The sequence below is a fragment of the Diospyros lotus genome, chromosome 7 (genome assembly GCF_014633365.1).
Source record: "Diospyros lotus cultivar Yz01 chromosome 7, ASM1463336v1, whole genome shotgun sequence".
Taxonomy (NCBI): Eukaryota; Viridiplantae; Streptophyta; class Magnoliopsida; order Ericales; family Ebenaceae; genus Diospyros; species Diospyros lotus.
This window is the reverse complement of record NC_068344.1, coordinates 2,162,873-2,265,761: the sequence shown is the minus strand read 5'-3', so window position 1 is coordinate 2,265,761 and position 102,889 is coordinate 2,162,873. Positions and strand designations below refer to the sequence as shown.

General features: G+C 34.7%; 7 protein-coding genes and 1 pseudogene across 11 annotated transcripts; 3 read left to right on the top strand and 5 right to left on the bottom strand.

The window, feature by feature from the left end:
* Positions 1-7,020: 7,020 nt before the first annotated feature.
* On the bottom strand, positions 7,021-28,501 carry LOC127805832 (probable inactive purple acid phosphatase 1). Of its 2 annotated transcripts, none has more exons than XM_052342620.1 (13): positions 28,353-28,501; positions 13,007-13,193; positions 12,834-12,925; positions 12,687-12,753; positions 12,468-12,590; positions 11,850-11,942; positions 11,576-11,705; positions 10,772-10,853; positions 9,922-10,054; positions 9,039-9,244; positions 8,835-8,960; positions 7,996-8,305; positions 7,021-7,516 (listed from the first exon to the last, which is right to left on the bottom strand). In XM_052342620.1, the coding sequence occupies exons 2-13, from the start codon at positions 13,175-13,177 to the stop codon at positions 7,211-7,213; spliced, it is 1,839 nt and encodes a 612-aa protein (XP_052198580.1). In that variant the 5' UTR covers positions 13,178-13,193; positions 28,353-28,501; the 3' UTR covers positions 7,021-7,210. The 2 variants fall into 2 exon arrangements, with proteins under 2 accessions (XP_052198580.1, XP_052198579.1); XM_052342619.1 differs by lacking the exon at positions 28,353-28,501 and adding an exon at positions 13,721-14,167.
* Positions 9,623-89,082, top strand: LOC127805836 (protein transport protein Sec61 subunit beta-like). Of its 4 annotated transcripts, XM_052342633.1 has the most exons (3): positions 9,623-9,641; positions 85,383-85,432; positions 88,614-89,082. In XM_052342633.1, exon 3 carries the CDS (start codon positions 88,615-88,617, stop codon positions 88,864-88,866), a length of 252 nt encoding a protein of 83 aa, XP_052198593.1. In that variant the 5' UTR covers positions 9,623-9,641; positions 85,383-85,432; position 88,614; the 3' UTR covers positions 88,867-89,082. The 4 variants fall into 4 exon arrangements, with proteins under 4 accessions (XP_052198593.1, XP_052198592.1, XP_052198591.1 ...); XM_052342632.1 differs by lacking the exon at positions 9,623-9,641 and having other exon boundaries at positions 85,281-85,432; XM_052342631.1 differs by lacking the exons at positions 9,623-9,641; positions 85,383-85,432 and adding an exon at positions 86,782-86,943.
* LOC127805830 (probable inactive purple acid phosphatase 1) lies at positions 18,539-28,501 on the bottom strand. The gene is made up of 13 exons (XM_052342615.1): positions 28,353-28,501; positions 27,649-27,835; positions 27,476-27,567; positions 27,329-27,395; positions 27,114-27,236; positions 26,495-26,587; positions 26,221-26,350; positions 21,866-21,947; positions 20,982-21,114; positions 20,522-20,727; positions 20,318-20,443; positions 19,517-19,826; positions 18,539-19,038 (listed from the first exon to the last, which is right to left on the bottom strand). Exons 2-13 carry the CDS (start codon positions 27,817-27,819, stop codon positions 18,727-18,729), a joined length of 1,845 nt encoding a protein of 614 aa, XP_052198575.1. The 5' UTR covers positions 27,820-27,835; positions 28,353-28,501; the 3' UTR covers positions 18,539-18,726.
* Positions 32,083-35,671, top strand: LOC127805838 (putative HVA22-like protein g). Its single transcript, XM_052342635.1, has 7 exons — positions 32,083-32,441; positions 32,541-32,608; positions 32,746-32,844; positions 32,919-32,975; positions 33,068-33,131; positions 34,960-35,208; positions 35,306-35,671. The coding sequence occupies exons 2-7, from the start codon at positions 32,577-32,579 to the stop codon at positions 35,669-35,671; spliced, it is 867 nt and encodes a 288-aa protein (XP_052198595.1). The 5' UTR covers positions 32,083-32,441; positions 32,541-32,576.
* LOC127806353 (uncharacterized) lies at positions 35,894-36,370 on the bottom strand. Its single transcript, XM_052343582.1, has one exon. It carries the CDS (start codon positions 36,368-36,370, stop codon positions 35,894-35,896), a length of 477 nt encoding a protein of 158 aa, XP_052199542.1.
* LOC127806351 (transcription factor E2FA-like) lies at positions 45,464-52,063 on the bottom strand (annotated as a pseudogene).
* On the top strand, positions 56,068-58,907 carry LOC127805833 (pentatricopeptide repeat-containing protein At1g07590, mitochondrial-like). The gene is made up of 2 exons (XM_052342622.1): positions 56,068-56,721; positions 57,403-58,907. The coding sequence occupies exons 1-2, from the start codon at positions 56,383-56,385 to the stop codon at positions 58,651-58,653; spliced, it is 1,590 nt and encodes a 529-aa protein (XP_052198582.1). The 5' UTR covers positions 56,068-56,382; the 3' UTR covers positions 58,654-58,907.
* Positions 73,725-78,321, bottom strand: LOC127805835 (cytokinin riboside 5'-monophosphate phosphoribohydrolase LOG7-like). Its single transcript, XM_052342630.1, has 7 exons — positions 78,120-78,321; positions 77,151-77,248; positions 76,258-76,288; positions 75,843-75,942; positions 75,658-75,728; positions 74,441-74,584; positions 73,725-74,021 (listed from the first exon to the last, which is right to left on the bottom strand). Exons 1-7 carry the CDS (start codon positions 78,240-78,242, stop codon positions 73,926-73,928), a joined length of 663 nt encoding a protein of 220 aa, XP_052198590.1. The 5' UTR covers positions 78,243-78,321; the 3' UTR covers positions 73,725-73,925.
* Positions 89,083-102,889: the final 13,807 nt, after the last annotated feature.

Sequence of the window (102,889 nt, the reverse complement as noted above, 5' to 3'; positions counted from 1 at the left end):
ATGCTATGTGACATTGGAACTTATGCAATCAATGTTAAATCAAGTTCCAATTTAGAGGCAAAATATAACAATTCATTGCATAAGTTCCAATATTAGATGCTATGTGACATTGAGACGTTGGAAGCATACTCTAAATTACAACTTAAATCAATGGAGGTCTTTGAATCGTAAAATCGTTTGGGGATCTCTGAAGCGTAAAATCGTAAAATCGTACATGTAAAATCGAGATTTTATAGGATTTTATCCCAAATTGGATTTTACATGGGATTTGAATCGTTTGGGGGTCTTCGAATCGTAAAATCGTACGCATAAAATCGGGATTTTAACAACAATGATGATGCTTTTAACAGGGCTATGAGGTGACAAGTTGCAGTTTGGGAGTTTTCCCAGGGACTGGTACAGGATGTGCCTAGGATTGGAGCATTACCTAACATCCAGTTAGTCCGAGCCACCGTGAGGGTACCGTCACAGCCACCAGAGGGACCTGTTGGACCCATCTCCAGTGTAGTTAGCAATGAGGACTTAGCTCACCTGGCAGACGAAGCTACCTCGGTTGCCAGGGGTGACGAGGGGAGTTTTAGTTAGTATATTTATTAAAGGGCTGTAATGCAAATGTATGGTTGTAAATTGTGAGTTTGTAAGGATAAGAATTGTGTGAGAAACATCAGGTGCAATGTTTGAGGGTATTATGTAATTAGATGTATTAGGTAAACTTGTGAGCCTTGGGATCCTTAGGAATCAAGTAGTCGTTGCAATTAGCAAAGAGTATCCTAGTGATATGATGTGATGAATAGTATGACTAGAAAAGTCATAGGTTTGACCTGTAATGGACATTTGGGTTGCTGGCCGTCTTCCGAAAGACCGAGTGGATCTGACACCTGACTTGTGGTGGATTTGTTAGGTCCTTAACTATTGTCTATCGGTGATGCGGATTAGAGATAACACGTACCTCGTTTAAGAGAGCTTTTAAAGCTGCATTTAGGGCGTACGTTGCTCATGATAAGAGTGTGTATGGCTGGATTCTTTCATCGGTTGTGAATGAGCAGGAGATATTTTAGACTTTCTTGAGATTTACTAGGGAGGTTGCCATAGTAAGGGATTGACCCTGCAATTAAACTGGGCAGCCTTGAGGCACATGTGTCCTTTCTCCCGAGCAGATGATTCATCAGGCTAACTCCGAGGTGTTTTCTAACGATTGCTTGTCGTACTCATACAGCTGCTATAAGTTCGTGGCCATGCCGTTTGGGTTGACCAATGCTCTCGTAGTATTTTTGGGTTGGTCGGGGCTTGCGATAGAGGTGGAGGTCTGGAGTTTCCTTAGTCTCTCCAGGTGTTGTCGACGCCCTATTAAGGCTTGCGTTAATCTCATGAGAGATGAGGTCGTGGTAGAATGTGATTTGGAGGTTCATGATTGAATTTTGCCAGAGGTGGTACGGAAAGGTCCCACCATGTAGAAATGTGCTATAGGAGTCCGATGGTAAATGGTAGACCCGTAGGTACCGAGATGTGTATAGGGTGTACTGAGATGGAAAACTGAAGGTTGGGTAATGTGGTAGCTTGTGGTAGTTGATGCTTTAAACTGTTTGTACATATTCAGACTAGAGATATGTAACGTAAGGAGGTGTGAAGGTAAATTGAGGTTCTGAGGGGTTTGCATTTTCTTGGAGGTTTAGGGCAGCAACCCTAAGTTTTAATCGAATCTGGATGGATAACTCGGAACACTAATACAAAGTCCCAAGAGAGATCTGTGATGAGAATTCACTGAAAGACTATTATGGAATTGAGGACTTGGCTTTTACAGCGGTTATGCTGTTTGGAGATTTGGCATTACTACCTGGCTAGGGTGTAGGTGTTTAGTTCTCACAGGTGGAGCGGAGTTCAGGTGACGCCGCGATTGGCATGGCAAATGACTAAGGCTGTGAGGTTCTGTAATAAATATGATTAAGCAAATGTGGTAATAGACGTTTTACACTGCTGTAGAACATTGGTGATAAAGTGAATTAGGAATAAGAAAATTCCCTCTAAGATTATTGTTGTGGGAGATACCCAGGTGTATGGCCAAGGCCGAAATTGGATACAGGTCTAAGTAACTGTTGGGTTCTGCTGCAAGGATAGTAGTTGCTATGAGTACGCGCGGTGTTAATCACGGACCACATGCCCTAGGGTCGGTTATTGACCGAGTGAGGAGATGAGACTCCTTTGGGTGCCGGTTAAGTGGTATATCGGCAGAAACATGAGATGGTCTATTATGCTAGCCAAAAGAATGCTTAACCCACTTCAGTTACTTTTCGTGGTTGATGAGACTTATGAGATGCCTTGGAGATTAGATAGTTACTGACACGGTGAGGTGCTATCAGTCGAGTAGGCTACGGAGTTGATAACGCCAGTTCTAGAGCTTGTGTTCTCGCTAGCCTATTGAGTCTTTGAGGAGGTCAAGTTTAGTATTTAGCGATCAAAAGGAGGTATGGCCAATTAGCTATGGGGAGTTAAGATCAGCAGCAAGATCAGGTTAAGGATTGGTGGTCACCGAATAAGTCACGATTGGATGTGCCAATCCCTTTAAAGAGGGGAGATCTGGTGACCTTTGGATCTTGAGATATATTGAGTGGAGAATGTTTATTTCTTGATGATTTTGATTAAACGACTACCTATATTTATTGATGGGACCCAGTGCATTCGCGGCAAATTGTGGGAGAAAGTACTGTCGAGAAAATGTTGTGTATCTGATTAAGAATCAGTTGGAAAAAGTCAGACTAAAGGATATTGCTGTTGAATTCTTGATTGAGCATGTTGTGTCATTTCCACGCTCCTATGGATCGTAAGTACGTGACAGGTTCCCATCACGTTACAGAGTACTAACCTCTCGTCATGCAAGAGGATGGCCCCACTCCCATCGTTTTCGGTAGTACTTATAGTTAGTTGTACTGGCATTGAGCTTCGGGCTGCGAATTAGGTTGTCATTGGGATTGAATACCTCTGGACTACGAGTTACCCTTTTGGTGGATATGTAGTCGCGATTGTATCTAATGGAAATGCAATGAAAAAGCGAGATAGCTTTAGGGGGACGGTTGGATTATGATATGGTAATAAGCGAATCTCGTGGTTGTACGTAATATGTTTGATGATGTTCCGTAAGCTGGTTAAGGTATTAGTGGTCATAACGTGGTCCAAGTGAAGTGATGGATTGGGAGATGTGCTAGTGTGATAAGTCAAGTAGGATACGTAGTAGACTTGGATTTGTGGGAACTGGAAAATGATGATATGGAATGTCCTGGAGGTGATGTTGGATAATATCACGAGCGGTGTAAGCGTATCTTGAGGAGATGGATTAAGCACGAATTTCGAGGACAAAATTCTAATAAGGAAGGGAGAATTGTAGTATCCCAAAATTTTGGAAAAAAAATAATAATAATGATAACAATAATATCAATAAAAGATTAAATTAAATTAATTAATTAAATCAATTAATTTGATTAAACGAGTGGCTGTGCGTGTAAGCTTGGAGGCCAAGCTTTGCACAGTACCACTCTTTGAAAAATTAAACAGAGGAGAGAGAGAGAGAGCTGGGAGATTGGGGAGGGGGTGTGGCCGAGTGAAGAAGAAGCCGCGAGAGGAAGAGATCGAGCTTGAGAGAGAAAGAGAGCAGCATGAGAGAGAGAGCTCGAGAGGGAGAGAAGCTGGCCGAGCGAAGCAGCAGCGACCAGCGGCGGCCATGGCCGATTGCAGCGGCTGAAGAGGCGGTTCAGCGAGCGACGATGGCGTGCAGCGATGCATGGAGGCGGCCGGCAGGTTGCGACTAGCAGCGGCAAGAGGCCGTTTGGCCGGCCATGATGGTTGGGCCAAGCTTCGGAAGATGGCAATGGCAGCCTCGGCAGTTGCAGCGTGTGCGTGGGGAAGATGATGAACAGCAGCAGCCGCTGGAAGAAAAGAAGGAGAAAGGAAAAAGAAGAAAAGAAGAAGAAGAAGGAAAGGAAGGAAGAGGAAGAAGCAAGGCGTAAGGGAGGAGCTGCGGGAAGAAGAAGAAGAAGGAAAAGAAAAGAAAATAAAAGAAAGATTTTTGGGATTATTTTGGCATGGGAAGTGGTCAGGTACGTGGGTAAAAATTAATAAAAGTCTGATATGTTTAAATTATAAATTTTACGCGATTAAAATTAATTAATTTGAGTCCCGGTTGTGTTATTTGCTAGAAATGATTTAATTTGCATCGGGAGCTCGAGTGAGGTCATAATCAGCTGGTTTCAGGCAAGCTCTTAACCCTCTCTTCCTAATTTTGACTTCCCGTGAAAGACCCCGTGATTTCCTGTACTTTATCATCTCCCTTACTCTAATTCGGCACCTAACTTTATTTGTTAAATTATTATTCATTTGTTTTAATTTAAATTAAATCCGAGACTTCTAGAGTTTATTTGTTAAGTGCCTACGGGGGTTTGTACCGCCCCCACTCCTTTCGGGAATGATACTGAACCGGTTTGGAGACTAGGTTCCTAGACGTGAGGGTTTATTTACGATTTTATTGGGTTTACTTATAGTTTTTCTCAGATTTATTTATGATTCGGTTAGAGCTATCGAGCAGTGGGGCAGGGGTCGGTTGTTGGTGACGTTGGGGTAGACTATTGTACGGCCCTGAAGTGGACCGTCGGGTGGACACCCCTAGTCACTGGCCGTTGATCGGTGCCGGGCATTGCTGACTAGCTCTGCCGGTATGTGATTTACTGCATGATTAGATACATTGTATTACTGTTCATGATTTGATATGCACATGGGTACGGGATGCATGTTGGGATATTCATTTATTGAGTATGATTGGACACGGACATTCTAGCTTGATTAGGTTGCATCCAACGCGACATATGCATGGCGTGTGGTTTACTATGTGGGCGGAGCATGGCCTGATGCCTGGATGTATGGGCGCCTTGTATCACGTTGATGCTCACTACGCCATTGCATTTTTATGTGCATTGCATGGATACTGATAGTATTTAGTTCTCGGACAGGAGTATCGTTCCGAGGGAGCCTATGGCTCGGTTATCGGGAGTACCGACGGATACGGGTGACGGGAGTACCGACCCGGGATCGCGCGCGCAGATTTGTGGAGATATTTGTTGCCTTTCAGGGCAGCGGCAGGTTGGTATGGGACTTGGGTGCCGTGTGTCTTGTGTGGGCCCCAAGGACCGGTATGTGCTTTTATTATACTTTACTATTGTGTTGTAGCGTCTCATGTCTTGTGTGTACCTGGGGGTTTATTTTGGGGAGAGTTTTCTGGTTATGTTCAGCCTTCAGCCTTTCTTTCTTTATGCTTGCTGAGTCTCTCGACTCACTTTGTTTTCCATCATTCCAGGTAGTGGCAGCATGGGCCATGGCAAGGGGGTCAGCTCTAGTGGCAAAGTCCGTGCGGTGTACAGGCAGTCCCGTCAATCCCTATCCACTCTGATGTCTAAGTAGAATTTACTTTATTATTTTGTACTGTGCCAGGTCTTTCCTCGAGTCTCGTGTATGTCGGCACAGGAGTCTGTGTTTATTTATTTATCATGTGACCACTGTGATAGCGGGGTACCCGTAGTGCATGCATGTGTATAGCTTCGTTTTCGCTGTTCTTATTTTCGTGTATGCATGCCAGGGTGATTCTTGTCTTATGTTTTATTCTTTTTCTCCTCCCGTAGGCGCTCCCGTTCGAGTAGTCTGGGTGGTCGGGGATATCCGGGCGGGGGTGCTTACAATATCCAATTCTCGAATTCTCTTTTAGGAGAATTCAAACCTAATATTTATTTTTATTTGGGTCAAAGAATAATCAAGTAACATAATTTTTGAGATAATTTCAAATTTTTTAACATGTGAGTGATCTCGTATCTATAGAATTTAGGACTAGAGTTTAGGGTTTAAGACAAAAGTATTGAAAATAAACTTTAAATGTCTTAACTTCCTTCGTCTCTAAAGAATTGGACCTCAGTATTTTCTCTATCTAGTTTAATAAATTTTCCTCTAACTCAATTTAACCAAACTTGGGTATTCAAAGTTATCTTGGAGATGATGACTTTGAGAATCCCGACCCCCTAAACCTCACAATAAATAACAAAACTCATAGTATTTATATAGATTTATTACTTATTTTTTATACTAACTTAAACATTAGAAGCTATATTAGAAAAATCAATTTTGTCATTTTTTACATGTGTTCACATCAAAATAGAGCTATAGTGATCAATCCCTAATACCACCATTATGTATGTATTTTAGTGTTAAATAAACCATAATTATTTTCCAAATATGTCACAAACAAACCTATCATAATTATACAAAAAATTTATGTCTAGTGACTTTTATAAATATAATTTAAAAGTTTAAATGTAAAATACATACTAATATTTTCACCAAATATATCCTTATTTTAGTGAAATATCCTTAGGAAATATAAGATGGATATGATTTCTTTTAATATAGCTTTTGGGAAATACCCTTATTTTGTACTTGTCATGTATGTAGTTATTTTACTTTATATAGCATATGGTTACAATTGGCCACCTCTTAGACATAATAAAGACCATCCTTGTGGTAAAAACAAAGACATGTATGTGTACAAACGGTTAGTTCAATACCACTAACTGATTAAATTGAATCGAGAAATAAAATTAAATTGAACCAACTTATTAATCTAAAAAATTAAATTAATTGATAACTGAAAAAATTAAACATAAACTGTATAAATTAAACCAAACCTTAAACCAAAGAAACCGAAATAATCGACAATACACAAAATCAAAGAAAACATCATTTTATAAATATCAAAACAACATCATTTTAACGTTTGATCGATTCGGTTCTTCCAACTAAAAAATCAAACCGAAAACTAAACTTTTGAAAAAAAATTAACCGAATCGAACCGATGTAAGAAAAAAAACAAACTGAACCAACAAGTTCGGTCAATTCGGTTTGATTAGTTTCAGTAAACATAACTTTTGCTTTCCCCTAGATCTAAATACCATTATTGTGTAATCACAATTGACATATATACAGAGAGAGACATAGAAAACATCAACCAATATACAATAAATACAATCATATTTTCCAAGCAATTTATATTGGAGGGCAACCCTTGTAGTAAAGTCTATTCTTAGCTGCTACAAAGTATAGTTATAGAGTCGGATGGAGAAAACAGTCTATTTACAAAATAAGAGTAAGACTAGGTACAAAGACGACTCTCTTGGACCCAAAATTAAGATGCAAGACTTGTAGCGGGGCAACTATCTGTTGTGCAGGCCAAGATATCTCTGTAATCGCGTGATATTCTAAAAGAGTCGTAAACATTCCCATCCCGGCTCTTTTTGTACTCGAACAGCAGATTTGAATGATCAAATGCAGTGAGTTTAACGAACCCGTGATCAAAGTCCCTGACAATGCTCCATTGACTTTGGATGTCAGAAAATTCTGACAGGCTCGCGCCAGCGCCCCCAGCTACCACGTGTATTGTCCCGTTGAGGCTGCCCTTGTAGTAGTTCTTCTCCTTGCTTGTGCAGATGTTCTGTACCAAGAACAGGATGAAAGACTAAAATGTTCAGTATAGAAGAAGTAGAATGTTGATGCACATTTGTTAGTACAGTGGTACTAGAAATGCTTCTATATCAAGATGTCAAAGATGTTTGCTGGGTTCTACATGTCCAGCTTCGAATGTAAATGCTATAAATGTCGATCATGTGGAAGATATACAGGGCCTGTTTGAGAATCGACATGAAATAATGTAACGTGGTTCAGCCTTTGGCCTGCATCCACAGGCCAAAGCAAGAGAAATCCACCAATCAAAAGTAATCCGATGCAAAGATGAGAACTCTCAATCTGTAGATTTTCTAAAATCCCAATTCGATTAACTAACTAATAGCAGATAAAAAAGGATTGAAATCCAACAGAACGGAGTTTTGTAAAGATGGGTTGGATTCCAGCAGGCCAAATGCAGCAAAGACGCAGAAACAGATGTTGGCCGCTTCATGAATTGGTCCAAAGTACCTGGTAAATGGGACATGTCCTTTCATAATTGTGCACATGGCCGAAGATGGCTATATCCACCTTGTATTTCTGCCAAAGCTTTTGAAGACTATCCCTCCCCATTGGCTCAGCAAACGATCCCTGTACAGCATAGTAAGTACAAGAAGAATAGCCTAATACCCGGTGAGCAAGGAAAATAAGCCACGGTTGCTTCTGTCTATCAGCAGATGCCAGGCAATGCTCGATGAACTCGTATTGCTTGGATCCCTCTCTCCAGTCATGTTCTGTGTCGGCCACACAGAACCTGAACATGCCATAATCAGTGCCGTACCTTGCAGCGGAAGATATAACATTCAAAAGGGTTCCTTTAGGACTTGTATTTGTTGCATGTATTGAAAATAGAAAAGCAAACACAGAATCAATTTCAATAGAGGTGGAACAATTCTGTGTTATATATCCTTCAATGTGAATCATCAGCAATTGAAAAGAAATTAATCAATGGTGGGAACAAAAATCTTAAAGAGATGCAAGGAATATTAAGGAGAAAGTGGAGGGCAGGAGAGGGAAAATAAGCATTCCTTTTACGATGCATTTTGCAGTTATGGTTCGGGAATAAACATTTAAATTATTTTAGACACTACTGATACTTGTGTATTTAGAAGGGTTTACAATTATACGAGTTTTATGAAATTTGAGCACATTGGAATAGGTCCACAAGAGAACTAAATGGACTATATATGAAAGGTGACAACATAATGATGATCTACAGCATAGTATCCCAACTAACAAATAAATACAAAATACGCACACTCATATGCACATGTGAATGGAACACATCCATTTTACACAATGACTCATACCAGAAGTTAGCCTTGTTTTCAGTAGGAACATAAAACATAGTCTCAGCCAACACACCACATTCCCCTCCTGAATCATTGTTCTCATAGAATGATCCTGTGCCGGGCCAGTCGCGTTCATGATTACCGCTGCAAGAATAAAGGAGGAATTGCCATAAGGGAGAAGAGATGACTACGTGATCCAGTTATAAAATTGCATCAACTTACCTAGCAATCATGTAAGGAATAGTTGAGGCAACAGGCTCGATTTGGGCTGTAAACTGATCCCACTGTGAAAGATAACCATTTGCATAACAAATATCTCCGATGTGGAAGACTATATCAATGTTGTTTAAGTCCTTAATAAGCTGCTTAGTGGTGTTAAGGGAGCCAGGTTGGAAATTGTTATATTCATTGGAGCCATCAGCCTCATCCTTCATGTTGACAAATGAAAGGAAATACTTCAGAACACGGCTTACAGTGCAAATGAAATTCAGCCAGAGAATGTTAGAATAGAAGCGTGTCACAAAACAGAGGCTGAATCATGGCCAATTTTGCTGCGGATCTAATTATTGTTTATTGCTTTCTCTTACTGTTTTAATTGTATTTTTCCTTTTCCAGCTAGTAGTTAGTTAGGAGGTACAGCCAGGTGTAAAGGTGGCTAGAATAGGACAAAATAGTTTGTTATAAGGGTCATGATCTGCTGTGGCAGCACCCTAGAGCAAACTATATATATGCTCGGGCCACTCCTGTAAGAATCATCAATTATTTCTCTATCAAGAATCCATTTCATACTCTCTCAACTTCTCTCTCTCTCTCTCTCTCTCTCTCATTCTCTTTTCCAACCTCTTCCATTCTTTTCACAGTTCTTCACCCTTTCCTTCTAATTCATGTTGAATCAGAAGGCCTGCTACTGTCACAGCACCACCATGACAAAGCGGAACTTCAAATATGTATGCAAGGAAAAAAAAAAAAAAAGCAGACAAAGAACAAGAAGTTAAAGATGACATATATTGAACTTAAGAAAGTACCCGGATGAAAAATCAAGGCCCACATCAATAGTACTGAACTATATCCAATGTGCATCACAAAGTGTGAAAAGGAGTTTAACCTTTCCCATGTCACCATAGATGACTACTCGTTGCACAGAATTTTGACCAGGATAAGGAGACGCCTTGAACTGGTACATCTGACTCCATATATATGTACCATTGAAAAACCTATGCCCCAACTTGTAGGTATACCTGGATAATTAGTATACAGAGTTAACATCCTTCTAAATTTAATGCTACCACTAATTGCATTGCTCTTCAGTGTGTATGCAATGATTTACACTTCACACTCTCATACAACTTTGAAGTGGAATTTAGATTTTGAACTAAAATCTTCATTTTCTTCCATTTTCTTTTTTTATTAATTATTTTCTATTTTTCTCCAAAAAAAAAAAAAATTGGCTATAGCAAGTGCCACCCTGGAGAAACTTGAATTTAGACAACAAGTGACGTGTGTAGACTAGATGATATTGAACCACAAGGGTACTGGCCATAAAAACAACAGTTCCCTACCCAAACATGTTTCAGATTTCCCAGGATCTTCAAGCATAAAATCTTCCCCATAAATTACATCATACCATTGAGCTCATGTTTCTACAAGATTCAATATCAATTAATATATTACTGTAGTAATACATTTTAGGAATCCATGCAATTCTGACGTCATGTTATTACTATATGTTCTAGATTAGCTTGAGCCTTTTATATTGATTGTCTAAAAGTCACATAATTTGGATATAACCAATAAATGAAAAAATAAAAAAATAAATTGGCTGTCTTGCAGAAGTAGAGGTTAAAGGGAAGTATCAAAAGAGGTAAACTCAACACAATCAGTTAATCTTAGAGGAATTAACCAAAAAGTATGAGACTTGCTGATATTGCCTTCTCCTGGCAGAAGAGACAACATACACTGAGTTGGGCCACAATTCCTTCAGGAAACTGGTGTGTATGAATCCAGGGTCACGCCATCCCACTGTTCTTGCTGGTGCACCTGCAGTATGAAAATTATAAAATGAATCGAGCAAATCTCGGCTGGTTCAATCAAGTGAATCAGAATCAGGAACACCAATTGGCCTGAAAAAGAATGCTCAATAATTGAAGTCCCAAGAAATTTTTATTTTCTTCCTTTTTTCAATCTAAGGTTGAACCTTGGTAGCAACAATAAGATTGCCCCTTATCACTAGAAGGTCACAGGTCGAGTGCTGGAAACAGACTCTTAGGGAAGCAAAGACAAAGTTGCATAAAAAGATGACTCTCCCCTGACTGCCACAAAAGGGGGTAGAGCATCTTGCACCAAGGTCGCCCCATTTTTCAGTCTCATTCCATGAAATGTAACTACTACAGTTATAAAAGACTTGTGAAAAGGTTCCGTATTGTCACCAATTTGCACAAGCCATTATTGAATTGCATGTCACATAAATCTCCATAGAATTTTAGTGACATTTTACTGTGTACAAGAAACGTTATTAAAGTAAATAACAGCATAATGGAGACATTAGAACATAAGAACTCTCATACCATCATGAAGTTTTGGTGTATGGAATTTTTGAGTCACTTAGAAAAGAAGTGTAGATACAAAAAAATCATTCAATTAAAAACAAAATCTATAATGTCCCAACAGGGGAATGCCACACTGCATATCATGTCCATAGTTGAGACAAAATCACTCAAAAAGATCACAACATGTTTATACAACTATACATATTTACACACCACACATGCTGCTATGATCAAAGGTCAGTGTCCCAGCAGGGGAACGCCTCTGTTCTCCTCCCTTTGGACCCCATTCAATGAAAGGCTCTGCTTCATCGATCCCATATCCACTTGTCCATGTTACAGTCATCTGAGTTCCAAATTAGTGTAAGTCTTTTCACACACAAATTTAGGAAGATTGCAAAAATAACTCTGCAGGTGCTAGCTATCTTCTATATTTGCCATGCAATATGCATAAAATCTAAGGACTAAATTTGCAGGGACAGAAACTTACTTCATTCCATGTCTTTCCCTGTGCTAAGCGTGGGTATACTGGTGCATTTGGATTTGCAAAAGATACAATATTTGACACCGCCACCAACTTTGGCTGTTATTGGAAGAAAAAGCACATAGATGCAGTGTCGTTGCCAAAAGAAAAAAAGGGGCATATTCCTCAAAATAATGAAAACGTTAAAGAAAAAACAAGTGTTTTTCACTACATGGAAAAGAAACAGTAAGTTAATTCATCAGGTACTACTTTCAGAAAAGCGGGTGAGAGAAAAAAAAAATACAATGCTTTTTCATTCATGTATTGGTTTCAGTTAGAAATACTTTGGTCACTCACCTTGATTAATATAAAATGAAAAAAAAAAAAAAAGTTTAGCCACTAATGTTCTCCAAGAAATCTGACAACTGACAGTAGTGGTTGACCATTATAACTGTCACGAAACAGTTACAAACATTATTTCCTGAACCACTGAAGTCCCCAGCCAATCTCTTTACCATTCACGGATGAGCAAAATGCGCCAAAAGTTCAACTGATGATTATTTACACAGTTCTGCTTGTGCAAGTACGTTTGATAAGCGCATAGCCATGGTGATTATATAGGAATAATAAGACAAAATGACATACGGTTAACAACCCGCCAGAAAACAAAGCAAAAGAGAAGTCAGATCTCTGTTTGATCAATTGAAGCCTCAACGATCCTTTGCCTGTATCCTTGTACTCTGGATTTGAGTAATTTGCATATTGATACTGCAAGTAAGGTAGAACATATTAACACAAGCCTGGCTTCTTCTAAACTAGTAGGCTAATGAATCATAGAAGAGGCGAAGGCAGCACAGCCTGGACCTTAATTGGTGCAGTGCACAAAAAGGGAGGAGTAACTCGTGGATTTTCAGGGGCACAGGCAGAAGAACTGAAAATAGATAAGAACAAAATAATCCATTCAGATCAATAACGTCAAGTGAAAGTTGAAGAAAACTAATGCCACAGAACCTGAAATTCCCAGGTGAAAACACTCCAACCCAATCATCTATTGATGGGCCCGAAATTTGGTACTCCAATGACACCCACTCAGAATTTTGCCCCTAAACAGAGAAGGAATGTATTATTTCTCAAAGCAATAAAACACCCAGCTTAAATTCTGAAAGTAGAATCGCAGGAAACACCTTTAATCCAATAACAGAAGGAGAGGCCTTGATATATGCAAGATCATCGAGAGCAAATACTGCATTGTGAATTGCTATTCTTGACAGAGGTTGGTCTCCATGTGACGATGCCCCTTTGAGGTTCACAATAGACCACAAAATTCCCAAGAAAATTGCCACAATGAATCTCATGAATCTTGCCCAATATCTACACTCAAATCAACAACGAAAAAAGGAACAATTCTTAGTAGCTACACAACTTCAAACTCAAAACCCTAAAGTATCAATCCAATAAACCTAGGAAGGGATCAGATATAACAGCACTGTTAGTTTGCAAAGCTATTATGACCAATTAAATTGACCAAAAAGCATTACAAATAGGCTATTTCCATGACTTAAATCCGTGACCTTCCACCAACCAATCAAACTAACCACCTGTACAATTTTCTCTAGTCAGGATGAGTCAGAATCAGAAAACTATCTTCTGGGAAAGAGAAACACTTATTTCAAAATAGGAGAGCATCCCAAGTCCCAAACACTAATTAACACTGACTGGGTCACACCAACACAACTGGCAGAATAAGAACGGATCCTAGCTTCAAATTAAACTAAAATAATAGTTAAAAGGGCGCAAAAACTCATGAAATAGCAGCTTAAAAGAAGAAATCAAAAGAAAAAAAAAAAACAAGCAAACAGAGAGAGAGAAAGAGAAAGAGGATTTCAAGAGCAGCGTACCTGGAGGAGAGGTGAAATAGGAGAGAAGCAAGCCAGAGAACTGAAACCCAGGACTAGCAGGCAACAAATAACGATCACACCCCTTGAGCTTGAGGTTTGTGATCATCTTTGAAGACAAAAACATCTTGGAATCTTTCCAAGGAACATTCGACGGATGATTGATGGTTCATATGATTGGCCGTGAAAAATAGATTTCAAATTTGCTACTGTTAAAGCCCAAATTGAAATATAGATGAAAAAGATGGGTTAAAGTTTCAAAGACGTGATCATGCTGAAATGTAGAGATTGTTAGCTGGGCTTGACCAGCAGAAAGATCGATTGTGTTTGATCGATTTCACTGTTATTTGATTATTCAGAACCACCATAGAAATTATTCGAAGTTGTGCAGACAAAAACTCTTTGACACTTAATTAATTTAGAAATTGTCGTGCCAATTGACAAAATATAAAATTTAGTGACTAAATGTATGGAAAAGTGAGAATTATTGTACCCAAACTTTTTATACCTAAAACAATGGCTCGAATCTAAAGGGGTAGCACACATAATTTGTGGCACGTGCACCGGTATATTAGAATTTTGTTAGGTCATGAATTTGATTTTATCTTTATACAAAATTATACAATTATATGTGTCTATTTTAGTGGGATAAGTTTTGAGTTTTTGTGACAAACATATCCGTATACCTAAATCAAGTGAAGAAAGACCGTAAATTTTAAAGAAGATGAGACGATTTGAGTCAAAAACTATTTGTGATTAAAGAACTTTCAAATTTTTCACATTATCAAAAAAAAAAAATAATAACTCGATAATTACCTATTGAGCACAATAAATACTTAAGATATAATCAACAGATAAAATACAAAGCACATTGTGTTAACATTGAATATATAGTTAAATGAAATTTATTTGGCAAATCTCTTTATTCAAATGACAATTAACTATTAGAGTAATGTTTTTATTTATATTATTCATATAAAAAATTAATTTTAAATAAATTAAATAAAACAATATTGTTTATAAACATTATATAATTTAAAAAATATATATCAAATTAAAATGATAAAATTAATTAAAATTAAAAAAAAAATCTCCCATTCCTTATTTTTCCAATAAATATCTCCAAAACCTTATTTGTTCTACATTATGAATAATTACAATAGTTTTCTATAAAACGAAAGTTGTTAATTTTTGTTGAGTAAATGCGAGTTTAGTTTATAAGTTATATGTATTCGAGATTTATTCAGTATATATCCAAAAGATAGTGATTCTAAATTTCTTCTTCTTATTATTATAATATTATTATAATTTACAAATTTATAATATTATGACATTTTAATCACGAAATTGCAACTTGTGAGAATGGAAGCATTTGAACTCTAATTTTCTACATTATACATGGTATAATATGTGATGTACAGAAATATTTTAGGGGTATCGTTTTAACGTTTCTATTTTCGAAATATCAAAAAATACTAAAAAAGATTTCTGATCCATTTTTACAATTTTAAAAATATTTTGAGGCCATTTTATAATATTAAAAAAAATATCAAAAACACTTCGCACAAAAATTAGGTTAGAGACTAAAAAAAATTTATTTCTAACTCAAAATTTTTAATGTTTTTTGAAATTTATTTGAATGCATTATGTTTATTTTTAGATTGAATAACTATTTTTTTATAATTTTATATTAAAAATTATATTTATAAAAATTCTTTATATTTTTTTATTTACGCATTTGCTCGTATTTCCCTTTTTTGCTATTTTACAAAATGTTATTTTTTCATTTTTATTTTGCATCTCTAGTTATTTTTTTTTTTAAACAGAAAGCAACTTTGTATTAAATATTAATCAATGATTATATGATTCGATTCTATGTCTCATTCTAATAGGATTGGTTGTCCTCTGACAAAGTAAACAAAAGCCAAATAATAACCTAATTATTCCAATCATTTGGTGCTCTTATTTGGTTGAAGACTAACCTAATATAACCCAATTACTTAACAATACCAATACCAAGTCATTAACTTGCTTGATTCTGCAATTGAATTATGTTTTGTCACTTCTAACTTATTAAACATATGGTATAATATTATTAAATTGTATGTTACTATTGGCATGTATAATTTTACATTTGGGATTGTTTAATAACTATTGTCTTATCTTTTTTAGAATACGTAGGGATGTATAAATTATTGGTTCGATAATTAAATCGAATTGAAATTCATTAATCGATTAAACTAAACTTGTTGTTACATGATTACAACAATAAATTTGTAAATGAGAAACTGTTGATGAATGACCCACATGTGGCTTATCCAAGCAATAGGTGACTCTCTCAAGGTGAAGCAACAACGATGGATGAGTTTCTCCAGGGGGGCGACAGCGGTGGATGAGTCCATCAGGTAGGTTGAAAGCGATGAATGACTTGTTAAAAAGAAAAACGGTTAGGGGCACGGGTGAGAATCCCTGCGCGGACCCTTCGATGCTTAAGACAAACCTTCGTAGAAGTGAAATGTTTAAAGGTAAAAGGTAAATACGAGAGTGAGAGATTGCATACTGAATGAGGGGAAGAGACTCCATATTTATAGCGATTGAATAGGCAACCATGTGTTGGGTGGCCCGATCTATTCTGCAAGAATCTCGGAGGGGCTTTGATCAAGTCTCACGGGGTAGTTTTTGATTGATTCTCTTGGAGGCGGCGGCGTGGGAGTGCGGAGATGTAGGCACTCGGACGCGATTGTGGTACTCTAGGTGAACCTCACTCGGAAGTGTGCGCAAGTGCAGACAAAGGCTAGAATGGGCGGACATGTGCATGTGTGTAGGGTCGTGGAAGTGCGAGCGCGCTGGGATGTGCACATGGGCACGTCGCGGGCGCTAATGCGCTGCACCTCGTGTGGCGGTCACTCGAGAAGTAAGGCTTTGTGCGAGGGAGTGGCCCATCACCAGGCTACCGTGTGAGTGTGGCTCTGCTCACAAGGGGGCCCCGCAAGGTTGCCACGTGCACGAAGCTAGGCGCTAGGGGTGCAGGCAGCTAGGCGCACCAGGGGGGGCGCGCCTTAGGGAGTGCGATTTTGTTCACCCCCTTTAGCGGGGGTGACCATCACCTTCACTACTTTTGTGAGGGTGAAAAATAACGGAACGACAATCAAATATTACCCCATGCCATTCCGTTATTTTTCACCCTCACAAAAGTAGTGAGGGTGATGGTCACCCCAGTTAAAAGGGGTGAACAAAATCGCACTCCGCCTTAGGATTGCCGAGTGGCACTCGGGGAGGCAACCTTCTGCCACTCCCGAGTGACTCCACCCAGTCATCCATGGCATGTGGCGCATCCTCAAGCCGTCACATGGCACTTTTTCTCTCTTAACTATTTTTTGATTCTTTTCCACATCACTCTAATATTTTGTTGTATAACAAAATTGAATCGACTGATTAATTTAAAAAATCAAACAAATCGATAATAAAAAAAATTAAATTCAAATCGTATAAATTAAAGCAAATCGATTAAATCGAAGAAACACATATAAACTGAAGTAATTAATAAAAAACACACAAAATAAAAAAAAACGATGTCGTTTTATAAATATTAAAACAATATCGTTTTAAAGTTCAGTCGGTTTTGTTATTTCGATTTTTTCAACTAAAAAATCAAATCAAAAATTAAAAATTAAACTTTTGAAAAAAAATTAATCAAATCAAACGGATACAAGAAAAAAATCGAACTGAATCGACAAATTTAATCTATTCAATTTGATTAATTTGGGTAAACGAAATTTTAACTCTCTAAAATGTAGGTGATAATTCACCCTTCACGATAAGTATAAGGTTATAGATTTGAATCTCTCTATGGTGATTTCTTTTAATTTTCAATGTACCCAAAAAAAATCATTGATTTATCATACTAACTTGAGCCTTGGAAGTTATACTGAAAAAATCAATTTTGTTCTTTCTTACATGTGTTCACATCAAAGTAGAGCTATAGTGATTGATCTCTAATACGACTCTTATGTATGTATTTTAGTGTCAAATAAACCCTAATTATTTTTTAAATGTGCAACGAACAAACTCATCATAACTAATACAAAAAATTTATGTCTACTGACTTGTATCAGTATAATTTAAAAGTTTTAATACAGAGTACATACTAATATTTTCATCAAATATATCCTTATTTTAGTGAAATATCCTTAGCAAAGATAAGATAGATATGATTTCTTTTAATATAGCTTTTGAGAAATACTCTTATTTTTTACTTGTCATGCATGTAATTATTGTACTTTTTATAGCATATGATTACCATTGGCCAATCCTTAGACGTAATAAACACCATTTTTGTGATAATAACAAAGACATACATGTGTATAAATGGTCAATTCAATACTACTAATAGATTAAATTGAATGGAAAAATAAAATCAAACTCAACTGACGTATTGATCCAAAAAATCGAATAAATCGATAATTGAAAAAATTAAATCCAAAGCGTATAAATCGAACCGAATCGATTAAACCAAAGAAACTGAAATAACTTATAGACAATGCACAAAACTGAAGAAAACACTATTTTATAAATATCAAAACAATATTATTTTAACATTCAATCACTTTGGTTCTTCCAACTAAAAAATTAAAACGAAAATTGAACTTTTGAAAAAAATTAACAGAACTGAACTGAATCAATATATAAAAAAAAAAAATTAAACTGAACCAATTTGGTCGATTCGATTTGATTAATTTCAGTAAATAAAACTTTTGCTTTCCCCTAGACGTAAATGCCCTTCTTGTGTAATCACAATTGACATATATACAGAGAGAGACATAGAAAACATCAACCAATATACAATAAATACAATCATATTTTCCAAGCAATTTATATTGGAGGGCAACCCTTGTAGTAAAGTCTATTCTTAGCTGCTACAAAGTATAGTTATAGAGTCGGATGGAGAAGACACTATTTACAAAATAAGAGTAAGACTAGGTACAAAGACGACTCCCTTGGACCCAAAATTAAGATGCAAGACTTGTAGCGGGGCAACTATCTGTTGTGCAGGCCAAGATATCTCTGTAATCGCGTGATATTCTAAAAGAGTCGTAAACATTCCCATCCCGGCTCTTTTTGTACTCGAACAGCAGATTTGAATGATCAAATGCAGTAAGTTTAACGAACCCGTGATCAAAGTCCCTGACAATGCTCCATTGACTTTGGATGTCAGAAAATTCTGAATCTGACACGCTCGCGCCTGCGCCCCCAGCAACCACGTGTATCGTCCCATTGAGGCTGCCCTTGTAGTAGGTCTTCTCCTTGCTTGTGCAGATGTTCTGTACCAAGAACGGGATGAAAGACTAAAATGTTCAGTATAGAAGAAGTAGAATGTTGATGCATATTTGTTAGTACAGTGGTAGTAGAAATGCTTCCATATCAAGAGTCAAAGATGTTTGCTGGGTTCTACATATCCAGCTTCGAATGTAAATGCTATAAATGTCGATCATGTGGAAGATATAAAGGGCCTGTTTGAGAATCGACACGAAATAATGTAACGTGGTTCAGCCTTTGGCCTACATCCACAGGCAAAAGCAAGAGAAATCCACCAATCAAAAGTAATCTGATGCAAAGATGAGAACTCTCAATCTGTAGATTTTCTAAAATCCCAATTCAATTAACTAACTAATAACAGATAAAGAAGGATTGAAATCCAACGGAACTGAGTTCTGTAAAGATGGGTTGGATTCCAGCAGGCCAAATGCAGCAAAGACGCAGAAACAGATGTTGGCCGCTTCATGAATTGGTCCAAAGTACCTGGTAAATGGGGCATGTCCTTTCATAATTGTGCACATGGCCGAAGATGGCTATATCCACCTTGTATTTCTGCCAAAGCTTTTGAAGACTATCCCTCCCCATTGGCTCAGCAAACGATCCCTGTACAGCATAGTAAGTACAAGAAGAATAGCCTAATACCCGGTGAGCAAGGAAAATAAGCCATGGTTGCTTCTGTCTATCAGCAGATGCCAGGCAATGCTCGATGAACTCGTATTGCTTGGATCCCTCTCTCCAGTCATGTTCTGTGTCGGCCACACAGAACCTGAACATGCCATAATCAGTGACGTACCTTGCAGAGGAAGATATATATAACATTCAAAAGGGTTCCTTTAGGACTTGTATTTGTTGCATGTATTGAAAGTAGAAAAGCAAACACAGAATCAATTTCTATAGAGGTGGAACAATTCTGTGTTATATCCTTCAATGTGAATCATCAGCAATCGAAAAGAAAAATTAATAAATGGTGGGAACAAAAATCTTAAAGAGATGCAAGGAATATTAAGGAGAAAGTGGAGCAGTTATGGTTGGGGAATAAACATTTAAACTTATTTTAGACACTACTTATACTTATGTATTTAGAAGGGTTTACAATTATACGTGTTTTACAAAATTTGAGTACATTGGAGTAGGTCCACAAGACAACTAAATGGAATATATATGAAAGGTGACAACATAACGATGATCTATAGCATAGTATCCCAACTAACAAATAAATACAAAATACGCACACTCATATGCACATGTGAATGGAACACATCCATTTTACACAATGACTCATACCAGAAGTTAGCCCTGTTTTCAGTAGGAACATAAAACATAGTCTCAGCCAACACACCACATTCCCCTCCTGAATCATTGTTCCCATAGAACGATCCTGTGCCAGGCCAGTCACGTTCATGATTACCGCTGCAAGAAGAAAGGAGGAATTGCCATAAGGGAGAAGAGAAGACTACATGATCCAGTTATAAAATTGCATCAACTTACCTAGCAATCATGTAAGGAATAGTTGAGGCAATAGGCTCGATTTGGGCTGTAAACTGATCCCACTGCGAAAGATAACCATTTGCATAACAAATATCTCCAATGTGGAAGACTATATCAATGTTCTTTAAGTCCTTAATAAGCTGCTTAGTAGTGTTAAGGGAGCCAGGTTGGAAATTGTTATATTCATTGGAGCCATCAGACTCAGCCTTCATGTTGACAAATGAAAAGAAATGCTTCAGAACACGGCTTACAGTGTAAATGAAATTCAGCCAGAGAATGTTAGAATAGAAGTGGAACTTCACATATGTATGCAAGGAAAAAAAAAAAGCAGACAAAGAACAAGTAGTTAAAGATGACATATATTGAACTTATGAAAGTAACCAAATGAAAAATCAAGGCCAGCATCGATGGTAAGGAACCATATCCAATGTGCATCACAAAGTGTGAAAAGGAGTTTAACCTTTCCCATGTCACCATAGATGACTACACGCTGCACAGAATTTTGACCAGGATAAGGAGACGCCTTGAACTGGTACATCTGACTCCATATATATGTACCATTGAATAACCTATGCCCCAACTTGTAGGTATACCTGGATAATTAGTATATAGAGTTAACATCCTTCTAAATTTAATGCTACCATTAATTGCATCACTCTTCAGTGTGTATGCAATGATTTACACTTCACACTCACATACAACTTTGAAGTGGAATTTAGATTTCGAACTAAAATCTTCATTTTCTTCCATTTTCTTTTTTTATTAATTATTTTCTATTTTTCTCCAAAAAGGAAATTTGGCCATAGCAAGTGCCACCCTGGAGAAACTTGAATTTAGACAACAACTGACGTGTGTAGACTAGATGATATTGAACCACAAGGGTACTGGCCATGAAAACAACAGTTCCCTACCCAAATATGTTTCAGATTTCCCAGGATCTTTAAGCATAAAAACTTCCCCACTGAGCTCATGTTTCTACAAGATTCAATATCAATTAATATATTTGATCTAGTTAGTTATTTGGAATCATAGTTTTAAGAATTTAAGTTCAGTCCACCCAAAGGATGAATCCTATATTACTGTAGTAATACATTTAAGGAATAAATGCAATTGGGACATCATGCTATTAGTATATGTTCTAGATTAGCTGGAGCTTTTTATTTTGATTGTCTGAAAGTCACATAATTTCGATGGATAACCAATAAATGAAAAAATAAAAAATAAATTGGCTGTCTTGCAGAAGTAGAGGTTAAAGGGAAGTATCAAAAGAGGTAAACTCAACACAATCAGTTAATCTTAGATGAATTAACCAAAAAGTATGAGACTTGCTGATAGACAACATACACTGAGTTGGGCCACAATTCCTTCATGAAACTGGTGTGTATGAATCCAGGGTCACGCCATCCCACTGTTCTTGCTGGTGCACCTGCAGTATGGAAATTATAAAATGAATTTAGCAAATCTCGGCTGGTACAGTCAAATGAATCAGAATCAGGAACACCAATTGACCTGAAAAAGAATGCTCAATAAATGAAGTCCCAAGAAATTTTTATTTTCTTCCTTTTTTCAATCTAAGGTTGAACCTTGGTAGCAACAATAAGATTGCCCCTTATCACTAGAAGGTCACAGGTTGAGGGCTGGAAACAGACTCTTAGGGAAGCAAAGACAAAGTTGCATAAAAGATGACTCTCCCCTGACCACCACAAAAGGGGGTAGAGCATCTTGCACCAAGGTCACCCCTTTTTTTCAGTCTCATTCCATGACATGTAACTACTACAATTATGAAAGACTTGTGAAAAGGTTCCGTATTGTCACCAATTTGCACAAGCCATTATTGAATTGCATGTCACATAAATCTCCATAGAATTTTAGTGACATTTTAATGTGTACAAGAAACTCCGCCTGGGGATGTTATCCACTGCCGGTCCCAAACCCGGATAAAGGAGGAGGGTTGTGTTAGGTAACCGACAGCCAACGTAAAACTTAGTCGGATCCAAAACATGAACTCTAGACAAATTATGAAAAATCGTTTGGGCGTGGGCGTAACCCTTCATAGCGACGTGCTACACTGCCCGCGTGTAGTGTCAAGTGAGCTAGGGCCGCTGCATCGGTGCCCGGATGTAGTGACAAATGAGCAAGGGTTCCAGCATTTGCTTGGACGGATGTGGGTAAAGAAGTTAGCCCAAAATCAAAATCAAAACCAAAACCAAAATCAAAATCAAAATCAAAATCAAAAACAAAAACAAAAACAAAAACAAAATCAAATTCAAAGTCAAAGCCAAAAACAAAATTATAGATTAAGGATTGGGTTATGGAACATAAGAACATTAACAGGCAAAGCTATGGAAGTGGTAGATGTGATGATTAAGAGAAAGATTAATATTATGTGCCTTCAAGAGACGAGATGGGTAGGGAAAAAAGCAAAAATGTTGCCAGAAAATGGATATAAAATATGGTACACAGGAAATGATTGAGCAAAAAATGGAGTGGGGATTATTATGGATAAAAGCTTAGTAGATGAGGTAGTGGATGTAAAGAGAATAGGGGATAGGATTATTATCGTGAAGGTTATTCTAGGAAGAATGATTATGAATATCTTTAGTACATATGCACCATAAGCGGGGTTAGGTGAGGAGATAAAAGCAAAATTCTGGTGAAGGTTATTATTATGGATAAAAGCTTAGTAGATGAGGTAGTGGATGTAAAGAGAATAGGGGATAGGATTATTATGGTGAAGGTTATTCTAGGAAGAATAACTATGAATATCTTTAGTACATATGCATCACAAGCGGGGTTAGGTGAGGAGATAAAAGCAAAATTCTGGGAGGACCTAGAGGGACTCATACAAATGATACCAAGAGGAGAGAGTGATTATAGGAGGTGACTTAAATGGTCACATGGGTAGAGACGGAAACGGCTATAGAGAGGTACATGAAGGGTATGGATTCGGGGAAATTAATAATGTGGGTAAGTCTATTCTAGATTTTGCAATGGCATATGGGCTCATCATAACCAATACTAGGTTCAAAAAACGGGACGAACACTTAATCACATATAAAAATGTCACATCAAGCACCCAAATAGATTACTTCCTCATGAGACAAGAGGACCGAGTATGTTGTAGGGATTGAAAGGTGATACCGGGAGAGTGTTTGACTACTCAACATAGACTTCTAGTACTTGATGTCCAAGTAAGAAATTGGAAGAGAAAAAATCACATAAAACAACATCTAAGAATCAGGTGGTGGGATTTAAAAGGGGAGAAACAACTAATCTTCAAAGAAAAATTAAGGGGTAGAAAAGAATGGAATGGAGAAGGACAAACAAACCAAATGTGGAGAGAAATGGCTAATGCCCTGAGAAGCACAGCAAAGGTAGTGCTTGGAGAGACAAATGGTAGAGCCTCTAACCTTAAGGAGTCTTGGTGGTGGAATGAAGAAGTACAATTGAAAATTAAAAATAAAAAAAATTGCTATAAGGCTGTATATCATTGCAACAATGAAGAAAATCAAAAAAATTACAAAGAATCAAAAAAGAAAGCAAAAAAAGCTGTTAGTGAAGCAAGGTCAAAAGCATACGAGAATCTATATAAATGACTTGATACAAAAAATGGAGAAAGGGATATATATAAATTAGCTAAAACAAGAGAAAGAAAAACAAGGGATTTAAATCAAGTGAAATGCATAAAAGATGAAAATCAAAATGTATTAGTGAATGAAAGAGCGATTAAGGAGAGATGGAAGGAGTATTTTACAAAATTATTCAATGATGATGGCGACACAAGAGTTAGGTTGGGACATCTTAGTAACTCCGAAGGGAACGTGAGCTATACATTTTATCGACGCATAAGTCCAAATGAAATAAGACAAGCATTAAAAAAGATGAAAAATCATAAGGCGGTGGGACCGGATAATATACCAATAAAAGCATGGAAATGCATGGGAGAAGAGGGCATCTCCTGGCTAACGAAATTATTTAATGCGATTCTTAAATCAAAAAAGATGTCAGATGAGTGGAGGAAGAGTACTTTAATCCCTATATATAAGAACAAAGGAGATGTTCAAAACTGTGAAAATTGCAGATGAATTAAGTTAATGAGCCATACCATGAAACTCTGGGAGAGAGTAATAGAGCAGAGGCTCAGAAAAGAAACAGAGGTCTCGGAAAATCAGTTTGGTTTCATGCCTGGTAGGTCAACAATGAAAGTTATATACTGAGACGCCTAATGGAAAGGTATTGGGAGCATCAGAAGGACCTACATATGGTGTTTATAGATCTAGAAAAGGCCTATGATAGGGTCCCTAGAGAAGTATTATAGAGGGTTTTAGAGAAGAAAGGAGTCTGAATAGCCTATATACAAGCCCTTAAGGACATGTATCATGGTACAGATACAAAGGTCAAAACATGCGAAGGGGATACTGAACCGTTTAAAATTACAATAGGATTGCATCAAGGTTCTGCACTAAGTCCATACTTATTTGCTTTAGTAATGGATGAACTCACTAAAGATATTCAGACAGAGGTGCCATGGTGTATGCTATTTGCAGACGACATAGTGTTGGTGGATGAAACAAAAGAAAGAGTGAACATTAAGCTTGAATTATGGAGAAACAATTTAGAATATAAGGGATTTAAATTAAGCAGAAAGAAAACAGAATATATGAAATGTAAATTTAGTAAGAATGCAAGAGTGAAGGATGTTATAATAAAATTGGAAGACCAAATCTTACAAAGAAAAGATCATTTTTGATATTTGGGATCAGTGATTCAAAAAGATGGAGAAATTCACGAGGATGTCACACATAGAATTAAGGCAAGTTGGCTAAAATGGAGAAATGCATTGGGAGTGTTATGTGATGGTAAAATCCCATTAAAATTGAAAGGAAAATTCTATAGGACAGCTATAAGACCAGTTTTGTTGTACGGCTCAGAATGTTGGGCAGTCAAATACCAGCATGAGCAAAAGACGAGCATAGCAGCGATGAGGATGTTAAGATGGATGTGCGGTCATACAAGAAAATATAAAATTAGAAATAAAGTTATTTGTAATAAGGTAGGAGTAGTGCCAATAGAGGAGAAGATGAGAGAGACTAGACTAAGATGGTTTGGTCATGTGAAAAGGAGACCAAGAGACGCTCCTGTAAGGAGAGTTGATGAAATGGAACAATTAGTCAAAAAAAGAGGTAGAGGTAGATCTAAGAAGACTTTGGGAGAGACATTAAAATTTGATATGAAGTGTATGGACCTCAATGAAGATATGACAAAAGACAGAAATACATGGAAGTTTAGAATTCATGTAGCCGACCCCACATAGTGGGATAAAGGCTGGATATGTTGTTGTTGTTGTTGTTTTAATGTGTATAAAAAAAGTTATTAAAGTAAATAACAGCATAATGGAGACATAAGAACTCTCATACCATTGTGAAGTTTTGGTGTATGGAATTTTTTAGTCACTTAGAAAAGAAGTGTAGATACAAAAAAATCATTCAATTAAAAACAAAATCTATAATGTTCTACTCCAAAAAAAGAAAAGAAAAGTTCCACAATTATCAGCATGCTTGATATCCATCATTCTGAAAGCTTTATGGAAATTCAGTTTGAAGATGAGGCATCATCCAGAAGCACTGCATATCATGTCCATATGAGACAAAATCACTCAAAAAGATCACATGTTTATACAACTATACATATTTACACACCACACATGCTGCTACGATCAAAGGTCAGTGTCCCAGCAGGGGAAAGCCTCTGTTCTCCTCCCTTCGGACCCCATTCAATGAAAGGCTCTGCTTCATCGATCCCATATCCACTTGTCCATGTTACAGTCATCTGAGTTCGAAATTAGTGTAAATCTTTTCACACACAAATTTAGGAAGATTGCAAAAATAACTCTGCAGGTGCTAGCTATCTTCTATATTTGCCATGCAATATGCATAAAATCTAAGGACTAAATTTGCAGGGACAGAAACTTACTTCATTCCATGTCTTTCCCTGTGCTAAGCGTGGGTATACTGGTGCATTTGGATTTGCAAAAGATACAATATTTGACACCGCCACCAACTTTGGCTGTCATTGGAAGAAAAAGCACATAGATGCAGTGTCGTTGCCAAAAGAAAAAACGGGCATATTCCTCAAAATAATAAAAAAGTTAAAGAAAAAACATGTGTTTTTCACAAGATGGAAAAGAAACAGTAAGTTAATTCATCAGGTACTACTTTCAGAAAAGCGGGTGAGAGAAAAAAAAATACAATGCTTTTTCATTCAGGTATTGGTTTCAGTTAGAAATACTTTGGTCACTCACCTTGATTAATATAAAATGAAAAAAAAAAAAAAACAAGTTTAGCCACTAATGTTCTCCAAGAAATCTGACAACTGACAGTAGTGGTTGACCATTATAACTGTCATGAAACAGTTACAAACATTATTTCCTGAACCACTGAAGTCCCCAGCCAATCTCTTTACCATTCAGGGATGAGCAAAATGCGCCAAAAGTTCAACTGATGATTATTTACACAGTTCTTCTTGTGCAAGTACGTTTGATAAGTGCATAGCCATGGTGATTATATAGGAATAATAAGACAAAATGACATACGGTTAACAACCCGCCAGAAAACAATGCAAAAGAGAAGTCAGATCTCTGGTTGATCAATTGAAGCCTCAATGATCCTTTGCCTGTATCCTTGTACTCAGGATTTGAGTAATTTGCATATTGATACTGCAAGTAAGGTAGAACATATTAACACAAGCCTCTACTAAACTAGCAGGCTAATGAATCATAGAAGAGGCAGAAGGAAGCACAGCGTGGACCTTAATTGGTGCAGTGCACAAAAAGGGAGGAGTAACTCGTGGATTTTCAGGGGCACAGGTGGAAGAACTGAAAAGAGATAAGAACAAAATAATCCATTCAGATCAATAACGTCAAGTGAAAGTTGAAGAAAACTAATGCCACAGAACCTGAAATTCCCAGGTGAAAACACTCCAACCCAATCATCTATTGATGGGCCCGAAATTCGGTACTCCAATGACACCCACTCAGAATTTTGCCCCTAAACAGAGAAGGAATGTATTATTTCTCAAAGCAATAAAACACCCAGCTTACATTCTGAAAGTAGAATCGCAGGAAACACCTTTAATCCAATAACAGAAGGAGAGGCCTTGATATATGCAAGATCATTGAGAGCAAATACTACATTGTGAATTGCTATTCTTGACAGAGGTTGGTCTCCATGTGACGATGCCCCTTTGAGGCTCACGATAGACCACAAAATTGCCAAGAAAATTGCCACAATGAATCTCATGAATCTTGCCCAATATCTACACTCAAATCAACAATGAGAAAAGGAACAATTCTTAGTAGCTACACAACTTCAAACTCAAAACCCTAAAGTATCAAATCCAATAAACCTAGGAAGGGATCAGATATAACAGCACTGTTAGTTTGCAAAGCTATTATGACCAATTAAATTGACCAAAAAGCATTACAAATAGGCTATATCCATGACTTAAATCCGTGACCTTCCACCAACCAATCAAACTAACCATCTGTACAATTTTCTCTAGTCAGGATGAGTCAAAATCAGAAAACTATCTTCTGGGAAAGAGAAACACTTATTTCAACATAGGAAAGCATCCCAAGTCCCAACAACTAATTAACACTGACTGGGTCACACTAACACAACTGGCAGAATAAGAACAGATCCAAGCTTCAAATTAAACTAAAATAATAGTTAAAAGGGTGCAAAAACTCATGAAATAGCAGCTTAAAAGAAGAAATCAAAAGAAAAAAACAAACATAGAGAGAGAGAGAAAGAGGATTTCAAGAGCAGCGTACCTGGAGGAGAGGTGAAATGGGAGAGAAGCAAGCCAGAGAACTGAAACCCAGGACTAGGAGGCAACAAATGACGGTCACATCCCTTAAGCTTGAGGTTTGTGATCATCTTTGAAGACAAAAACATCTTGGAATCTTTCCAAGGAACATTCGACGGATGATTGATGGTTTATATGATTGGCCGTGAAAAATAGATTTCAAATTTGCTACTGTTAAAGCCCAAATTGAAATATAGATGAAAAAGATGAGTTAAAGTTTCAAAGATGAGTTAAAGGAAAAATGAGAATTAGTGTACCCAAACTTGTTATACCTAAAACAATGGCTCGAATATCTGGGGGTAGTACAAAATTTGTGTATTGAGGATTATAAATTTGATTTTGTCTTTATGCAAGATTATGCAATTATATGTGTTTATTTTAAAAGGATAAGTTCTAATTTTTTACGACAAATATATCCGTATACCTAAATCGGGTTAAGACAGACTATAAATTTTAGAAAAGAGAGAATAATTTGAGCCAAAAATTACTTGTAATTAAAGAATTCTCGAATTTTTCACACTACAAAAAAAAAAAAAATGGCTCGACAATTGCCTATTGAGCACAATCACTATCTAAGGTATAATCAATAGATAAAATGCGAAGTACATTGTGTTAATATTGAATATATACTTAAATGAGACTTATTTGACAAATCTTTCCTTCAAATGGCAATTAACTATCGGAGTGTTGTTTTCATTCACATTATTCATATAAAAAATTTATTGATTTAAAATAAATTAAATAAAACAATATTGTTTATAAACATTATATAATTTAAAAAATTATTATATCAAATTAAAATGATAAAATTAATTAAAATTACAAAGAAAATCACCCATTCCCTATTTTTTCAATAAATATCTCCAAAACCTTATTTGTTCTACATTATGAAAAATTATAATAGTTTTCTATAAAACGAAAGTCGTTAATTTTTTTTGAGTAAATGCGAGTTTAGTTTATAAGTTATATATATTCGAGATTTATTCAGTATATATCCAAAAAATAATGATTCTAAATTTCTTATTATTATTATAACCTACAAACATTATAATATTATGGCATATTAGTCACAAAATTGCAAATTGTGAGAATGGAAGCATTTGAACTCTAATTTTCTTTATTATACATGGTATAATATGTGATGTATAGAAACATTTTAGGGGTGTCGTTTTAATATTTTTGAAACGTTTCTATTTTTGAAACGTCAAAAAATACTAAAAAAGATTTTTGAGTTATTTTTACAATTTTAAAAATATTTTGAGGTCATTTTATAATATTAAAAATACATTTTTGTTTACAAAAAAATTAAGTTAGAGACTAAAAAAATTTCATTTTTAACTCTAATTTTTTAATTTTTTTCAAAAATTATTTGAATGCATTATGAAATTTATGTTTATTTTTAGATTGAATAACTATTTTTTTAAATTTTTTATATTAAAAATTATATTTACAAAAAAAAAAATTATTTTTTTTATTCATGCGTTTGCTCGTGTTTCCATTTTTTGCTATTTTAAAAAGTATTATTTTTTCATTTTTATTTTGCATCTCTAGTTATTTTTTTTTTTTAAAAAAGAAAGCAACTTAGTATTAAATATTAATCAATGATTATATGATTGGATTCTATGTCTCATTCTAATAGGATTGGTTGTCCTCTGACAAAGTAAACAAAAGCCCAAATAATAACCTAATTATTCCAATCATTTGGTGCTCTTATTTGGTTGAAGACTAACCTAATATAACCCAATTACTTAACAATACCAATACCAAGTCATTAACTTGCTTGATTCTGCAATTGAATTATGTTTTGTCACTTCTAACTTATTAAACATATGGTATAATATTATTAAATTGTATGTTACTATTGGCATGTATAATTTTACATTTGGGATTGTTTAATAACTATTGTCTTGTCTCTCTTAGAGTAATTTAGGTAGGAATGTGTAAATAGTTGGTTTGATAATTAAATTGAATCGAAATTCATTAACTGATTAAATCGAACCGAATTGACTGATTAACCAGAAAAATCAAATTAAACGATAATAAAAAAAATCAAACCTAAATTGTATAAATCGAATTGAACTGATTAAATCGAAGAAACGCAAGCAAATTGAAAAAAAATTGAAGTAACTAATAGAAAATATACAAAATAAAAAATAATAATGTCGTTTTATAAATATCAAAACAATATCATTTTGTAGAGGCGGCCCACACCCACACAAGCTATGTCTAATTTTGTAGTTTTCTACCTTTTATGAAGCTCGTTTTTGTTGCAAACATCGGTCGGACAATTTGAGTTATTGGGGTTTGAGGATATGTTTTAGAAATGACTGAATGGGGGATGACAGTGATTGTGTGATGGTAATAGAAAAGGGTATTTTTAAAAAATATTGACTACAAAGAGTTATTAATGTGACTACAAAGAGTAAAAAGGGAAAAGTGAGTTTTTACTGATTGCAAAGAGTAAAAAAGTTAACTGTAAATAAAATTTTCCTAATATCTTTTGGTTTTATTAGTTGGACCGAATTAGTGGGGAGAATAGACAAAAAGTCCATTCTACCCTTGCATTAACACATATTGGATACATAGAAGAGGATATTTCTAAAAAATATTGGTTACAAAGAGTTATTAAGGTTATTGCAAAAAGTAAAAAGAAAAAAGTGAATTTTTATTGACTGAGTAAAAAAGTTAGCTGCAAATAGAATTTTACTAGATCTTTTGGTTGTATTAGGTGGACCGAATTAATGGGGAGAATAGACAAAAAGTCCATTCTACCCCTACATTAACACATACTGAATAGATAGTACGTTTAGGAATCTAACCCTCATAAATTCTTTATATTAAATATTTTCTCTTAGATGTTGTGTGCATGATGAAACTATCATACCTTATCCTCTCTTTGTTCTAATTTATTTATTTATTCTATTAGATAGTGGGTCTCCAATCCATCAATATTGGTCTAGCTTAGTGTACAATGTCAATTCTACCCCTCAATTTCATCAATGGAATAAGATAATAATTTACTAAAGAAAGACTCTCATTATCCCATTTTATTTAATGAAAATTAGAAGGAACTCAAAACAATAATCGTCAATTAACAAAAATAAAACCCATGTTTTATCATATTTTTTTAATTTATTTTAAATTTATACCATTATTTATCTCTTGCTAAAGTTATTTGTTAAAAAACTAATAATCTTGAATGCTAAATGTATTAATTTCTTTATTAGTATTATCTAAATGTCTAATTTGATTGATCGCGTTTAACAAATAAGAAATTTTAAGAGAAGTAACGTAATATTTCAAAACACTTTATTCACTCAATTCATCTTTTTTAAATCTATATTATTTAATTAAGAATATTAAATTAAAAACTAATAGTTTCTTTTATCGAAGAAAGGGCACATGTACTTATTAATAATTTAGACACATCAAGTTTCTTTTTTACAATTAACCAAAAATACCCTAAAAATGGCCAAAAAAAACAGGCCATGAGATTCTATGGTGGACTTTAAATTTCTTTAGTTAAGACAACCATGTTGCCCTTCGTTGAAATGATCCCCCACCCCCCAAATTGCAGTGAAATGTCCAAAATACCCTCAGGCGAGAACCCTCTCCGCGTAACTGCCAAAACGGTTAAATCCGTTGGAAAGGATCCCAAGAAATGCAAGCCCTCAGTTACGTGTAAACTTCTGAGAAGGCGTCTCTGCCAAGGAATCCCCTCAGCCCTCCCTTTCCCCAATTCCGTTCTCTCTCTCTATGTTGATGTTAATATGTATATATATTCCTAGTTTTAACCGAATCCAATCGTTGTTTGTCGGATCGCAACGGGTCGTTCATATATGTGTGTGTGTATGATTATGTACACACACATATAAATCCGAATAAGCAACTTCTGTTTCCATCTCAATTTTCCGGGAAAAAACCATTTTCCGACCAGCCGAACGCAGGGAAATCCCGCATTCATCCTTCCTTCTTGCAGTCTCTGAATCCGTCAAATGCTCCTGCTGCTTTCAACCGTCTGATCTTTTACTTTCGGCCAATCATATCATCGCAGGTATGACTCGACTCGATTCGATTCAATTCGATCATCTTGCTTATAACTCAATGTGGGTTTTTTAGAGTTGACATTCGATTCCTGCTCGTCTTGATTTAGGAAGATTTGGCGGGCATTGAGACATAGGAATTAAGGATGTTGGGAGATTTCATCACCAGAGGACTTATGTAAGTCATCAACCATTCATCCTGTGTTCTGATCATCGTCTTTCTTTCCTCTTTCTTCGAAGAATTTCGATTCCAAAATGGAATTTAGATCTCGATTGCGAGATTGAGGGTTGTAATGGATGTTGTTCTTGTTGCAGTTTGGTCCTCGGATATGCATACCCTGCGTTTGAGTGTTTCAAAACTGTAGAGAAGAACAAAGTTGAGATCACAGAGCTTCGATTTTGGTGTCAATACTGGTCAGAACAACCACTTTTCTTCTTCTTCTTCTTCTTCATGGTTGTTTACGTTTGATTGGTTTTGAAATTTCCAGGATCATAGCGTCATTGTTGTCGGTCTTTGAGAGGATTTTGGACATATTCATTTCATGGTATGGAAGCAAAATTCCCTCAATCTTTGCTGCAAATTGTTAGTCATTTTCTTGGCTCGTGCTAAATAAAGCTTCCATGGATTCTTTTGAAGGTTGCCAATGTATGGGGAGGCCAAGCTAGCTCTCTTTATCTACCTTTGGTATCCCAAGACTAAGGTAAAGGCTCCATAATTGCTCTCAAGAATGATGAGTTTTTTTTTTTTTTTTAACTATTTTTTGGCTAGATAAAATGATGAGAATTTTATCGATAGACATGTTTATCGTAACGTTAAGTTTAACTAATGTTTCTTTGAAAATGGGATTAGAATTAAGGGAGAAATAGAAATAAATATGAGAGAGACAGACATAATAATAGAGGGAAATTGAGATAAATAGATAAAAAGTAGAGAAAAACAAAGAAATGAGGGAGAAACTAGAATTTTGAAATATTTATTTAATTTTGATGTGATAAAAATTGACATAATGAGTTATAATTTTATATATAAAGTTATCAAACAGTTTTATAGAGCGATTACCATTGTTTCCACTACTTCATAATTACTCCACTACAAATGACTAATTGTTTTTAATTATAAATAATAACTATAGTTAAGTTATAATTATTATTATTATATCCTTAAAGTCATGACAATATTGGATCTATTGGTGTGAACAAATTTTTATAGTAATAGTAGAATTGTTCTTTGTTATTAGAAGATTACGAGTTAAAATTGTTAAAATATGCTCTTTGTAAGTAAATCTAAATGGCATGAAAGTTAATGAGTCTAGAGAAAGATCTCTAAATTCAAGTTCTTTTTCGAGCAATCTCTCTTAACCCTTGTAAGCCTAATTGCTTACTTGTGATATGAGATTATTTTAAATTAATTTTTTTTTTCTTGTAAATAGTTCAAATTAAAAGTTGAAAGAGCTAACAATGCAATGATTAAAGCCTAGCATAGAAAGAGTTTTGTGGGACTATAAATGGTACTTGGTGTAGTGGAAGAACATTATCTTGGACATGGCTTCATTAGGCCTAACCTAATGAATGGGATAAGGGTTGGCAGTTCAAATTTACTCTTTTTTTTTGTTAATTAAAAATAAAAATCTCAAAAGAGCATGGGGTAACTTGGTAAACCCCTTTAGTTACTGTTTAAGAGAATATAAGCATATCAACAATTTAATAAAAAATTGTTACCCGAATCTTTAATTTTGTCCTTATATTTTTATATTTTTTTTATATCTATTCAAATTTTTTATTATTTTAATTACACAACTAAATTTATATTTTCAAATCAATTTAATTCTTATATTTTCATATTTTTTATATAATAATTTAAAATTTTCGTTATTTCAATTACACCCTGTACCTATATCAATTTAACCTTTATACTTTGATATGTTAAAAAAGATAAAATAAGATAAATCAATTTAATTTTATTTTTTTTACATGTTGAAATACAATAATTAAATTGATTAAAAAATATAGATAAATGGATATAATTAAAATAATAAAAAATTTAGATTGTCACACAAAAAAAATATCAAAATATAAGAGTTAAATTAATTTTAAAATGCAAGTAGATAAGTATAATTAAAATAACAAAAAAAAAATTAGGTGATCACATAAAAAATTGTAAAATTCCATAAAAAAAAATATAGATTTGACCCAAAAAAACAAATATATTTACATGTCTACTTACATAAAAATTCAACTTGAGCTTATAACCCTCCAATACTTTCGAGTAAAAGCCCTTTTTACATACCTCTTTAACAACATCGTTATACTCATAGTCCATGCTACCTAATCATTACCCAGCTACAAAAGTAAGTAAACACATTCCCAAGGAGAATCAAACATGCAACCACCTCCAAGGGCGAATGACACCATACACCAACTGGTCTACCAGTTTGGTTCTCTTAGCCCCTTGTAGTAGGCAAAAGAACAAAGGACAGAAGACGCTGCCTTCTACATGTCAAATTTGTTTCTGGTTGATGATGCTTGCAGGGAAGTGGGTATGTATACGAAACATTCCTGCGGCCATACTTGGCGAAGCACGAGCCGGATATAGACCGGAAATTGCAGGAGCTGAGGGCCCGAGCCTGGGACCTCTTCATCTACCACTGGCAAAACTGTGCCAAGATGGGACAGACCACCTTCTTCCAAATGGTCCAGTACTTGGTTGCTCAGTCTGGAAAGCTGGCCATGGCCAAACCCAGCAACAACAACAACAGTAATAACAGCAACAACAACGAGGTACTAGCCTTTCTTCTTTCTCTTTCTCGTCGCCCAAACAGAGTTCAATTGCATAATCCAATCCAATCTAATCAAATATCTAACAATGGCGGATCAGGAACCGGACCAACAGATCCCGCACAAGGAAGAGAACCAACAACAACAATTCGCCGACGTGGCGGCTCCGCCGCCCACTCCCACCGGATCGCCGTCGTTCCACCGGACGGCAAAGCACAAGCAGCAATCGATGGAGCGTAGGCGGCCGCCGCTGCCGCCGAACGGCATGGCGAGCCGGTCCGCGTCGGAGCCGCCCAAACCGGACGCGGTTCAAGTTCACCTCCACGGCCACGCGGAGTTCATTCACGACCAGGACCGCGAGGACCCAGAACCGGAATCCGGCTCAACCGACGAATCTGAAAGCGGCGTCAGTGATAGGCTACAAGCCGCCCGGCTCAGGCTCAGGCGGTCCAAAGGATTTCATTAAATAAAAAAAGGGCAAAAAAGCAATTAAATTGTATTTTTTTTTTTCAATTTTTCATATGTAATTTCTACAACAGATGTTAGTCCCTTCCAAGAAATTGGAATTTTCGGAATTTTTTAAATAAAAAATTCCAAATTACATAATGAAAAAGAAGAGAGTATATATGTTTTGTTATATATAAGAAACAGAGAAGCGCCGTTGGGGTACCGTCAGTCAGGTGCGCCGTTATGTGCAGCACCAGATCCGAGTGGATCGGATCAGGTACTGGTAGGCCCGGGTCAGGGTCCGAGTGACGAAGCGGATCAAAGCGGCGAAATTGGGCCAAATTCGGAGGGCGAAGAAGTGGTCCGCGGTGGAGCGGCGGGAGGAGGGGGACGCGGAGGGCTGGAGGTAGGCCCAGGCGGCCTGCTTGACGAGGCGGTTGCGGATGCCGAGGTCGCTCCCGGCAGCTGAGGAGGCGGTGGGGGAGTTCACGGCCATCGACGGGAGGAGGTCCTTGAGGGAGGTGTAGGAGAAGGGCCCGATCATGGTGATGAGCGCGAGATCAGGCGGTGATGCCGCCGAGGAGCCGCCGCAGCCGTTGGAGAAGGAGGCGGAGAGGTGAGGTTTCGTCAGAATCGTGAGCTTCTCCGGGACTACAACAGCCGTGGAGTTTGAGTTTCTGCGGCGGAGATTCTCTCGTTCTACCGGCAACGCCTCCATCGATTACTCTCTCTCTCTCTCTCTGGCGGCTGTGTGATCACTCAATTCATATGACTGATTCCCCTTTCCATAGCTCTTTCCTTTCAAAAATTTACATTTTAATCCCCGCTAGCCTTAAAAAGGATAAAAAAATAAAATAAAAAACACGTGCTTTTATATATTTTATAAAAAAATAGGATAAAACTAATAAGTATCTTAAATACGATGAATAACTTCTATAAATGCATGGTTTTTTTTGTAAGGTGTATTATTTTTAATTTTAAAATAATTTATTAGTTGGGATAATCTCTTTTGTGCGACCTCTCGTACCCGTACTCTCAATTACGTGAGGGAGATAAATCGCAGAGTTAAAACTTTGTCTCACTACATAGAGAAAACTTCAAACTCACGTTTCACCAAATTGACATCGACATAACATTCATTCTTACAAACTGACCTATAGTATGGGGGCAATAATTTTATTAGTTGATGTATACAACGGAATTGATGTTGTCGGGAAGGGCTTGACACGTTAATTATTATGAATTTTGATAAAATTATTATGAATATATATATGCCACATTAATTTGTATTGACTTTTTAATAAATTTATTTGTGAGTATAGTACATAAATAATGTTAAAATATTACAAAATTTACTGTTAAATGTCAAATGTTAATTTTAAAATGTTCTAAAGTTAACATTTTTAAAGGTTAAATATTTAAATACTAGAAATTATTATTAAATGTTAAAATTTATTAAAAATTACTAAATTTTGAAATATGTAAAAAATAATTAATAATTTGAGGAAAACTATTATTAAATCTAATCATCACCCTAATAATCTCTAAAGTAATCATCTTTGTCCTCGTTTTGCTAGTAGGTTTGGAAAGGAAGCCTCGAGCCCCCTTATTACCGTACAAAAATCAAATCGCCCAAGTTGGTTGGGGCTCCATCTTAATGGACCCACCTCTAATTTGACCATTTGGTAGATTATTAAAATAATAATAATAATAATCTATTTATAATTATAAATTCCTTGTACTATATGATCATTAATAAAATATATTTCTTTCTTTTTTCGTTATAATCGATTTTTTCTATAAAAAAATATTCATTAAAAAAAATCATAAAACACCTACAGTTTTTGTTAACACATATCATGAGAATACAAAAAATACTAACTAAAAAGTTTTAAATATATGATCTACACTTATTTCATCACCCTAAATATTATAAGGTTTTTGACGAAAATGTTAATATTTTATAATATCAAAACTCGATTATTCACTTAAATAATATTTAAAAAGGACAACGATCACTTATCTTTATACTTTTAATTTCTATATACATCCTTAAATATTATGATGAATGTTGATATTTACTTCTTTATATATTGTAATCCAAATTATTGCCCTATTTTTCATGCAATGGACATGACTTGCAGTCTTCTTTAATAATTTAGAGGACAATACCCTATGAAATGACACGACAATTATTGGAAATGAAAGTATTTTTAACTGTAGTTGAATTTGTAATTCTAAATTCAAAATTAATTCAATTATAACAATTAAATCAACCCAATTACATTTGAGTTTAATTTGTATTTTAGTTTAATTTGTAATACATCGAGAGTTTAGAGAGAGATAGTATATATCGATGATAAGTAAGGAGAGTAATAATAGTAGCTTGATATCTTTTGGACTGAATATAGGTAAAGAATTTACTGATTAAGCGTGTTTGAACTGAGAAAACTTAAGAATGGGTAATCCTTTGGGAAGTTCGCATAGGTCCATCAAGGTAAGTTATTTTGGTCATTCTTATTGCTCGATGCGGGATGTTACATAATTACTCTAAGGATGCGTTTGATTGCAAGCATGAAACTTGCATAGAAAGAAAATAAATTCTAGGCAATTCAATTATCTAGAAATTATTTACATATAAATTATTAATTAAAAGTGTTTGATTACAATTTTGTTTTCTATGGAAAACCCTCCCCAATCCCACCCCCTCTCCCTTTCCTCCTCCTCTTATCTCTCTCTCTCTCTCCCCCCCTCATTTCCCAAACCCAATTCTTTTTGCCTCCCCCTATCATTGCCATCGCCGAAGAATGGAGAAATCCGGCAGCACGACCAGGCGAGCGCAAAGCGTCAATGAGATAAGGTCAAGGAGGTGCCGCCATGGAAGCTTACCTCGAATCGGGACCTGGAGAATAAGAAGGCGCCAGAGGAATGAGAGGAGGTCAAGGAGGTGCCGCCATGGAAGGACCAACTCATTTTCAGAGCCTTCACGGTAAGCTTCACTGCCCATCTCTCTATCTCTCTCTCTTTCTCCCTCACTCCCAAACCCAGTTCTGCTCCCTGCCTCGCCCCATTGCCACCATCGCTGGTTGCATCGACCATCGTCACCGCTGCCATCTTCGCTGCCCATTGCTGCCGCCACCGCCATCACTGATGGTTGCTGCAATCGTCAATAGTCGATCTTCATTGCTCTTCGTTGGTGGGCGGTGGACGAAGAAGAAGCAGCTGTGTGGTTCCACAGAAAATGAAATCCAACCCTCCATGGGAAAATCAATTCTAGCAAAAGTGAGAATTGAGGGTCACGTGACTCCAATACGGAAAACATTTTTCATGAAAAATTTGACCAATCAAATACCTCAAAAACTAGAATTTGGGTGAAAAATGGCCATTTTCCATGAAAAAAATAGCCAATCAAACAGGTTCTAATTTTAAGTCATAACAAAATATTTGAAAAAATAGTGATCACCCATTTGGATCAACTTTACCTTTTGTTCGCGGCCAAAACAACTCATCAAACTTTTATAGTAATGTATTATGTCCATTTAGATTCATATATCCAAAAATTAAAAATAAATTAAAACTAAGGTTACATTTTCTTTATTTTTTAATTTTCAGTTTTGACTTTTAAATTTATTTTAAATTTTTTGTTTTAGTAGTCGGTTTTTAAAAAATTAAAAATGCATTCTCTTTATCATTTTGAAAAACTATTTCTCAAAATAAAAAATTAAAAAATGCATGAAATTTTAAAAATATTTTTTTAATAATATTTTATTCAATAAATTTGATTATTTAGTAAATTAGAAATATTTAATGTTAATATATTATTAAAAAATATATATACATTTTAAAGTTAATAAATTTTGTAATATTTTTTTTCATTACAATAATAAAATATGAATAAATAAATACGTTTTGAGTTTAGAGTTTGTTTTGGACGAAAACATTCAAAATAATTTTTTGTTATTTTGAGTTTTCTTTATAATTTTTTATTTCAAAAATACATTTTTAAAAATAACAAAGATAACACGTTTTTATTATTTTAAAAAATTAAAAATTAAAAATAATTTAAAAACAATAAAAGAATGCAACCTATTTTTTCAACACTACCCTTTTTTAACTCAGACCTAAAATAACTTAACAAAGTTTTCAAACCAACCTCAACCAATCACCTTAGTTCAAGTTGATTATTGAGTTTAGTCCTTCATATCTTCTATTTTAATCCCATACTTTAACAGGATCCATGTAATTTATTTTTTTAAAATGGAATTATTTAATCTTTCAAAGAATATAATAAGCACAACCAATATATCCACAAACAAACAACTTAGATTGTTCTCGGGGTATAAGTCGAATGGTAAAAAGGCAAACGATATGTCGGTATAATTTGGTAGGTCGTGAGTTCAATTTCTTCCCTATGTAAAGGTCGAAGATCCAATATGTGATTTACCTTCTCTTACATAATCGAAGACACGAACACAAAAGATCGCACAAAGACGATTATCCTAAAAAACAAAAATCAAGATTTGTAATTCAATACATACCTCCTTTCATTCCGGTTCAATTAAAGCAGGTTACAAGAAGTCAAATTTCCCTTACTCGAAACCAAACATGGCTGCGCATGTGAGGTCACTATCAAAAAGTTTTGAAGCATCAAAGATAAAGTTGTCATTATTCTATAATTGTCTACCATCAATTGATAGTCACTAAAGAAAATCAATTCCAGACCGTGCATAAATGTTTCAGAGGCAGAGACGGGGACACAGAGAGAGAGAGAGAGAGAGGGGGAAGGGACTAACCGCACGGCTTTAACTTAGTTTGGTCCTTTTTCCTGGAATCAAATTGAATTCTCTGCTAATGGATATCTGTAGCAAATAAAGAGGTTAGCCATACAACATGTGGCTCAAAATGCATTGGTGTCTCTGGAAACAGCAAGCAAGTACAGAGCATGGTTAGCCAATCACATTCATTTCTAAGGCTGAGCCATAGCTGGGCTCAGCCTGTTTGTCTAGTGGTCAAAACATTTTTGAGTTTTGCTTAGTTTTCTTTACTTTTTAATTTTGAATTTTGAATTTTAAATTATTTTTAATTTTCTATTTTAATAGTCTATTTTTAAAAAATTAAAAACATATTCTTTTTGTCATTTTAAAAAATTATTTTTCAAAATAGAAAATTAAAAAACGGTTCTCTTTGAAAATTTGAAAATATTTTTTAATAATATTTTATTTAATAAATTTGATTATTAAGTAAATTATAAATATTTAATATTAATATATTATTAAAAAAGTATATACATTTTAAAGTTAATGAATTTGAAAATATTTTTTTCTATTATAATAATAAAATATGAATAAATAAATAAATAAATATGTTTTGAGTTTTAATTTTATTTTAGATGAAAACACTCAAAACAATAAAAAGTTATTTTGAGTTTTCTTTATAATTTTTTTTTGTTTTCAAAAATGCATTTTTTAAAACAGCAAAGAGAACGTGTTTTTATTATTTTAGAAAATTAAAAATTAAAAATAACTTAAAAATAATAAAGAGAACGCAACCTAAGCTTTGTTTTTACCATTTTGGAGAAGAAAATAATTATGGATACAGTTGCAGTTGTGCTTTTTGTGACATGAAAGGGAAAGATCACCCTCCTTCAATCCTTTGCAAAACAAAGATACTACACCATTCCGTTGATGACGGAAACTTTTTAGGGTGTCGTTTTAGTTTTTTTTGAAATATTTTTATTTTCAAAATGTCAAAACACGCGTTTGGACAATGTTATTATTTGAGATTTAAATAGTGTTGATTTACAATTTGTTTTTATATGATTCGATGATATTTGATATATATATATATGTATATGTTAATAATATGCTATTTGTAATTGCATTTCATGTTAATTTGCATTACATGTTCATTTGTAATGAATTTGCAAAATAATCTATTGCTGCCTTATTACCGTATTTTATTGGAGCCATTGATCACCCCATTGGCTCATCTGACAACCCAAGTCTTTTGCCTCTTTATATATAAGGCTTGATGGAAGAGAAAGGGTCATTCTGAACTCCAGACACATCTCGTAGAATTTTTCATTCTCTCCTTACAAAAGCTACAAGAAACCCTAATCTCTCTAATCGTTGTTTGCTGTTCTTTCTCTGTCTAAGACGAAATCTGGTAAGTGAGCAAGGTAAAGAAGGAATTGATATGAGTGTTGTAATCGCTTGTATATAGCATGTATTTGGGTTTATCTGTATTCATCAGATTGTAAGTAAATCTTGATTATCTTACTGTCTTTTGTGTACAATATAAATCTTTATATTGTTATCTTGATTTTCTAATGGATTGACTAAGGGCGAAATCCTTGTCGTGAGTAGGATCCATTTACGAATCTGAATACGTAAATTGTTGTGTCTTTGTATGCATGTGTTTGGGTTTACGTTTCTGTTTTGTGTTTCTTTCTCTTCTCATTTTTTCGATTCAGTGGTTGTTTGCTTTGTAAGAAAACAAATAGGTTCAACAGACAACTTTTACAATTTTAAAAACTTTTAGTAACCATTTCATAATATTAAGAAAATATCAATCTATAAAGAGAGATGATATTTTTTTCTTCACTAACTCAAAATTTTTAATTTTTTCTAGAATTTGTTTGAATGCATTATAAAATTTATATTTATTTATATATTAAATAACTATTTTTTCATAATTTTTTATATTAACAATTATATTTACAAAAAGACTCCCATATTTTTTTTTCATTTACGCGTTTTCTTGCTTTTCTATTTTTTATTTTTTTTAAAACTAACATTTCTTTGTTTTCGTTTCATATAGTATATGTTTCTCTTTTTTTTTTGTTTTCGTGCAACCTAATCAATTATCATAATATATGAGAACATATGAACAAAAATACATAATTCAAATACTCCCTAGCTAGTTGATTGAGTAATCAATTCAAGCTATAAAGTCCCCACCTATTGTATCCCTCTCAAGGTTAGATGTGGCATTCCCTCATGCCCAATCATCGAATTATGGTGCTTCCCAAGATAAGGTAAATGATACTACAGTGGTCAACTAATTTTGTTCTCTAATGCAAGAAGATCAATATACCTCTTAGTATGTGGCTCGAACCTCGAGATTGTTATTCTGAAAATTAGAATTTAAAAGATGGGTTATGTTATTTGTACATCATTTATGTACACCTTGTACTACACAAGTCACATAAATAACATAAATACTTCTCGTCTTATTGCGCATCACCATCTTGAGTAAGGACATTTTAGACATTGATATATCATTATGTAATCTAAAGTGTACACAATAATGTACCAATAGCATTTTTCTTAAAAGATTTAATGAACGCAATGTTTAATTCTAATGATTTATCTTGTTCGCATTCTATGAATCTCTATCCAAAATCAAAGTCTCAAGACAAGCAGGATCATCAAAAGAAAAAGAAGTAGTAGGTTGAGTCTATAAGATAGCTAGATATTTAGCTTGTTTGCATAGTAATTTTTTGTTGTTGCTCCATTAGCTTTATACGTATGTTTTTGTGTTTTACTCGGGATATATCCTAACTTGTTTTATGATAATTCTTCTTATTTATGTGAAATGAAAGTATGCATTTACAAAAAAAATGTCTACCACATAATTTTCTTCTTTACTAATATACACAAACTAAATATTCTGGAACCTTCCAAAAATTGAGCTTCATGGCATTAAAAACATTCCCTAACTTCCAAGGCCCATTTCCCTTACTTGAAAACCAAGCAACGGCGTCTGTCGAATTTGATTCTATTATCACTTTGCGAGGACACCCATTTAGTTGCAAGTGTGCATATGGTTTTGCTTTAACAAGGACCTTACTGACAGAAAAGAGCAAGACTTTGTACGAATAACTTGTTTGACAAAGTGATTTCTACAGACCCAGTTAGAAAATTGTTCTAGAAACAACCTTACTTTCAGCAAACTCTCATTCTCGCGGATTCATGGGGAAATGAAGTTACTAGAACTATGGGTTCAATGATAGTGCTCAAGTTTTAAAGCCAAAAACAATGCAACTAACATGCATTGTGAATATTAGTACATTAGCTGATGAACACACTTAAATTAATTGCAACTAATCAACACATTTACAACCGGCAGCACAAAGGGATGGGTATAAAGAAATGCAAGTTCATTGTGCTTGTTAAATGTGTTGTAGGGTGCAACATAGGCAAAAATTTGCCCCTATGCATGCATTAAAACATGCCGAAACTCAATCAGTACCTGAACATTCACCTCGTTGATTTCATTATAAGCTAAAAGCATGTATATGCATCACTGAACCTGGAATATATCCTCAGCTGTACAATAAAAAGCAGTTACCACTGCCTTGCCACACCCTCGTCTTCACCAAAAGCTTCTCAAGCCATTGGCATCATTCTAATCCCCATCTCTAAAATCAAGTTAAGAAAAGCCCTAATTGTAATGTCATACAATATGGGATGGACATGAATTGCCAGGTAGGGAAAATTCGGCATAACCTCTTGTAGTTTGTCCCATTTTTATGGTCAACCCTTGTTTCAATTTGGCATTATAGGTCCCTATGGTTTGTTCTTATTTTAATTGGTACCTTGTGTTAAGATTAAAGTTAACGCTGTTAGCAGACTTATGCACATTGTTCTGGCATTAACATCCACATCAACATGTTAATTAAAAGGAAAACAAATTATAAGGATGTACAATACCAAATTGAAACCATAAGGGGTGCCTTTAAACAAGGGGTTTATATAAAGTTTACCCTTTAACATATTGCACAAATCTAAATCACCTTGATGTTCACAGCACGAGATGGACCATCAACCACACCAGAAGGTGGAGTGTCTGGCTGCCGGGCATCAGTATCAGCCAAACCAAACTCCTCATAAAGCATATCCACTCCATCCAATTCAAGAATAGCTGTTACCAAAGTCAAGGAAGCATTCAAACTTGAATAAAATTATAGAAAAAAGACAAAAATGAAATGAAAATAAGTATAACCTTTATAATACGGATCAGGGGCGGATCTAGCATTTTAGGGTGGGGTGGGCTGGGAGTGAGCTGAACTAGATTTGGGCTGGACTTTTATCTTAAAATTTTAATTTTTATCATGAGTTGCCCTAAGTTGCAACTCACCTTTAAATCCGCCCCTGATACGGATATAATCTATCTTCCACATGTCAGCAAGGGTGAGATCAGCTTCTGATAGAAGCCAATAATCCGAATCATTCTATAGCAAGCAAGTTGTTGACATTTAGAAAATATTTTATGGAAAGATATGCAGAGAATAGAGAGAACACAAAAAACCATTTTATTCAGCAATAAAAACATATATTTATATATCAAAAATGTAAACATAATTGCTAAAAATTAGCTAAAGATCAGCTAACAACCAATCTGAAGTATATTAGATAGTTGCTAATTTATTGGTTATGGATCATTTTTAACAGTTATTTTGACTCCTTCAAACCACATCAGCAGCTTCTTAGTTACTTTTTTAACACAAATTAAAGTTTGACTAGGCAAACAATAAAGCTAGTAAAAATGGTTAGCACGTTAGACAGAAGAAATATTTGACAAGAAAATTTCCGAAGGAAGCTCATTTTAAAATATTAGACAGATGATGCCTTATATAGATGGAACCTGGGAAATAGAAGAACTGGCAAGAAAACACTCAGTGAAAGTGATTTTGGATAATTTCATTTTTGTTTTGGTGTTTACACCATGAAAAAAAACAAGAAAAAGAAAAAGAAAAACATCCATCTCACATGATAAGCGGTTCTCAAAAAGCCATCTAGGTTTCCAGAATTAATGCAATCTATTTATTTGCAAGTTCATCTTAGTCATAAACATGAGAACATAGTTCGTAAAATGTAAACTCTGGGGCCTTAAACAGATATCCATGGTTGACAGGTAAATATATTCCTTTGTACCTTGACTATCAATTCAAATTGACAAGTCAGAATAACAAGATTTACATCAATGTCTGAGGGGACGGGACAATTTTCATTATTCCTCCAGCATGGTCCCGTGAAACATTCAAATCAGAGCTCATTCTACAGCGCACTGCTTCCCATAGTGGTGAGCTCTGTTGCTGGACTTCCATTGGAGCCTGAACTTGAAGCAATGGGAAAGCTCATGGATGGCTGACCATCATTCAGCTCCTCAAACTTCTCCTCAAATTGGCTAAAATAAAGTTTTGGAGGGTAAAATGAAAAAAGAAGAAGGAACTTTTGAGGTAATGGAGGTCCTAAATGTACTTGCGTCCATGGAACACCAGAAAGAATGCTGTTACCTTACAAGGCAGACATCAATAGGACCCATTGAGCTTTGATAGATTATTCTATATCTCCTCTGTGGATAGTCAACAACCTGGTAGAATAAATTAGCACTTTCTTTCATGCATCACAAACATAGAAGTTAGAAGATCACATAAGGGTTCCTCTTGCTAAGCTCACCAGGATCTGGAACTTCAAGAGTGGTCCCATGAGGAGCTTTGATTGCAATTAGGGTTTCATTCTGCTAAATTAGGAATGAAAGCAAAAGGTGAAGAAGATAAAGGGTATTCTGCCTGCAGCATACAACATATGAATAATAAGAAATCTGACCAGAAGGTCAGGGAGGCCCTTGATATCCTCTTCAGTCACAAAAGCTACCTGAATTAGTTGGAGCATCAATTAATGTGCTATTTTCTGGTAAAAAGTCCCACTCCATTAGAAACAATGATAACAATAAAACAACGGAGAGAGAGAAGGGAAAATCACTTTTGATTGTTTTGATCTTCACTCAAATCCCTTAATCTCTTCTGTATTTCTTTGTAACAATCTGAAAGCACCAGTAAAATTTCACGGTTTAAAGATAGCACCATTCATTGCTTTAAGGCTCTAATAGACGGTACAACCTTATGCAGTCATCCAAGCTCAGTTCTGCCATGGAGACCTTTTCAACTTCTGTCTATGGAAAATAAAATATAATAGCATAACAATATTAAGCAACAACATACCAAGCCTTTACCCCACTATGCGGGTTGGCTACATAAATTCTGGCTTTAGCATAGCATAACAACATTTAAAAAAAAAAGGAACAAGATGATTACTCCACTTAAGATCCACATCATTATATCTGACAATGGGCAACAGATGTTGCAAGTTCCACATACCTGTAACGTAGATATATCTACCTCTCCTGGTCTTAAAGCATCAAGTCCTCTAATAAATCATTTGAAAATTCTCAAATAAGTTCCAGAAGCTTATAATATAAAATAGAATGCTAAAATAAAACAAAATAGTGCAATATCCTTAAACATGAAAAGCAAATTTACTTCTAGCAAATTCTGTTATTGAGTTTCTTTTCAATGAGACCAATTCCTTCAAGAACATATGTAATGTCACAAATCCACCTCTTTTGCACATATACTATTAAAACATTTTGTAGCAAGAAACAGACCAGAAGGTGTAGGAGACACAAAGCAGAAATTCTCTCGTTAATAAGAATGAAATAATACAACCCCTATTAATAGGGAACTAAAGTACAACATAGGAAAGACAAACAATAAGGGAAAAAGCTATACAAGACACAAAAGTCAAAGATACAGAAATCAAGAACAAGAAGTTTCTAAATCTGGCTGATTACTTTCTAAAACATTAAAGATTAGATCATTGTTAAATCAAGAAAGATTAGACTAAGGAATCGTAGTCCAAACAACTCTAATGATCTCGTGAATCAATCAACACTCCCCCTCAAGCTGCGAATGAGTATTTATCATTCCTAACTTGTCTATAAGCTCTTCAAATCTCTTGATAGGTAGACCCTTTGTCAATAAATCAACTAACTGATTTTCTGAAGTAACAAAGGGTATGCAAATCTCTCTAGTTTCTAACTTTTCCTTTATGAAAATCAATCTCAACATGTTTTGCGTGGTGATGTTGCACTGGATTATGTGCAATGCTGATAGCTGATTGGTTGTCACAAAACAACTTAATTGGACCATAACTTAATTCATAGATCATCTAGCACAATCTTTGGCCACAATAGTTCACATAAACCAAGGGTCATTGCCCGAAACTCAGCTTTTGCACTAGACCGAGCCACTACACTTTGTTTCTTACTTCTCCAGGACACCAAATTCCCTCATAAGAATACACAATAGCCTGTGGTAGATCTTTTATCCACAAGAGAACCTCCATAATCAGCATCTGTGTATCCTGTAACTTTCAAGTTTTTTCCTGATTTAAACAAAAAGGTCTTTTCCTGGTGTTGCCTTTAGATAATACAAGATCCTTCTTACTGCTTGCATGTGCTCTTCAGTTGGGCTATGTATAAATTGGCTCACTAAGTTGATGGAAAATGAAATATCTGGTCTTGTGTGAGATAAATAGATTAATCGGCCCACTAACCTTTGGTACCGCCCTTTGTTTACCATTGGACAATCATATCTTCTCCCTAATTTGAGGTTTGGTTCCACTAGAGTACCAATCATTCTGTCACCTAACAACCCAGTTTCTTTCAATAAATCCATGGTGTACTTTCTTTGAGAAAGAAAGATGCCATCCTTAGAGGAGGCTACTTCTATGCCCAATAAATACTTGAGCTTACCAAGGTTTGATTTTAAAAACTCGGGCTAAATTTTCCTTTAGGTGGTGTTGTTCATCAACATCATTTCCAGTGCCTATAATATCATCTACATGCACAAGTAAAGTTGTTAGATTGCCCTTCTCAAAATGCTAACAGTGTATGATCTCCCCCTACTTTGCTGATATCCCATTTGTCTCATAGCCTTTGAAAACCTGTCAAAACAGGCCCTTGGGATTGCTTTAGCCAATAGAGAGCCTTTTTCAACCTGCATACTTTGTCTGGTACATCTCTAGTGAGTCTTGGAGGTGGCTCCATAAAGACTTCTTCCTTTAGATCACCATGTAGGAAGGCATTTTTTTACATCCAATTGCATTAGTTCCCAACCACAACAACTAGCCAGAGATACAAGTATCGAAACAGTAGTCATTTTTTTCATTGGTGCAAATGTCTCCAAATAATCAATTCCATAAGTTTGGGTATATCCCTTACCTACCAACCAAGCTTTATACCTTTCCAAGATACCATCTGCATTATACTTCACATTGAACACCCATCTGCAGCTTACAGGTTAAATCCCCTTTGGTCTAGGCACCATTTCCCAAGTTTGATTTTTCTCTAAGGCTCTCATTTCTTCTTGTATGGCTTGTGTCCAATTCTGGTCCTGTAATGCCTCCTCTACTGACTTAGGAATGGTTATGGAATCAAGGGAAGACCATAAACTCTTATGTTTGGATGAAAGACGATGATAAGAAATAAAATTGACTATGGGATGTTGAGTGCAACTTCTAACTCCTTTTCTAACAGTAATAGGCAAATCTAAATCACTATGAATAGGATCAGAATGAATAGGAGACCAAGATGGTTCAATGCCTGGCCTTGGAACAGATGTTGGCCCTTGCTTTGCACATGAAATAGGCTGAACCTTTCTCTTGTAGACATAAGGTGAACCCTTAAACTTGGCAGGAGATGGCATCACTAGTTGGTCAGGAAGAGAAGGACTTAGGTGAGGGAATGCACTAGGTGGTGATGATAACTCTCATGTATCCAAGGACTCTAATACAGAGGGAATAGGTAGGGTAGATGAGTTAGTAGAATTTGGCTGTTGACCTAAGTCCAAAAACAAGTCCAAGTTAGGAAGATCATGGTCACCATCCACTATCTCCCCTTGGTGGCTAGAAAGAGAATGTTGGAAAAATGACTGATTTTCAACAAAAGTCACATCCTTATCAGCAACTCCATTTTGTTGTCGAGTATCAATACAAGAGGATTCATGGATGATACCCTCTTGCTGAAAGAACTGATGTAAGTGTCGGCTAAAATAATCTCTTGCATTATCAATTCTAAATCTTCTAATAGAAACCTCTAATTGGGTAAGGATCATCTTATGGAATAAAGGTAGAATGTTACTGATAGCTACCTTGTCCTTCAGTAAGTACACCCAAGTCATCCGTGTACAATTATCAATAAATGAGATGAACCATTTAGCTCCAGAACAATTGGGAACTCTAGATGGTCTCCAAACATTGGAATGCACCAAAAAGAAAGGAATGGAATAAAGTTTATTACTAACAGCATAAGGCACCCAATGATGTTTAGTTAATTCACACACATCACAATGGAAATCAATAACATCTAAACCCTGAAACATAGAAGGGAACATAGTCTTTAACAAATTAAAAAGAGGGTGTCCTAATCTAAAGTGTTGAAGCCAGGAATCGGTCTTGGTAGAAGTGGGTTGAGAGGAGCAAGCTAGAATAGGTTTATCCCCTGTGGATGGCTCACAGTCCCTTAGTAAGCAGTATAGCCCACTTTGTACCTTAGCAACACCAATCATCTTTCTCGTGGCCAAGTCTTGAAACACAAGTGTGAGGAGAAAAAACCACAGTTAAAATCTTGAGTGAGCTTATGAACTGAGAGCAAGTTGGTAGAAAGACTAGGCACATGAAGCACATGTTGGATAGGAAGAGAAGAGTTCAAAAACATACTTCCTTGTCCGACTATAGGAACTGTATGGCATTAGCTATTGTAATTCTTTTGGAGCTAGTGGCTGGTTTATATGTCTCAAAAGACATTCAACTTAGGAATCATATGATTAGTAGCTCCAGAATCCAAGATCCACAGCTCATTCTTAGCAGTGTGTGAGACAATAGAGAACTCAAAATTAATGCACATACTTGCTTGGGCTAGAGAACTTGATCCCCCTTTGATAGTCTTTAGGAAGGACATCAGCTTACTTATTTCTTATGCATTCAATTCCCCTAGATTAGAGGAGGTAGTAGAATCAGCCTTTTATGTTGGTTCCTCCTGTTCTTTAGTTGCAAGATACACCTTTGCTTGATTCTTAGGCAACAGATTTCTAAATCCTCCCATTTTGTTCAAAACAACTTTTCCATGCAATTTGAAGCATGTCTCCCTAGTGTGCTTCGGCTTCTTACAATAAGAACACCATTAACCTTCTTTACTCTGTTGCTTAGAGGGAAACAAATCCCTACCTTGTTGAGATTTAGTCCATGATCCTTGCACCTTGTTAGACACCATAGCCGACCTTTTTGAACTATGATCATTAAACATAGCTACCCTTCGATGTTCTTGACTACGAACTATAAAATATACCTCATTCAAAGATGGTATTTTTTCCTTGCTAAGAATCTCTGCTCTTACCTTATCATACTCAGGATTAAGTCCAGCCAAAAATTCTATAATCCTATCTCTTTCAAGCAACGAAGTTAGACTGACAACATCTTCACTACACACCATTTTAACGTCCTGATAATGGTCTAACTCAAGCCAATACCCATTCATCCTATTGTAGTAATCAATCATTGACAAGGACCCCTGCTTGGTGCTACTAATTTTTATTTTTATTTCAAAGACAACTGATGCATCTTGTATCTTAGAATAAGTTTTCTTAACTGTCTCCCAAATATCCTTGGTTGTAGATAAAAACATATAATTCTTGCTTACCTTGGGTAGCATCAAACTCCAAAGCCATGACATCAACAGCGAATCTTCCACATCCCAAGTAGTAAACATTGGGTCAGAGGTCCTAGGCACTAGACCAGTAAGGCGAGCAATCTTCCCACGACCCTTTAGAAACGTTCTCTCCAATTGAGACCACTAAAGGTAATTCTTTCCATCTAGGCTGTATGAGTGATGCATTCCTGGCAACTCACCGGTAGGAGCACCATTGGTTGGTTGCTCAATCGACATGGCGTCTCCCGTAGAGATGGGAGAAGCTATCTCAGAAATTTCGAACATGGTGTAGGATTACACAAGAAAACAACAAAGAAAATAAAGGGAAATTGTGGCAATGAAGGCTCACAATAGATGAATTGAGAGAATAGGTTAGGGCTATGATACCATGTAGGAAGAAACAGATCAAAAGGTGTAAGAGACAAAGCAAAACTTCTCTCGTTAATAAGAATGAAATAATACAACCCCTATTAATAGGGAACTAAAGTACAACATAGGAAAGACAAACAATGAGGGAAAAGCTGTACAATATACAAAAGTCGAAGATACAGAACTTAAGAATAGGAAGTTTCTAAATCTGGCTGATTACTTTCTAAAACACTGAAGATTAGATCATTGTTAAATCAAGAAAGATTAGACTAAGGAATCATAGTCCAGTCAACCCTAATGATCTCGTGAACCAATCAACACATTTCTTAGGAACTGCATACAACAAATAAATCATATATACATACATAAATAGCAAAGGATTTCCCTCCAAGGTTTCAGCAGCTTTGGTTAAATCTAGAATACCATCTTCTGCATGCTTAATCAAATTGATGAACTTTTTGGTTCAAAGACGTGAAAAGGCATAGCGCATTTAACCATATACATTTATACTGAATTTGAATCTTCACATTTAACAGTTTGTGGTCATGCCTGGAGAATAATCTTAAATACATGAGTTTGAAATTACCTAGTGAGCTATCATGACGGCAGTTACCAGCAGGAGTAAGGGAGGAGGGAGAGCCTGCATTTTATATAGTAGGATTACATATTTGTTTATGTTCGTTAGTTTTGTGGGTAGAAAGCATTTTGAAGGTCCAAAATGATGTGGATGAGGTACGTAGAAAGAAAAGAAAAACTGTACCATAAATACAATTCTTTTGAGATGATTTCTTTTTAGTTTATGTCCAGGCATAGGTAATAAAAGTAGCCAATTTTTGCTGACTGACATTAAGAAATAGGGGGAGATTATCTCCCCAGCCTTTGATGCTGGGGTCTGTAGTAGAGACCTTGTGCTCTTTGAGACTTTGGGCTGGCCATATGCCCTCCCTCCTTTTGCAGATATAGGCATTCACTGAGGACTGTTAGCTATATCACTGCATCCAGGAGTGCTAGTCCTGTCACCTGATTCAACTTCATTATTGATTGTTCCACTCTTCTGCTTCACCTGCTGAGAGAAATTAATTTGTAGAATTTGTATTGCTAACATATGGAAAGTTATACCAATTATTAGACAGTGAGAAATAATGTAACAAATAGAGTCAATCATAACAAAATACGGATGTGGGATCTAATGGAAGGTTTTTAAGCTTGTTGCAACTTACAGAGTGGGGTAGGACAATCAACATTGAAGAATCTGTAAGGTCTTCCTCTCAATTTTGTGAATTACAATACATAGTGGAGCATTTCATGGTAGGTCATTTGGAGATGCAGAAGCACCTCATTCAGAGATATCTCCTTTATGTAGACGACACCATCATTTTTGTTCACTGAATCAGAGGAACTGGGGCAGCTCTATTGGGTTTAGTTATGTTTGGAATACTTCTCATCTTGGCTGGTGAATAGGTGCAAATCAGACTTCCTCAGTAGATTGCATTCCTAATCTGAGGGGCTCGCTAGCATGGGTCATATTTGGGTTGCATTTAGGGTTCTCCTTTAAAGCTAGGGGGAATATATGCTATAGAGGAGGTGGAGAGGCAAGACCTCAAAGAGAATGGTGGCACAGACTTGTGCTCCTTTTTGTATGTTTTAGTTGATATGGTGGTGAAAAAAGATATGAGGATGTTTCAAAAAATTTAAGAAGCCTAATCAAAACAAAGAGTAATTTATTCATATTTCGCCTAGTTGGCTTTATGTTAGGGAAATCTGACCTTAATTTTTTATAGATTCCATTAATAGCACGCAAATGTAAGGACCAGAAGAATTCTAAAAGTGCTTCCAAGTTCACTAATATATTTGACTCCCAATAGTTGATATCCAATTAAAAAAAGAAGAAGATAAAAAAAAGAATTTAATAAGAATGAGTTTAGGATTTATAAGAGTATCCTCCCTTGACATTTCTCTTCATCTTTAAGATTCATGTCACGTGAAGAAATCGAAGTAAATATGTGACTTTAGGTAATTAGTATTAACATGAAATAACTCTTTATCATATATTAGTTTTGCATCTAAACATCACATCATAAGCCCACAAAGAAAAATATGCAACAATCCTCACTCAAACCAAAAAAAAAGAGAGAGGAAGAAATGAAAGAAAGATCGAGAAAAGAAAACAACAACTCAACAAATGTAAACATCTGCATGTTGGCAGCATCTAGGGCAGTAAACTTTAATATTAACAACAAATGAACTTTGTAATTTCTTGAAATCCATTCTGCTTTTCTAACAGTAGCAAATATCCTAAGCAAGTGATGATGCTCTTTAGCAAGGGAGAAGAAGTAACAATAGCCTATATAGATGGGATCTTCCTTTTGAAGAGCAACAAGCATTGCTAGAAGGTTATGGTTTCAGATGCAGGTGTACCAAATGGTTAAAAGAAGGGCCACCCTAAAATCAAAACTACTCAGGGATGAGGCAATGAGCCTTCTAATATTTACTTCATGATCTACTGTTGAATATTGCCATTTAAATTTTAAATCAGTTGATTATATATCCTTTGGATGTTGAGAGTGGTTTTCATTAATGTTAATGCATAAAAAAAAAGGTGCACATCCACTGCATACCAATTGAGCAATTCACTTCAACCCTCTCTATTGCTTAGAAGTGCATATTATTTTTTTTTAGTTTCTTTTTTGCTATGGGTAAATTACCAAAAAAGATACCCAACTTTCACCTTATTTTCAAATTTAGACTCAAGTTTTAATTTCACCAGGCTTCAAGTGTGTATTAGGTAAACTCAACAAGCATACGCAATAGCTCACAAACCATGTGGGCCAAGTAAGCACACATAAATCTGTGTGTCTTCTCGCTGCCCCTAGGGAGGTTTAAACCCTGGTTGCAAATTAAGCCACTATAGCCTCTTACCACCAGGCCAACCCTTAGGGGCTGCTTAGAAGTGCATATTCATTGCTTAACAATTATACCTATTAATTGCAACATCTCATGCCTGTCAGTCACTCCATTACTTTGGCCACTCCTTGGCTTCCTATTGTTTGAGACATTATGGGCACACCCCTCCACTTTCATCACTAATTTTCCTCAATGGGCCCTGCTTCAAGCAAAACATATCTAACAGATGTTACATGTTTGTTCATGGGCCAAGTAGTTATGTTCTACTGGATCGCCATCTTACCCATATTTTCAGTTATCTACAAAGTGTATCAGCCCTGAGATATCTGGTGCTCAAAGGCATATGAGTGAAACAAACAATAGAGGACTGCTATAGCACTAGCAACCTGTCTCATCAAGTCACTACCCTCTCTCCCTCTGTGATTAATTCTACTCAACAGATAAGCTGATTCTTTTCAGCGTGATATGTGAAGAAAGTTCTAGTAGGAAGCTTTCCAAATCATAGAAGTAGGGACACTAATTCAAGGCAATTAGTTGAGACATCAGTCCACATAACCTAAAGTAAAAACTATTCAAGGCACTAGATTTCCAAGGAGATGACAAGAAGCCTAAGAACAGACAATTCCCAGACTCCTCATCCCTGGAGTACACTGAAGAACTATTTCCCAAAAGTTCCAATAACCATTTTCAATTATTGTCAATCAAATATCAGAGATTCTTACGTACTTTAATTAATTTAGTACGCTAGCATTGAACCCCAAGACACTAAGCGTGCATCAGATTCCACGGACGTTATTGGAATAAACTCTTTAGAATTTTTTTCATAGGATAGTTAAAAAAGGACCTTACTATCTCTGTTCATAAGGTTTTCCACTTTGCCTAATCAAAGCAAATAACAACACGACAGAACATCACCCATCAAATTCACGTTAAGCCAGTAGAGACTCAGTTCGCAAAATGTAGTACAAATGCAAAAACCGAGCTATTGTTGTCACCAACAACCTTATCATTTTGATTACTGAATGGAAACTACAGCAGGATTCTCGCATGACTAAAATCACTTCTTTGCTCTAAACAAGAAACTATAAACTGTAAGCAAATCAAGAACCAACAATGACGAGTCAATGAATCCCGCTTGATAAAAGGAACCATATATGAGAACTGAATAATTCAACATTCAGTCATATAATCGAATACGCACCATCAAACATGCACAATTCAAAAGACAACCAAACTCAATTCGCTGTTCAGCTGATTTCTAATCAATTATCCAACACATAAACCAGCAATCCGTAAGTACTTTGTTCATTCTGTGAATCGAATTGTATATTTTTCTTGATAGATGTGTTTAGTCTGATTAATCGCCTCTTAGGTCGAGGATTGTGGATTCTGAAAAGAAAAGAGCAAAACGTATCTTAGTTTCTCTTAGTTTCTCTGTAGGTTGGTCGCAGCATTCTTTCTGTCGGTTTGTTTGTTTGTTGTTTCTTCGGTTGAGTTGATGTTTTGGAAGGACAATGCTACATGAACAACTCGGGTGACAACTTTGTTGACAATCCCAAATTATCGCGATACCCCCCCCCCCCCCCCCCAAGCTTCTTCCTCTCCCAATCCTCTCTCTCTCTCCAAAAATCTGAGCTTCTTCCTTCACCTCACCCGCCCGCACTTAAGCAAGAACCCACCCACCTGTCCAAAAATCCGATGCCTCCTCGATCTCTGAGATTTCCGGCGTCCCCTCCACCACTCCGGCGGCTTCCCCTCCGGAGTCCCCTCCACCTCCCGGCCTCGGTCTCTCCCTCTCTCTCTTGAGGCTGAGGCGATCCAATCCTCCTCGTACTGGAACACATTGCTGATTTATCCGCTTTGTGAAGACAACGGTCCTATGAGTGAGTTTGGCAATGGTTAAGCATGAAAGCAGTAGCCCTTCTGTGTCGTAGGAGCTTCTTTGGCCCAAAATGTCCAACACTTGACATCCCTTCTTCTCCCAGCCAAATTCATTTGCGTTTATCCTCCTCCTATAACCCGACGCCTCATCAGTCGTCTGAGAACGAGAGTCCGGTTTCCAGTCACGAGAGAGAAGAAGAGACCAAGAGCCTGTGTTGGAGGATACAGAGGCTCCCGAAGGGAGAGCCTGTTGGGGCGGCGTTCCAGAGCTGGATGGGCGACGGCTTTCCCGTCCACACAGGCAATATCTTTCACGCCATCAACCGTTTGCGCAAGCTTCGACTGAACAAACGCGCACTCGAGGTGAAAAGATTTTCTCTTCCCTTCCATAGCTATACAAAGTTCACCACCTGTTTGTAAATGTGCCGAAAAGAATTGTGCCAATTGCACAATTAGGTAAATGCAGGGAATGTTGAACTTATCTATCCAAGTTTTTTTCAACTGCTCCATTGAATTAATACCGTAGGCTATAATGTACCGAAACGCATTGACTAATTTCATTGCCACGGCCAATCCGTTTTGTTGGTTTTCTATTTAGTTGTTGAAAGGTGGACAACTGAAGCATCTATTGGAATTTTGGGTCGTATTGCTGGTACCCAGTTTTTAAATACGTGCTCTTTAGGGAGATTTTACACAAAAATTAGCTTTTAATTCTATAGGGTTCAAGAAAATTGGATTGCTTGATCATTTGATCAAATTTCTATGCTTGGAGAGAGAGAGAGAGAGAGTTGTCTATGGGTTAGAATTTTAAAGAACAAGAACAAAGAAAAGAAAAACAGTCATTGTGATGTTGTCCCGTTAAGTATGATCTTTATATTAGATTATGTTTAAATGTTGTACGTTCACAGTTATTTTAGTAAGCATAATCTGAGCATGAAATAGCATTCTAATAACTACTTATAAGTTCTCATCAGTAGGATGAAGAAACAAGAACAAGCATTTGATTGAGTCCGAGGTTTACTATCTACCTACAACCTTTTACAGGTGATGGAATGGGTGATCAGGGAGAGGCCCTACAGGCCAAAGGAACTAGACTACTCATATCTATTAGAATTCACGGCTAAGCTTCATGGTGTATCAAAAGGGGAGAAACTTTTTTCTTGTGTCCCATCCGAATTCCAAAATGAGTTGCTGTACAACAATCTTGTCATTGCATGCTTGGATAAAGGCATGATAAGGCTTTCACTTGCATACATGAAGAAAATGAGGGATCTGGGTCATCGCATCTCATACTTGATTTTCAACCGCCTTATCATCCTCCATTCTTCGCCAAGCCGTAAGAAAGCCGTCACAAGGATCCTCAGACAAATGAAGGCTGATAAGGTTGATCCACATGTCTCTACATACAACATCCTGATGAAAATTGAAGCTAATGAACACAATATCGAAGGACTGCTAAGAGCATTTGGTGATATGAAGCGAGCAAATGTTGAGCCAAATGAGATATCTTTCTGTATATTAGCAACCGCACATGCTGTGGCAAGACTGTATACGGTTTGTGAGACCTATGTTGAAGCAGTGGAGAAGTCAGCAACAGGGAATAACTGGTCAACATTAGATGTCCTCCTCATATTGTACGGGTATCTGGGCAAGGAGAAAGAGCTGGAGCGAACTTGGAGTATTTTGCGAGAACTGCCTCATGTTAAGTCCAGGAGTTTCATGCTGGCGATTGAAGCATTTGGCAGGATTGGGGTTCTAAGTCGTGCTGAACAGCTTTGGTTAGAGATGAAGTCAGAGCAAGGGCTGAAACTAACAGAGCAATTTAATTCAATGATATCTGTTTATTGCAGACTTGGGTATATTACTAAAGCAACTAAGCTGTATAAAGAAATGGCAGAAAATGGGTGCAAACCTAACGCCATAACATATAGACACCTTGCCCTTGGTTGCTTGAAAGCCGGGTTAGTGAATGAAGCACTGAAAACACAAGAGTTGGGGAAGAATTTGGCAGCAAGCACCAGGATCAGGAGATCGACCCCATGGCTGGAAACTACTCTTTCAATAGTCGAAAGCTTTGGTGAGAAGGGTGATATAGAGAATGCTGAGAAGCTCTTTGAAGAATTAAAATACGCAAATTATACTAGGTACACTTTTGTTTACAATGCCCTGATGAAGGCTTATGTCAAGGCAAAGATTTACGAACCAAATCTTTTAAAACGGATGATTCTGGGAGGGGCCAGGCCAGACTCTGAGACCTATGGCCTCTTGAAGCTGATCGAGCAATTTGAAACCTAATTCTTTGTTGCTGTGATTGTATAAGAAATTTCTGGGTTTCAATTGTTCCCTTGACAATGCTTGTATTTTATGTTTAAATTCGAAGACAATAAACATGGGAGGATATCACAGTTACCGCTATCAGTTTCGTGTTCTGCAAAAATCATAGCTGCAAACTGTTGCTGAGTTGCTGTAACCAACGCCAATTTTCAATCTGTAATTGGGCTTGGGGTAAATGTGTAATTTTGGCATGAGTTGTCAACAAAGTTGTCAAAGGAGTTGTTCATGTAGCATTATATCGGATAGATGATCTACAGTTTCTGTCTTTTATTTTTATTTATTTATTTTTTGCTTGGTAAGTTGCTGTCTTTTAACTTAAAATATTTTATTTTAAAATTGGTTTCCAATAACCTGTTTTGTTATATACCTAAATGTATTTGCAGCAGAGTGAGCTTCCTTTTGTTGGAAATCGAGAGCCAGACTTTGAGGCTGAAGCTGTTTTAATTGGGAGTTCATCAAGGTACTTTTGTTAAATGGACAATATTGAGATTGTAAAAAAGGGATACGTAAACATTTTTCTGTCTTGTGCTCTGAAATTTTATACAGCCTGTTTATAATTGATATCTGATTTCAGAAGTAATAAGCAAGGAATTATGTTTTGTAAAGGAAAAGAAGGAATTAAATTTGTAGGCTGACCTCTTCTACTTTTGTCTCACATGTGAGAACAACTAACGAGATCCCTAGTTCCCTACTTACATTAGCTGAATTTTCAAATTTTAGGTGTTATCAGTGATGATAAATTATTGTCCTTCTGATTAGAAGTTTGTGCATTCAAAACATTCTGGACCTCAGCTTTGTGTAATATTCAACCAATTTTCCATAGGGGACTTTCTCACATGTTTGATCATTTTCTCATTCAAATTTTTATTGTTAGAGATGGGAAGGGAAACAGTAGAGAACTTAGCTTCTTTTGCATGACTACTGATTTGTGTTTTATACCAAAAATGTTTCTACATCTGGAGAAGTTTGATTTTCTATGGTCAGCTTTTCAATCATCTACCTTCTTTGCACTTCTTTCTTTTTGTTTTCTCAATTATTTTCAATAATATCCTACTTCCAAAAGTGAGTTTGTTCTTGCAGGTGAAAGTCTCACAATATATTGGGAAGAAATATGTTAATTCTCCTTTTCTACCCTCTGGATTTCACTTTTGTTTGTCCCACTGGTGAGTCTGGCCCTGCCCTAATGTTTTGACATCTTTTACTATTCTAATTAGCTGGAAGGAATGTAAACGGAAGAGTATTATATCATGTGCTCTGAACATAGGCAAATCTCTCTCGCTCTCTCTATATATATATATTGTTGATGTACAGAGATCACAACATTCAGTGAACAATATGCAGAATTTGAGAAGTTAAACACAGAAATATTGAGTGTTTCCATCGACAGTGTGGTAAGATTTTTATTCCATCCTCTTTTTATTGTTTCAATTTACCTAATAACAAAAATAAGATGCTGTGATGCATTGGTGGATATGTCATAACTATGTTGAATTCTTCGCCTGCACTAAGGAACATTCTTCTCTAAGTTAGATCCTACAGTTACCTGCATGCCTCCCATCAGCACATATTTGTGAACTCCACCATCATCATGTATTCCTGATTTTCTGCTGTTATAGTTATTGCCACCACCAGCTTTACATTTATCAATTACATTGCCAAAACTATAGCTTTCAATTACCACTTGAGTTTTCACACAGCACTCAAGGGAAAGATCTGTCATGAGTCAAGTTTTAGCTTGAGGAACATGAAAAACTAATTCAGTCATTGTTATAATTTATATTCTATAAAATTACTCAATTTTAATCGCTATTTATATCCTAGGAACTTTATTAAAATTATCATAACTAGTCAAAAGTTTGTTCTTGAAAATCATTCCCACAATAATCCCAAATTCAGTAATGAAATCAATTAAGGTGCTATCTAAAATAAAAATAAATAAAACCATAAATTGAATATAAGGTTATGACATATGGTCGCTAGTACTAGAGTCTAATCTAATGCTTCTTTAGCTTACTCAAAATGATAAAAAAATGACCAATAACCTCACAGTTCAATAAGTAACAAGCCTTGCAATTATTAATATATAACAGGTATATAAGGATTTTGTAATAATGCAATAATAGAAACTGCTTTAATTTTTAAAAAAAATTCAATGCACATATATTTGTTTGCTAATTTTTTCAACATATTTTCCCATATAATTTTGTAGCAAGCAACATTTCAAAAATTTCGTATGTCAAAAGATGACAACAATATAATAATTGGGAATATGGGTATCAAAGAACTACTGTAACCACATTCTCAATATCAATGCCATTTCATTTGAGCAATGGTAGGTCCAGTGGATTTACATTCCGTATAGAGTCAACTCAGCGTGGTGCATGGTTCTTTGTTTTTTTAAGATGATTCTGGTTTAGATCCATAATGCACCTGAATTTTTTTCTCAAATTGCTAAGAATTAGAGTCATCATGTTGTGATTCATGTCAGCTATAATTTTCTCTAGTTGTCAGAGTATCATGGCCAGATCTTTAGTGGAAGCTATTAACAATAAGATGTGGGATTCATGATTAAGATGGTTTGAATATGTGAAGAAATGACTGTTAAACATATCTATAGAGCAAATAGATGATATCGAAGAGATTTATAGAAAAAGGGGAGAGAAAGACCAAAAACAACTTGTGTGGAAATCCTTAAATATGAGATAAGGTATAATGGCCTCACAATGGATACGACTACAGATAAAGATGGTTGGAGATCTAGAATTTATATAATCAACCCCACCTAGTGGATTAAGGCTTGTTATTGTTGTTGTAAGAAATAATGTTCCCCCATAGTAGATGAAACTTTTCCTTGCAACTTTTTTTAACGTCATTCCATAGTTCAATAAGAATGTGATAACACTATTGATGGAGATAATTCTCTCATTAAGCAAATCTTAGCAACTTTTAAATTGAGTTTCCAAATCATGATATAAATAATAGTTTTATCACATACCTTCATATGGAACTTCTTCCATAGAATAAAATAAATTTGAGAATTATCATATCAAAATTGCATATTTTTATAAATAATTATAAGTTGGATGTCCATATGCATAATTAAAATATTAGTAAAAAATTATTATAGAGTCTAACTTTGCTAAAATTAAACCTAAAATGAAATTTACCCTAAGTAGTCATTTTTTACATTTGATACTTCATTGTTGAACAAAAATTTAAAAACTTTTTCCTCATTGAGTAACATCATTGTTGTCTAATTTTCTTTTCTTCTTTCTCCTTTTCTCCTTATCCTTCTTGTATCACCCAGGACTTCCTTGAGTTAAAAGTTGATTAGTTGGTTGGTCAGATGCAGTGGTAGACTTGGTGATGACCTCTAAGGTAACTGAAGAGTGCCAATGCTTTTCTCTTGTGCCTCTGATTGGGTGTCAATACCTATTTCACACACTCTCATTTAGGGATAACAAATGGGTAGTGCTTTGGGCGGACTTACCCCGCCAGACCCATTAAACCCCCATTTAGACTCTTTAAATGGGCAGGAGTGGGTATGATGGGTTTGGGGTAAAACCCCAATAATTTGCAGGTTGTAACAGGGTAACCCATTTTTCCCATTTAGTACTGCTTATTCTTTATTTTAGAATCAACCTTGCTTATTCCTATAACATGGAAACATGATCATTGCTTCATCCCCTCATTGTTGTAAAAAAACAAGCAAGGACCTATACTTGATTTCTATTTTTAGTCTTCTATCAATATTTGTTTTCAACTCATTCTGTAATTATATTATTCCTGATCTTGGAGCCTTGTGTTATTCATCAAAATAGATTAAATTATTTAGTAAAATAAAAATAAAAGAGATCTGTGCTTTTCTTGTTCTCTCTATCAATTCCACTATCTGATTGAATGCCTAGCCAACGTTAGTGGGCACTAGCAGCATTTTCGATGTAGCACTTTCTTATAAGTGTCCATGCTGGTTAGTTTCTCACGCCATTGGTTGCCTACACAAGTTGGTTGTCGCCAATAATGCTGTAGTAATGTTAAATGCAGCATGTTGTCAATATTGTCTGCAGCATCTGTATTGTAACAACATTGCCATATGAACACATCTATGCAATTTGTTTTATGGCCATGTTGTAAGACAATTTTACAACGAAAATTTAATGAATGAGTTGTGAGCTATCTTTTATTTCTTGTTATCTAATATTAAGAAATGAAATGGTGACAATAGCTATCCTGCCTGTGAATAAATAACTCAATGGGGAAAATTAACTATTAACAAAGTAATAAGACTGCATGGCTTGCAGAACTCGTTGAAATTTTATTTCTTCTTCAAAAAATGAGCATGATAACAACAGCAGCAACAATCAGAATACTCACTCCCACTAGGTGAAGTTGGCTTTATGAATTCTAAACTTTCAGTCATCTCTATTCATGTGTATATAGAATTGTAATGTTTTCGTATCTATGTCATATTTAAGCATCTTACTTCAATAGGTGTTGTTCCAACCTTATTATGCCCCATTTCTTATTTTTTATTTTCTTGTATGGATGCACATTCACTGTAACATCATCAATAAAATTAAGCTCATATTTTGTATATGACACTACTAAGGTACTCAACATTTTGAGCCATACAAAAAAGAGTATGATGTACCTAGTATTTGCCTATATACATATACAAGCTTCTTTGTTTTTGATAGGCACATAGGTTTGTTGGCCTGCTCTTTGCTTTTATATAGGGTTGAAACCTTTCTTTGGTGTTCTTAGTTTAATTGTATTACTTAAAAAGAAAAGAGAAAAAAAAGGATGAGGAACTGGTAGCTCCGATCACTTTCAAAGTTTTTTTTTCCCTTTCCTTTTTCCGTCTATGTGAACCTTGTAAGAGTTAGTATCCTTATGAAGAGCAACCTTAGATGCATAGTTTGGTGATCAGTTTGTTGCCTATCAATGCAAAGAGGATATGAAAATCTATTTTTTTTTTCTTTATATTGTCTATGAACAGCGTCCGGTTGTATGCTGTGCTAATCTTCTTTCATGTGACCCTTTCTCCACACTTCTTTCTAGATTGCTCTTTCATTATCTCGATTGATTGTGTCAGCACATGTTCCAGATCTTAGGGAATTCCGCAGCTTTCCACCATTAACAACCTAGTAATTGGCCGGACTGGTGTCTGGATGAGACAATGAGAACGCCCAGGTCATGTAATCCCACGAATAGAGGGATTTATTTTCTCATGCTATAAACCCATATTTAGTATCTTGCACATGAATTAATTGGTTCCTAGTGCTTTATTTCTTGTAGTATGCTGCCATGTTGGTCCTGCAGGCATTGCAATACGCGCAGGATAATCCAGGTGAAGTATTTGCCTTGTTGGATGGGGAATCAGGAGAGAAGACCATAAACCAGATCCCAAGCTCAGCAAGGAATACTTTTCTGCAATATGAGGGAGATGGAGGTAAAACTGCCGGTGACTTCTCCATCTGTCATTTTTAGAGTCTGCAGAGTTTTTATTATTATTGTTATTATTATCATAACAATAGAGGCTCCTACAAAGAGAGATGGAATAGAATAAGTATTTAGTAAAAGAGATAAAGGAATATCAACAAAAACCTAGTGAAAGAAATTTAGGTATGATATGAGTTATAAATACGAGCTATAAATGCCTTGTAAAAAGAAAAGGATCTAGATAGAAATGACTAACAAACTAAAATTTATGTAGCTGATCTCCCCTAGTGGGAGATCAGCTTTGCATATTCTGTTTCTTGGCATTACGCTTTCTCACATTCTGTTATATACTCCGATGAAGGCTAGCAGCTGCGAAACCCAGCAATGGTAGCACAGCCATATTTTTACAGTTCAGTGGCAATAATCATCTCATTTTGGATGTGTAGTGGAACTTTAGAATGATAGCTTTATAAGTGATTTTGGTAAATTACAGCTCAGAGAGTGGTTAATTGCGTTAAAGGGATAACTATAGAAATTTATCTACAGTTGACATAAGATTCATTTTCTATTAAACTTATTGCTACAAAAATTTATTGTGACTATCTTTGACCTATCATAAATTTACATTCTTTTGTTGGAAAAATCAGCAAAAAATAGTAAACTTTTCAAGGGTAGAAAAAAATTGGACGTGCACTTCACTCATAAGCATCTGCCTACTGTTACTCTTGCTTTTGTTTGTGAGGGAGATACTGCCCCATCGATACCTGAAACTAAACCAATACCATCATGATTTCCCTACAACACAGCCCCACGGTAATGCCATATAGTGTTGACTGTCTGGTGAAAGAAATCAGCCATCTGTGCATTATCAGATGGGTCAATTGGCAATGCAGGCCCAACAAACTTGAAATGTGGACCTTCAAACCATTCACGGAATTGGAAAATTCTCCATGGGCCTTCTTAGATTAAACCCTCAAGATTCATTTATTGCTGTTGAATTTGATACAATTTCCGATCCTTAACTTCTTGATATCAATGGTAATCACATTGGTGTTGATGTTAACACAGTCATATCTTTTGCTTCAATTGATGCTAAGTCAATAGGGATTAATCTTAAAACTGGGAGACAGATACAGCTTGGATTGACAAAACATAGATGCAGCAAAGTTGACTAAGTTTGGACTAGTTACTCTTAGATTAAGCCCTTCTAGTGTTGGCAAAGTTGTTGTTTGAGAAGTTTTAGCCTTTTGGGTTTAAAAAATCTATTAAGAGGGATTGTTTTGTATCAAAAGAGGTCATAAATTGAAAATTGGTATTGGAAGTTCCGGAAAAAATTACCAAAAAAAAAAAAAAAATGCAAATCTCAAATATCGTTAGAGCTATTGGTAAGGTTCTGTTGCGAGAAAGAAAGGGAAGTCAAAGACAGTTTTTATCGGTTTTTATAAACTGACAATAAATTTGATATAAAGCAAATATTATGCCAAATTGAGGTAGTTTTTGTAATTGTGTTAAAAAGGAGTTTCTTTTGGGTCCGGAGATCGAATTTTGGATTGGCTGCCATTCTCGAGATTCAAATGTATGGAAACTTTAGCTGAAAACTTTTGTTGAGCAAGCAACGCAATCCAGTTTCTTTGTCAATGGGGAGGTGTCATGGGCAGAATATATTTGTCTAATCACTTTTAAGTTACTGAGAATAGCTAAAGTCAATCTCAACTGCAAATGAAATTACAGTTCGAGGGGCCAAAAATGGCATTGTTTTGTCAATTAGGGCCAAAACAATGCTGTTTTGGGCCCTCTGGCTCCTCTCCTCTTCTCTTCCTCTTCCACAAGCTGCCGTCTCAACTCTGACCATCCCTCATTTTCTCTTCTCTTCCTCTTTTCCAAAACTCTTTTGAGCCTGCCATTCTAGATCCAAATCCGACCATCTCTCCTGTTCTTTTCTCTTCATCCTCTTTGAAACCCTTTCAGGCCCGCCTTCCGTCATTCCAGATCCCCTTTTGAGCTTGTCATTCCAGCTCTGAAACCCTTTTGGTGGGAAGAAAAGTGAAGAGAAAGGATGGTCCGAGTTGGGATGGCGGCTTATTGGAGAGGAAGAGAAGATGAGAGATGGTCAACGTGGGAAAGGATTACGGAGAGGAGGAAGAAAAGAGAAGAGGAGAGGAGGTAGATGGGTCCAAAATGGTGTTTTGGTCTTGACTGCCAAAATGCCTTCGTTTTGGCCCTTTGGACTACAATTTTATATTTTATTTCTAGTCTGGATTGATTTTAACTTTTCTATCAAGTTATATAGGGGCGGATTTAGACATTAACGTCGCCCCGGAGGGGGGGTTGGATCCTACCTCCATTTCCATAGGGTCCACGCTTGTCTCTCACAAATTGCCACTAGCAATAGTTGATTAAAGGCGAATAAATCAAGTATAAACAGGTAGAAAAATATGGCTGAAAAACATAAAAATTGTAAGTAATATCTAAATTTAGTTGTCAATCAAGATAATCACAGAAAAAAAAAAAAACATACCAATTGTACAAATTCGAGTTCAAATGAAGCAAATATGGGTGTTTGTCACAGCAAGCGAGAATGAGAAAGCTAGCGAGCAACAACAAGGGTGAGTGAGAGACAGGCAATGAGGACGAGCGGAAGAGGCAGCGAGCAAGAACGAGAGCAAGGGCAAGCAAGGGATTAGCAACGGACAAAACAAGCGAGAGTGAGGGAGAGAGAAGGGTTTGGCGGTTTGCCAAAGGGCAGCAAGGGAGGGAGAATGACTGCATGATTGGGGTGGGCTACAATAACATGGGGTGGGCTGAAGCATGGGTTAGATTCAATTGAGCAGGTTATTATTAAAATTTTATCTTTTTTATACTATAAATTCAAATTTGATTGTGAGCAGCCCTAAATTGAAGCACAGGCCAACTCACAAGTAAATCCATCCCTATAAATAGATCAATCTATTTTCTTTCACATAAATCTGCCCATGCAAGGTGACTGGTCCATTGGTCCAACTCATATTTTGAGGCACTTATCCATGAGGGATAATAAGTTAATCCTTACTTTAGTTAAATCAAAATCACATATTTGATTTTGACTTAAATTGAATTATCGTATATGTGGGTATGTTTATTTGATTGAATAGAGTTAAGGGTATGTTTGTTTGACAGAAATAGTTTCAATTTTAGAAGAGAGTTCATGTTTCATTCACTAGAACTACAGCGGCATTTAGACTCTTATTTTATAAAAAGGGAGTTAGGGTGTCATGAATAGTCGGTGAAAAATAAGAGCGAGTTTTCTATTAGTTTACTTAGGGATTTTTCTAGTTTTCTTTTTCTCTCGTATTTCTTGAGTGCGGAAAGTGAAATCCCTCATCTTAAGGCCCTCCTACATATTGCCCCACACACGTGAGAGGGGTTAATCATAGTACACGACAGCGTACTAAATAGGAGGCACAGTGCATGGTGTCTATAAGGAGCCACCCCCACAAGAGGGTGAAACTCTCACACTGGTTATCATGACTCGAACATGCATCTTTGGGTGCAATTTGTTACCTGAGAATCAATCGTGCTACGTTCGTGAGGGCATCTCTCATATTTCTTAACAGCCATGGTTGTTAACATTCCAATTTAATTCTCACGATTTTGTGTTAAGAACCTTTAAACAACTCAACATACATATAAATTCAAAATTGTTGTAGAATTAGAAAGAATCATGATTCAACTTAGTAAAATTGATAAAATCTTGAGTTGAATAACGATTTTACTGATTTCATTTTTCATGCACAGAAATGTTAGAGATAGAAAAAATTATGTCTACAACATAATATTAATTTTGATTTGAAGGCTGCCCTTCCTTTGTGAACCTTTATTTCTCTCAAATACCTTTGTCATAACGTTCCGCTGCCCCCTTGTTACACAATTGCTTGGTGCTTGGTGCCCTTGTTGATTCACAACTTTGATTGCTCGGTACCATCATTAATTCAAAAACACAAACTATCAATTGAGTTGTTGTCAATTCACAAACATGAATCAATGTTTCTGTGCTCGCGTACTTGGTGTCACCATTTTCATATAACATGAATCGATTCACAACTCCGATTGCTTAGTGTTGATGTTAATTCAGCTTAGAAGAGGATACAATTTCATCTATTTCTTCTTTTGCAATTTTATCGGTTTTTTTTTTTTTTTTTACAATTTCTTTTGATCTTATTCGCTGATTCTTATCTACCACAACTTTGTCTATTTCTTCTTTACCCGCCTTCATTAATTTGAAAGTGAAATTTGAAAATGAATTATTCTTAATGTTTGTTAGTTTCCTTAATTTAAAAGTGAAATTTAAAGGACATTTTTATTTGTCTCTAAAATTTTGTAATTTTATGATCCGAGTTTATGATTCAATTTTGTAGACTCTCCTTCAATCTCACTATAAAATTCCGAGTTTAAGAACCTCATTAGCAACATTTGGGTGCTCAATTATGAGATGCTCCCCGGTGATGATTGCATCTACAGATAAATCATTTTTGTATGTAGTTTTATCTTCACTTTCCGTAAAGAATAATTTTCATAGTGTGAACTCTTGATGTATTTTATTCAATATAAGAATATATGTGATATATTCTTTTTAGTTTGAATTGATCCTCATGTAGGTGTTAGTCTGACTATCTTGTCTACTTTGCTTGAAGCACTTGGCCGGGGATAGGATTAAAAATTTGGTTGCTTTGATACAATTCATTATGGGTCAAAGATTTGCCATCTTAAACTACGACAAATAATGTTGCTTGCTTTCCTTTCATATAACTTAAAAATTCTTTCTTTCTTTCTTTTTTTTTATAATTATGCGTTGTCACTCGTGCCCTCACTAAACCCGCCTCAAGATTATCACGAGAGAGATAAATTAGGGATATGCTTGAGTGATCAGAGTTTTGAAGCTGTATCCACTAACAGCCTTCAGCATGATTTTACAATCCCTTTCTTTGCCACCCAACTGTGCCCTTGGGGCTTCTTTCTTTCTTCTTTATTTGTAGTTGCAGAATACCAAGGGGTCCTTTGTGTTGCATCTCACATGAAATGTAGCAGTTTTAAGCTCGCATCGTCCTACTCTATCTAAAATTTACGATGAACTTGAGATTTGACTTCTTGAATAGATACAAATAATTATATAATTCTACACAAAAATAAAATCGAACTCACGATCTCACAGTATTTTAAGCTCCTAAATACGTGCAGTAAACCGTCGGTGTTATTTTTAAGAGTTGAACTTAAAAGCTGGAAGATGAATAAATCATATAACTATTGATTAGATTCAATCATTACCCTTGCTTGAGAAGATAAAATGCTTATCAAAAGGGAGGCCAAGAGGGGAAAAACAACAAGATTAATAACATAAGCATTCTTGTATCCTCACGCATTCTCTTTTCCCTTTTTATTTTTTTTTTTATAAATACGTATTCATTGAAAAAATCACAAAACTTTATAGCTTTTGTTAGGATATATCCAGAACATCACAAAGAAAATTAAATGAAAAGACAAAAACTATCCCTAAACTACCAATGTAAATGATACATTCCGTCTAATATAAAGAAAATATGAAATATGTCGGAAGAAGTTTTTAAAATGATCGCACTTACAATTACATGCACAATCTTCACTTTTTTCACCACTCCCCTAAGTAAAATAAGACTTTTGATATGAATGTCAACATTTTATGATATTGACACCTAATTACTCATATAAATATACTTAAAAAGAATAACAAACATTTGCACCTTTCTCACTTTTTTAAGAATTATAAGACTTTTAGAGTAAATATTAACATTTTATGATAAAAATACTCGATTACTCACTTAAATAATATTCAGAGAGAACAATGACCACTTTTCTTCGGTCTATGAATTTCCATTTACGTCCCTTAAGTGTTAGATTAGATCTTGGTCAAACTTAGATATATTTGCAGCCACTTGTCATCTGCCCCATATTTTGCTGCAATTTGATGGTGGAATTGAAGAACAAATCATACAAAGATCTAAATGCGTGAACCAGCTGTTCTCTTGGTTTCTTTTGATTCCCCAACTCTTAATTTGATCAGTTGTCATAGATTGATCTTTCAATATCTTGTTTGACCACTCATGATCTTCCACGGATTTCATTTTTGTCAACACAATCTCGTGTAGACATCTCAACACAAATCATTTCAAAATGGTATCACACTCAATTTAAAAAGTTGATTCTACGTGACTCGTGAACTCGAATTATATGAGTTGTGGCGACTTATTTATTGACATATAATTCACATGTAGACATCTCGATATAAATTATTTTAATTAAAACTGAGTTATACTCGATTTAAAAAATTGACTAAGCATGACTCAAGAACTTGAACCAGATGGTTTGTGGCTACCTATTTGACCACTGCATGGCTCTCCTTGGGTGCCCTGCCAGATTTTGCCAGGCTAACTTTTTTTGGTATATTTTTTATTATTTGTATTTTTAAATAAAATTACGTTGAGATAATGTTAATATTGAATAATGTTAATATATACATATATATGGGTCTAAATAGATTGGCTCTCATCCATCCAATCTATTTAGAGTAGCTTATGGATTTATCTACTTAATTAATTTAATCTTTCTTAATCAAAACAAGAGCTTCAATTTCCCCATTAAAAGGTGACAAAATTAATCATCCGACTTAGCCAACCCCAATGACTTGTTGAGCCATGGTCATGATAGAGCCAAGGAAAGGCCTCTTGTGGTTGGTGAAAAGTTTAGGTCTTAAATCAACATTGCCAACAACTTCTTACTGTTATTTTCAAGAATAATAATTTCACCCCAAGAAAATAAAATCTAAAGGGGGATTATGGGTGACTTTTTTTTTAGCTTAACATTGACCAAAATTTGCTGTAAAAACTAACCAAGTTTAGTGATTTGTTAGAAATAATAATTAATTGTATTATCACTCGAATATAATAATGAATTTAGTGACGAGAAGCATCATCGTCAAATCGCATGAAATTTGCAAAAAAGAGAACGATTAGAAGGAATGCAAATAAATACTTATTGCATTAATAATTTATAATTTGCATTAATAATTTAAATCTTTCAATTGCTTTGAAATAATAAGTAGTAATAAAATTTCTCCCCAAAACTTGTATTAATGATTTGCATTTAGTACTTATTGTATTAATAATTTATATTTTGTAATTTGCATTAATAATTTAAATCTTTCAATTGTTTTGAAATAATATATACTAATTATTGTAAAATTAATAATGGATTTTAAATACACAAGTTTTTCAATGCTAATTATGGAATTTTTAATACATTATTATGTGAATATTAAATATTTAATTAATCCATCAATCAATCAATCAAAAATAAATACTATTTATGAGGAATATGAATAGATATTTAAACTGTTAATTAAGTCACAAAAAATTATTTATTTATATAAAATTTTATCTTTATATAATATAATATAAATATTATATATAATATATAGTACAATAGTATGCAAATATTTCTTCCCTCCAAAAATTTGCCAAACTTTTTTTTATATCTAAAATTTGTATTAATCTTGCATGAATTTTTCAATGCTATTAATTAATCAAAAATAAATATTTTTTGTTAGGTCTTCTCATCAATTAATTCATCAATCAATCAAAAATAAATACTATATATGAATAGACACTTAAAGTATTAACTAAGTCACGAAAAATTATTCATTAAATAGAATCTTGTTTTTGTATAATATAATAATATATAATATATTATATTAAAGTATAATAGTTTGCAAATTTTTGTTCCCTCAAAAAATCTGCCAAGCTATTTTTTACCTCTAAAATTTATATTAAATTTGTATGGATTTTATGAGATATATTAATAGATAACTTAAACTATTAATTAAGTTATAGAAATTGTCCATTTATTTAAAATATTATCTTTATATCTTTATTATATATATATATTTATATAATATTAAAATATAATAATCAAACAAAGTATTTTGCCAAGTGTCAATCAATGGTGAATTTTTTTTCTCAAAAACTTGCATTAAATCAAAGGTAGTGATTAATTAATTATTAATTACTTTAATAATTATATTACAGTCTTGAAAATATGATATTTTAACAAATTCATAAAAAATTATTTAAGGTTGTCAAATGTTAGGATTTTTCAATGCTAATTAATATTTAAAGTATCACATTTTTAAAACTATGAAAGAAATCAAAATTCATATTTTTAAAATTTTGATATTATTGAAAAAACTTATTCTTACTCATATTTAAGAGTTTTAATTTATATTTATAATTATAATATAATAAATAATAAATAAAAAATGTCTTTGAGTGGATATATTATAAATTTTATAATATTTATTTATAAATAAATATAATATAATAAATAAAAAAATTTATAAATATTTTGTCAAATGACCTATTATTTAACACATTAAATGACAGTATATTAAATTAAAAGTGTTCTTCATTGGTAAATTGAATAACGAATAATTAATTAAACTTAAATTTTGATAAATAATTAAAAATTAAAAAAAATATAATTATTAATTCTGTTAAAATTATTTAAAATAATATTTTTATATTTTTATTTTTAAATTAAATTCTTCCTTGTATTATACGAGTTCACCACTAGTAAAATCTAAAAGGTGATTATGGGTGACTTTTTTTTTAACTTAACATTGACCAAAATTTGCTGTAAAAACTAACCAATTTTAGTGATTTGTTAGAAATAATAATTAATTATATTATCGCCCGAATATAATAATAAATTAAGCGACGAGAAGCATCATCGTCGAATCGCATGAAATTTGCAAGAAAGAGAATGATTAGAAAAAATGAAAAAATTCTCCCTTAAACATTTTGATATTTAAATCAAACACTAAAAATTTAAAAATCGTATTGAGACTAATATTAAAAAGATATTTTTTAAAATGAGAGTATTTATTTATAGATGAACATATTTTTTTAAAATTTTTTAAAATTATAATTTTTATAAATAATATTTATCTTAATATTTTAAAATAAACAGAATTTGAGCTTTTCTAAATCCCCCAAGTCAAAAGCCGCAAGTCTCAACTTATAAGCAAGATTTGACTGTGACTAACGTTATTCATTTGGAACGCTAAGAATAATCTTAAATACTAAACCCCAAACGTAACAGTAGCCCACTCCATCAGCCCCAGTCTGGTTCCAACACTTGGGGCCCACGTCTTGGTCCAATCAGAACGGTGGCCGGCCGATCGACGGCCAAGAACGTCGTCATCATCACTCTAATCATATACCCACATAATCATGCAATGTGAAAAGCCATGGGAACGCAACGCAGCCCGGTCGGCGGCCGACGTGCGCCGCCGGAGATGATGGCAACCAACAAATTAGCCGCGCATTTGAACAAAACCGTACAGAGATTATCGTAATAAACCCAGTAATCCTCCATTAGCTCCACAAAAGAGAGGGTTTAACACTGTTAATTGCTTCTTCGTATATATATATATATACATGTACAACATACGAAAGCGCGAGTGTATATATATATATGTATATATGCTTAATTAAAAGCCCAAAAATACTTGCAATTCATCCAGCTTGCTACGTGGAGACACCGGATTCGGCCACGTAGTCGTATCCTCCATTAGCTCCACAAAAGAGAGGGTTTAACACTGTTAATTGCTTCTTCGTGTATATATATATATATATATATACATGTACAACATACGAAAGCGTGTGTATATATATATATATATGCTTAATTAAAAGCCCAAAAATACTTGCAATTCATCCAGCTTGCTACGTGGGGACGCCGGATTCGGCCACGTAGTCGAGCCTGTCGGCCCCCTCCCAGTCCAATTTCGAGGCAGTTTCATCGCACTGGGGCACGTATTCCTGTTCAAGTTAATACCCAAGAAATTAATTAAAGATCCAGATTTAATTAAGGTCTTTGGTCTAATTAACTAGTAATTTAAGCTTATCACGTGTCATTTTAGAGTTTGAAAGAATTAAAGCCCACTTAATTCTCTTACCATTTAAATTTGTATACCCTTTACCTTAATCGAAATTATTTTAAAAAATATCGATGGTTGTATTTTCAATTACAAATTTCGATTCTTGAACCAAACAATCAATTTTCGGGTTCATTTTTTAACTGAAATCAAAAAGACAATTTCAATTCGAGTTATAGAAGAATGGTTCTAATTCAATTAATGATTCGAATCAGACTTAGTTGGGTAGAGCTTAATTAATTAAATTATTAATTATAGTGAATAGGAGGTGGGATTGATTAAGAATGGATAATCTGGAAGTACCTCAAGCTCTCTGACCAAGTGCTTGGCGGTTGGAGCCGACACGATGATTCGCCGTGCGGTTGGGGAGATAAAGCCTTCATCCACGGCCTTGTCAAGGAAAGACAGCAAGATGTTGTAAAATCCGTCCACATTCAGCAGCCCCACCTGCATAAACATCATGTATGCGTTACCAATCAAACGTTGGCAAAAACATACTTCTAACTCTTGTTTTGCATGTTATTTTTATTTAATTATTTAAATTTTTTGTTATTTTAATTATATTTAAAATTAATTGTAAAACTTGACAAATTGAATTACGCATCATTTAAAAATATAATTGAAATAACAAAAAATTTAAAATACAATTGATTGATTTAAAATTACATAATATAAGAATATAATTAAAATAATAAAAAATTTAAGTGTCCGAATAAAAAAATATGTAACTACAGAGACTAAAATATATATTTTGTCCGATCGAACCGCCTTGTGATTAGTCCAACCAAACAGTCACTATTCGGCTTAATTATCAAATTTAGAAACGTTGATCCCGTTCAATCCTCAAAAGGACTATCTTTTCATGTGAAACCAAGAACAAAGCAAGCATCACATGGCTTGATTATGGGTAGCTCTTTATATCCACCCCTCAATTATGCCTTGATTATGTATAGGACAAAGTCATTTTTTTGACCCCTTATATTTTTACTTTTTGTTTTTTTGGGTGTAATCATTTAAATTTTTTTTTATTTTGATTATATTTTTAAATTTATATTTTTTAATCAAATTAACTCCTTTTTCCATTAAATTTTTTCATGTTAAACTTTTTCCATTAATTCCTGTACTTACATTTTTGAGTCATTTTACTTTTTTTTTTTTTTTTCACACATCAAAATATAAAAATTAAATTAACTAAAAAATGCAGAGACACATGATGATAACTAAAACAACGAAAAGTTTTGATTGTCACATGAAAAAAAATCAAAATATAAAAGTTAAATTGACTCGAACATACAAATATAGGAGTATAATGGAAACAACAAAAAATTTGAGAAATCACCCGAAAAAAACATAAAAGCACACATAAAAGTACAAGGCAATGTGCATATGTTGAACTCGAAAAGAACACACCTTAGCATAGCATGTCAACGGATTAGAATTTTATACTTAAAAGATATATAGATTTAATTGGTGTTGCAACCAAACAAAGGATGACAAGAGAGGAAACAGATGATTCTTACTGGTTTCTGGTGAATCCCAAGCTGAGCCCAAGTGATGACCTCCAGCAGTTCTTCCAGTGTGCCATAGCCGCCTAATGTTCATAATCAAGAGTTTTTCACATTACTAAGGCAATGGAAATCAATGGTTTGACATGAAATCGAAGTTACTGTTCAGTATAAATGAACAAGTTTGGATCCCCTCTAACCTGGAAGGGCAATGAAGGCATCGGCTTGCCGGGCCATCTCGGCTTTCCTTTGATGCATACCAGATACAGTTCTCACTTCTCCAATGGATTCACCAGTTATCTGTTGCACCCAATTAAAAGCAATGAAAACAGAAGAAAATAAACGAAGACAATTAACCCATCTAGCAAATAAATTCTTAAAAAAAAAAAAAACCTCGTCTTTGCATCGGCATGTAAAATGACACAAAGTAGACAGATGTGATACTATCGTCGTGAGTGATGTCACACTAGTAGATACTATCGTCGTAATTGATGTCAAGCTAGTAGATTAAGAAATATATTGTGCATAATAATAAATTAAGGGAACCCCATTTTATTTTTGTCCCATATGAAGAGAGGAATTCGATCATATGAAGTTTGAAAGTGTAAATATTACCTCTCTGGGCGTGAGAGTCCTTGGAATGATTCTGCAACACAACCCCACAAACAAAACAAATCATTTTACAGTACAGAATGAGCAAAGTTCAAGAAATAGAAGGAGAGGCAAAAACAGACAGTCCCACCACAGACTTTTGTGGAAAGTGAAATTCCAGATCGCCCCTTTGTTTTGAAAAGATTAGCTCTGGTAGGGCAGGGGTAGAACTGCCAAATGGGAAACAAACTTTGCCCCTTTTTCCATGGAAGTTCCTTCTCTAATCTCTATATCCCAACCAGATAAACTGCCACAAAAGGGCTTTTGTTTCCATCTCTCTGTCATTATGTCTTCCAGTAGGGACACTGACCTTGAAAATCCTTGAATGTGTTCACTTTTATCTTCCTAAAAAGGTTCCATTCTAAAGTATCGTGTTTATGTCGGACCCGACTGGAATATAGTCACTTTCTTAGACTGTCAATATAGTGGAATATGTGTTGTATGGATAAACATGCAACAGACTCTTTGGGCAGCCGAATCTCATGTAACAACAGACTCTTTAGGCTAGTTGGAACCATATTCACTCGCTTCAAAAGGCTTGTCAATTTGCCATGAATCCATAAGCATGACACTGTATGCGAGGATCAGCATTTGGTACTTTGTTCTCTATCTTTAAGAAATGTGTACATATTTGAATACCCAATCTCGTGGTAGATCAGAAAACTAGCATCTTAATTTCATGGTTTGTTTCAATAGGAAGAGAAGGCATTAATTGGATCTAAAGAAGTAGAGATGATCATTTGATGGATGCAAGTAAAGAAAGAAAGAAACAGACCAGTGAAGGGCAAGATCAGGCTTGTCTTTTCAAGCAATTAGCATTCATTTACGCGAGAGAGAGAGAGAGAGAGAGAGGGTACCCTAGAACATGGCGCCCACCATCATGGACTGCTTGAGAAACAAGGCCCATCAGACCCACGCTCCCACCTCCATAGACCAAATCAATCCTTCTCTCTACCTTCAGTACACACATCGAAACCAAGTAAGAAACATTAAAAACAAAAAAACAAAAACAGGAATTAGAAAGAAAGAAAACCCTCGTCAGGATTGTCAGTGTAAACATTAAACATTGATAGAATTAAACATACATTCAAGATGAGTGTTCGTGTGTATATGTATATATATATATAGTATATACGTAATAATGATTGATGAAAACCCATAAACTTGTAAAGTGATGAGATTTGGTGACGGAGAAGCGTCCGAGGAGAGAACCACGCCCAAAAGATCAGTCATGATACCAAGGTGGCACGTTTGGTTCCCCATGAAAACTCAGCTCCATTTTCATTGTTTTTTTCTTTTAATTTTTCGTGAACCATGAAAACTCAGCTCCATTTTCATTGTTTTTTTCTTTTAATTTTTCGTTTTAAATCCGCTCCCCTTCCCCCCCCCACCCCCCCCCCCTCAAAGAAAACCAAGATCATGCAAGAAGGCTGCTCGACTGACAGGCAGGTTACAGCTAGCAGAAACTCTCTCTCTCTCTCTCTCTCTCTCTCTCTCTCTCTCTCTCTCTCTCTCTCTCTCTCTCTCTCTCATGCCCAACATAAACCCTAAACCTACCTTTCCAAATTCCCCAGCAATCGTATTTCCAATCCTTGAAAGCTTTGCCCGATCAGACAACCCCTTGGCAAATGAAGTGGAGAGAAACAACTAACAAGACAAGAAATTATGTTCATATGCTCCACCAAGAATTGAGGAAACGATGAGAAAGCAACATAGAGGAAAATCTGAGATAATGATGTAGTTTTCCAAGGAAAGTGACAGAAAGAATGAGAGAGATTGTTGGCATATACATATGTGCATATATATATTTACATATATATAGTTACCAGTTCTTTCCCCAACTCAACAGCAGCATCTTGGTAGCTTGCTTTCTTTCCGGGACTGCTTCCACAGAAGACACAAATTCTCTTGAAGCGTGATCTCCTCTCCTTCTCCATGTTCATGTCCATCTCTCTCCTTCTCTGATGAATACTGTCGGCTCTTCAAGTAGCCCACGAGAGAGAGGGAGAGAGAGAGTGTGAAAACAAAGCGTCTTCGTCGTTTACATATAAATAAGCCTCAAGTCTCGTTCTCACCAGCCCTCAATGGCAATTAATATTCTCTTTCACGCCGTGACTAAGAACATATAATTACATTAATTAATTAAAAGGCTAATTATCAAATCCCTTAATTACTATTTGTCATGGCATTTTATTATTTTATTTTAATTCAATTCACTATATATAATTTTCAATGCTTTCACATTTGATCTTTATAATACATCAAATTACAAACAAAAAGGGTTAAGTTTGAACCTTTTTTTAATTTTTATTAAATAAATATACAATAATTAAAATCATAAAGTAAAAATAAAAAAATTTATATTTACTCCACTAAATTATTTTGTTATCAATTTGATTACCGACCCAACTTTTAATACATTGGTTTTCTTCTCATTATAGATATTCGATTAAAATTGACCAAATAATTAATTTATTAGATATAATTTTTAAAATATTAATAATTTCATATAAATTTATTTATACTTCTTAATTTAATATATACATAATTAATGTCTCCATCTTAGTAAAAGTTGAAAGGTACCCAACATTCCTTTTAAAAAAAAATCAAACCTTACTCTCAAACATGTCTAGAATGTTACGTTTTTAGTGTGAGAGTATCGTTATAGTTACGACATAAACTATAAATTAAAAAATAATTATTTTAAAAGTTTTGAATTATTTTAAAATAATTTATGTTTGGCTTCAAAAAATTGGAAAAAAAAATTAATGTAACTGTCTCAAATGATATCACGATTAAATAATATGATATCATATTTTTATGGTTTGACTAGATGGCGACTAATAAATTTTTATAAATATAGATTTTTTAAAATTTTTATTCCATTACTAAGTGGCACGTGTGAACCCTATTTCCTTGGATGGATTGAAAGGGTAATATCCATATTTAAAAATATATGCACACGCGTGAAAAAGCAATGTGTAAAGGATATTGATAAATTATTTTTTCTAATGCTCAAATATTAATTATTTCAGTGTTTTTCTCATGCAAATGTTATCTTTTATTTTCTAGTTTTATTATTTTTTCTAAGTATAGCATGTAATTTAAAAAGGTATTCTAGACAAACGGATCCTAAATGAATTTATTCACAAAATAAATGAGTTGGATACTTTAAAATTAAGTTAAGAGCATTTAATAAATAAGTTAAAAAATAAAGTTTAAACTTGTTTATTTAATTAAAAATAAACAAATTTAAACGAGTCTTGTTTTGAGTTATCTTGAGTGACTTCATTATTTTCATTGCTTAATTAAACGGTTTATTCAGTATAGAAATTATCCTTATTTTGTAAAAATCAAGGACACAATTTGTTGCTACATATTATATATTATATAAATAGCTAATCAATTTTTTTTTCAATTTTAAAATTTGTGTGTCGATTTTTTTTCTTTTTTTTTTTCTCTTTAACTTCTTTGGATGATATAAGTAATGGGTTAAATAAAAAATTTATGGTGGAGTTTTAGATTAATCAATTTTTTTAAAAAAAAAAAGTGAAATATTGAATTCTTCCTAATTTTTGTCAAAAAATTTGACCCCCAGCAGTTAAATTTTTGGGTTGTTTATATGTCAACTTTGTATTAATTACCCATAACTTTATAGAATTACTAATCATGCTTTGTCTTATAATTAGACGAGGATAAAATTAAACGAGATTTGAAGGGTTAGTCCCGCCAAAAATCTTAATCCAAAGCTACCCAAACAAATAACTAAGGAGGCTCTTGGCCCAATGCCATGCCGATAGCTAGCTCTTTTAGTTTACATAGAGAATTAAATTCGATCATCTATATAGTATTATGTTAATTTATATTGATTATTTATTTAGAGAATTAAGAGCAAGTATTTATATTTATTATATTGTTATTATGCCATCTCAAACAAAATGACTAACTTAAATATTAAAAAATTTACCAAACGATTCAACGAAAGACTAAATTTTGTCTTATTTTTCTACCGAAATAGTTATTTTAGATAAACTCGTGTTCAAAACAACTATTACTCTTATTAGAATAATTGACTCTAAAATCCTTAGTCACCGTGGAAACAACAAAAAGTGCTACAGTAAATGAAATGAAGTAAACTTTTTTACCGAACTTACAAAATAAAAGATTTACGAGTTGTCCTGAGAGTATAGTCCAGAAGGCCCTCAAATTAATGCAAGTAGAAGGGATAAAGGAGAGACAGCGGCGAGGAACAGAAGAAGAGCAAGCAGGAGGAGGGGACAGCCGGCCCCGCCTGCCGCCGGCCGGAGCAGCGAGCGTCGGGAAATGCAAAAACTGGGAGAAGGAATGATTGATTGTATGTTAGTTCACTGACAAAAATATGGAATTATTACACTTTTAGGCCTTGATTTGTGCTTTCTGATTGATTGATGTAAGTCTCTCTCTCTTTCTCTCTAAATATATTATATATATAAATATATTAAGTAATAATAGATGTATTTTATTTTTAAATTAAATATATTTATTAGATTATGTTTTTAATATTAAAATAATTTAATTAATTAAAAATATAATATAATATATTTTATTTAAAAATAAGATCTATTTATTGGTGTTTGTCCATTATTTTTAATTAAATAAAAATAATTTATGTATACTTTAAATTTTAAATTCTAAATTTTAATTTTTTAAAATAATTCAATTAATCCGTCACACAAGAATTTTAAATATTATAAAAATATAAGTTAAATTTTATTTTTATATAACGTTATTATCAATCTGTAGGGATAAGATTTAAATTTTAGCCAATGTCACAATTTTTTTATTTTTTTAGATCAACAAAAAATAAGCTGTAAGTTTATAAAAATGGTGAGATGGTCTGGTTGAAGATCGACTATGGATCCGTTTGTTGCAGCTTAATTAAAGAAATTATAGCTTCTAACTTCTTAAATTATAACTTCTAAAACTTAAAATAAGTTGTGAACTTGTTTGTTACAATTTCTGAAAAGTTTTAGTTAAATAGTTATGGTGTTTGATACTATAAGCTGTAAAATAACTTATTTTTATATAATTGTTCATAATACCCTTAATAGTTATAAAATAATAATTTAAAAATTAATTAGTGTATATGTATAAGTTTCAAGTGTTATAAAAAAATTAATTAGTATATAGAGAGAAAAGGAGATGGCGAGAGAGAATAAGAGATTTGAAAATGAAGATGACGAAGGAAAAGAGAGACCCTTGATTGCGTAGATAGAAAAGTAATTATTTGTTAAAAATAAGGGTAAAATTGTCAAAAAAAAATGTAACTGTTTAATCAGAAGTTATAGAAGTTGGGGTACCCCAACTTTGAAGAAGCCAACTTCTACCCCTTCTAAAAGCTAGTAGAAGTTATAAGTTAAAATTCTAAAAACTAAGGTCCTGTTTGTTGCAGCTTAATTAAAAAAATTATAACTTATAGCTTTTTAGATTATAGCTTCTAAAACTTAGAATAAGTTGTGAACCTGTTTGTTGCAACTTCTTAGAAGTTGTAGTTAAATAGTTGTGGTGTTTGATATCATAAGCTGTAAAATAACTTATTTTTGTATAATTGTCCATAATACCCTTAGTAGTTATAGAATGATAATTTAAAAATTAATTAGTGTATATATATAAGTTTTAAGTATTATAAAAAAATTAATTAGAGTATAGAGAGAGGAAGATGGTGAGAGAGAGGAAGAGATCTGAAAATGGAGATGGTGGTGGAGAAGAAAAATCCATGATTGCGTAGACAAAAGGATAATTCTTTGTTAAAAATAAGAGTAAAATTGTCAAAAAAATATAATTATTTAAGCAGAAGTTGTAAAAGCTGGGGTATCCCAACTTTGAAAAAGCCAGCTTCTACCCCTTCTAAAAGCTAGTAGAAGCTATAAGTTAGAATTCCATAAGTTAAAACAAACACTACATCCAAACTTTTTTGAAACTAGAAGGTAAAAGTTACAACTTTTAAGCTACAACAAATAGGCCCTAAAACAAACACTACATACCCACTTTTTAAAAATTAAAAGCTAAAAGTTATAATTTTTAAGCTATAACAAACAGGTCCGATGTATCTAAGTATCTCTTAATTTCTTCAATTAAAAAAAACTCTTAAAACCCTGATTTTAGTTGGAATTTATGAATTTTGCTTCCAAAACCTGGCGCCATTTGACACGTCATATTAACGTCAAACTGACCATCTGAAGGTGATGGTTTGCTATTCCTATCGGCTATTCCTATCGGCGCCCATCCCACTGCCCACTGCGCCTCCAGTCCACGCGTCTACTTCTATGCCGTTTCCTTTTATTTCTTGTGTTCTAATCAATGATTATATATTAATAAATACATTTTATTAAGTATCTTATATTTATTATTACCTAATAAAATTATTTAAAAAATAAATTAATGTATACATTCTGTTGTAAAAATACCCCCACAAAATCTACGAACCCACGAGTTAAATCAAACAGAAATGCACAAAACAGTGAGTTAAAATACCAAAATGAGAAACTAAAAAATCAAAATAAAACTCCATGTTATGCTTTGATGAATTGTCGTCAATGGAAGAGATGAAGTGGGATTTCAAGGTTTAAATTAATCGATCCAAAATCTACTAAAATAAAACCAAAAATCAATCTCAAGAAAAAACTCAAAACTAGCCTCATATCGAATCCAAATCTACCCAAATAAAAAAAAAAAAATCTTAACCCGAAAATAAATACTAACAGCCACTCATTTTCTCCCTTTTGATTATCTCTCACTCTCTCTTTTTTACCCCCATTAAAAACACCACCCCTAAACACAATATATGTAAATAACCATCAAAAAACTCGATAAAATCTCACAAATATGAGGATAAAATACCTAAGTATTTAGAAGAGATGAGATGAGGGTGAAGAAAAAAAAGGATAAACAAACATAGATTTGAATAGTGACAATCAAGTCTCCAACAACTTCAAATAGGTTAGATCAAATAAGATCAGTAATGGGCTAATAAAGATAAGTGATGGGCTAATAGGCTATGTAAAAATAAGGAGAATAATGAATTTTAAATAGGACAGCTAATGAGATTAGACCAGAATGGATTGAACTTAGTTCTTGTTTTAAGTAACTGGGGTCAAGCTTGTTTTCATCACAAAATAAGATAAACTTATTTAACTCATCTTCTTATCGGATTTTCTATAAGTAGGTTTTGACCTTTTTTTAAATCTATCAATTTCGAAACGATCCCTATGATAATTTTATACTTACTCGATCTTATCATCATCATTTTGAACTTATTGGGTATCACACCCCCCAACACATTTATTTTCAAATTTAAGCTTATTATTATAAATGAACTTGACTTAGATGGTTTGAAAGAAAATCAAAATGTAATTTTGTCAAGGAAGCGATGGTGGGCTCTGGGCTCGGGTCTTTCCCCTGCCCTCACGATATGGAGAAGCGTTAGATATTACATTCTTCTAGTTCTAAATATATTATTTCTTTATAAATTGATTTTTCTCTTTTGGATATATTGAAAATTTTTGAGGAATGTGAGTGATTGGGATGATTATATTGTTTCAATTTCTTCATAGTGAAACCTCATTTGTCTCTTCTAGTGAGCGTGAATCATAGATTGTGATTAAATCGTATATATCTTGTGCTCGATATTTATTTTCTTATTCTATTTTACATTATTTTTTTCATGACACTAACAAAGAAAAAAAAAAGATAATAAGCATTTGCACATGTTTTCCTTCAAATATTTATTTATATTTTTTATTTTTTTTGTCTCTCTTGGAATTGAGAACAATGGATTGAATAAAAATTGTTGTTAAATTTTGTATCATTTTATCTTGACCCCAAACGGTATTCGTGCCGGGCTGGGCAGTAATTTGGGATCCAAGAACATGGTCCGACTTTGGTGGTGTGAGCAAAGGAAACATCTTATTATACCACTTAAGTGGTTCAGCCCAACTTAACGATGCTGGGCCATATATCATAGGTTTGGCTTCCAAGCCCAACCCATTACCTATGGTTCAATCACATATGCTGGCCCATATGTCATAGGTTTGGGGGAACAAGTGACCTTCCCAAGGGCTATTTAATTTTATTTTCAGTTTTTATGGGTTTTTTTATTTCTTTTAATATTTTATTAAAAAAATGAAAATTGAACATTATATTTGATAATATTGTCAATTTTCTACATTTTAAAAATAAAAATTAAAAATAGAGTTAGATAAAAAAAATGTGGTGTATTTAATTATTCTTTTATGGTTAAATATGTGTAAAAAATTATTTATATTGACAAAAATGTACATCTCGTACAAAAAAAATTAAAAATAATTGGTTGGAGCACGTTTGAGATAATTGTCAATTTTTAATTCTTGTTTTTAGTTTTTATTTTCGGTCTTTGATGTTTAGTTTTAAATTTTTGTTTTAAAAATAAATATTGATATTATTATTTGATAATGCTACCAATTTTCAAAATATTAAAAAATAAAAACTAAATATGTTATTTGGTGTAAAAAAGAATCGATTTGTTTTTATTATTATTAAATTTATGTATAATTTAGTCTGCCAGATACAAGTAGTAAAGGTCGATTTTTGTTAAATCTACAACATTAATTCTAATAGCAACTGTGTTAGAAGTTAAAGCACAACTAATTTACAACCATTTTTTAGCTATTTTGTGGATAAAAAATTGATTTAAATATGAAAATATATTAATTTAAAAGTTTCAAGTGAAAAGTATTTTAAAGCTACAAAATATAAATAAATTGGGTTTATCTTCGGGCTGTAAATTGGGCCATTTAAAATGAGCTGATATTGCCTTGGGCCGGTGAAATTGGCCCCAGATTCATGCCTATTGGATATGAAAGCCTTTTGGGCCTCCGAGGAGATGATAGGCCTATCTTTAGTTTATTTTTATTTATTTATTTTCTGAATACCAACATGGGAGTGACGAAGTGTCAGGATGTAATTGGGTAAGCAATCCAGTTGGATTGTACATCTCGACGCACCCAAATTATATAGGTCCTCTTCCCAATCTCCTCCACTCGGTCCTCGCTGAAAATCGTCTTCTCTCTCTCTCTCTCTTGATCTTCGAATTCAGAGACTCGCAAAGCCAACCAAGATTAAGGCAAGTTCCTCGTCGTTCTCTGTCCATTATGTCGTCTTATTAATCGTTATTTTTTCCTTCTACGGCCTTTAATCGCAGAATTATTAGACCTAGTTCTTAGAATGTTGCACTATTAGGGTTTATCCTCTTAAAATTCCTTCTTCTTATTTTTTTTGGGGATGATTGATTTGTGAATGTTTGGCTAGATCTGAATATTGTTTCTAATATATTTTGTGGTTGGAATTAACTATTTCGATCAATTAGCAAAAAATAAAAATAAAAAAAAACTATACAGATTGCTTTTTGAGCTGCAATTTTTATATTGACGGATTTATTGCATCGTAAGATTAGGGATTCTCCTATAATTGGCATAAACTTTGCCTATTTTCTTTCAGTTTCAGTGGATTTGAAGTTAGAAAGAGATATTTTAGAAACTGGGAAAAACTTCAATCTACATAAAGGGTGTTTGCTTAAATAATAGACAAATAGATATGAAAAAAAGAGAATAGAGAAGCAGGTTAAAAAATATCTATAAACAAATCATATTCATATCTTCATGGGATATGGAATTGGGAAAATGAACGTCGATTTTGAATAACAAAATTGTGTATATAAACAGATCATATCCAAACAGGATATGGATTTAGCAACATCATAACCAAGTTAGATTGTAAATAACATTTTTCTGTATAAAATGATCATATACTAATGGAATATAGATTTGACAATCTACAACCAAAGTGCACGACGAGCTTTGGACCAATGTATCCCAAGTCCTAGCACCCCTAAACGTGACTCAAAATAGCTAGTTAATTGGGAATGTTGAATGCGAGAGAGAGAGAGAGAGATGTATGGATATGAAGACATGTTGGAGGAGAGAAACCCATGGCTTAACTTTCTTTCTCTGCTTCATCTTCTTCCTCTCTTTTCTTTTTTATTTGCCCCTTTATTTTCTCATTCTATCCAACCAAAACAAGATATTTGCAAAAAGACCTTAAGTGCCTCCATCAACCACATCTAACCAATGGTATGGGTATGTCAAGAATAGAGTATGAACAATTTGGTAGTAGTGTTGGCTTCAGCTGTTGAATTGGGGGGGTGCTGGTGACCACCTTCTGATGGCTGACTACTATTTTCAAACTGAACCATGGGTGTGAAACTGAGCTGTTAAGTTATTAGCCAACTGATCAGTGATGCAATGCTAATGGCTGCCCAGAAACGTATTACTTGTAAAATTCAAAAAAAAAATAATAATGATATAAATAATAAAATACTAAAATAAAATAAAAATAAAGGTAAATGGTAAAGACATAGAATATAATAATCATAGCAATAATAGTAAATGTAGAAAAAAAGTGGGGGGGCGGCCCATTGGGCCGACCCGGCCCATTATGGTCGGGCTCTATATAAAGAAGGCTTCTCTTCCCTCTCTTGCTCTCTCCACTGATTTTTGGCGATTTCTTATGATCGAGCCGTCCGATCTTCGATCCGACATCGATTTCACCGTTAAAGTGGGCCTGATCTACCAAGAGGTACGATTTTTTGTTGAGTTTTATGGTGTTTTGGTGGTGGAAATGATATATGCGTATACGTTGCCCGCGGGTTGTGCATTTGGCCGAGCTTTTGATCTTAGATCTACTGAGATCCGGCCGTTGGATCTTGATGATATTGTGATATGTGGGTCCTTGGGTGTTGGCGAGTCTTGTGACGGTGGGGGATGGTCGGAAACCGTCGGCCACGGTGGCTGGCGGTGACTGGCACTAGTTTTGGTATGATGGTCGACTAGGGCTTGGGGGTGTGATGGCGGTGTCTGATCGGCGAATACCGCCGGCCATGGTGGCCCCGGCGGTGATGGACACTGCCTGTTTTTATATTTTTCTTTTTTTCGGCCGATTATTAAATGTTAGATCTACACAAATCCAGCCGTTTGATGGGTTTCATTTTGAGATATATTGACGTATGCAGCGAGGGCTTCGATATGGTGTATGGGCCGGCCACATCAGGTCTGGCCGGCGGCAGTGCCGGCGACAATCGCCGTCGGTGGCAGAAAGTGGGGAAAATAATAAAAAAATAATAAATAGAATAAATAATGATGATAATAAAATAAATAATAATAATAATAAAATAATCAACCGGATTACTTCCGCATGATGCAATTGGGTAAGCAATCCAGTTGGGTTGTACATCTGGAGGCACCCAAATTATATAGATCCTCTTCCCAATCTCCTACACTCGGTCCTCGTTGAAAATCGTCTCCTTTCTCTGTCTCTCGATCGATCGATATTCAAATTCAGAGACGCGCAAAACTAGCCAAGATCAAGGCAAGTTCTTCGTCGTTCCCTGTCCATTATGTCGTCTTATTTATCGTTTTTTTTTCCCTCCACAGCCGTTAATCGGAGAATTATTAGTCCTAGTGCTTAGATCGCTGCACTATTAGGGTTTATCCTCTTGAAATTCCTTTTTCTTATTTTTTTGGGGATGATTGATTTGTGAATGTTTGGTTAGATCTGAATATTGTTTCTAATATATTTTGTGGTTGGAATTAACTATTTCAATTAATTAGCAAAAAGAAAAAAAAAAACTATATAGATTGCTTTTTGAGCTGCAATTTTTTTACCAACGGAGTTATTGCTTCGTAAGATTGGGGATTCTCCTATAATTGGCATAAACTTCTGCCTCTTTTCTTTCAGTTTCAGTGGATTTGAAGTTAGAAAGAGACATTTTGAAAACTGAGAAAAACTTCAGTGCAAATAAAGGGTGTTTGCTTAAATAATAGACAAATAGATATAAAAGAAAGAGAATAGTGAAGCGTTCACAGGTTAAAAAATATCTACAAGCAAATCATATTCATATCTTCATGGGATATGGATTTGGGAAAAAGAACACATCGATTTTGATGAACAAAATTGTGTATATAAACAAATTATATCCAAACAGGATATGGATTCAGCAAGATCATAACCAAGTTAGATTGTAAATAACATTTTTCTGTATAAAATGATCATATACTGATGGAATATAGATATGACAATCCACAAACAAGGTGCACGATGAGCTTTGGACCATTGTATCCCAAGTCCTTCTAGCACACCTAAACGGGACTCAACATAGCTAGTTAATTGGGGGGGGAGGGATCTGGACAAGTGAAATTTTATTCAGCGGACAAGCTACTCGTTTCTGATGATTAAAATGGTTGTTGCAGAATGGCTTTGAGCGGAGCAGCGCCCCCAAGAGGAAGTGCAGCAGCCGCTGCAGCCAATCTACGCAGGAGGAGGACGACAAGTGCTGGGGTGGCCGGTGGGGCAAGTGGCACCATGCTCCAGTTTTACACCGATGATGCCCCGGGCCTCAAGATTTCTCCCAACGTTGTCCTGATTATGAGCATTGGTTTCTTTGCATTTGTGGCTATTCTCCATGTCATGGGCAAGCTGTACTTTGTGCGCAGGGAGGCTTAAGAAGGCTTCTATGGGTACATGTTGGGCTAGATTTGCTTTTAACTTCTAGGTTATCTGTGACTCTTTCAGTTGAGTGGGATACATATGGTTTTGAATTGTTGTTATTGCGGTTTAGTTATTCAAGTTTGTTAGGAAAGAATTATTTTGGCTCCATTGTTACCGATTCGATGATCATCTAAACAAAATTTCAAATAAAATTGCTCAAATTCTATTGAACATTCTTCTATCGAGAAGGAAGCTCACTAAACCAGGTATGTATGCATGTCATTACTTTTTGATATAAACTCATTACGCAAAATATAGTTCACAAATTAAGAGTGATTTAGATAAATAAACAATAGAAATTTGGTTACTTTTATGTTTTCAGGATGAAGCGCTTAGCTATTGAAATTGTTTTTTTTTCCTACTTTTTGGGGGTGGGGTTGATTATCAAGAATATTATTAACCTTTTAACTAGTGTTTCAACTCTTAACAACAAATTTATTTTTACTTTTATATTATTTCTACAACACTATTAAAATTTAAGTAATATATGTATTGACTATTTATTTTCTGTAATTTAACTATTTACTAAATACCTTGGTATATCATTGACCCTGTGTTCACTTTAAAAACATTTAAATCAGATAAATAAACTCAATGTAACAAAAATGACGAATTAGAAACACCCAAGCGTTCTGAAATTTTGTGCCGCCCAATCGTCTGCAAGCCTTTTAATTTTCTTACTTTTTCTCTCGACAATAGAGGGATCAGACGTCTTAGAGGCTGGTTGGCTTAGGTTTTTTATTTGAGCTTTTAGATAAATTATATATATTTATTAAAAAATATATTAATACAATATATATATTACATTTTTTATTTTTTTCTTAAAAAATATTACTATTAATATATATACAATATATATACACTTACAGTCAATTGAGGATGCTACCAGCGATGAAGGATAAGACGATGATCGAGGCTGGACACAACGACTGATGGTGATAGCGGTAATGGAGGAGGGTCAACGGCTTTGGGTAATAGATCTGGATCTGGAAGAAAGACCGATGATGGCGCGTTGCGACGACTCAACTGGGTGACAGATCTGGATCTGGAAGAAAGACCGATGATAGTGCGTTGTGGTGACTCAGTTGGGCGACGGTAGTGGCGGCAGCGATAAAAGGCAGAAGAAAGCTTCTGGAGAAGATGATGGGAGAAGAGAATTTTTCAGGTGGAATAGAGGTCCCATGCAGGCGCAAGGACGAAATCGATATTCTCGAGTAGATGTCGGTTATTAATTTTGAAAAAATTAAGAATTTAAGTGGCTTAATGATAATAATTTAAAGTCTTGGGAGGGTTCAAGTGCTATTATCAGAATTCCCAAGTGCAATTAATATATTCTTAAATGGAATATGGAGAAATAGAATGATTAATGTGTAGTTTATATATATATATATATATATGTGTGTGTGCGCGCGCGCGTAAACTTGGGGATGAAGCTTCTTAGAATGCCTTTTCTCTGATATTTTGAAACACAAAGAGAGAGAGAAGCAGGGAACCGAGAGTAGAGAAAGAGAGATCGAGTGGGAGAGTTAGGATTGTTGTGGTTGGCTAGTGAACAGCAACGGGAGGTAGCGGCATTGGCCTCGACGATAGAGGCAGAGTCGGTCTAGCAAGCGCGCGAGCTGGTGCGCGGTGGCGTCGATGGTGGTCGACGATGTGCTTGCGGTGGAAGGCAGAAGCGGCTGAGGTGGCCAGGAGCTTTAGTGGTCAGCCATGGCAACCGACATTGTGTGTGCAGGGGAGGCTGGCAAGGGCTTGCGATAGAGTCCGCCGTTGGCGGCGGTTGCTGTGTGGTTGGTGGTGGAGCCAGTTGCAGCGGCTGTCGATGGAGCCAGGCCAGGCAATGGTCGGTGGCTGACGCGCGCAAGAGCCGTCGCGCGAGAAGAAGGAAGAAGATAAGCAGGGAAGAAAAAGAAAAGAAAAGAAAATAATAAAAGAGATCTGGAAAATAGGAAAAAAATAGGAAAAATGCTAGAAAATTCTAGAAAATTGAGGAAATTTCTAAAAATTATTTTGAGACTTGAGGAGCGTGCCAAAGGCTTAAAGATAGGGTTTTGAGTGCAAGGTGGCGTCCCATGAGGCGACGCCGATATGAGCGTTTGGCCGATTTTCTCCTCTAGATTCGATGAGGTAAAATAATTAATTCTTTTCTAATTATTTACATTATGTGAGATAATATAATGCGAAGTGATGGTTGGATTATGCTCATGATTGAGGTTGTTTGGAAGTTGTTGATGGATGAGTTTTTGTAATGAATGGCAAAAACATAGGCCTTGGTTCAATTTCTATTGTTGTTGGGTTTTGTGTTGGATCTAGGTTTTATCGAGAAGACGGTGGTCCTAGAAGAGTTCGAAGAAGGCTGGCCTTCTGGCTTTTGATAGATGAGGCTTCAAACTAGATAAGGGATGACCCTAAGGGTGGTGGTCTTGCATGTATTTGTAAATATTTTCTTATGAGTTGCATTTAATGGTTAACACTTGTATAATATGAGTTTTAGTGTATTTATGGCCATATGGAGGACTAGTGTTGTGGGAAGGGTTGGTTGATGCCTTAATCTATGGAGGTTATGAGGGCATGGAATACTACCCATTTTGCATTGTATTTTTGCATTACATGCTTTCTCATGCTTCATTTACTTATGCATTGTACCCTTACTGAGTCTTTATGACTCATGAGATTTTACCTCATGTTGTAAATGATGCATGTCCAGATAGAAGCAGGGATGATGCCGGGAGGATGATGTGGCGACTAGTGTTGTCGCCCGAGTTTGTATGTGATATATATTTTTATATTTATTTATGTGATTGAATGTAAAGGTTGTGAGCGCTAAATATATCTAATTGTTGTAATCATCATAGTGTGATAGGTGATTGTAAGATTGCTTGATGTATATGGTTTTAGTTAGTGAAGCTAAGTTTCGGATCAGGTAAAGATAGAAAAATGTATGTTCCCATAAATTTTCAGTACTCAGCGAAGTTTGATGTGCTAGTTTTGTGTCTGGGTTACCTTTAGCTTGTTGTAAGGCGAGTTGAAGAAAGATGAAGCTCACTCGGATTTCGGTTCCCGTTCCGTTATGCTTTCTTTTATGTTTTGGGACCTATTCCTCGAGTGAAGCGAAGGGAATGACGAAACCTAGTGCCGACCTAAGGCATTTCTTGTTGAAATATAATCCAATCCTTCAGTTGTTAGTTTGTCGTGTGAATAATTTCGATTGATTATTCACCAGTAGCACCCGTAGGTGGGAACGAGTCATTACAGGTATGACTACTCAAGCGGAGGGTGAACTGAGTGTTTAAATTTTTTTCTCCCTTTTAATAAATATTATTGATTAATTATTTTCTTTAAGAATATATAAATTATTTTCTTTTAATTAAATTCTTGTTATTTAATTTTAAACAAATTAAGATTTTATAACTATGTATATGTGAGTTTGATATTAATAAATTATAAGGCACAAGATATAGCAAAAATAAATAAATGAGGCATAAAACAATTTATAGTGGTTTAGTGTTTTCATATACACCCACTCCACTCTTCCAAGGTCTCAACCACCCTTGGAGTTCTACTTATTTCACAAAGGTTTCCACACTATCTCATTTTGAAAACTAGATACACTCTTAGATTACAACGGGTTCTAGGAAAACCACCAATACCAAGGTTTTCTCCCTATCTTACCTTAGAAACTAGATTTACCTAAATTTTAACGGTTCTAGGAAACCTATACAATCCACAATAATAATTTAAATATTACAAATAATTTGTCAACACTTGGATACAAATAAGCAATTAAGAATAAATTATATAAGACAATAAAATTTAAATAAATAAATAAATTTGTAATCTCAAATGGAGAAGTTCAAATTTGTCGTAGAAAACTTGAAAAACTTTTCTCCTCTTGCCTTGTAACTCTTTAGTGGATGTGCAATGAAACTTTGAAAGTCTTGAAATGTTTGAAAATTAGCTTGAGAGTTTTTGAGAGCTTAGGATGTGCAATATGTGCAATGGATGCTCTCTAAAATAAATTTGGAGCTATTTATAAGCATTCTGAAAATTACTGTAGCGACATTGTAATAATGGTCAAGTTCACTGTAGCAATTGTCAAGTTCACTATAACAATGATCATGTGCACTGTAGCAACGGTAATGTATACTGTAGCAATGGTCAAAATTCTGACCCTTGGGGGGCATTGTAACATCACTGTAACGGTACTGTAGCAATAGTGAAAAATCGATTTTTTTTATCTAAATTTGGTAAAATTATTTTTTATGCATTTTAAAAATACTTTGAAATATAACATTTTTGAAAATACATACACTATGAAAGAATATTTAATAAATTAATTTAAAAAATATATTTTTAATAAAAAATAATATTTTCGATAATACATATAATATGAAAAATATTTTATAAATTAATCTAAAAATTATGTAAAAAATATTTTGAATATAAAATAATATTTTAGATAATAAATATGCTATGAAAAATATTTTATAAATTAATTAAATATAATTTGATACTATAATTAATATATTTAATTAAAATACTCTTTTTGTTAATCACAAAATACTATAATTTTGTATATTGAAAATTCTCTTTTTGTTAATAATCAAAACTTAATTAATTAAATATAATTCAATACTATAATATTTTTGAATATAAAATAATATTTTTGATAATAAATATGCTATGAAAAATATTTTATAAATTAATTAAATATAATTTGATACTATAATTAATATATTTAATTAAAATACTATTTTTGTTAATCACAAAAATACTATAATTTTGTATATTGAAAATTCTCTTTTTGTTAATCATCAAAACTTAATTAATATGAGCAAGTTGGCTCAACATTCTCCCGCTTTTTTATGATGACAAAAACATGATTTATAAGATTATTAATTTGATAAAATATTTTAAAACTCCCCCTTAATTTTATACTATAATTCCCTCTATCAAAAATACTAATAGTATAACAGTGTTTTGAATATAACTTAATAGATAAAATAATTTTTAGATATACAATTTCCTTACATACAAAATCTCTCAATCATAAAAATTTATCATATATTTTTCTTCCCCATACAAAAATAAAATTATAACACACTCTCATAAATACAATTTTTCATCTTATAACATCTTATTCTTCTCCCCCTTTTTGTCATAATAAAAAAGGCTTTGTTAATGAAGAAAATAAATATGTAAACAATACAATCCATGAGAGAAATTTACCAAGCATAATACACATAAATAATATGATGGATGATAAACAGAAAATACTAACAATATAGATGTAACGTTAAGTATTAAAAATAGTACAACATATCCATCATGAAAAATATTACTACATGAAAATAATTGTAAAATTGTGATGCAGTATAAAGTTATTTGATAATAGTATTTTTGCATTTAACACATATTTATCTTTCATATATATATGAGAACACATTTAGACATTCAACACACAGAAAAATATTTTCTTTTTTTATTTTATTAATTTGAGGCAATAATTTAAATAATTTATATTTTATTATTATTATTATTATTATTATTATTATTATTATTATTATATCCGAAACAACTTTTCGAATTTCTCTCTACGCGTGCAGCGCGTGTTCAGCAGCTTTCAGGAATTTTTGTGCGTGTCCAGATGCTGTCGTGGGGTCCCAATAGCCTTTCTGATTTTCCTCCACTTGTTTCTCTCCAGCATGTCTCGCAAATTTTTTGCAGATTTTGAGGCTGGTTTCGCGGAGTGTTTGTTTTCATGTCGAGTCGGGTTTGGTTATATAATTGAACTCCGTCCATTTGCAAGAAGGTTTAGATGAAATCAGAGTCTCTTTCTCTTCTGTTTTCCTTTAGTCATTCCACTGTTTACCAGAAAGCATATATTGCTCGTTTTTTACTATTCACCAGAGAGCAGAATTTGCCATGGCCACCGACGCTACTGTTGCCGATGCTATTCCCTCAACCTCCTTTGTTGCCCTGGTTGCAGCTCCCGCCATAACTCCAGCATATGGTTCTCAATGTGGTGCTTGCAGGTGATCGATTAATCTCATTTTCTCCTTAAGGCTTCAGGAGATTCGACTTTTGAAAACAAACAATCGATTGCAACAATGCAGTCCTGAAAGAAGCTTCATTCTTTTTCATTAACTAAGGTTTATTTATAGATTGCATTGTTATAACTAGTGTTTCTTCCTTTTTCATTCCCTTGGTGGGGATATATAGCATGTTCTTGCCTCTTTTTTTTTTTTCTTTTTATCTCTACAAACTTGTCCTACTCCATGAGCTATGGGAAATCTCATCAAGAGATACCGTAAGGATATGGATGGCCTCATATTGTTGAGGATTGGACGCCCCAAGATAACCTTGTAATTCATTTGCTCAAAGTAGTTCCAATAAATCAAGTAAATCGAACTGTCGTTGTCTACTAATATTCTCCGAATAAAATGCTTGACAATAACTACTGAAATGACCATGGAATCGTCATGTGGCATTATGAAGTCCCTTTTGTCCTCAAGAGTGAAGAAGATGGGTTCTTCATTTTCCTGGGCCTTCATCACTAAGTTAATTTGGTAGGCTTTTCTAGCATAGGCCTTTTGGGAAGATGAGGTGTCTCTTGCCAAGGTTTCTCCTCTCGAGATGACATGAATGGCTTAGTACATAAGCTCATTATTTGGGAGAGGAGTTCCTATTTCTTTTCTTGTCCTATCATACCAATGCTAGTCTAGTCGGTCTTACCCCTTGGGTCTCTCATTTTGTCGTTGGATATTTCCTTCCTCATTTCCCTCGGTGTCTACATATCTCCTTAGATGTCCTTCCTTGATTAAGGATTCTATTTGATCTTTCAACTCATGATAATCATCGGTTGAGTGCCCTAGGCCTTGTGAAACCTATAAAAAACATCTTTGTTTTTCCTTAATTGTTAATCTGCCTTCCTGGGAACATTATAAGTCTAGCACCTTCAATGGTTGCCAGGATGGTTGATTGAGTCTCCATGAGCTAAGTATAATTCTTGAATTAAAGCCTAGAGAGGCCTTATATCTCCCCTACTAGGTCTTTTTTTTGAGTTTCTTTAGTTTCTCTTCTTCTCCCTCTCCTCATTTCCTCTGATCGTTGTCATTACTTTAGCCTAAAAAATGTACTTGACTACCCAAACAAACGAATCTGCGAGGGTTGTTGGTTGGTCTAAGGCTAGAGACTCTTGCAAAAAGGTGGATATGGTTCCTTAAAAGCATTGCAACAATAGCTACCCCCCACCTACAAGCCTTGTATTTCTAACGTCGCACTTTTGAACTAGTTAATGTAGTATCAGAAAGCTTCTTTGACTATGAATGATGAAGGTCTTGATGAACACTCTCTTTAGTTGATCGAAAGAAGAGATAGATCCCTTAGCCAGTCATGGAGAAGCATGATGGCATCTTTCGAGTCGTGAAGAAGCATGAATGTCTCATAATTTTGTATATGATCATGGGGATCCCCTTTCCCTAAATAAGTGGCCAACTAGGGCATCTTGAACTTCTTCATGAGAGATTTCTCCATAATTTATGGGGGTAAAGGGGATTTTCCTTCTTTATTGGTCTTCTTGATCTAGTAATAGTTGCTTTTGTTCAAGAATTTCCTCAATCATCTTTCACTTGTTCACTGTTTCTTAAGCACTGAATGCGAACAAGTTATCAACTTCGTGTGCTTTTCTTAGCTGATCTTTAGGAATAGCCCAACCTTTTTCGACAACTGTACTCTCCACTATTTCTGGGTATTTCTCCTTCTGAGGTGTTCCTTCTTAGGACAAGTCTTGCAAACAACTTGACTAGTTTCTCAAGACAAAGCAGGCTTCGAGGGAGTCTTCCTATGTGTTTCGACTTGGAGATCCTCCAAGAAAAGAAGACCCTTTCATATCTTGGGAAAGTTATAGGAGGTAACAAACCTTGCCCTCTAGTCACGAAATTTTGTAATGTTGACAGTAGTGAAACATGAGGTATAATACTCTATGATAATCCCACAATCTCCCGAAGAGCTTTACACTTTCCTCATGTTGCTTCTGAAGTGCTTTATAATCTACAAGTACGATGGTGGGAGAAGCTGACTTGGAGGTCCTCGGTGCACCTGGAAGAGTCTCCCAAAGTCTTTGAGCATTTCTAAGAGACTGGACCTCAAGTCTTTTTGATTTTGTTGGTCTCTCGCTGCAAGTGATGTTATCCGAGCTATTGTTATTTTGCTTTGGTTTTTTAATCGAGATTCCCACACAACACAATATAATTTATAGTTGGGGAATCACTTTCAAGTCTTTTGAGTCTACAAGACAAAAGATAGTCAAAGGGCAAAATGTGTCTCTTACCCAAGTCTTTTTATAATTAAGTCAATTCAATTGAAAACCAATAACGTATAGAGTGAGTTTTTATAAAATTTTTGATATATCTAGAGAAGAAGGGTCACTTTATATTTATAAAAATATTAGATGAAGTAAAAGTTTGTATTAAGTATCAAGGAATATCCATGGGAGACCAACTAAGTCTCTTGAGACCACCTTCATGGGTCTACCGAAAAGACCCCCTAAAAGCCTTTCGATTAAGAAGTCTTCCAAGTTTTGTTGCACGATTGACCTTTTTGGATTTGTGGGCTTCATATTCTTATGAGTCTTTTAAAAAATGAGCATCTTGGGCCATGCTTACATCAGATGCCAAACAACTCAGCTAGGGATCGAGCAAACCTTTCATCTTTCAATTTTTAATTTTGTTTAAAAAATTATAACACTTTAGATGACATAATATGAATTGCATTACATTTGTTGCGCAAGAAAAATTTACCAAAACAGAGGGTCAGAGCAAAATATATGTAGAACCAAAACAGATATCGAAATAACTAAGATCGCAGAAGAGTAAACAAGAAAACTCCCTGTAAAAGATCTCGTCAAGGCTCAGATCTGGATCTGTCCAGTGTGTACTACTCAGGTAACTCCAAAAAATAGGGACACCAAGCCTCACAGAAGCACACAAGAAACAAGCCACGAAAACCCCCAAATCGGAGCCTAAAACCCTCTCGGCCAGAACACCAAATCTTCTCCCCAAAACCACACAGGTTACGTTCACAGTAAGATCCTCCAAGGAACAAAAACGATCATGAAGATATGGGGCAAAGAGCAGTACCAGAAATCTTACCTCAAAAGGATCTGCCGAACCAAATAAATAAAGGCTACTCACCGATCGACCAAGGGCTTCCAAAAGGAAAGGAAGACCATTGCCATGAAAAAGAGATCTGGCAGAAAAGGAAAGAACCAACTCACGAAGATCGGCCATCAAAAGGAAAATATCGAGAGAGCAAAGTGAGTGAGAGAGAGAGAGAGAGAGAGAGAGAGAGAGAGAGAGTTCGACTGTTAAATAAGGGCAACAGGAAAACATAAGGGGCCTTATATATGACGGTGCTAGGGCACAGCTGGGGGGCTATTTGGCTTGGGCTTGGGCTTCCTTAAGCCTTGAGAAAATGGGCTCAAGCCCATTTCTCCTCCAAAGACTTAATTAATTAAGGGCTTATGGCCCGACTTTTGAATGGGCTGTCAATAGGTGGTATATTTGGACTATACTTAAATCCTGAGCCAAAGCTTATGAAGATAAACCCGAATCTTTGTCATAGCCTTGGGCCTAATTGGGAAACAAAAACAACAAATCTCCACCTGATTCCCAATGAGGCCAGCAAACACAAAAAAATAAAAATAAATAACAAACACATGCAACAGAATGCAAATGATGCAACAAGAAACCTAAGCAATTATCAAGTAACTTTACCAATGTTAAGTAGATCTAGGCAGCTTTTAAATTTAGCCACAAGCAAAATTTTAGTTCCCATATCAGCTGGATTATATTCAGAAAGTACTTTTTCTAGTCTAATAATGTTTTGAGATACAATATCACTAATGAAATGCAGCCTCACATCTATATGTTTAGTGCGTTCGTGAAAAACAGGATTTTTACATCAATGAATTGCAGATTGACTATCAGAGAAAACAGTCACATTTTCATTAAGAGCATATAGTTCATTTAGCAGTCTCTTAAACCACAGGGCTTCCTTAATAGCCTTTGTAGCAGCAATGTATTCAAACTTGGTGGTAGAGAGTGCAACAATATGTTGAAGCTGAGACTTCCAACTAATGCATGATTCACATAAAGTAAATACATAGGATGATGTGGACTTCTTATTATCTCTATCACCAGCATAGTCTGAATCAATAAACCCTTTTAATCTCACATTATTAAACTTATGCTTATATATTAATCCTACATTGTAGGTGCCCCTTAAATACTTCAATAACCATTTCACTGCTTCCCAATGATAGGGACCTGGGTTTGTCATAAATATACTAAGAGTACTAACAGCATAGGCTAGGTCTGGCCTAGTGCATACCATAAGATACATGACAGAACCTATTATATTTGAGTAAGGAATTCTATTCATATATTCATTTTCTTCCTCATTATCAGGAGATTTATCTTTAGATAATATGAAATGGTTTCCTAAAGGTAAAGATACTGATTTACTATCATGCATGCCAAATCTTTTTAGAATTTTTAACACATATGCTGTTTGATGCAAAAATAACATAGAATTTGACATATCTCTTTCAATTTCCATACCTAGGATCCTCTTGGCCATTCCTAGGTCTTTCATGTCAAATTCTCCACCTAATGCAGATTTTATGCTATTTATCTTTTTAACATCAGGACCAATAAGAAGCATATCATCAACATAAAGTAAAAGAAACATAGTCATTTTTATTTTTATGCTGAAAATACAAGCAATAATCAAACTCATTTCTTTTAAAACCAATTGATTTAACAAAGGAGTCAAAACGTTTATACCACTATCTTGGGGACTGTTTTAAACCATATAAGGATTTTTTTAAGAAACACACAAAATCTGGGTTTCTTTTGTCTTCAAAACCTTTGGGTTGATACAATTTTTTTTTTTCTTCTAAATCACCATGTAAGAAAGCAGTTTTTACATTTAGTTGTTTAAGTTCCCAGTCAAAATACGCAACTAATGCAAGCATGACACGAATGGTAGTGTACTTAACAACCGGTGAAAAAATCTCATTATAATCTACCCATTCCTTTTGTGTGAATCATTGGCTACTAACCTAGCCTTAAACCTTATTGGTTCTCTATCAGTTGTACCCTCCTTAACCTTATAAATCCACTTGCAACCTACAATGGACTTATCCTTAGGTTTAGGGACTAATTCCCAAGTTTGGTTCTTGGTGAGGGAACTCATCTCCTCTTTCATCGCTTCTATCCACTCTTTTGAATATTTACTTCTTATGGCTTCCTCATATGTGTTAGGCTCATTTTCAGTTAAGTCTTGATAGCTAACATAAGTTAATTCGAAATCTGATGCTAATTTTTAAGGTAACCTATGAGACCTTCTTTCCCTATCCCTAGCTAGTTGATAATCAGAAACTGATGGCTGGTCATTAGGGAAATCTTCTACTGTTTCTCTCTCCTCATCTATTTCAGGCTGATTTTGACTCTCCACTTCACTAGAGGTTGAGGGAGTGCTCTCCACCTCATCTGAGTTTATAGGAGCTTGGGTGCTTGAGTTTTTCAACTCTTTTTGATGACTCTTGTCCTCACTAATTTTGTCACCACTAGGCTGAGTACAAGGCATTTCAGATTCATTAAATGTGACATCTTTACTAACAATAATCCTTATTCCCTTTTGGTTTCTATCCCATAGCCTATACCCTTTTACTCCCCCAGGATATTCTGAGAAAACACATTTCCTAGCTCTAGGCTATAATTTTCCCTCATTTTGATGAGTGAATGTAGCACAACCAAAGGTTCTAAGAATTGAATAATTAGCACATTTTTCATGCCATTTTTCATAAGGAGTATCACCATTTAAGGTAGCTGAAGGAATTAGATTAACTAGGTAACATGCAGTCATAACTGCTCCTCCCCATAGTGACTTAGGTATATTTGAACTAATCATCATACACCTAACCCTGTCTAAAAGGGTTCTATTCATCCTCTCAGCTACTCCATTCTGTTGAGGAGTGTAGGGGATTGTTCTATGCCTAATAACTCCATATTCCTTGCACAAATTATCAAAATCTGAATTGCAAAATTCTAAACCATTATCAGTCCTAAGGTATTTTATCTTCTTGTCAATTTGATTCTCTATTTGAGTTTTCCAGTTTTTAAAACTTTTAAAAGTTTTAGATTTATCTTTTAAGAGAATAACCCAAACTTTCCTGGAGTAATCATCAATTATAGACAAAAAATACCTATTACCACTTGATGTGGGATTTGATGCTGGCCCCCAAAGATCTGAATGAATATATTCTAAAGCTCTAGAGGCTCTATGGACATTAGAAGAGAAAGACAACCTATGATGTTTTTCAAGAACACAATGATCACAGAAAGGGATATCAAACACAAAGTCTTTACCAATGCACCTTTATCACTTAGTAGTTTAAGCCCTTTGACACTCACATGTGCTAACCTATTGTGCCACTTGATAGTGGCATCAAGATTGATTGATGCAATATGGGATCCTAGATTATTAATTACCTCAGCATTTAATACATAAATCCCATTTCTTCTTACCCTCTTACAGACTACCATTGCTCATTTAAACATTTAACATTCCATTTTCAAATTTTTCAGTAAGACCACTCTTTTCTAATTCTTCCATTGAAATTAAATTCCTAGCCATTTCGGGTATATACCTAACATCTTTTAATTTTAAGACATAACCAGTGTCTAACTTAATAGAGATGTCTCCTACCCCAATGATTTTCTATGCTAGGTTACTGCACACTATGGCATGCCTACCTTCAGATTCATGCAGATTTTTAAACCAATGTTTTTGTGATGTAACATGAAAAGATGCACTTGAATCTAAGATCCATTCATGCATGTTTGACCTAGCTGCAACATTTATTTTAGTAGAATTAGAATCTAAAAGCATGTATACTTCACTAGGATCATATGAGGTTACTACATTAGCTTATTCTTGATCCTTACCCTTTTTTTTATTTTTATTTTTCTCTGCATAACAATTTTTAATAAAGTGCCCAGTTTTACCACACCCATAACATTTTTTACCCTTCCCTCGGTTTTTTGATTTGGACCTACTTCTACCCTTTTTCTTACCACCTTCCTCTTGATTCTTAGATTAGGACCTACCTCTCATCATATAGACCTCATCATGTCTTTTCTCATGTTTAAGTTTCATTTCTTTACTTCTTAAAGAATCTATGACAATTTCTGGTGTTAAGGTATCCCTACCATACTTAATGGCATTTTTAACCTCTTTATAGATATCAGGAATAGCATTTAATAAAATTACAACCTTATATTCTTCAGATACTGTTTCACCACAATTAGTGATATCTTGAACTAATTTGTTGAAGACATCTAAGTTGTCATCTAGATCCTTAGAGGGGTCAATCTTAAAATTGAAAAAATTCTCTAACAAATAGAATTTATTTGGTGTAGACTTTTTCACATATAATTTTTTTAATTTTTCCCATAACTCTTTAGTTGTGTCAAGTTTTCCTACTTTTCTTAACACTGAATCAGAGAGATGTAAGATTATTGAAGTGTATGCCAATTCATCAGCTTCTAGTTTTTGTTCTTCTTTAGTACCTTCAAGGTTTTTACCATCTATGGCCTTAGATATTTTCTGTTGTATTAAAATTCCCTTCATTTTTTGTTGCCAAATAGAAAAAACCCCCTTCCCATTGAAAACCCCCAATTCGAAGTGTGTGGTCATATTCACTAAGTATATGAATTTCACATAGAATATGCAGCCTAATTAAATTGATGCAAACACACAGTTTTTAAAGATTTAATTCAGGCAGTAGATTCACAAAGGGATGATAAACAGAACCGGAACAAAACTAAACAGGGATAGAGAAAACTGATTTACAAAATAAACAGTATTCTAAACCTGTTTTGCACACAACCAAATAACTAATATCACACAC

Excerpts from the sequence above, each read along its gene's own strand:
- LOC127805832 (XM_052342620.1), bottom strand. The coding sequence starts at position 13,177 with ATGAGATTCATTGTGGCAATTTTCTTGGGAATTTTGTGGTCTATTGTG. Across the intron at positions 12,926-13,006 it reads CTTCTGTTATTGGATTAAAG|GGGCAAAATTCTGAGTGGGT; the intron begins GTGTTTCCTGCG and ends TTCTCTGTTTAG. Across the intron at positions 9,245-9,921 it reads TCTATGGTGACATGGGAAAG|GATGAGGCTGATGGCTCCAA; the intron begins GTTAAACTCCTT and ends GTCAACATGAAG.
- LOC127805830 (XM_052342615.1), bottom strand. The coding sequence starts at position 27,819 with ATGAGATTCATTGTGGCAATTTTCTTGGCAATTTTGTGGTCTATCGTG. Across the intron at positions 21,948-26,220 it reads TGATCGTAGCAGCATGTGTG|GTGCACCAGCAAGAACAGTG; the intron begins GTGTGTAAATAT and ends TCCATACTGCAG. Across the intron at positions 19,827-20,317 it reads GAAAACAGGGCTAACTTCTG|GTACGTCACTGATTATGGCA; the intron begins GTATGAGTCATT and ends TTCCTCTGCAAG.
- LOC127805838 (XM_052342635.1), top strand. The coding sequence starts at position 32,577 with ATGTTGGGAGATTTCATCACCAGAGGACTTAT. Across the intron at positions 32,976-33,067 it reads TTGGACATATTCATTTCATG|GTTGCCAATGTATGGGGAGG; the intron begins GTATGGAAGCAA and ends ATTCTTTTGAAG. Across the intron at positions 33,132-34,959 it reads TTTGGTATCCCAAGACTAAG|GGAAGTGGGTATGTATACGA; the intron begins GTAAAGGCTCCA and ends TGATGCTTGCAG.
- LOC127806353 (XM_052343582.1), bottom strand. The coding sequence starts at position 36,370 with ATGGAGGCGTTGCCGGTAGAACGAGAGAATCTCCGCCGCAGAAACTCA.
- LOC127805833 (XM_052342622.1), top strand. The coding sequence starts at position 56,383 with ATGAAAGCAGTAGCCCTTCTGTGTCGTAGGAGCTTCTTTGGCCCAAAA. Across the intron at positions 56,722-57,402 it reads TGAACAAACGCGCACTCGAG|GTGATGGAATGGGTGATCAG; the intron begins GTGAAAAGATTT and ends AACCTTTTACAG.
- LOC127805835 (XM_052342630.1), bottom strand. The coding sequence starts at position 78,242 with ATGGACATGAACATGGAGAAGGAGAGGAGATCACGCTTCAAGAGAATT. Across the intron at positions 75,729-75,842 it reads TGCCTTCATTGCCCTTCCAG|GCGGCTATGGCACACTGGAA; the intron begins GTTAGAGGGGAT and ends TATGAACATTAG. Across the intron at positions 74,585-75,657 it reads TTGGGATTCACCAGAAACCA|GTGGGGCTGCTGAATGTGGA; the intron begins GTAAGAATCATC and ends ATGTTTATGCAG.
- LOC127805836 (XM_052342633.1), top strand. The coding sequence starts at position 88,615 with ATGGCTTTGAGCGGAGCAGCGCCCCCAAGAGGAAGTGCAGCAGCCGCT.